The following is a 144,179-nucleotide window of genomic DNA, read 5'->3' as shown; positions in this document are numbered from 1 at the left end:
GCCTATATGAGCGGTAGTTGCTGGAGGAACATTTATCAAGTGAAGCGACAAACAGATCGTCACCAAAGTAAAAGCCAAATGGTCGTAAACAAGATCGGGATTCCAAGAGAAAAGTCCTTAGAGTAAACTGAGGAGAGATCGTGAATATGTGCCTTCCACGAGATCTTCCCACCTATCCACAGACCCCAATCGTCCTACCATTTTAGAGCCGGCTGCGGTGGTCTAGCGGTTCTAGGCGGTCAGTCCGGAACGGCGCGACTGCTACGGTCGCAGGTTCGAATCCTGCCTCGGGCATGGATGGGTGTGATGTCCTTAGGTTAGTTAGGTTTAAGTAGTTCTGAGTTCTAGGGGACTGATGACCTCAGATGTTAAGTCCCATAGTGCTCAGAGCCATTTGAACCAATCGAACCATTTTAGAGAAACCACAAGAAGTATCGGCGCCGAGAGACTGTAGGAGAATACACAGAATTTTTGTTTGTTGCGAAGAATGGCAGTTTGCTGTAAATGAGAAGAAAAAGTAAGTTAATGCAGATGTATACAAAAAACAATTCTGTATTTTTCGAATACGTTACTAGTTATTTGCGCTTGACGTAGTCAAGGGGATTAACTATCTAGGCGTAACGTTGGAAACTGGCCTGAAATGGAACTTGAACATACGCTCGTTTGCAGGGAAGATGAGTGGTGGACTTTGGCTCCTTGGGCGAATTTTAGGAAATCTATAAAGGAGACCATGTATAAGACAATTGTACGACCTTCGTAGTGGTGCTAGTGTGTTCGGTATCCGTACCAAGTCGTATTAAAGCAAGACATTGGAGCAATAAAGAGATGTGCAGTTAGATTTCTTATCGGTAGGTTTGATCAACAATTGAGTATTATAGAAATGCTCTGTAAACTGAGACATTTATCCCTGGAAGGAAGAAGACTTTATTTTCGCGAGACGCTGTTGAAAAAAATAAGAGAACAGGCATTTCCGACTCAATGCAGAAAGATTTTACTGCCACCAACGTACATTTCGCGCAAGGAACGCGATGACAAGATAAAAGAAATTAGGGCTGGCGTGGAGGCATATAGAAAGCCGGTTTTCCCTCGCTCCATTTGCGAGTGGAATAGGAAAGGAATGAATTAGTAGAGGAACAAGGTATCGTCGTTCATGCATCGTACGATGGCTTACGGAGAACGTATGCACATGTAGATGTAGACCAAAAGGACTCCAAGCAAGAGTCAGCTTAGACTGTTAGAAGTCTTTCTCTCTACAATATGATCTGCTACAGTATTCAGTTCCTGACATGAATTTGTGTCAATTGTAAAAGTGTCATCCACAATCGAAACGACATTGGAGCGATGTACTATAGTGAAAATAAAGACATACAGCCCAAAATTATATTACTCCAGTCCGATGTCATCTCATTATACGTCAGTATAAAGAAACTTTCTGACTCATACTGTTCAGTTAAGTCTAGAAGCAACCACATAATATTCCCTTAATTGCATAATATGCTACAAAATTTGACAATATACGCCCAAAATTTATTTTCGAGATGGCCGCATTTGTTTTGCTCAATAACTTTTACTGGCCCGGAATGAAAAGAATAACTCTTTTGGAGTCGGCTATGGGGTGCATAAAACTTGGAAACACTCTCTCATACAGAGACACATATGCTACTATAATTGTCATAAATGAGATGAAACTGAAGCACAATTATGTCCTCAACAAGTCAAAAGCCGATTTCCTTCATCTCTCTAGTGAAACATCACTAATGTAAGTTTCGATGGGACACCAATCCTCGGGCTTCGTTTCTTGACGTAAACGAATGTCTGAGTTTTGCTAGAACTGATAAATTTATGACAACAATTGACTTTAATATTGTAGTCTGTGACGTACACTGTACTATATGCAAAAGTGCTTAAAAGTAACAGGTCTTGCATTTATGATGTCGATGTCATTTGCATAAAATGGATCAGTACTGACGGTAACATTGCAAGTCAATGATATGGTTTGTCTGAGTAAAATACTACAAGCACATAGCTTCCACGTGCTCGAGGAGGTAAAACTGGACGGCACTCGTTTGAGGGACAGGCCGTAAACAAACGTATCTTCGGCCGCAAACATGACGTCACCTGCGATTACGTCATGTTACAATGCCGCTAAACAACAGGTAATCCACAGGTAAACACGTCGATAATAGAGACTGATCAGTGTCGCGCTTTCCAGTAAGATCAAAGTCCATTAACATTACAACACCACAAAGGCGACATGCAACTGCCGACAAATTGGCATGAAATGAACGTAGGACTAGCGTTTCACCGGACGCACAAAAAGTAGGTACGAGTAAAGCCGTCTGTGGTCTGTATATAGGAGTATAAATGTCACACGTGGTGTACGTACAGTGGAATTTATTGATTTAATTATTTAAGGGACTCTCTTCCATCACACCGGTAATAACACATTGAAACGTCCCCTTAGAAAAAAAAATGAGTGTGCTGAAAAACCTCTTACGTTATTTGATTTTCAAACAGCTGAGCAAAACTGAACGTACTCAGACATTTCTCTCTTTACTTATTCTGATCATCACTAAACTGACACACAATATTTTTAGCGCAACGCAATCTGAATTTCAATAATCCCTATCAAAGAATGGCCCTGAATAACAATAACCTATACCTTTCATGAATCACTTACCTCACGAAAATCTTCGTTACTCAAACTAGCCGGCCGCGGTGACTGAGCGGTTCTAGGCGCTCCAGTTCGGAACCGCGCGACTGCAACGGTCGCAGGTTCGAATCCTGCCTCGGCCATGGATGTGTGTGATGTCCTTAGTTAGGTTTAAGTAGTTCTAAGTTCTAGGGGACTGATGACCTCAGATGTTAAGTCCCATACTGCTCAGAGCCGTTTTACTCCAACTACTGCAATACAGCGAGCGCCAATACTGCCAGTTAAATAAAAGATTCTAACTACTGAAGGCACTAACTACATAAGCATAGTTAGCAAATGAAAGATTTTGATAGAGAACAAAGAATGTATTTACCTTAATAGTGTTCAAAAGTCATAAGATATATATCAGTTCATGACATCCAGTCTTACAAATTTCCTTTTTCTGACGGACACACGTCCAGTTCGTCCGCTCTCAAAACTCTGCCATCTCTCTTCCCACATCCACCACTGCTGGCGGCTCACCTCCAACTGCCCAACGCTACGCACTGTTCACATCCAACTGCCCAACACTGCAATAGCGAATATTCCAACAATGCCAACTAGCCACGGACTGCACACAGCACAATCAGTGATTTTCATACAGAGCGCTACGTGGCGTTACCAACATAAAAACCTAAACAGCCTACTTACAACATATCCACTTATACCAACACGATGACACAAAGACAAAAAAAGGACAAAAAAAAAAGAAACGACGCACCACAAAGGCATTATCCGAATAGGACGAAAAGCGGTAGATGTGATGTACATATACAGAGAAACAAATGATTATGATTTCAGAAAAGTTGGGTGATTTGCTCAAGAAAAAAGGCTTCACAAACTGAGAAAGTCGATACCGCATTGGTGCACCTCTCGCTGTTATGCAAGCAGTTATTCGGCTCATCTTACGAAAGCCTACTAACAAAGTTTCAACAACTATCTTCAAGTGAGGATTCTAGACATAACCTACGACCTTCAATGTACCACTCATATAGGGCCCGCGTTGACGTGGACAAAAAGATACCAATTACTGTCCACGTACCGAGTTATTCTAGCCGGCCGGGGTGGCCGAGCGGTTCTAGGCGCTACCGTTTGGAACCGCGCGACTGCTATGGTCGCAGGTTCGAATCCTGCCTCGGGCATGAGTGTGTGTGATGTCCTTAGGTTAGTTAGGTTTAAGTAGTTCTAAGTTCTAGGGGACTGATGACCTCAGAAGTTAAGTCCCATAGTGCTCAGAGCCATTTGAACGGAGTCATTCTTCCCACATTCCATACGCGAATGGAACAAGAAGAGGCCCTAATAGGTGGTACTGTGCTTAAAAACCTCTGCCGTGTTTTTTACAATGGTTTGCGGAGTGTACATGTAGATCTAGATGTCACACCAAGGTGGCTTACAGAATCTGTGGTTTGACCAGTCTCTGGTGAGAGACAGGCTGCTAAAACCGCTAGGCGACACAGAAAATGGCACTGTCTACGTCTATATCTACATCCATACTCTGCAAGCCACCTGACGGTGTGTGGCGGAGGGTACTTTGAGTACCTCTATCGGTTCTTCCTTCTATTCCAGTCTCGTATTGTTCGTGGAAAGAAGGATTATCGGTATGCGTCTGTGTGGGCTCTAATCTCTCTGATTTTATCCTCATGGTGTCTTCGCGAGATATACGTAGGAGGGAGCAATATACTGCTTGACTCCTCGGTGAAGGTATGTTCTCGAAACTTCAACAAAAGCCCGTATCGAGCTACTGAGCGTCTCTCCTACAGAGTCTTCCACTGGAGTTTATCTATCATCTCCTTAACGCTATCGCGATTACAAAATGATCCTGTAACGAAGCGCGCTGCTCTCCGTTGGATCTACTCTATCTCTTCTATCAACCGTATCTGGTACGGATCCCACACAGTGGGCGAAGAAGTGTACTGACCGACTTCCTTTGTTTTCGGATTGCATTTCCTTAGGATTCTTCAAATGAATCTCAGTCTAGCATCTGCTTTACCGACGATCAACTTTATATGATCATTCCATTTTAAATCACTCCTAATGCGTACTCCCAGATAATTTATGGAATTAACCGCTTCCAGTTGCTGAACTGCTATATTGAAGCTAAATGACAAGGGATCTTTCTTTCTATGTATTCGTAGAACATTACACTTGTCTACATTGAGATTCAATTGCCATTCCCTGCACCATGCGTCAATTCGTTGCAGATCCTCCTGCATTTCCGTACAATTTTCCATTGTTACAACCTCTCGATGTATTCGATATACTACAGCATCATCCGCAAAAAGCCTCAGTGAACTTCCGATGTTATCCACAAGGTCATTTATGTATATTGTGAATAGCAACGGTCCTACGACAGTCCTCTGCGGCACATCTGAAATCACTCTTACTTCGGAACACTTCTCTCCATTGAGATTGACATGCTGCGTTCTGTTATCTAGGATCTCTTCAATCCAATCACACAATTGGTCTGATAGTCCATATGCTCTTACTTTGTTCATTAAACGACTGTGGGCAACTGTATCGAACGCCTTGCGGAAGTCATGAAACACAGCATCTACCTGGGAACCCGTTTCTATGGCCCTCTTGAATCTCGTGGACGAATAGCGCGAGCTGGGTTTCACACGATCGTCTTTTTCGAAAGCCATGCTGATTCCTACAGAGTAGATTTCTAGTCTCCATAAAAGTCATTATACTCGAACATAATACGCGTTCCAAAATTCTACAACTGATCGACGTTAGAGATATAGGTCTATAGTTCTGCAAAAAAAAAAAAAAAAAAAAAAAAATGGTTCAAATGGCTCTGAGCACTATGGGACTCAACTGCTGTGGTCATAAGTCCCCTAGAACTTAGAACTACTTAAACCTAACTAACCTAAGGACATCACACACATCCATGCCCGAGGCAGGATTCGAACCTGCGACCGTAGCGGTCGTGCGGTTCCAGACTGTAGCGCCTTTAACCGCTCGGCCACTCCGGCCGGCTATAGTTCTGCACATCTGTTCGACGTCCCTTCTTGAAAACGGGGATGACCTTTGCCCTTTTCCAATCGTCTGGAACGCTACGCTCTTCTAGAGATCTACGGTACACCGCTGCAAGAAGTGGGGCAAGTTCCTTCGCGTACTCTGTGTAAAATCGAACTGGTATCCCATCAGGTCTAGCGGCCTTTCCTCTTTTGAGCGATTCTGATTAAACGTGTCAGTAGACATGTTAGTGTGATCTCTCTTCGCCTTTATGACGACTTGAACTCTGATGAAGACACTTTCAATGAGGTGTCTGAACGTCTGGTGGACCATACCCTGTGGACGGTGTGATCTGGCGCGAATTCTAAGCCCATAAGGTGTTCCATCGGTTTCAGGTTGGAGTCTGGGCAGATCAGTCCATTTCAGGAATAGTATTGTACGCAAACCATTGCTTCATACACGCTGCTTTATAGAGGGCTCCTTGTCATGCTGATACAATCATCGTCTCCTGTCTGCTCCTCTAGAGTATGTAGTACACAGTGCTATAAATGTGTTCATATTCTTCCCCATTTAGCTTTTCCTTAAACGCAATAAGGCGATCACACTCTAACCACGAAAAACATCCCTACACCATAATAATACCTCCTCTGCACTTCACTGTTGGCACTACACATAACGGCACGTAACGTACACCATCAAAAACGTTGCTTAGCATTGACTATGGAAATATGTACGTATTTCAGTGCCTGTGTTATTCTGAGCTACGATGAATTCCTTCGAACACATCTGAATGTCCGAAGAAACCTTGCATTGTAATTTGGAATGATACAGGCACTGCAATAGCATATTTACCGACCGACACCAGGCAAGCCCCTTCAAGTAAAATGTCTCGCCTGTACGGGAGAATACGCAATGGATGTACGAGTACAGGTTGTAGACACATGGCTGATGAGATACGGGAGTTTGGGTCTCACCGAGCGTCGTGATCCAGTATCCAAATGGCAAGGCGAACAGTCGCGATAAGCTTGAAAGCCGAGTCTCGGTCCAGCACAAATTTGCACTGTCATCATTCCATTCTACAGCTGACCGTTATTCATATTAGCAACTGCGATTACATTTAACATATTTAATGTACAGAAAAAAAATATGGCTTTCGAGGACCTGCTCGAACATTGTACATCATTCCTTTTAACTCCTTGCGCAGGCACTACGCTAGCTAAATTGCTGGTAGCCCCTTGGAACCCACGAGTCATTCTGTACGCTGATTTCACGCCATGTTTTACGACCATCCTCCGCAGTGCTCGACGGTCCCTGTCCGTCAGTACATGAGGTCTCTCTGGTCTCGGTTCACCTGTGGGTGTTCCTTCGTATTTCCACAATCACATCAGCAACAGTCGACTTGGGCAGTTTTAGGGGGTCTGAAAAGTTGCTGGTGGTCAACTTCCCCGCCTCCTTTCCTACCGCCGGTCCGCCACTCGTAACACCCAGTGCTCAGTTACGCATTACCCGGGGGTGTCTGGACATTTTTGATCTGATAGTGTACAGTCTTACGTCTGTGAATCTACTACGAGGCAATGACCAGGTGTGCAGCCGATTTTATTATCCATACTTCAACTAGCTGAGCTTTTGGCTCATCTCGAATGACCTCGTCGTCAACGTTAAATGCTAATCTTCTTTATTTCCTTCTTACCTTCTTTCCTTCTTCCTTCTATCTTTTAACAGCTCAAGTCTATAATGGACGAGCTGCCGCGACCTTCAGCTGTGCCGCGCCAGTGTTTCATGAAAACGTCTTACAATTAGAAGACGCAACTGCGGCGCAGCTAACACCTCCCACGATTATTCCACGCTGGAGATTGCTCTTGCTGACGACTTGGAAAACTCCCCGCGGAACCTGTTAGTGATTTCTCGAAGTCCGTAGCTCAAAGACACGAAGCCGTATAAGCCACGGATGGAGGCCACGGACTATGATTGCTTCCCCTCTTTCCTGACTGCTCCGTAGAAGCGAATGTTTTCCCCCGTGTCTTGAGTAATACGTGCGGGATGTACCAGGCAGTTGCAGCGGTATCTTAAAGTGTATTATGCGCTATCTCAAGATATGGACACCGCTGTGTGATATCGGAGTGAACTGAAATTAATCTGTAGATAAAGGTAGAGATTCCGTCTGATTCCGTAAGTATTTTGACAGTCTACAAAACGATAACCTAAGAAGTAAAATACTCGGGAGGTAGCCACTGTGATAAATCTCATATCTATGGCACGAAGAAATTATGTTGGAAATAAAGAAAAAGCAATAACGACAAAAGAAATACGGTAACAAACCTTAGTGAAAGATGCGGTACTCAGAAGACATGGCTCGAATGAATTTCCCCTTGCTGGCTGTTTGGAGACGTTTTTGTTCAGAAGAATGGTACTGTTCCGCGTACTTCAACGATGGAGAACCTTTTTAGTTGCCGCGCCATTTCATTCGCACCTGTGGTGCAGCTGTTAAACCTGCCGCAGCAGAACTGTCTTGTTGCAAGGGGTGCATAGGTTGCCACATGTAATTACTTCTTGAAATACCCTAGTATTTAAGTAAGTGAGTAAGTGAAACAGTCTGTGGGGTGCAGTTTGTATGTCAGACAAAAAATGGTTCAAATGGCTCTGAGCACTATGGGACTCAACTGCTGTGGTCATAAGTCCCATAGAACTTAGAACTACTTGAACCTAACCAACCTAAGGACAGCACACAACACCCAGCCATCACGAGGCAGAGAAAATCCCTGACCCCGCCGGGAATCGAACCCGGGAACCCGGGCGTGGGAAGCGAGAACGCTACCGCACGACCACGAGATGCGGGCGTATGTCAGACAATCTGCAGAATTAATGAGCGAGTAGTTACATAATGCTATGTTCCGAAAATACGAAAAACAGAAAAGAAACAAAAATAGCTTCGTTTGTTTTATTGGAGAGAGCCTGAAGCGAATTTAGTTTATGCTGTTAGGATTTTCATCGTTGAAGATGGAAGCCACTCGTCTCTGAATAAAATGTTTCCGTTGAATCGTGCCCACGGGGAATAGAGAAAATGATATTACGCACTTACCAATGACTAGAACATCTTCTATGTGTAGTCGAAATAGTTAAAATTAATAAAAGTAACTAACTGGAATATACAAAAGTCACAAATCTAACAAATTTTGTCAGCATGCGCACTAAGAAATGTCATTGTTAGGTTTCATGAGACATTATTTTGTATCATAGATTTTAATGGTCTGTCTATACTAAGATTACGGTATAACGAATGTTTGGCAATAAAAATATGAAATTTTTTGTTCTTATATTAGCTACATAAAAATTGCACACTGCACCTTAAAAACATCTCGAACAACAGATAGAATGAAGTATTATTAACTGGAAATCACTGCACAAAAAATTTGCTTCAAATAAAAACGAATAATTTGAACGTTTTCACATAGCGGCTTTACAATCTCCATTTACCTGGTTACTGTTGTCCACTGCTTTCGTTTGTGCTTTCTGGAAACGCTTGCATCATGCAGTCGTTGTCATTTATACTTTAACAGCCAAAAGTCGAAGAATCTAGATGGACTCCACTTAGTCTTTCGTAATATTGGAAATTATAATGGTTAAAATCAACAAATAACCCTCAGCCAAAAACTGTCGTGGAAATCTAATTTGTAAACTATCGCCACCGACCTGACTTACAGTCTTTGCTCATTGGCGCGCTATGGAGATATCAGGACAGTCTCCATCACTGCCACATATCCAGTGATGTCATCCATAATGTCAGCATGCAACTTTGCGAAATGTCTCCCTCCTCAACTTCTATGATCTCTCGGGCCAACTGTCCTATGTATATTGTGGGAAATTCGAAAAATGACGGGAAATTCAAAACAGTCCAATTGTGCTAAATGTAAAACGGCGAGAAATTCCAAAATCCAGTATGGTAGATCTTAAGATAGCCTCCATCGTCAGAATCCAAGATGGCCGACCTAGAGTTTTGAAGGCAGCCAGCATGGTTGCCAGTTCATTTGTTCTCGGTATATAGTGTTGACATTAACAGAACCGACAAATTGCAGCGACCGATTCCTCACTGGAAATGGTGGAAAAAAGGTCCTATGAACATTTGTCTGGAAATGGACAGAGCATGTCCAACGACGACAAATCGTCTCAGAACACACTACAGTGCTGCATCGTATCACGTCACAACAGATGTTCAAAGTGGCCTACATGGGATGCAATGCTCGTATTCTCACTTCGCATCATGGATTGCTGCACTCTTTTGCACGTTCCGGCTTCTCTCCAAATAACATCACAGGCATTGTGAACACGCTGTTGAAGGATCTGCACATCAGGGACTGGTTCAGCACACACAACTCTTTTCAGATTACTCCAGAGGTAAAAATCTAGGTCGTTTATGTCCGGTGATCTAGCAGTCCATGTTACAGGGCCTCTGTATCCCATCTAACGTCCAGGGACGATGTTGTTGAGATGTCAGCGAATAGTAATGTGGACGTGCAGAAACCACATAACCTTTCATATTGTCAAAGACACATTCTGAAGTAGCTCAGGGACAGTACTCCGAAGGAAGTCCAGGGACATTCCTCCCTCGAGGCATTGTGGAATAATAACCAGTCAAAGTATGTGGTCACCAAGAATCCCTGCCCGCACACTGATGCTGAACTGAGCTGCCAAACAGCTCTTGTGAAACTCTACAGCTTGCAGGCATTCAGCGAATTTTACTGGAACATCGTGGTTTATTGTCGAATGGTAATGTGGATGTGTAGTGGTGCTCCATCATGAGGAAACCACATAACCTGTCGTACTGCCAAAGACACATTCCCGAGTAAAATGTTTTGCTATAACATGATGGTATATGGGGTAATTTGTTACAATTTTCTATAATACGGGGAAATTTGCAATTGCATTACAACAGGGGAAATTTGTTACAGTTTTGCTGTAACATGAGACAATTTATTACTATTGCACTGCAGCATGCTGCAGTTTGATACAGTTTTGCAGTAACGTGTAGTTTTATGGGGTGAAGTATAATTCCGTCTCCATGGTGCAACAGTGTAAGTTAGTGTTATCCATTATCAGTCCACTGCATTTATTAGTTCTTTAACAAACTCATTGAAAGGGAGTCGCAATTAGTTGAAAAGGCTACTGAACAAAGCATGATTTGCTCTGTGATATTTCCACTTTACATAACATATTCAAAATCTTAACTTTATATGAAATATTTCAGAGTAATTCCTTAATTGTCAGGAATATTTCAAAGTGTACTACATTCAAACACATTTCAATGTCCCATAGCCTAGCAGACTTCATGGATTTCAGCACGTCAGCACGTTTGGTCTTTTCACCACGCATGCCCCTACAATCACTGTTATGGCTGTCTGCAGTCTTGAGTGGCAAAAGGTTACACTCACAGGCGCCCTTGTTAAAGAATTCAACTGGAATTCATCCTGTGGAAACATGTAAGCTTACCAAAAATCACCTGGCGAGCAAATAAAAGTCCCACTCATCCTCCAATCGATTATGACCATTAAAATCTTCATCCAGTAATTTGCCCGAAATGTTAGATGTCCTAAACACGATGTAAAACGCACACAATCGTGGTAAGGAATAGCTTAAAAATCACTTAAAGGTGCTCTATATCACATTCCGTTTATATGAAGGATGATTTTCGTTTAGCATACTGCCTACATCGAGGTCATTAGAGACAAAACGCCAGCTCACAATGCTGATGGTATATAACTTGTTGAAGGAGCCACATCGACATAGAAACCAAATGTATCTGATCTGAACACATTTGGGATGCTATTGGACATCTTGAATTGTGTAAACACGTGATGGAACATATCTCTGGAAACTTGGATGAATCCTCTGTAGCACTCATTTGTAAGCATGCTCAGTTTGCTGACAATTCTATGCCATTACATAGAGCGCAGTGTTAATCATAATGGTAGTAGTTTTACACAAAAGCACGATAGCATTTAGGTGCTCTCCATCGCACCATAAGATTTTATCAGCCTTACGCGAGGCTTGCCCATCCAAGATTCCATACTGACATGTGTGACAACTGCTACCACGTCTGTGATTGTAATCTGGTTTCGCAGGACAGAGCGGATCAGGTTGTGGAAAGGGGCCCAAATCAGTTGCTGTTAGTTGCACAAACATACAAACTTTATTTGCTAAAAACACTTAATCACACATGCCCTTAAAAGAATTCAGAAACAATACAGCTGAAGGGCAGAACACAAGTTATTAAAATTGCGTTAAGGAATACACACGACTGAAGGCCTTAGTTACAAAATAGAAGAACTGAGGGCTTAAGGCTTGGATAACAAGAACTACAGTAAGGAAGTTTTAAAAGGTTTTAGACAAAGACCTTTCAAATTTTAATTTGAGTGGGCTGAAGGCCTAATCTTAAAATATTTCACATAAGGTTCGGCTGAAGGCCATATTCTGAACATAGAACAACTCAAGGCTTAAGGCCTGAATAATAAATTAAGATAGAGAGAAAATTTTCAAATGATGAATTTTTTTTTTTTACTTCAGACTGCTGAAGACCATATCTTAAAATATTTCGCATAACGTTGGGCTGAAGGTCACATACTGAACATTAAAACAAACTAAATTAATACACGGCTGAAGGCCTCGCACAGTACTTCAGACAAAATAAAATCACAATCCCAAACAACAGAACAGTGATGCTCAGGAGTGTTCCAAGAGTCGGCCTGGAGAGGAAACTCTAACAACAGGTTAGGTGAGACTGGCAGCCAAGCATAAACACTAAATAATCGGGTCGCAGCACAATCTAGGGATGGCTGAAGAACCAACCAAGAACCTAATAAATTCCCTTCCACCCAACCAACAGCACGACAACCGAAAATATCAGCGACGACGAAGATCCCAGCAGCGCTACGTCTTGATAATTGGCATCTACACACAGCCAAGGCACAATAACCACTCAAAGAAAAAAAAGGAGAACAACATCAAGCTGTGGAACTACACGCCGTGCCGGACAGCATCAACACAGAGAGGAAAACACTCTGTCTGAAAACTACGCTAACGACCAGGGCAGGTAACCGGAACACTAACGGCAATAGAGCAGAAGATACCGCCGGTGCACTTCACTAATAAGTTACAATCATTTCAACAGTTAAACACCATACAGAAAGATGGCTGCAAAATTTGCCGACTCCAACACACCACACATTGCTGCTTGCGGGAACGACCCAGGAAGCAACAACCGGCAATGAACGAAGAGATGTCACAGCAGTTGAGGTTTCGTAACAGGTTAACTGATTACTCAACTCCAGTACCCAGGTTTGGTGGGCGGCGAACTTTGCAGCTCTCGCAGCTAGTGCCTGACAACTCTGACCGCGCGTGCACGCCGCCAGCGGCCCCGGCCTGACCACATGCCGCGGAGACTTCTTCACTGCTCTCTCGCAACCAACCGACCCCTCACACACAGCACCACACAGAAAATATAGCGGTCACACCAAAGATGGTACAGCAGTACTAGTATCGATAAACGCTGCTGCTGCCACTAACAGGGCCAAGTGAGCAACTCGTTCAGGTAGTAACTGAGGGAGCAATAAGGCGCCACTCGACGATGAGAAAACGCCAAAAAGAAAAAACGATATCAGCGCTAGCTGGCCACGGCTCAGTGATGATAGCATATGACGACATTTCGTTGTTAACGAATGCGACCTCTCCCGCTGTTCGACCACATTATTCCAGAGACGGAAGACATTTCCATCAATCGTTTTCAAGTGAATGGAGAGAGACTTTGCCTTTCGACTTCGTGTGTCGCTGGTCGCATGAAATACACACCTCTCATGAATATGTGCCACCGATCTGCACGTCTTTTATGGTGCTTTCAAATAGCTGTACTGCGCTGCCATTTAGCTTAAATCGCAACCTATGACAGTTGTCATCATTCATCTAGTATGTAGCAGGGCAAGACTTTCAGCAATCAAATCTACCACATGTAGCACTATTTGCAGTACATGTAGGTGCAAGGCTTTCATGCTACTTCTACCCAGATACAAGCTGCGATATAGAAATGCGATTATGTGGAGCAATTAAGCAATTTCTTTAGGTTGAGTGCAAAGTGATCCAAACTATTGGAAAGACTTTGTCCAAAATCGGGTGTCGAAAATCACGAACAGCACATCTCCATAGCAATGTTTTCACTGTCCTAACAAAGACCCAGATCTATTCTCTTGAGTTCTATCTTAAAGTACCTATGTTAATCTTCTTTATGGTGACATTGAGTTTCATGGCTCACAGGTTCTCCTGATGTTCAATCTAAGAACACAGTACTGTTCTCCAGATTTTCAGAGATTTGGGATGCATATCATCTAGTGCTCATTGTAAGCACCAAGGACTCGAATTTTGACTTCATGAAGTACAGATATTATTGGTAAATACTTCGCATTGTAGGATGGAATCTACGTTTCCTGCAAAATACGAGATGTAGCAACGTCCTCGGCATGCAAAGATCTCATATCGTCACTTCCATCATATGGTCTTGAAAATTTTGCGTATGTGTGTGCTATGTAATTTCATCAAATTACACCTTGCCCTCAAACAGAAGTCCCACGCCCTGTCGATCGATTACAGTCAAGAAAAACCTTTCTTAGTTACCGGAACAGACTTTGCATGCCCGTTATTCACCACGAGAGTGCACATTGTCAAGAAATGCTACATCACTCACACAACTTCTGGCGAATTCCTATCACGGCAAAGCCTACCTACACATAAAACAGTGTTAGTTAAAGAATAAGTGCGTTAAAGAATGATACTGTTATCAATCAAAAAAGTGAATGGTTGTTGCAGTCACTATGCGATTACTGTACAGAAGTTTCACCCCCTTAAAGTTTTCTCCAGTTCTGTAACTTGTATTGCTCTCCAAGAAACACATTGCACTGGCTATCAAACCCAACTCTTCTAAGACACATGGGTTCATGAGAATCACGAATGTCGAACCGGAATCTCACTGTGGATTTACATGCAAAAACTGTTAATTAGCCTCCAGAAAAGATTGCAAATTGCACTAGAAATTGGGTGTATGGCTGAGAGCTGCCATATCAGATTCGTTTCAATTATTTGGAAAAGTGATTGCATCGTCTGTTCAATTTTTGGGACTCTGGACTCGATAAGAACGTATATGGAATGCTTCACATTCGAGTGCATCGTCAACTGTCTGCAGAAACCTTCTGCCTTAGTAGAAATATCGCTGCTTTCTCACATTCCTAGCAAAATGATTATTAGTTAGTTAATGGTGTCCTGGCGTCGACACGGTCCTGTGTATTACTATAAATAGCTGCGCTGTGTATCGTCACAAAGTTGTTGAAACAACTTGATAATTCTTGTCAGTCTCACAAGAAAGTTGAATGTTGATGCATCGTAGGGTTTATGGCGGCTGTGTATTGCTAGAAACAGCATACTTTTCCAATAGTCAGTGGTCAGCGCATTTTTACGTTGCTGCATTCCTGACGACAGAAAATAGCATCATGACCATAAGATTGTAAGTGATTCATTGATGACATTGGTAGATGCTCTCGTGAAGTGTCGCTGGGCGCAAACTGTGCGATGTAGTTGTTGACCACTCCTGAAATTGGGGTACATTAAGGTCTTAGAAATGCTTTTGAAGGCACGCTGGCTGTGGTGTGTGTCCCATCCGTTGCAGAGGATAAGATTTTTTCTGATTCCAAACAGTATGACATGGCATCCCTACTAGTGGGGCATAAGGTGTTCTATTGTAGCCGGATGCCAGGATCGGTCAGCAGTTATTCAGAAGCCAGCTGGACTCATAGCGTGGCACACAGTACAGTGGAGTCAACACTGTGGGGGTGACAGATGACTGACCTGTCTGTGCTGTGTGGACTGCTGGTGGGCATGTCCTCCATATGCTGAAACGAGTAAATAAGTAAACATTGCTATGCTTTCCTGTTACACACACACACGCACGTTTAGCCTTCCTGGCCTATGTAAATGGGACTTACACCTGGTGTAGCAATCTCTTGGCATGAGAGACAGCTGCCCAAATAGGCACAAGGGTGGCAGGGGTGGCTGCCTCAGTGGGGATGGCATGAGATGGAATTTGTTTCAATAAAGATGCAATTGTTCTCATTCTGTCCTTCCGCACACACAAACACAGCACAATTGAGCTACATAGTTTTAAACATATGACAACATGGGTTGGGGACATCCAGCATTTATTTTTAATTTTGACCCTTTTTAAATTTAGTATAGGAGTCCAATCTTAGCACAAACGCCCTAGTAGCAATGCAGGCTGAAATAGTGAGCTAGGATGTGTGACAACCATGCAGGCCATGCCAGTGTCGCCAGGTCCTCCATCTTGGATTCTATACTTAGCACAACTGGTCTGGCAACCAAGCAGGCTGTCATCATATGCCCAGATCTAATATCTTGTGTTCTGACGTCATAGAGGCTATCTTCAGATCTACCATCTTGGATTTTATACTTGGATTTTTTAATTTCCCACCCATTTACACTTGGAATGATTGAACTACTCTGAATTTCCTGCCTTCCTTGAGTTTATTGCCGTATTTTACATAGGAAAATTGGCTTGTGACATCATATGAGCCGGCCGCTGGTGGTCGAGCGGTTCTAGGCGCTTCAGTATGGAACCGCGTGACCGCTACGGTCGCAGGTTCGAATCCTGCCTTGGGCATGGATGTGTGTGATGTCCTTAGGTTAGTTAGGTTTAAGTAGTTCTGAGTTCTAGGGGACTGATGACCTGAGATGTTAAGTCCCATAACGCTCAGAGCCATTTGAAACATTTGAACATCATATGAGTGGAGGATAAATTTGTCAAAGTTGCATTGTGACGTCATCTATGATCTCATAAGAAATCTGGCAACAGTACAGAGTGTCCTTGTACCCCCAGATGACCCCACTTCTACTGATATTAAATTAGGTGACTGAACTGATTTAAAGATATGGAATAATGAAGCAAATAATACACTATTAACAGCAGATTTGATATTATAAGTAATGAAACATTCTCCCACAATACCACATTACTACACTAGTCGAAGCAAACCCAATATTGGTAAGAACTATTCTGTACCTACCTCTATGCTCTCTACCCCCAGTATTGTTAAGACCCATGACGCAAAGGAGAAGTGCAAAATCCTTATTGACATCAAGGGGTATAATATTCCTTCTCTGGGTATTGGTATTATCAATTAAATTTCCGCTTGCAATGGCGAATGCTGCCGCTATAGCTCTGGACACTCGAGGTCAAATGCAACAATAAGCTTGTACTGGACCATTCATCTTGCTGTGTGGTTGTAACAGGCCATTCACCTCGGTTCACAATGTCATGTTACTTGCTAAGGCTGTCTCCAGAGGCAAACTGGTAGTGAACTATCATGGGGCTTACAGATACCATGTAGCATTGGGATAGCAGAGCCAAGGTAGCTCTCCAGTTGGAGCTATCTACCGATGCAGCCACTGTTTGATGACACAGGAAAGGTAGCTAGGCAGCTTCCTGTGGAAAGTGTCTCCTGATGCAGACTGGAACTTGTAGAGGCCATGCTACATTGTGAAGGCAGACACACAGTAACTGAATGGCTACCTGTTAAGGCTGTCTCCCAATATGGACATAGTGAACAGCAATGGGGCTTGTGCCACAGAGCACAGTAGCTGGATAGTTAGCTCTTGAGGCTGTCTCCTGGGCAAACTAGTAGTCGATGATCATGGGGCTTGCAGACAGCATGCTACCTTGCGACAGCAGAGGAAAGATGGATACCTGTTGGGTTTGCACGGGCTGTTGGTGTATGACAGTGGGGCTTGCAGATGCCATGTCACATTGTGGTGCCAGGGGCACAGCAGGTGGAGAGTTACCTGTTGCAGCAGTCTTCTGAGGTGGACTGGTATTGGATGACCATGAGGCTTCCACATTGTGATGGCAGAGGCACAGTATGTGGACAGCTCCAGTTGGAGCTATCTTGAAATGTGGGCAAATAGTGGGGACCATGAAGTTTGCAGACACCATGCCACAATGTTATGGCAGAGGAAACTTATCTGGGTAGCTACCTGTTGGGCTGTCTCTTAGAGTGGGTTGGTAGTGGACAACAGTGGGGCTTGCAGGCTCCAAGCTACACTGTAATGGCAGAGAAACAATAGCTGGGCAGCTACCAGTTTAGGATGTCTCCAGAAGCATACTGGTGGTGGTCGACCAAGAGGTTGGCTAGTGCCATGCTATATTGTGATGACAAAGACACAGCGGATGGATGGCTTCCCATTGGGGCTGTCTCCCAAAGCAGACAAATAGCTGACGACTGAGGGGCCTGCAGACACTGTGGCATATTCTGATAGCAGAGACACAGTAGCTCAAAGACTACTTGTTAAGGCTGTCCTACAAGGTGGACTGGTGGTGGGCGAGCATTGGGCTTGCAAATACCATACCACCTTATGACGCCAGAGGCTAGGTAGGTGTGGGGCTTTCTGTTGGAGCAGTGTCCCAAATCAGGCTGGTAATGGAGACTGTGGGGCTTGTAGACAGCATGCCCTATTTTAATAGCAAAGGCACAGTAGCTGAGTAGCCATGCTGAATGCCACTCACTATGGGTGAGGAAATAAGGGAGTAGCTACATGTGGCCTGGGACTGACATGTGCATTTATTGTACACTGTAGTTAAGAAGGTCATCTGGACAGAAGTTATCTACAGATGTTGTCATAAACATTTTATCATTTTTACAGGAGTATATTTTTTTATTCACATTTTATAGAAGTATGGAAAAACATCAACAAAAGCAAGATGAGGATAATGGAATGTAGTCGAGTTAACTCGGGTGATGCTGAGGGAATTAGATTAGGGAATGAGACACTTAAAGTAGTAAATGAGTTTTGCTATTTGGGGAGCAAAATCACTGATGGTGGTTGAAGTAGAGAGGATATAAAATGTAGACTGGCAATGGCAAGGACAGCGTTTCTGAAGAAGAGAAATTTGCTAACATTGAAACGTCCCCTTTTAACAATTTTTACATACGACTGTGCTTAACCTGACGCACAATATTTATAGCGCAACGCAATCTGACTTTCAACACACAATGTTTTGTTAGCGCAACGCAATCTGACTTTCAAAATTCTCTACAAGAGAATGGCCCTGACTAACATTAAACTATACCTTTCACAAATCACTTACCTCACAAAAATCTTCGCTGCTCAAGCTACTGCAATACAGCGAGCGCCACTACTGCCAGCTAAATAAAAGATTCAAACTATGGAAGGCACTAACTACTGATAGGGATAGTTAGCAAATGAAAGATATTAATAGAGAACAAACAATGTATTTACCTTGATATCATGACAAATTACAAAACTCCGCCATCTCTCTCCCCACATCCACCACTGCTGGCGGCTCACCTCCAACTGCCCAACGCTACGCGCTGTTCACAGCCAGCTGCCTAACACTACAATGGCGAGTATTACAACAATGCAAAGCAGCCACAGACTGCACACAGCACAGCCAGTGATTTTTATACAGAGGTGGCGTTACCAATAAAAAAAACCTAAACAGCCTACTTACATAGCCCCCATGCTCCCCACAAAAAATTTTACAAATTTTGTTGGGCACTGGCCAATACATATTTGTTAAAATTTTTCATAATCGTAATTACAATAACAAAGAAATCAAATGCACACACTTATTGATACAATGTTGGTCAAAAGCAAAAATTTTCTCACAGTCCATAAAGACAGTCCTAATCGTTCATCACAGTGAAATATCAGTGTTTTTCTCAAAGTCTGAGCAGTAAAAGAAAATGCACACGGAAGTAGTGGATTTCCATGCAGTCTTGAAGAAGTAGTGTTGTCCTTCCAACAGAAAGACAGTGTTGACGCTTGACATGCAGACAGGTAATGGGCCACAACAGAGCAAACCCACAACAGAGTCAGTCGAAGTTTTGAAGAGTATTGGTGGGCAGGTCATCACAGAGCAGACCCATTGTAGTCCTGGTAGAGATTACGGTATTGGTGGGCCACCAGAGGTGCAGACCCACTGCAGTCCTTGTAGAGATAATGGTAGAGGAGCAGACCCACTGCAGTCCTTGTAGAGATGGCCAGCAGCCATCTGTTGTGACTGTGCAGGTGCACAATCACCAATGAAGAGTCTTGCGGATAATATAGCAAGTCCATAAACCACCACTTGTGCACTCACAAAGATTGTGGAATTGTCCTTAGAACCAGCAATGCTGTTAACCAGTCCCTTGCTGAATTATTAACACATGTGCAAACACTATCAGTTCCTACTTCTCACATATTGTCCATATACTATGATCAACAGAAGCGTGTGCAGTGAAATGATACTTAATTTGAAGAACTGGTGTCAATTACAATATTATAACATGAGAGTACAATTACAAAGGTACAAAATACATCATTAAAGAACATAACAATACAGATAACATTTGTAGTACAGGCTTTACAACACAATAGAAATAAACATATACATCAATGTTACAGGAATTATGACATGAGTACATACATAAAAGATCAGAATAGCTTTTGAAACATCAACTTTACACATGAGCATTAAAACAGAACATAATAAATAATATCTAAGCATATTTACAAGTTAAATAACATATTATTAATATCAATTCTATTTGAGGATAGATTCCTCATCATAGTGAATGCAGCTTAGTATTAGAAAAATTCCACAACTTAAGTCTTATCAGATAAACACATAAATACAGGAAAAACATAAATACACAAGGGAACACAAACACATAGTGGGGTAACACAATGGAAAGGACAGGGTTCGTTATCAGTGTAACTTTTAGTACTGCAGTATTTTGCGAACAAAACCTTTTTTGTTCTTGGAGATCTCCCTTCATTCATCATTATTCCCAAAAAGTCCCATCTATACCTGCTTTCTCTACTCTGTTCATATTTCTTTCGAAATAATTATTTCTTAGTGCACAATACTCATTTTTGCCAAATCTGTTTCTTATATAGTCTACCCCTCTTAAGCTAACTTAAATCTACTGATCTCAGATGCTAAACTAATGGACGAGGCAATGTAGCATCACATAAAACAATTAATATAAACAGCAATAAAAAAAACGCAGATTTGCGAAGCAAGCAGCATTAAGAAATTAGCAAAGCAATTGTAATATTACAACTAATCTAAGGCAATGTGCAGCAAATAATAAAAATAAATCATTAGTAAAACTGGCTTAACAGAATAATACAAAGTCAAATTCAATAACACTATGCCTGGCAAACAGCAGCAACTTATACCTAAACATGACATAGCTCAAGCAGAAAAAATATTACAGTAAAAATGGCCATGTCTAATACCTATGTCACATCTTAACACTAGAGTGATGCATCACGATAACTTACTCTACCAAAAAATTACCAAGTAGTTGAAAAGAAAATTATGTATGCAGTTCCTGTTACTAGTCCCTTCTTATTGTTCTTTCCATTCCAATAGCTCCTTTTTCGAAGAATGTGGATCATAAAGTAATTATTTAATAGATCTGTTGACAGAAAGTGTTCACATTAGCAAATGCATTTAATTTTATTTTATGAAACTCAAAACTCTACTGGACACTGCCATAGAGCAAAGGATAACAATACTCGCCATACAGGAGATGAGAAACACAATGCGGGAACCATACGAATCACAGGGATTCAGAATCTACCAAGGAATCCCTGGAAAGAGAGTAATGAAAAATGTACCACAATTCGGAACAGGTTTCATAGTGAAAAACACAATAATAAATTCTGTCAAGGAGTTCAAGGCCTACACGGATAGAATAGCAACTCTGACCATCAGGTCCGCAAACAAGACGTACACGTTAGTCAACGTGCACGCACCCACAAACGAGAAGAACAGAACTGACCCGAAACATGTAGAGGGATTCTGGAATCTGCTAGACCAAGTCCTCACTAATGTTCCATCAAACCACACTAAAATCGTAATGGGAGACTTCAATGCGCAGATAGGAAGAGAGAAAAGGTTCAGGAACATTGTTGGGGACTGGCCGGCACAAAAGAAAACTAGCACGAATGGCAGAAGATTGATAGAAATTTGCAGAGAACACAGAATGGTGATTAAATCGACCAGATTCAAAAGAAGACCACACAAGAAGAAAACGTGGAAACACACTGATTGGAAAAAGGGCGAATACCAACTTGACCATGTCTGTATGGACAAAGACCATCACAGAGAAATCTACAACGTTAAAGTTCTGAGGGGAAAGGACCTGGGCTCTGATCACTACCTGTCCAAAATAAAAATCAAGATAACACCGGCTGGAAAAAAGAAAAAAAGAACCAACCGGTTGAGACGAACCCACGACCAAGCAAAAATACAAAACAACACACAATACGCAATGAAAACAAACACAGTCCAATCAGACACGGAACTGGAAGAACTGACAGAGAAGTTGAAAACAATAGCCGCAGAAATAGCACAACCCGAAAAGAGAAAAAAACACCAGTGGTGGGACAGAGTGTGTGAGGAGGCAGTCGACAAGAGACATGAAGCGTGGAAGAAATTCCAAAATAACAAAACTGACGAAAATTTTGCAACGCTGACCCAACAAAGGAAAATAACTCAAAGAACGTTAAGAAATAGCAAAAGAAAGTATCATCACGGACTGCTGGACCAAATAGAAGATAGCTTTGCCAAAAACAACTTACGGCAATACTATAGAACATTTAGGGAAAAAACCAAAACCTTTACACCACCAACCCTCATGCTCAAAAACAAAGAAGGAGTAACGGCACACAACGATGAAGAAAATGCCAATATTATGGCGGAAAGCTTCCGAAATCTTCTGAACTGCGAAGACCCGATCAATATACTCGACATAAATACTAACACAGAAGTCAGGACACCGGAAGAGAACATACAAGCACCATCAATATCAGAAGTGGAAATAGCAATTAAACAATTAAAAAACAACAAAGCTAGCGGAGAAGACCAACTAACGGCAGAGCTATGGAAGTACGCCGGAGAAAACGCAGTGGCCAGCCTCCACAAGAACATTCAAAAGATCTGGAAAGAGGAGAAATTACCGACAAGATGGACAACAGCGATAATATGTCCCATCCACAAAAAAGGGAGTAAGACAGACCCAGGCAATTATAGAGGGATCTCCCTACTGGACTGTACGTACAAGATTCTCTCCAAAATAATTTATAACAGGGTCAGAGACCAACTAGAAAAAGAACTGGGAGAGTATCAGGCGGGATTTAGACCGGGAAGAAGCTGCCCAGAACAAATATTAAACCTAAAGCTAATCATCGACTACTACAAATCAAGAAACAAACAACTAGTGATCTCTTTCATCGATTTCCAAAAAGCCTACGACAGCATACATAGAGAATCTTTGAAGAAGATACTGAGAAATTTAGGCTTACACCCCAAACTGATCAAAATGATTGGGCTTACACTGGAGAACACAACCTCTAAAGTCAAATTCAGAGGAGCAACCTCAGACGCGTTCGAAATTAAAACAGGATTAAGACAGGGGGACGGGCTGTCCCCAGTTCTGTTTAACTGTGCACTGGAATATCTGATGAGAGAATGGAGGAAGATTAATCCAGAACTAATAAAAGTAGGAACAAAAATCAAAGTAAACTGTTTAGGTTTTGCGGACGACTTAGCGCTATTAGCAAACAACATAAAAGAGGCAAGAACGCAAATTGAGACACTAGAAGAGATAGCTGGGAAAATTGGACTAAAAATCTCGTTCCAAAAGACCAAAATCATGGTCAGGGATCCTCTCTGCGTTGATCACATATCAATTTTCAACACTAAAGTAGAACTGGTGAAAAAATTCAAGTATCTAGGGGAAACAATAACACACAACAATAGCGAGAAAATAAACTGGAAAGAAAGAACTGACAAACTGAAGAAGTCTCTATTCACAACTCAGAACATATACAATAAGAGATGCCTATCAACAAAAACCAAAATCAGACATTACCAGACGGTGATTCTCCCGGAAATACAATACGCATGCGAGACAATCTCCGGACCGTACAAAATAGGAGAGATAGAAGCAATAGAAAAAATAGAAAGAAGGATAGTAAGAAAGTGTATAAACAAGAAGAACCTAGTGGAAGGCCAATGGAGAATAATCCCAAACGAAACCGTCTACAAAACAATCACTCCACTAACAGAATTCTTCAGAAGGAAAAGGATATCATTCCTGGGACACATACTGAGAACGGAAGACACTAGACTAGCTAAACGACTGATCGACTTTTATTGGAATAAAAAAATCAAGTCAAACTGGGTGAGAGAAGTGCAGAAGGACATGGAAGAACTAGGAATCTCGAAGGAGGATCTTGTAACAAAATCACAGAAATACAGCGAATGGGTAAAAACAAACACAATAACACTCACGCACAAACCAAGGCAGAGACGAAATGTGGTGTATTCAGAGGAGGAAAGAAAACGAAGATCGGAACGGCTCAAAAAAATATGGGCTAAAAAGAAAGAAGAAACAGCCAAACAACTGAAACGGCTAAGGACGACTACAAGATTTGAACTAAAGTGATCCAATAGGGTCGTAAAAGCAATAAATAAATAAATAAAGAAACCAATGCTGCAAGACAGCTGGAAACCAGATATCAAATGAAATAAGCAACTATGTACAAAGCAAATCATAAAAATATCATTCAGTAGTCATGAGGTATTTCATAAGTTAGTAGAAAAATCTCTCAACTAGAGAGACAGTAGTCATAATCAGGTGTATAGACATAAAAATATTTCTCGTCATTTCATTAGGCATTTCTGTCGCCATATGGCATTTCTCTCAATTAGCACGACAATAGCAGTGAAATGTTGCGATGCTTTCTACAAAGGAACGTCAATAGCGATTATAATGGCCTTCCCTTTGTTTTTTTTTCTACCTGTGCCGCTGGAAGGCTAATGGCTTTTTTTTTTTTTTTCGGGCGGCTGTCGCCCAGCTGCGTGCCCACGACGCATTACGTGCAGGTGGTCACTGAACTTTCTTACCGAAATATTTACGACAGCAGTTTCCGCTACGACAGTCTCACATAAAAATATTTCACAGGTCAAGAATTAGCGTTGCAAATCTGTAGAAACAAAATCCTATAAATATAAGTGTCAAAAAAAAATATTCGTCAGCATTGTAATACATTCACGCATTTACACACATTTCACAACTCTTAAAGTACGATTCTTGGTTTCCAACAACCTTTATCACAAATCAGAGTCCCTAAATTACTATTCATTACTCCTTACCTTATTACACATATATATATCGTCGACACATAATCAAATTCCTCATATAGCATCAGCTTATTGTTCATAAACGTACCTCAACAGCATAAAACATATCGTCGTCGTAAAAATAACATCATAATACCTCAGTCAAATCTCAAAATCGTCGTAGCTTCCTCCAATAATTTCAAAACCTAAAAAAATTCTCTGCTCATGTCAAAAGTGTCATCTGCCTCAAACGTACTTCAAAAATCATGATCCCATACCAAATATATCATTCAAAGCTCTCATTGTATCACAATGGTTCCGAAAAAATATGAACAGTTTACAAAGTACAGACAAAATACATTTTCATAAGTGTGAAGTTATTCAACTGTGTAATTACGTAAACATCTGTCACTAATGCAGTAAAAAATGTTTGTCTCTCTCAGGTAAATAATCAGATAGCTGTGTAATTTGTGTGTTACAGAAATATGGTACCGAAGTGTAAAGTTGTGTAAGCAAATACCATATTAGCTAGGGCTCCTTGTGCTTGCCAAACACATGGTACACAAAGTAGGCGTGTACCCCCATGAGGATAAATGTAATTATACCCTCAGGTGTTACAAATTACAGCAATGGAATGAAATGTATCACGGAAAACTTTCTTTGTAATTAAGTGTTTTAAGTATAAGATTAATCACTCAAATGCGTGTACTGTAGCGCTAAACTGTGCGTCTTGTCGCAACATAACCTTTGTGGAAGTGTCGTAGTTATCGTCCTCCGAAAGCTAAGTTCTGCAGAAGTCAATGTACTTACCTGATGATACACAAAAGTGAAATGCTTTGCGTATAGATATCTTAGTTATTACGCTTATTGTTGTGATGAAGAAAGTACTGTGCTGTAACGTATTGTTGTGCTACGGAAAAGGCTGCCTCATTGTTGCTATACCACAAAAGTTACTACTAAAACATGTTTTACTTTCCAGAAGAATTCAGAAAAACTGTGCAGATATAAAACAGATACACCGCAAAAGCAACAAGGTGAATTGTGTCACACATTAGTAGCGTCGTGATATAGTCGTGTAGCTGTCAAATAAACTAACCACTGTGTCACCTGGTATCTCTCAGAAAGCACCTTGAATCCATAATGTATTTACAAGTAAACCAAAATGCTGCATTAAAAAAAAGCAGATTATCTTTCAATAAACGGTTTTACATGTGAAATGTGGTGTAAACCTTTACTCTTCCTAGTACGCAGAGTTTCAACTTCAACGCAATTATCATGTGGTATACGTCGGATTCTGTAAGGTCCATTGTAAACTAGAAAGAATTTGTGACTCAAGTGTTTCTTCTTATGTGACAATGAATGAGCTTTAATGAGAACTTTCTGACCAATATACAATTTCTTTGCGTTTGCTTTTCCGTGTAGTTTTCTCCTTTTGTCTGCTGCAGATTTTATATTTTTAAGAGCCAAATCAATTATGTCTTTGTGTCGAAGTTTACGTGTGTTCGGGAAAGGTACAAGCTCTCTGATTCTGTTCGGTGGTTTTTCATTCTTCAGCACAAGAGTAGGTGGTAAAGCAGTGGAGTCATGAGGCATTTCATTCAGCACGTTTTGAAATAAGTGTAAATATCTGTCCCAATGCTGATGCTTTCTGTGACAATAAAGTCTGCAAAGCTTATTGATTTCTTTCATAATCCGTTCGGCGGGGTTACAATGTGGTGAATACAATGAAATAAAAACAGGTTTGATTTTATGGTTGCGAAGCATGCGAGACCAAACAGCAGATCTGAATTGCGGTCCGTTATCTGAAATGACTTTAGCAACGTGGCCAACTTCACGTAAGAAATTTTTAACAAAGGCGTTGGATACAGATCGTCCAGTGGCTTTACGTAACGGAGTGAAAGAAACAAATTTGGAAGTAAGTTCAACAGCGACTAGAACGTACGAAAATCCATTCGATGTTCTGACAAGGGGTCCCAATAGATCAACTGCAGCAAATTCTTTTAATTTAGAAGGAATAATAGGAAACAATGGAGCACGATGTGAGACAGTAGATGGTTTCGCCTTTTGACAAAGTTTACAAATAGACAAAACTCTTCGAATTCTCTTTTCCATATTGTTAAAATAACAAGTCGTTCGAAGAATATGATAACATTTTCGTGGACCAAAATGTGCGTAGCTGAAATGAATGTACCAAATGAGCTTATTAACAAAATCGTCAGGAATGCAAAGTACCCATAGCTTGTCATCAACAGTGCAGCGTTTGAACAGTATATTGTTTCTAACCAGATAATAATGCCGAATCTGTGTGTGTGTCTTTTCATGCCATTTGCTTTTGATGTCTTTCCAAATCGGATCTTTATCTTGTTCATGAGCAATGTCCTTTAAAGATGTGGTGATGAAGTTTTCAAAGGCGACTTTCTGAATGTAAAGAATACTGAAATTTTTCTCGAGGTTGCCTTCTGTGTTACTTTTCTCAAGCCCAGCCGGTGCGCGTGACAGTGCGTCCGCAACAATGTTCTCTTTGCCGGGAATGTAGACTATTGTGAAGTGGAATTCTTGCAGAAACAATGCCCAACGTTTTAACCTGTCATGATTTAATTTTGAAGACATAAGAAATTGTAATGCACGATGATCACTGTATACTTTTACGTGCTTACCAGAAAGAAAGAAACGGAATTTGTTAAATGCCCAAACGATAGCTAAAGCTTCTAATTCAGTAACGGAAGAATTTTTTTCAGATTTTGTTAGCACTCGGCTAGCAAAAGCAATGGTTTTCTGAACAGGAGTGTCATTTTCTGTGGCTTCTTGAAATAAATGGGCACCAAGACCGACTTTAGAAGAATCCGTGCTAAGGCAGAACTCTTGTGACAGATCTGGATGAGCTAGAATTGGCGCGTTAAGTAGCGATTCTTTCAAAGAATTGAATTCCAACTGTGCTTGTTCGTCCCAGTTCCAAATAGTATTTTTTCCAGTGAGAGAACAAAGTTTTGGTGTAACAAGGATTTGCATATTCAGAAAACGACGGTAAAAATTTACGAGACCTAGAAAACTACGGACTTGTCTTTTTGTGGATGGAACTGGAATGGCTCTGATTGCTTCTAACTTTTCAGGATCCGGCTGAATGCCTTCAGAAGAAATAATATGTCCCAAAAACCTCACCTTTGACCTACCGAATTCAGACTTTTCCAAGTTAACTGTAATTCCAGATTCTGCAAAAATACGTAACAAACTGTTGAGGATGCGATTATGTTGTTCCCATGAAGCTTCTGCTATTAGAATATCGTCCACATATAAGGTGATGTGACGTTTTAAGAACTCAGGTAATATGTAATTTAGCCCGCGAATGAATGCTGCTGAAGAAATGTTCAAACCAAAAGGAAGTTTCCGAAACTGATAACAAACGCCGAAACAAAGGAAAGCTGTGTATTTTCTACATTCTGGATGAAGTTCGATCTGATAAAAGCTGGATCTGAGATCAATGGAAGACAACACTTTTACACCATTAAAATTTTGAAGAAGTTCTTCCAACGTTTGCGGCCTGTCTGTTTCAGGAATAATGATCGTATTGATTTGTCTCGAATCTAAGACAAGCCTGATTGATCCATTTTTCTTCTCAACAACATGTAATGGATTGTTGTATGAGCTTACTGCAGGCTCAATAATGCCCTCGTCAAGCATAGATTGTATTTCTGTTCTAACACGGTCCCTATAATGCGCCGGAATTACGTATGGTCTAACACAAAATTTAGTATGCTCACGAACACGAAATTGGTATTGAAATCCCTTGATGGTTCCTGTTTTATGAGTAAAAACTGTGGAATGTGCTTGTAAAATCTCAAAAAGGTCCTGCCTATCAGTGTCATTACAATTCTCAATTGTTTGAATTTTATTCTGAATTAACTCATAAGTATCAAATGCGCCGTCGATATCACCCCTGTCAGTACTTGCAGAGTGATTGTTAGTGTCAAGTTCCCTCGAAAATTCCGAACTGTTGTCTAACAGGAGGTAAAGCCGATTAATTTCTTCGTCATGGTTTGAGAGCCAATCTTCAAAATTCAAAGCTACTGACTTACCTTCTTTTTCTTAACTTATTTCAGCATCGTGAAAGCTTAAGATTGCTTTGTATTTATTCAAAAAGTCTACTCCCAGTATAATTTCCGTCGACAATAATGGAACAATAAGAAAGTTCATAGAGAAGCTGTGGCTTTGACAAAAGAATTCTAAGTAGGTTTGTTGGCGTACATCTACACTTTTTCCAAAGATTGCACCTTGTAATTTAATCTTACGTAACGGAAGTGTGGGGCAATCGTTCGATATGTTGCATTTTCTAAAAGCTGTTTCACTAATTACTGAAATGGGACTGCCAGAGTCAAGTACTGCCGTAAATTTTACGTCATTTACTGTAATGTGAATCACAGGATATGCAATGTTGTTATGTTTTACGTCGTGTTCTTGGAGTAAGATGTCCCTAATGTCTTCCATTTTTACGTAATTACTTGCTACGGCAGCTGCGTCGTTAGTGTCACACGTGCGTTTCGTGGCTGCCAGCTGTATGAGTCACTGCCTATTGTCTCTTTGTTGGCGCGCGTCGTTATTGGGGTTTGGAGACCTAACTTCTACAAATTCACCGTGACGAGACGGCCCTGCCCTGTTTAAATCCCGCCAGTTCTGATGCAATTCAGGTCTGTCGTTACGATCACATCGTCTGTCGTCATGTTGGTAGTTTCTGTGGTTTCTTTCTTGTCGGTTAAGTGGTGGAGAATTTCTCCCTGAATCGTAACTGCGCGCTGGACCGTTGCGTCTAAAGTTATTCTGTCCCTCGTAATAATAATTGTTTTGGTTCCCATATTGTCTGTTTCTCTGATTGTCTCTGTCATATTCGTTACTACGGAAATGCGATCTTTCTCTGTAACTATTGTTACTCTGCCAACGGTTGTTATACGGGTGGTGTCTGTTTCGGTCACGATTTGTGTTGTGAGAATAGCCTTGTCGCGTCCAGTTATTATTTCTTTCATCGCGGAATTGCGACGGATGTGATCTGTAATTGTTGTGCTCGTGCGTTCCGCGATTGTCAGTGTCAATTTCTAGTTCTTGTAAGAGTCCTTGAAATGCTTCAATGTCGTCTTTGCAACGTCCTGCCAAAATAATATGTCGCAAATGTTCAGGCAGTTTGATTAAGCAAATGCGGATGAGTTCTGAGGGGCTGTATGGGTTTGACAGGTACTGATTCTTGTGCAACATGTCTTCAAAATATTTCACAAGACTGGAGAATTCAGATTGTTCGAAATGTTTCATCATTATGATGCCATGTTTTACTCGGTCTTGTGTGGCTTGAGACCAATATGCTGAGAGGAAGGCATGGTAAAATTCTCCTTCACTATGACAATCGTGAATGACCGAACGCATTCTTACAGCTGGTTCATTCTCTAAATAGCCACACATAAATTCTAATCTGTGTTCTAACGACCAGTTAGGGGGAAAACAATGAGAGAATTGATGGAGCCACGCTTGTGGATGAATGTCGTTGGCAGAATTTTTAAACGTTTTGAATTTACGTGTAGTAATGAACAGCTTATAGTCAAAGTCATCATGTCGGCGAGTCGCATATCGGTCATTGTTACGTCGTGTCGGCGGTTCCATCTCAAAATTCGGTGTGCCTTGCCAATTTCTTTTATAATTTCCGAAGTGTCCTGTGTTATTATTTTGTGGTTGTTCCGTATTTCTATGTCCCTCTTCCTGTATTGGAGCGCGAGTGTCCTCTGAAATATGTAATTCTTGTATTACTTGTGCCAAATGATCTTGTACTTCGCGGATTTCTCTTTGGTGTTGCATATTAATTTGATTTTGGTTTTGTTTGAATTTTCTAATTAGTTCATACTCTTCTGTGTCAGTGAAGGCTACAGGTCTTGTGTCATTCAGATCATCATCTACCTTTGTAGATAAGTTAGTGACCTGATCCGAAAGTTCGCCTACTTTCTCCGATAGTGAACACATTTCCTCAGTGTGTTTTTCTGAACCAAGTTTCAGAGTGTCCATTTGTGTTGAAATCGAATCTACTGTGTCCTTCAAGTTTTCCTGAGTTTTTGCAAGTTGCATAACCGAATCCGTAGATGCAACTGAGTCAAATTTAGCTTGCAAGGTCTCATGATTTTCATGAACAGTAGTTTGCAGTTCTTTTATGGCTGCTTCGTGATTCTGTAGTGCATTCTCATGACGCGAAAAAATAGGTTGGAAATGCTCACAAATTTGTGTTTTTACGTCATTACAGACTTTTTGACATTTCGATTCAATGTGATGTAACTCAGTAGTTAAATCTTCACGTGTTTGTTCAACCGTGGAGTCTAACTTTTGAAGATTTTGTTCCATTTGTTTCTGATTTTGCTCAATTGTGTCTAATTTTTGAAGATTTTGTTCCATTGTGTCTAACTTTTGAAGATTTTGTCCCATTTGTTGCATTAATTGCAATAATAATGTATTAGTGTCTGGAATCTGTTCCTCTACGCTTTTCGGCAGTGCATTTGCACCGGCAACATTCACATTTTGACAAGCAGAAAATGTGTCTTGACTTATTTGAGAAAACAGTGAGGATCCAAAACCTGAATCTACAGTATTTGTGAGATCGTCTCGTGTCATTTCGGATTCCTGAGCCGAGCTATTGCCGACCGATCGATCGATAATGCTTCCCTGTTCTCTAATTGTTTCGCTGTCTACACCATTGTTTGCCGCCCGCTCCATTTCCGTATGCACAGTTACCAAATTATTACTTTGAACATCAGTTAATTCATTACTCGGTGGCGCTAACACACTGCTTTCGTTTTCACTGTCATTTCGCAGTTTACTTTGGAGCCTAGTATTACGTTTTTCACACGCCATTATTGTCACAGTATTTCACACGACAACACAGAAAAACACAATTTGAAGAGCAAAAATAAGAGAACGCATTAACATAACACTGAAAATAATATCTAGTTAATTGCAGCTGCGAAATACTTGGTGCAAATCTACATGCATGCCACAACTATTTTACTATACAACAATGAAAAACTGCAACTACAAAGGAAATTCTCTCTATAATTACGCGCTAGCAATAAACAAAATCTACACTAATTACACAAACTACAAGAAAACATCAGAAGATTCCAGTGAGGTATCCTCGGCTAAGGGTCGCCATATGAAACGTCCCCTTTTAACAATTTTTACATACGACTGTGCTTAACCTGACGCACAATATTTATAGCGCAACGCAATCTGACTTTCAACACACAATGTTTTGTTAGCGCAACGCAATCTGACTTTCAAAATTCTCTACAAGAGAATGGCCCTGACTAACATTAAACTATACCTTTCACAAATCACTTACCTCACAAAAATCTTCGCTGCTCAAGCTACTGCAATACAGCGAGCGCCACTACTGCCAGCTAAATAAAAGATTCAAACTATGGAAGGCACTAACTACTGATAGGGATAGTTAGCAAATGAAAGATATTAATAGAGAACAAACAATGTATTTACCTTGATATCATGACAAATTACAAAACTCCGCCATCTCTCTCCCCACATCCACCACTGCTGGCGGCTCACCTCCAACTGCCCAACGCTACGCGCTGTTCACAGCCAGCTGCCTAACACTACAATGGCGAGTATTACAACAATGCAAAGCAGCCACAGACTGCACACAGCACAGCCAGTGATTTTTATACAGAGGTGGCGTTACCAATAAAAAAAACCTAAACAGCCTACTTACAACATAGAATATAGATTTAAGTGTCAGGAAGTCGTTTCTGAGAGTATTTGTATCGAGTGTAGCCATGTGTGGAAGTGAAACATGGACGATAAACAATTTAGGCAAAAAGAGAAAAGAACCTTTCGAAATGTGTTGCTGCAGAAGAACATTGAAAATTAGATGGGTAGATAACATAACTAATGAGGAGGTCCTGAGCAGAATTGGAGAGACAAGAAATTTGGGGAACAACTTGACTAGTAGAAGGGATCGGTTGATTAGACAAATTTGGAGACATCAAGGGATCACCAACTCAGTATAGGCGGGAAGTAGGTGGGGGGGGGGGTGGGGAGGGAGGGGGGATGAAAATCGTGGAGAGAGAGAGACCAAGAGATGAGTTCAGGAAGCAGATGCAGAAGGATGTTGGTTGCAGTAGCTATTCAGAGATGAGGAGTCTTGCACAGGATAGAGTAGCTTGGAGAGCTGCATCAAACCAGTCTTTGTACTGAAGACTATAGCGACAACACAACATGGATGTATTGTAGCTTAATGTCTGTTGTAGAGTACTGTTGTTCGTTGAGAGATAAACTTACTGTATTTATGTTGGGGCGCCATACTGTTTTAATCTCATATATGATTAGATTCCTGAAATCATAATTTTTCAACTAAAATTGAGTGCAAAGGCCTTATACTGATATGGGTTCTGGTGTTGTCATATATAGTTCAATAGAGTAAATATTAATTATAAGTCCATGTTTGCACAACCCTCGGCCAAACTCGACCCAAACCCAACGCGACAGTTGTAAATATTTAGCCTGCTGTTCGTTGTTGGATTTTCGCTACACCATTGTTCTTCCGTCTTTTTAAAACAGGTCTAATTTGCTCTCGTCATCCAGTGTAACACCGTTCCATCACTCCCATCCCTCGCTAAGACGTCCCTTGTAAACTAGAGGAGGAGGAGGAGATTAGTGTTTAACGTCCCGTCGACAACGAGGTCATTAGAGACGGAGCGCAAGCTCGGGTGAGGGAAGGATGGGGAAGGAAATCGGCCGTGCCCTTTCAAAGGAACCATCCCGGCATTTGCCTGAATCGATTTTAGGAAAACCTAAATCAGGATGGCCGGAGACGGGATTGAACCGTCGTCCTCCCGAATGCGAGTCCAGTGTGCTAACCACTGCGCCACCTCGCTCGGTTTGTAAACTAGAGCCGTATACTTCGGTCCACTTTCTTCACGTACGACTGTTCTTTTCCACGTTGTCATTGCACCTATCTTCTCTGATGACCCTTACGACATATCCTTATCATGTTCTTGCAATACGTGGATTGCAGAGAAGGTTGCACTTAATCACGGATTACACTTAAGCTATCTTAAGATTAACCCCAGTTCCTTTCATTTAGTGTTCTTGGATGTCCTTTCTAGGGACAGTGCGAACGTCGACGATATGCGCTGTGTCTCTTGTTCCATTGACTGATGGTACTTGCTGTGGTTACTGCGATAGTAATGGCCAGTTTAATGGGTTGTTTTGAGGGAAGAGACCAAACTACGAGGTTATCGGTCTCATCGGATTAGGGAAGGAAGTCGGCCGTGCCCTTTCAAAGGAACCATCCCGACATTTGCCTGGAGCGATTTAGGGAAATCACGGAAAACTTAAATCAGGATGGCCGGCCGCGGGATTGAACCGTCGTCCTCCCGAATGCGAGTCCAGTTTGCTAACCACTGCGCCACCTCGCTCGGCGGCCACTTTATTCTTAGCCATAAAGTTCGCATTCAGTACTGCTCGCTTCTGTCTCTGGTTTGTTCTCCCTGAAGTTTTCGTTGTACGTTAAGAGTAACACGCCACTTTACCGGCAGTTTTACTGGCAACTCGCGTGTATGGGTTTACTGAATGAGGTGGAAGAGCGGCATAACGACACCATGCGGCGCTATTCGCGCAATGATGGCAACCACATAACGGTCCTTTTGCACCTGAGTAATGTTTGATTGCTCTGTGTTTTGAGTTGTGCGTTTTGGTGAGTGCATATCACAGGCTTTTTCACTGTTATGGAGCTACTTTCACACAAACTTTGGCAGTTGGGGTAACAAACAAGCTAAATAATTATTACGTTAATCAGATAGAACTGACGTTCCATAACAATACCTATTCTTCTACTTCTTGCTTTAAGACTTTCTAGGGACCATCTTTCAGTTTCAGTCCTTGATTCATTGTTGCTCTTTCCTTATCTTCCTGCATTCTTTCATCGTTGCACTTTCTTTCCTGTCTTCAAACGTATTTGTGGCAGTTTTCGTTTCCCTCCCGCCTTGGAATTCTTCCAGGCTACCACTGACATCACGAACCACCAGTCGTGGCTAATCTGGTATTGTGAAAGAGTAGGTTTGAGAGTGAAATGGCGCTCTGTTGCCTTCAGTGATGAGAGCAGGTTCTCTCTGTACACGACTGATGCACATACTCGTGTGTGACATAGATCTCCTGAAGAGCTGCCCATTCCAGATAAGATTCGCCAAGAACACATAGGTCCTATTCAGACAGGTCCATCGGTCAAAACTCGCGATCGCATTTGGTGTTTATGCAGGGAAAAGTAACCAGAACTTTTTCAGCGGGACAATGCACACCCACAATGGCTGCAATGACGCAATGTGCTCTTCGCGGCGTACAAAAACTGCTCTGGCCAGCACAATCACCAGATCTCTGGGCAGTTGAACATGTGTGAGACAAGGTGAGGGAGGAACTTAGTTGTTTTTAAAGTCTGCAAGAATCAGCGGCGAATTGCAAGAAAAGGCTCAAAATGCTCGGCTCAATATATTGCAGAATGCCTTTCGGCACCTTTACGATTGGCGGGAATACCTGCCTCCGTTGTCGTCAGAGAGGGTGCACTGTGTAATGGTGCGACTGTCTGAGCACCCTTTACTGTGACATACTTGTTTCGTTTGGTCTGAATTTGTTATCATATACTCCTACAACGATGAACATACCTGTCACGTTGCTTGTCAATAAAATACCCTTGCCCTTGAGGGTGTTACATCTTTTCCGGCTGCCCAGCGATCCACCGGCTTTTTCATCCCATCAGGAAAATAGGTACTCTCAAACTCTGCAAAATATTCGTTGACTGTAACTGTCACTTCCTCATTTGTTTAAAATTTCTTCCAGGAAGCCAAAGTTTCAAGTTAGGGAGTAGGGTGAACAGAGTGGACGAGGAGCCAATTCCAAATCCAGTTCATGCACTTGTGCCGTTGTACCGCTGATGTGTGGGATGGTGCTTAACACTGATGAAAGGACATTTTTCTGCCTACCAGCCTTGGTGTTTTTTCAGCCAACACACTTTTCAAGCACTCCAACAATGATGCATAAAAGGGTCCAATTGTGGTTCTCCCTTTTCCAAAGTAATCTGCCAGGATTATTCATTGCCGGCCGCGGTGGCCGTGCGGTTCTAGACGCTCCAGTCCGGAGCCGCGCTGCTGCTACGGTCGCAGGTTCGAATCCTGCCTCGGGCATGGGTGTGTGTGATGTCCTTAGGTTAGTTAGGTTTAAGTAGTTCTAAGTTCTAGGGGACTGATGACCACAGCAGTTGAGTCCCATAGTGCTCAGAGCCATTTGAACCATTTGATTATTCATTGCGAATCCCAAAAGAACTGTGGCCATCACTTTACCAATTGACAAAAAGGTCTATACCTTCTTCTGTATACTTTCACCATCCGTTGTCCACTGTTTGGACTGCCTTTCTGACTAGTGCGTAATGAGGGATCCAGGTTTCAACAACAGTCATAAATTGGCGCAAAATGTCTTGCGAATTGCTGAAATGTTGTACCGGATGAACTTTTGGTCGACTGTGAGTAATCACGGCACCCTACTTCGCACACAGCTTCCCCTTAGACAGTTCTACTTGCAGCATATTAAGCACGCGCTCAGTTGAGGTGCCTTCAGTCACAGCAATTTCACGAATTTTTGTTCTGCGCTCTTGCGTTACCATTTCATACATTCTGTCAATAGGTTCCTTTGTAGTGATCTCAGTTAGACGGCAAGGGAGCGCTTCTTCTTCGGTGATTGTCCGGCCACGTTTAAATTCATTAATGCAAATGTAAATAGTCTTCCATCGTGATGCAGAATCCGCTTGAACTTCTCCCAGTTCTGTGAGATTTGTGCGGCAATTCAACCCTTCGAATGAAAATCTTCAACAACAGCGTGAAACTCGGTTTTCTCCATTTACAGTCGCAGTCGACACACTAACCAATTCAGACAGCTGTCAACAATGAACTGTACACTGTACATTTTTAAATACCTTTTACGGTCCTTGGAATAATAAAGCTTACCAATCATGATGGAGCAACAAAAATGTTCTATTCTTTTACGGAAATTTAACCAACTTATCCATGTTTAACTTTACATAAGGTAAATGAACTTATTAAAGTGCTGTCTTTTTTTTAGATGTGTTATTGCTTTCATTAGCCACGTTTCAGTTTTTAATATGTGTATGTCCCTCCAGGTGCCACAGAAAATTCTATGAAAATTATATTATTAGTCTGTAACGAGCCACTGGCGACTATGGCTCTCTATTACCAAAACATAAAATATTCCCGAACAGCCTCAGAAATTTTGCCAGCGGAGTTCGTCTTCAGCTAGTATCTGAGAAAATATCTCTACACCACAAACTTTATAGTGCTGGGTGGGTACCAGAGCCCCGATAAATTTGAAGAAACACATCGTTCCAACAGTCTGTTATTTTAAAATCGTGCTTTATTATGCTTCTAGCTGTACAGTTTAATAAAGTACAACTTAAAAATAGAGCTCGTGGAGCGATGTCTTTCTTCAGACTACATATTATGGAGTAAGTAGTCAAGTGTGTGTTTTTAGTGTAGGGAACTGCTGTTTCTTTCCGGGCAAAGCAGAGTCCTGTGAAAAACGCAGCGATCCTGGTCGACCTTGGACCCTAGTCGGTGAATCACCAAATACTGTTTGTAATGATTAGTGGACACAAACACGAGTGTGCTTAATGGGAGGAGGCTGCCAATATCGGCATTACGAAGCATCTGAGATAAGTGACAGAGCGTGGGTTCGGTAGGTATGTGAAGGCGACGGCTCGTGCTTCATCGCAGCTGCCGCGGTAACGTGGCGTAGGCGTACTGAAGCCGCGCTGGACTGTACCTTGGCCACTGAAGGTACAATAAAGATTTCAGAACACAAATGACTTAAGTCAAAACTAGTTTGTCCTTGCCTGCAAGTATTTCCCACGTCACGATTACTAGTAATACTCGTGATCCCTCATTGCTGTCGCATTTAAATTGTTCAACAGCCAGCTACCGAATACTTTCACGATGGTAATTGGCCTTAAATTGAATTTCATATTAATCAGAAGCCTGCTGTATTCCATCTGACAGCTTAAGGGGCTCCGGAACGCCCTATACTTGCAATGTTAAAATAACGCTTATAAATTACATCTTTCCTCACAAAGTATTTGAGGTAGGAAGTTGAACTTTTTTCAGATTATTTATTGGAATATGGGCTACAACTTAACACAGGGATTTTACAAAATTTTAGTTCAGTTATTAAAGATGATTTTTTTTCAATTGTAATGAAAATTCACATTTTTTTGCAATTTTTTATTTATATATTCAAAAATATACAGTTTTTTGGAAAAAGGCTGTGTTAAATTATGCAGAAGGTACTGTGTAACATTTACTGAAAGTTTGAAACAAATATGTTTGGAAGATTCTTAGAAAATATGTAATTAGTATGAGAAAATAAAAGTTTTGGGAATCGAGCGACAAAGATTGGATTAACTTTTTAGTGCATTCCAGGTCCATAGGATGAATTATCTTCATCCTCTGCAAACTCCTCCTCCAGCTTCCTCTTGTTCCTGCTCCTGTTTACTCTTGCTTGTATTTCTAGACTCTTTACAGCCCTTTCAGCAGCCCGAAGGCGTTCCTTGTCTAAAGCAAGCATCGCTCGTACCATGTTAGAACCTATCTTCATTCCCATACTTCTAAATACCTTTGGCTTTCCAACATTTCTCCTTTTCTTAAAAGCCTTCAGAGGATTTCTAATAACTTTACTTTTACTCATTATTATACTTCAACAAAACAGAGACTCAAGAAACAGAATTAATTACGAATATTTTCGAGATAACGACAGAGTAAATAAACATGAAACAATCGACAATCACACCAGCGATATATATTGAACCATCATAGGTTAGCCACAACACATACTTTATCTCACATCACTAAAATGTACCTGATGAACACGGACGTTAATAATAACACCATTTGACAGCAGTTTAACAGCGCCACAGTGGGTCACGCCCATGTAGAACACATTTCAAAAAAAATTTAAAAATAGTTGTAGTCTTCGGAATTGAATAAATTATATATCTATTAAAAGGTAATAGTCTGCAGATTCAGAAAACGCAAAAAAGTAAAAATTGAACTTTTCATGATTTTGAGCCTTTCCGGAGCCCCTTAATTTGAAATTCTGAGCCGGCCTGAGTGGCCGTGCGGTTCTAGGCGCTACAGTCTGGACCCGAGCGACCGCTCCGGTCGCAGGTTCGAATCCTGCCTCGGGCATGGATGTGTGTGATTCCTTAGGTTAGTTAGGTTTAATTAGTTCTAAGTTCTAGGCGACTGATGACCTCAGATGTTAAGTCGCATAGTGCTCAGAGCCATTTTTTTTGAAATTCTGATTTACGTTAAACCACTACATTACACATACGCAGTTAGCATCATTTGTTCTCATTATTGCTTGTTGTACTTTGGTTTGTGAGTTTGCGAAGCATGATAGAAGTGCTGACAAGAACGTATGAAAATCAGTGTGTCTGTTTTATACACTGAGGTGACAAAAGTCATGTGATAGCGATATGTACGTGTGCAGATGGTGACAGCATCTCGTACGCGAAGTATAAAACAGACTCTGAATGCGGCATGGTAGTTGGAGTTAACGCTTCCATTCCATGTCGGAAATAGTTAGGGAATTCAGTATTCCAAGATTCATGGTGTCAGGAGTGTGCCGAGAATGCCATATTTCAGGCATTGTCTCTCGCCACAGACATCGCAGTGGCCGCCAGCCTTCACTTAACAAGAGAGAGCAACGGCGTTTGCGCAGAGTTGCCAGTGCTAACAGACAAGCAACACTGCTTGAAATAACCGCAGAAATCAATGTGGGACGTACGACGAACGTATCTTTTGGAACTGTGCGGCGAAACTTGGCGTTAATGGGCTTTGACAGAAGACGATCGACGCGAGTGCCTTTGCTAACAGCGTGACATCGCGTCTTTTGGGCCCTATACGACTGAAATCTGTGACCTGGTCAGATGAGACCCATTTCGGTTGGTAAGAGTTAATGTTAGGGTTCGAGTATGACGCCGACCCCACGAAGCCCTGGACCCAAGCTGTCAACAAGTCACGGTGCAAGCTGGTGGTGGCTCCATAATGGTGTGGGCTGTGTTAACAGGGAATGGACTGGGTCCATCATTGACTGCTTGAAGACCACTCATTCGTGGACCTCATGTTCTGAAAACAATACAATTTTTAGGGACGACAATTGTAATGGTACTTGAATTACGTAACCATTACGGCACATCACCTCAACCTCTCGATACCAGCAATATTCTACTGTGTTTCTGTAAAGTAGTTAACATACACTCCTGGAAATTGAAATAAGAACACCGTGAATTCATTGTCCCAGGAAGGGGAAACTTTATTGACACATTCCTGGGGTCAGATACATCACATGATCACACTGACAGAACCACAGGCACATAGACACAGGCAACAGAACATGCACAATGTCGGCACTAGTACAGTGTATATCCACCTTTCGCAGCAATGCAGGCTGCTATTCTCCCATGGAGACGATCGTAGAGATGCTGGATGTAGTCCTGTGGAACGGCTTGCCATGCCATTTCCACCTGGCGCCTCAGTTGGACCAGCGTTCGTGCTGGACGTGCAGACCGCGTGAGACGACGCTTCATCCAGTCCCAAACATGCTCGATGGGGGACAGATCCGGAGATCTTGCTAGCCAGGGTAGTTGACTTACACCTTCTAGAGCACGTTGGGTGGCACGGGATACATGCGGACGTGCATTGTCCTGTTGGAACAGCAAGTTCCCTTGCCGGTCTAGGAATGGTAGAACGATGGGTTCGATGACGGTTTGGATGTACCGTGCACTATTCAGTGTCCCCTCGACGATCACCAGTGGTGTACGGCCAGTGTAGGAGATCGCTCCCCACACCATGATGCCGGGTGTTGGCCCTGTGTGCCTCGGTCGTATGCAGTCCTGATTGTGGCGCTCACCTGCACGGCGCCAAACACGCATACGACCATCATTGGCACCAAGGCAGAAGCGACTCTCATCGCTGAAGACGACACGTCTCCATTCGTCCCTCCATTCACGCCTGTCGCGACACCACTGGAGGCGGGCTGCACGATGTTGGGGCGTGAGCGGAAGACGGCCTAACGGTGTGCGGGACCGTAGCCCAGCTTCATGGAGACGGTTGCGAATGGTCCTCGCCGATACCCCAGGAGCAACAGTGTCCCTAATTTGCTGGGAAGTGGCGCTGCGGTCCCCTACGGCACTGCGTAGGATCCTACGGTCTTGGCGTGCATTCGTGCGTCGCTGCGGTCCGGTCCCAGGTCGACGGGTACGTGCACCTTCCGCCGACCACTGGCGACAACATCGATGTACTGTGGAGACCTCACGCCCCACGTGTTGAGCAATTCGGCTGTACGTCCACCCGGCCTCCCGCATGCCCACTATACGCCCTCGCTCAAAGTCCGTCAACTGCACATACGGTTCACGTCCACGCTGTCGCGGCATGCTACCAGTGTTAAAGACTGCGATGGAGCTCCGTATGCCACGGCAAACTGGCTGACACTGACGGCGGCGGTGCACAAATGCTGCGCAGCTAGCGCCATTCGACGGCCAACACCGCGGTTCCTGGTGTGTCCGCTGTGCCGTGCGTGTGATCATTGCTTGTACAGCCCTCTCGCAGTGTCCGGAGCAAGTATGGTGGGTCTGACACACCGGTGTCAATGTGTTCTTTTTTCCATTTCCAGGAGTGTATTTCTAAGACAACATTCAGATTTGATTTCATTAATGTAGAGGTACATTGATACATCGATATGTTTATATTGCAATGATATTATTCTTATGTGAATTCTTTCTTTTGTCACTATGATCTTTGACGTACTTGTAACTCTGATTTTAGGGCGCGTAAGCGGTTATTAGAGAGAGTCAAGTCCTGGTCGTCATGTTGAAAAGACGCAAATTGTAGTCAGTTTATAAAATGTGAACTTTAACAGTGAGGAAGATATTTTCAAGTATGTTTTATATTGTGAAGTAATATTGCTACAAAAGTAATAAAAAAGAAGTGTAACTTAAATTCGGAGTGCTGATTACTTTTTTACATCACCATTGTGCTAACTTGCAAAAGTTTAATCTTCAAGAATGGTTTATGAAACACATCTATAAAACTTTTCAATATCGCAGAATAACACCTAGGCCTCTTTGCGTCCGAGCTTGGAATCATCACTACCTAGATTTTCGACGATTGAGCCATGAGTTCACAACGAGGCCAGCGTGGGAAACACGAAAAGATGAGTGCCTAGTTTATCCATTATTTCATAAAAGGACTTTATTAACTGTGCTCTAATGACACCTGCCACATAATATAACTTTGTTGTTGCCCGAAAATGCAATATTTATCAGCGTGAGCAACACTACAATCAAAATTAATTTTTGACCTTTGTTGTGGTAGGGCTGTTAGACAATACGCCATATACTGGGCCACATTTGTTTGCGATTGGTTTGAAGAACATTCTGGACAATTCGAGCGAATGTTTTGGCCACGCAGATCACTCGCCATGAATCCCATCGAACATTTATGGTACATAACGGAGAGATCAGTTCGTGCTTAAAATTCTGCACCGGCAAAACTTTCGCAATTATGGACGGCTATAGAGGCAACATGGTTCAATATTTCTGCAGGGGACTTCCGAAGACCTGTTAGGTCAATGGAAACGCCAGCAAACGAAGGTCCGACGCGATATTAGGAGTTATCTTATGAATTTTGTCACCTTGGTGTATAGACTGTTGTATTTCGTGATTAAATATTAATATGTTGTCTGAAATGTTCTGAACCGATGTTGCAAGTTCAGTGATTAACACGTATCTACCGAGGGAGGTGGTGCAGTGGCTAGCATGCTGGACTCACATTCGGAAGGACGGCGGTTCAAATCTCGTTTGGTCGTTCTGGTTTAGGTTTCCCATGATTTTCCTGAATAGATTTAGGAAATGTCGGGATGGTTACTCTGAAAGCGCACGGATATTTTCTTCCCCATTTTCTTCCCTATTTGTACTCCGTGTCTAGTGACACCTCGTCGACGGAACATTAAAGACTAATTTCTACAGTGATTTTCAGCGCTTAATTATTTTATAGGGGTTATTTTGTTTACGGTTAATGTGTTCTATTACGTCATTTGTTTCAATCAGTAACAGTAGAGGACAGAACCAGGCTGATTAAAGTTAGTTACGAACCATAGGCAAATTATTGGAGGAAATGGGGGATTAATGTGTATCGCTGATGTACGATATATAATAATTGACACACGAGTAGAGGCAACAGCTCGAGAAAACTTCTGTTATGACAATTTAGCGTTATGTTAACGTGGTCACGGCACTTCCTTGTGCCAACTGCGGACGAAAAGACATAACTAGCAAAAGCATCAGAACAGTTCTGCTGAACTTACTGGCAGTATCATGTTAATGACTTCGACATTTGGTACACGTGGTTCGCCTAAGTTTATTAAAAAGCACATTCGGTCGTTAGTAATATATTGAAGTGCAGTGTTACGTGCAGTGTAATGCTATGTGCGAGTCCAGAATGAGATTTTCACTCTGCAGCGGAGTGTGCGCTGATATGAAACTTCCTGGCAGATTAAAACTGTGTGCCCGACCGAGACTCGAACTCGGGACCTTTGCCTTTCCGGGCAAGTGCTCTACCAACTGAGCTACCGAAGCACGACTCACGCCCGGTCCTCACAGCTTTACTTCTGCCAGTATCTCGTCTCCTACCTTCCAAACTTTACAGAAGTTCTCCTGCGAACCATGCAGAACTAGCACTCCTGAAAGAAAGGATATTGCGGAGACATGGCTTAGCCACAGCCTGGGGGATGTTTCCAGAATGAGATTTTCACTCTGCAGCGGAGTGTGCTCGGTCGGGCACACAGTTTTAATCTGCCAGGAAGTTTCTATGTGCGAGTGATTGCCATTTGTAATTATTAACTCTGGCGTAGTCTCTGACTTACGTTTCCTCATTTGTTTTTATGCTGTTCTGTTGTTTAATTTTCTAGTAAAGGAGTCGTATGGGATACGGTGTGTTTTTATGTTGCAATTAAGTAATACAACTAGTTCTGCAACAATATACTCACACTTACGTACAGGACTTACCATGCAGGAGACTGATGATCTCAGATGTTAAGTCCCATAGTGCTCAGAGCCATTTGAACCATTTGAAATTATCATGCGCATATTGTGAAACGCTCTTTCAGAAGATGAAAATTTCTAAAAATGGTTCAAATGGCTCTGAGCACTATAGGACTTAACATCTGTGGTCATTAGTCCCCTAGAACTTAGAACTACTTAAACCTAACTAACCTAAGGACATCACACACATCCATGACCGTGGCAGGATTCGAACCTGCGACTGTAACGGTCGCGCGGCTCCGGACTGAGCGCCTAGAACCGCTAGACCACCGCGGCCGGCTATGAAAATTTCAGGCATTTACTGACTTAATACCAAGACTCCCACTCTAGGTAATAAAACACATATTTAACTGGAATTTTTTATAACTGACACTCCAAGAAATGTAAATGAAAAGCGCAGAAAGTAAGTGTGAATCATACAGTGAAGGCTTTCACGACCTGATGTCACAGTTGCTGATGAGTCTTCTAGGTTTCTGACGTTTCGTCCAGAAAGTGTGAATAATAAGAAAGAGTAGTAAATATTACTTGATGCAATAATTTACCAGCAGCCGCATGTATTGTAGAAATTTATTTTACGAACTTCTTACGTGCTACCAGTTTCGGCATTACATTGATGCCAGTCGTTGTCCCACGGGGTCCATAATGGATCATCGAAGATAGTAAATATTAGGTTAGAACATAAGTCCGTAGCGTTTTTGTTTTGTATGTTGTTACTCCGGTTGCTATGGGTTTATTTATCGTTTCCCATTTTTTGTTTGTAGTTTACTGTTGCATTTTGAGTTACCATTTTGTCATTTGGGGATAGTGAGTAGAGCTGTGGTCGCTAGAAAACGAAGTGCCAAGTGGAGAAATCGAACATTTCCGACGTGTTCTTCGGTATCAGTTCAATAGAGGTGTGACAGCAATGGAGGCAAAAAGAAATATTTGGAAATAATGCCACTGGACAGAGTACGGAAAGAAATGGTTTTAAGGAGGATCGTGTTTAGATTAGTGACTCTTCACATCCAGGAAAACCTACGGGGTTTGATGAAGATCGTCAATGTACTCGTGATGAACTGTGATCATTCCACTACAGTGCGACATTTGAATGCAGCGGGAAAAGTTGTGTGGGTACCGCATGCTCTAAGCCAAAATCACAAAAATCAGCAGGTGGCCATGTGTGGTCATGTGTGCATCTGTTTGCTCGTCATCAATTAGCTCGTGAACAGCACCGACCATTCCTATCCTGTGTCGTTACTAGTGACCAGAAATGGTGCCTTTATGCTAATATAAGGTAAATAAAGGAATGTTTGAGCCCAGACAAAGCAGCAACTCCCCGTACAAAGACCTGCGCGCATCCACAAAAGATAATGTTATGAATCTGGTGAACAGCGACAGTGTGGTGTACTGTGAATTGCTTCCCCGAGGTGTGGGCATCACTGATGACATTTTTTGGCAGCAAATGAGGCGTCTAGCAGACGCGGTCCAAGAACAACGACCAGGAAGGCTGCATGAAGTGATGCTTCTCCACGATAACGCCCACCCGCTTTCAGCTAGACTGACAGAAAACACTCCACAGGAGTTGGTTTGGGAAGTCAATCCGTATCCACCTTATTCGCCTGATCTTGCGCCCTCAGATTTTCACCCTCTCCGCTCTCTATCGAACAACCTTCAAGGAGCTTCCTTTCCGGATGAAAATGCTCTCCGAACATGGCTCAACGAGTTCTTCGTATCAGGACTATGCGATTCCTGCAGTCACGGAATCAAAAGTTACCCCAGTGTTGTCAGACTGTTGCAAATAGTGAAGGAGAATGTATTATTGATCACTAAAGTCTCTGCTATGTGTATCTGTCATATTTATTAAAGGTATGGAAAAACGCTACGTTGTTATGCACCAACCCAATATTTTAGGAGATGGTAGCATAGACTAATTCTAATAAAGAATTCCATATAACATGTGTCCAGCTTTCACTGGTTACAGCTTTTGGCTTGTAACCCAAGCACATACCCAAAGCAGGTGTTAAACGAAGTAAAATGATGACGCTCAAAGTTGATTCTTATGAATTTCACCTCCGACAACAAAACCCTATCGTAGGCCTTTACCACAGCACTTGTTGCTCTTCTGTGGTCGTGTTGCCGTTCTCTTATGAGGCCAGCACTATTATCAATCATAATGATCGATTCGTCTCTTGTGTCAACTTTTTCTTAGTACGGTAGACTTTTCCTTCCACCGCCCCGCAAGCAAAAGTCTGAAGAGGTAATTCCGGGGGCTTTGGTGGGCAAGAAATGTGGCCACATGCGTCAGTCCATCTTCCGAGGAACGTTATGTTTAGATGATGTGTCACCTGAGGACTAGAATGTACAGGGGCGGTGTTATGTTGTAGCCAACAGAACCCCTTTAAATAACGCCGGAAGCGTTTTCAGGAAGTCGAGATAAATGGTCGTTCTAAGACGATTATATGACACAGCCAGTCAACTGTTAGTTTATCATACTACAACACACACGAGTATTTACAGGAAAGTGTTCTTAAAAAAGTGTTTTCACAAAGCATGTATGTTTTCCTCGGTTTACCAACGTGAGTTACGAGTGTTATCGATTTCGCCACGCGTGAAAGCGGCTTCTTCAGTAAACAGTGTTAATCTGATTACTCGACAATTCGAAATCAGCGATCGTCAAAATTTCAGTCGTCTATCTCCTTCACGAAGGTGCTGAATCCGCTGTATATGATTAGGACAGAGGAGGTGAATATTCAATGTCAGTCATATCCTTTTATGTGGAACACATAGAAATTCTGCATGCGCTTGTGGAACGACTACGTTATACCGAAAGAGTAATTTCGCCTTCTTTATTCAAATTGTTCATTTTCACGTTCTGATGAAAAATGTCCTCCATGCATTCCACCAGTCTCATGTAGTTTAGTGAAAACACAAATAAAAAATCTCCCGTCTTGTATATTGCGGTTAGAAATTGGTCTACCGCATTCGCTGCAAGCAGCAGCGTTGCATTACAAAACCCGTACACAAATACCATATCAGCATTTGTAAAAATTGCTTAAACATGTAAATGCACGCATTTTTAGAGTTGACCAAAACTGACAATTACAATTGAAAAATTGTATACTCAAGCACAACAATGAATTTCAAAACAAAACATGTCAATAGATGAATAAACCGACAGCAAGTGGAGTATAAATAGGTGAAATGAAACTTATATCTTTGTAATTCTCTGTATGTCTGTCACCAATAAAAAATAGACATGTGTGAAATGGATGGTTTTATTCGAATTAGTCTACACCACTACCTCTCCAATTATTTGCTATTACTCCTGAAACTTTCAGTATTTCAGGCACTGAAAATGCATCTTAATTAATTGAGGCGAAACGCGAATAACGAAATATAAATTGCATTGATTCATTTGCACACAGGAGTAGATCCTTCACCTAGGAAAACGTGAGAGGAATAAATGTTAATTAAACATATCTGAACCACCATCGCTCTGTTGATGAGATTCTACTATTTGGGTCTAGTGCTCATAAAATCCCAGCAATGAATGGGTGGAGTTACAGTGAGTTTAGCAGTAGGGTTGAAAATCTATAACAATGTGTCAATAGTAGTATATAACCAATGTAAGAATGAAATCATAAAACCAAATGAGAAGGTTTTGTATTTACAACAACGGATTACAATGACATGATTGATGACAAAAGAAATAAACAGAAGAGGAATCATAATCAGGAATGCTTTTGTTGCCTAGATAGGAGTTTGAAAGCAATGTTGCTCATATGGCTGGTGTTTTGGGCTTTGACTGTATGAACCACAGCATTCTCCTAAGTAAATTAGAGTATTATGGTACCACCGACAATGCTGCGAAATGGTTTGAGTCTTATCTATCTAACAGCAAACAAAGGGTGTCGTTGCGAAATACCTGTGCAGAAAGCAGTGAGTCTTCATCTGACTGGGGATTAATTCAAATGGCTCTGAGCACTATGGGACTTAACAGCTGAGGTCATCAGTCCCCTAGAACTTAGAACTACTTAAGCCTAACTAACCTAAGGACATCACACACATCCATGCCCGAGGCAGGATTCAAACCTGTGACCGTAGCAGTCGCGTGGTTCTGAACTGAAGCGCCTAGAACCGTTCGGCCACCTCGGCCGGCTGGGAATTAATTACATGTGGTGTTCCTTAAGGTTCCATTTTTGGTCCATTGCTTTTTCTTGTGTATATTAATGACCTCTCATCTATTATATTGCTAGATGCTAAGTTTGTTTTGTTTGCAGATGATACAAACATTGCAATAAGTAGCAAGTCAAGTACAGATTTAGAAATAGCTGCTAATCAAATTTTCACTGACATTAATAAGTGATTTAAAGCTAATTCTTTGTCATTAAACTTTGAGAAGACCCACTATATGCATTTCAGAACCGGCAAGAGATTTCCTTCCAGCATGAGTATAGCGTATGAAGACATGCAGATCGAAGAGGTTGACAGTGTTAAATTTCTGGAATTACAACTCGAAAATAAATTCAGTTGGGAAGGGCATACCACAGAATTTCTTAAGCGCCTAAACAAGTCTGTATTTGCCGTGAGAATGATGTCAGATGTAGGAGATATAATATAAAAAAACTTGCATACTTTGCTTACATTCTTTCTATTATGTCGTATGGGATCATATTCTGGAGCAACTCATCAAACCGAGCAAAAGTTTTTAGGATGCAAAAGTGTGTGATAAGAATCATTTGTGGTGTAAATTCTAGAACATCTTGTAGAAACATGTTCAAGGAACTTTGTATTCTAACCACTGCTTCTCAGTATATTTATTCCTTAATGAAATTTTTTGCAAGTAATACATCTCTATTTCCAACCAATATCTCAGTACATAGTACCAATACTAGGAATAAGAAGAATCTACATAAAGGCCGAAAATCACTTACCTTGGTCATAAAACGGGTCCAATATTAAGGAACACACATTTTTAATAAATTACCAGCAACCATTAAAAACTTGGTTTCAGATAAAGCACGGTTTAAACAGAGTTTGGAAGCCTTTTTGATGGGCAACTCCTTCTACTCCCTAGATGAATATCTTAACAGAGACTGTTAAGTCGGCTTAAGTAATAACATTTGTTTAATTTCAGTTTTGACAGCACTTGGTCACAAAAGTCAAGATAGGTATTTTGCGTATGATAAATTTATTAATAGTGGGTAACAGTGTTTCATTCTTACAGTGTGTTAATTCTGTAAATATTATCTGTCCCAGTTTACTGCAGTGTATTAGCTTATTTTGGACTATCTGCTGACAAATGATCAGGGTAGTAAGCATTATATTCAAATGTTTTATGTCATACTTTCTCACATGTTCCACACTCACGAGAATCATCTCATTTTTGGGTCTATGGAACGAAAACTGAATCTAATCTAATCTTATTCCAGTGTGCATTAGCAAAGTTTGGTAAGAAATGGCAAACGCGAAAATAATTCAGAAGCTGTGTTTTTCTCGATGATCACTGGGGAATTGCATGTTGAGAAGCAGGAGAATAGACAGACGAAGAAACGAATGGATCAGGAAACAGAACGTGAAGAAAATGAAAATGAAGTCCCATGCTTCTTTACAGAGCGTAGGGGAACGATGCGGGAGACCCGCACCGATTTACTAGGCAAGGTCTTAGTGGAGGTGGTTTGCCATTACCTTCCTCCGACCGTGATGGGGATGAATGATGATGATGAAGACGACACAACAACACCCAGTCATCTCGAAGCAGGAAAAATCCCTGACCCCGCCGGGAAACGAACCCGGGACCCGTGCTCGGGAAGCGAGAAGGCTACCGCTAGACCAAAAGCAGCGGACAAACGTAGTGGAATGCAAAATTTTGATAATAATAAAAATGAAACGGAACGAATCGTGATTTGTAGACAGGCGCTTGGATGGTGGGCACACCGAGAATGTTCCTTCCTGGATTGTAAAACATAAGGAAAGAACGTGAAATGACTAAATAGAAGATTGATGATCGACATTAGATAACACGCAGGAGTGAGATGGATGACTATATAGAGATGATAAGCCTTGAGGAGGCCTTTATCCAGCAGAGGATAGAAAATGGCTGAAGATGAAGGCGATGGCGCCATTTAACTTAAAACAAGTTTTACCGTTTTAATTTGCTTTGTTCCTGCCAGTATCTAGCTGCAAGGGGAAGCGGTTGTTTTCTCAGCATGTAGCTAGTGGGCTAGTCTTTCCCTAATCCTCTTAAATGGGCTGTGACCAGAGACAGCAATTTCTCCCTGAGGGGCACTGGTTCCAAAATCCGTTCCAGAAAAAGTCTTACCACGAGGAAGTACCTTCCAGAAGCGCTGTAAGCAGGATATGGCCAATGAGAAGGTCTCGTGGGGTAGAGAATTTGTGTTCCCTCTGGGGCGGAGATAGCATTTTCATTGTATATATCAGAAACAGAGAGCAGGTAATCCTTGATGGTCAACCAAGTTACTTAGTGCAGTCCAGAAGACTGAAAGAATACAAAGTGCGGAATTCTGCTCAGCACTTTATTGACTGCCTTGACGAGTGTTGTGGATTAGTGAGTGCGGTCTTATTTGGTAAAGAGAGTTGAGCATTGAGCCATTAGCTAACTGGAGGTGGTGTTGACTAGGGTTAATTGATCATCATCATCATCATCATCATTTACTGCGTTACGGGCTTTCAAGGCCAATAGCACACAACAAAAGAAAAAGACTGCAGTACAAAAGGGAAGCACGCTGTATAAGAAGACATTATAAAAATCACAAAAGAAAGGGTAAAGAAGAAGATATATACTGCAGATGGTAGTCCATCGTTACCAGTCCGTAGCTTCATCTTCTACCGTTGTCGGCTAGGTTTAAGGATCCTTGCATCGTGTTCTTGAATGTCCTTTGGGCGTTTTCCAAAAGTTTGATAATGCAGAGTTTGGCATGGGAGGGACCCATCAGTTCGAAAGTTGTGGTCAAATCACCGCAGGCAATTCCATCCTAATATTAGGCCAATGTGTGGCTTTCCAGACCGATGGTACTAGTCTTCTTTCGTTCTTTGTTCCAATTTAGCTTCCATGTTGTAAATGGATCCATAGATCTTTGCAAGTACCTTGCTCTCGAAACCAAAGATTGCTTCTTAAGTTGCTGCTGATGTCGCTCAAGTTTCACAACCATTTAAAAGTGCCGGCTGTGTTAGGGCCATATTAGACGTGACTTGAATAGATTGTGCAGACTAAATAACATGCGATTATCGTTTATTATTCGTTGATCCACTTCTGTCGTCACTTGGTTTTTACAGTTCAGAATAGATCTCAGGTACCTGAATTTTCGATTTCCTTCAGAGGTATGCCCGTTAAAACAGTGGAAGGAAGGAGAACTTGACGGCTTCACTCAAACAGATATTTTAATACTAAGTGAATTTCATTGGTTTCTGTGCATACTTGAGACTCATCTTTTTGTTGGCTCTTTCTTTATTGACTTTATACTGTACTGCAGATTTGTGGTGTGAAAATTATCGACGTGAGTTCAAAGTAGCCAGTTGGAGATCGCGTGTGGAACTGTTGGCAGTGAACAGATTCTAGCCCAGTAGTGGGACCTTGGGATCTTTCCTGGAAGCAGTTAGGCAGCCGAAGAGCTTGTAATTAATTACCAGGGGACACGTGCGACACATTCACACAATTATAGTTTTAAAGAATGACAATGTTTGGTACAGGTGTAGTCGCGGGGATAAGGGTAGTTTTGGGAACGAGGAGAAAACAGCTTTAAAAAGGAACCGAACGACGTGAAAAAATAATCATGAATTTATGATATATCCTTGTGTCCAGAAATCTGTTTTGGATTCGGAATGTTCGCCCGTCTTGTACGACAAACATTTTCAATTCAGAAGGACGTTAGCAGTGGTATAAATAGGTAAATCACAATTTAGGATGACAATGGCAAATATGTTCGTCGTTTCGGAAAGTATTTTCCTTTAGAAAAGTTAAGTTGTACGACAGGCACTACACAGTGGTCACAGTTATTATCTATGACAGTATACTACACAAATTACCCAGTTAACAATTACTTTAAAACAAATAAAATGCCATTTTTAACAACGTCAATAAATTAGCTTCCTGAAATATAGGTATGAAGGTGGGCATCCATGATGCCCTTTTGCCTACAATAGACAAAAGTCTCTTTCATGCTAAAATGTTCCTCAAACAGTAAGCTCTAGCGCGAAATCGGGGTGCAATGTCAGAAGACGGTTAAAAAATATTTCTAACGATACCTTATGCATCCCTGTACGATTAATAGGTGTTGAGAAAAGGATTGCTGGCTTCAGAAATAATATACAGGGTGCGTAAAAGAAATGTATACAGACTTTGAAGCGTCATAGAAAATTTATTTCCCATTCTACAATGTTAAATTTCTGGAAATGGAAAGCTTAAAGTCCAATTGGAAAAATAAATGTACTTTGCAAATTCGATTAACGTTCAAACTGGTGGCCTTCAGCATCAATACATTTCTGAGTACGAGTCACCACTGATTCCGTACATCATACCAAAGTGTCCAATGAGATTTCTGCACACACCGCCTGAATCTCATTCCAAAGTGTGTCCAGGTTATGTGGTTTACGTTTGTACACCTCATCTTTAACTGTGCCCCATAAGAAGAAATCCAGCGGCGTGAGGTCTGGAGAGCGTGTAGGAAACTCGATTGGTCCCCTGCGTCCTATCCACTGGCCTGGTACATTGTGATCCAGGTATGCTCCTAGGTCCCTTTGATAGTGCGAAGGGGCGCCATATTGTTGGAAATAAAACTCATCATTCCGTACAAACAGCAGGGAATATGGAGTCTCCAGTAACAGTTCCTTCAAAGCGGAAAGGCCCAATGAGTCCCCTTGCAGACAAACCACACCACACATTTGCACCAGGCAAATTCACAGCCTTTTCAACTGCGATGTGAGGATTATCTTCGGCCCAGTACACACAATTGTGCCTATTGACTGTTCCATTGAGTTTGAATTGGGCTTCATCCGACCACATTATGCTATCCATAAGCCCCAGTTCACGTCTCATCATCTCACAAACCCATTCACAAAATTCTAACCTTCGATCTGGATCGTCGTCACTTAGCTGTTACACCAGCCTTGGAATGTACACACAAAACTTGCCTTTCTTCAGAATACGTAGCACACGACTAGCACTTACATTACTCCCACGTGCCGCTTGGCTTGAAGATTTTTGAGGCGAATGCTTAAACAGTTCCAAGACCGCAGTTGTGGAATCATCACTTGTAGCTGTACGAGATCGCCCTGATCGACCTTTATGCACATCACACACTCGACGTCTCGTAAACGTGTAATTGTTAACCGTGAAGGTGGTTCTGTACCATACTCACTTCTCCACCGTCTTCGAACCGCAGCTACATTCTCAAACTTCCAGTACCACTTAATTTATCTACTTCCGTGCTTCAAAGCTCAAACGCACGTCCGCCATGTTGCAGTTACTTCCTTGCCACTGCCGCCACCTGTTGAAGAAACATAACATTACTTTCTCACAGATATTTAACGTTATAAAACGGGAAATAAATTGTCTATGACAGTTCAAATTGTGTATACAGTTTTTTTGACGCACCCTGTATATGATTGGCTTTAGAGTTGTGAAAAATGTAACCCTGACTGGCGCGTCAAAGCGAGGCTGGTTACCCTTATACAAACTCCTTTGGATACTGCAGAAGGGCACAGTATTAATCTGGGGGGGGGGGGGGGGGAGGAGCGGGGTAAATCTCTCCCACTGCGTCGTGTAACTAGTTCTGCGCCGTGTAACTATGTAGTATCGCACGCCGACCACAGCCGAGAGTGTGATGGAAGCTCCGAGGCACGGATGAAAGGAGCGTCTCACTGAATCGAGCTGTTGCTATGTTGTAAGGAATGTATTTTAACGTTGCTATTTTTACATCAACAGTGGGAGCCATTGGAAAGCCTTTTAAACTGGACGTAACCTCTGTTTGTATATTTGAGTTATCTGCTTTTTTGATGCATTACCACCATATCTCAATGCAGGTCGGTATCATTATGTAACACTGCGTCGCTATAAATGATTACCCCGATTACAGCCGCAGATAACATTTTTATCTGTGAAAGTTGCTAAATATCTTTTGTTAAGGGCTCACCGTAGTCTTGCTAGTTCGTATTTTCGCCATTTGGAGCGCTGTCGTGGAGTTTCTTACGAACTGAATTCAGTGTTGCTCGAGGTAACAAACAATCCAACAGCGAAACTGTAACACATACGTAGGCCGAAACTGAAAGTGTCACACTACGAACACCTTGACAGAAAGCTTCAAAACTATTTTTTCACGTCTGTGAGATAAGTTATTTAAATTCTCGTTCTTAGGCTAGCTTATTTTTAGTACAGAAAAAGAGACGTTCCTACTGACGAACATTGTCGCAAGAACATTAAAACCCATTATCACACTCTTCATAATCAGCATCTCCGGCGGTACACCGAAAGGTTACCGCCCTTCGATAGTGGAATTTTCGCGCTCATCGAAGTGCTAGGTGTTCCAGGTGCCAGCCAGCCAGCCAGCCAGCCCAGCAGCAGCAGCAGCAGCAGCAGTAGCAGCAGCAGTTCCCGGTCCCGGTCCCGGCCTGCAGCAGTGGTCCCGCAGCCAGCCAGCCAGCCAGCCAGCCAGCCCTCCGGTGGCAGCAGCAGTCTAGCCAGCAGCAGTACAGCCAGCAGCAGTCCAGGCAGCAGCAGCAGCAGCAGCAGCCGCCGCCGCCGCCGCCGCCGCCGCCCCGGCCCCGTCCGCGGCAGCAGCGTCCCTGCCTCTCGCCGTCGCCGTCCGCCGTCCGCCGTCCGCCGTCCCCCAGTGTGTGTCCTGTCCTTTTAGTGCTGTGTTTTTTCTTTCTTCTCCTTGTCGTCATGTCCGCCCCCACCACCACCGTCACTACTACCACCACCGCCATCGTGTATACGTCCCCTTCCGCCGCCTCCACCACTATCACTTGGTGTGCCCAGTCCCACCCCCCTTCTTCCATCCCTCCCCTCCTCTCTATCCCTTCGCCCTCGCTCTTTGTCGCCCCCTCTCCCGCTTCTTCCTCTCGTTCTGATCCTTTCCCCCCACTCCCCCAGCCTGTCACTGCAGCTCCGGCTAGGGTGGTGGCCCGTCGGGCCACTGCCCACGCCCAGCTCTCCCCGTCGCCATCGCCATCACCGCCGCCGCCACCACCACCACCACCGTCATCATCGTCACCATCACCATCACTGACACCTTCGCCTGCACCGTCACAGTCACTATCTCCGGCGCCGACTGCTGCGTCCGTGCCGGGACCTGTCCCTTCCCGCCACCTCCCCATCGTTCCCGTCCCTCTTATCACCACCCGCCCATCTGCCGCTGTCAAACGCCCTAGTGGCGCCCCCACTTCCTCTGCTCCTAAAAAGGCTCCACCCCGCCCCCCATCCCCACCCCAAAATGCCATGGACGTCTCCCCACCAGGCCCCGCTCCCTCCTCCTCCTCCTCCTCCTCTTCCTCCTCCTCCCCACCCGGTCTCTACAAATATCTCCTGTCCCGTCCCGATCCTTCCTTCCTCGAGGCCCGGAATCTCTCCCTCCTCCTCCGCCAACATTTCCCTGGCGCCCCCATCTCTCTCCTTACTCCCCGACGGGATTCTGTTCTTATCTCCTCCCCCAGCCCAACCCTCCATACTGACATCCTCTCCCGCCTCCCCATCACCCGTTTTGGTCCTAACGCCTCCCTCACCCCTGCTCCCTCCCCATCTCCTACCCGCCAACCCCAACGCCCGCGTCGCCCGCCGACCCTCACCGCCGTGATCACTCGGCTTAGTCCGTCGATCACGGAGGAGGAGGTGTTGGCGGAGCTGAAGGCCCATCCCACCCTGGAGGTGCGGGCTGTCCGCCGCATTTTCAACGCGACCGGCCCCACCCGCCTTATGCGGGTTTTCTCTGAGGACGCCCCCTCCATTGACCGTCTCCTGAAGGAGGGTGCCCTCCTCTTCAATCAGCGGTACAAGGTCGACCCCTCCCGTTCCCCCCCTCAATCCCTGCGCTGCCAGAGATGTCTGCGCTACAATGCACATCCAACAGCAGAGTGCCGCGAGGCCCCCACCTGCCTGCATTGTCGACAAGCGCACTTCCTCCGGCAGTGCCCCAACCTCCAATCCCCTCCCTCCTGTAATACCTGCAGCCTCCCCCACCCTACCTACTCCCAAAAGTGTAAAGCACGACCCCCTCCCACCACCCCTGAACTCACCGTACCTGTCCGTCCCCTGGACGCCCCCACCCCTCCTGGCAATTCCCTTCGTCCCCCCCCCCACTGCTGAGGACATCATCAGGTTCCTCACCATTGTTCTCCAAAACGTCCATCCCTTTCAGCGCCCCCACACCCTCCAACAGATCTCCCTCGCCGCCCGTTCCATATTCCACCTTAAAATGTACGCCACCTATTCCAATAACCAGGCCCATTTCACCTTCTCCCGCCTTGACACCCTCGTCTAAATCCTTATCATGGCGCGACAGCATCGTATCCTTTTCAACAATATCCGCTCCCTTCCCGCCAACAAGAACCTCTTCCTGCACACCCTTGCTGCCCACCGTGTGGATGCCTTCCTCCTCAATGAAACCTTCCTCCAACCCCACCACTCCATCCACACCTCCCCCTATCTCCTCCACCGCTCCGATAATCCCCTCCCAGTTGCGCGTGGCGGAGTTGCCATTGGCCACCACCGCCAGATCCCCGTTCGGCTCCAACCTCTCCTTCCCGACCCCACCGAACACCTGATCCTTAGTCTCTTCTTCCCCGGCCTTACCATTACCTGTGCCACCATCTATGTCCGCCCCAACGCCCCTCTTCCTTTCGACTTCCTCTCCCACATCGACCGTACCTTCTCCTCCTATGTGATCGCCGCCGACCTCAACATCCATAGTCGCTCCGCTGCCCAGTTACGGCGGTGGCATCGGTTCCTCTCCTCCCTTCAAGGCGACCTCATCCCCATCCCTCAGCACACCCGTCCCGAATCCAATTCCACTCCCGACGTTATTCTCTCCTCCCCCAACCTCCTTGGTCGCATTACGGTGGATGTCCTGGAGCCTATTGGTAGCGACCATCTCCCTGTCCTCCTCACCGTTTCAGACGGTCGTCGCCCCCACCCCGACCCTCGTCATGACCCTCCCCCTAAGTACATCCATGACTATTCCCGTGCCAACTGGAATGCCTACCGGGATACCCTCTCCACGCAGGTCGATAGCCACCCTCTCGCCTACCGCCGTCCCGATGATGTCTCCCATGCTGCCTCCTTTCTCCAGCAGACCTTGTCTGAGGCCGTGGAGGCCCACGTCCCTACTGTTGCCATCCACCCCCACCGTCCTACCTTGCCACCACAGGCCGTCCTCCTCCTCCGTGAATCCCGTCGTCTCTACCGTGCCTTCCTCCGCACGCGTGACCCGGACACCCTACGACGCCACCGGCAACTACAGCGACACATTCGAAATTTGCTCGCGGCTAAGAAACGCCGGGACTGGCGACAGACATGCACCCGTTTAAATGCTACCCTCCCTATAAACTCGTCCAAGTTCTGGACCGCCTTCCGTCGCCTTACCGGAACTAAGCCCTCCCCCTACTATCCTCTTCTCCACGATGATCACCCCTTCCCTGACGCCCTTAGTAAGGCCAATCACTTTGCCTCCTACCTGTCCGATGTGTTTTCCATCCCTGATGATCCCCAGTTCGATTACTCCCTCTTCCCAGATATCCGCGATCGAACTGACACCTCTGTCCCTCCCCTCGCTCCTGGTTTCCAGTACTTGGACAACATTCCACACACGGAACTTAATGCCCCCATCACTACACAGGATCTCATCACTACACTCCGCACCAAACGCAACACCGCTCCTGGTCACGATCGTGTCACCTACCGTCACCTTCGTGAAGCTCCTGTCTCTTTTCTCTCCACCCTGGCCAGGCTCTACAATGTAGTCCTGTCCACCGGTTACTACCCCAACCTGTGGAAAACCTCCCGTATCCTCATGTTCCTCAAACCTGGCAAACCGCCGTCCGCCGTCTCCTCCTACCGTCCCATCAGCCTTACCTCGGTCTTCAGCAAGATCCTGGAATCTATCCTCACCCGCCGCATCCACCAGCATCTTCGCCAGCACCGCCTCCTCCCCGTTACCCAGTGTGGCTTTCGGCCGTCCTTCTCTTCCGACGATCTCCTCCTTCACCTCACTCATCTCCTTTCCGAACAGCTCAATTCCCGTCGCTCCGCAATCTTCCTCTCACTTGACCTCGAACGCGCCTATGACCGCGTATGGCATTCCGGTCTCCTCTTCAAGCTCCAAACCTTCGCCCTTCCCATTAACTATGTTCGTCTGATCGGTTCCTTTCTCTCCCGCCGTCCTTCCCATGTCACCATCCATAACACCGATTCCTACACCTTTTTCCCCTCCGCTGGTGTGCCCCAAGGCTCCGTCCTCTCCCCCCTTCTGTACTTGTTGTACACGGCGGACATGCCGCCGCCGCCACCCCCCGTCCACCTTCTCCAGTTTGCCGATGACACCGCCTTCCTTGCCCTTGCCCCCACCCTGCAACGCTCCCAACACCTTCTCCAATCCCATCTTGACCAGTTCACCGCTTGGTGCAACCAGTGGTTGCTCAAGGTCAATCCTTCCAAAACCCAGGCGATCATTGTAGGCAAAACCACCCCTTCCTTCCGCCTCCTTGATTTCTATCTCACTGTTTATGGCCGTCCCATCGCTCTCACCCCCACCCTTAAGTACCTTGGCGTCACCCTCGACCGTCGCCTCTCCTGGACTCCCCATCTCCAGACAATCTAAGCCAAGGCACGTTCCCGCCTCCGTCTCCTCAAGCTCCTTTCCGGCCGTACGTGGGGTCTGGACCCCTCCACCATCCTCCACACCTATAAGTCCCTCATCCGCCCTATCCTCTGCTACGCCCATCCAGCCTGGATCTCCGCCCCCCCTTCCTTTTATAAATCCCTCCAAATCCTTGAACGCCATGCTCTCCGCCTTGCCTATCGCATCCGTCTCCCCTCCCCCACGCGGATCCTGTATGATCTTATCCCCTTCCCCCACCTCCTCCTCTTCCTCGAAAGGATACGAATCCTATACACCTCCCGTAAACTCGATCCTCCTCACCCGCTCGTCTCCCCGATCCTCTCCCACCCCCGCCCGCTGCCGCGCCTGTACTCCCATGTCCCACCCGGTCTCCATCTCTCCACCCTCCTTACCCTCTCCCAAGGTGGCTTCCGCCAGCTCCCCCTCCCTGATGATGTCCTCGTCCCCTCCATCTACCCCTCCTATCAACTTTGACCCTGCCCCCCCCCTCACTCCTGGTGTCCTTTCCCTTAGGCACCCTCCCTCCTTTCTCTTCCCTTCCCTTCTCTTTCCTTTTCCCCCGTGCCCTCCCTCCACCCCTCTTCTTCCGGGCTTCCCCTCCCCCTTCCTCTCTCCCCCCCTCTTTCCCTTGCCCGTGGCGTCCCTGCTCTCCCCTCTCGCTTTCCCACTCCCCCTCCTCCTCCTCCCCCTCCTCCTCCTCCTCCTCCTCCTCCTCCTCCTCCTCCTCTCTTGGCAGGTCCCCGGACTCGCACACGCATCGTGAACTTTCGCGCGCCGGAGATCGTCGCCCTCGGTTTAGTGTTTGTGCCGTCGTGTCTGTGCATCAGTGTTTTTCGCCGTCCACGCTCCTTCGTTCACGTGCGTCGTCTACCTCGTCAGTGTTTGTGCCCAGTGCCGCCGTTTTTTTCTTGTTGTTTCGTCGAGTGTGAACGGCTTCATGTTTTTTAACTATTGTATCTCCTGTTTTTTAAACCGCCATTCTGTTACTTGTCTGTCTCCCTTTCTTTTTTATTGTACTGCCTATGGCTGAAGAGCGGAGTACACTGTTCCGCTGCCAGCCCACCTTTGTATGGGGTGTTCAAATTACAATAAAGAAAAAAAAAAAAAAATCTTCATAATCAGAATGGCAATGGCAGACTATTGCAAGACGCCATACTGTACCTTAACACAAACGTCTAGTAATATATACGGATACTTGATTGTCCTGGCCATTTCCCTGATTTCTCACCCATACAACATGTCTGGGATGCGATGGGAAGATGTGTACTTTCATATCAGCCCTTAGTTAGCAGTTTTCACGAAGTGAGTTCCAGCCACTGAAGAAACTGCTCAAGATGACATTAGGACGCTTTCTGCTTCCACGGTACATCAAATGCAATGGTGAATTTGACTGTGGGGATCACACCCGATACTGATTTTGATGGCCGATATCAGTTCCGAATGGGGTGAAAGTTTAATCATTTAATATTCGTTATGTGATGAACATCTCCACAATATTTGATGAAAACTGGACTCGTGTTTCACGGTGCAGCACTTCCCATTTCCACCAGTGTTATCCATCTTCAGGGGAGCTAAGAAATTAATCGAAGATAAAAATTTTATGTCCATGATCAGCAGTGATACAATACAATCTTTTGTTTCCAAATATATTCCAGGACAGAGTTGGACTCGCATCATTGACTGTAACATAATTAGATGAGCTTTGTTAGGAAGAGCACATAGCTGTAGCCTCCTTTGGTGTTCATAAAATTTAAATTTATTTCCTTAACCGAACAGGCTTATTATGTAAAGAAATTGAAGCAATCACCTCACACAAGTAGTTGAGAGACTCAGGACTCGTAGTTTCATATTGTAAAGCTGATGTTATGTGTTATTAACATATCGGCCGCTGAGGGCATTGACCTACAGCCCCCTGTTACTTGAGTTAATAAAGCTTCTCTTATTTCAGCACACAGTTACATATGGTACCTCACAAGTCCTTCTCCATATAAGAGACCTGCTAATTTGCTAATAACGTTCCCCGTTTCCTGATTCCATCACGTATTCCCGTCCCACAGCCTCTCTTCCGTTGAATCGTCTGGCAATATGCCTCATCCATAGCTCATAACAGTGCTTGAGCATCCCCAGTTCTTTTCTTCTTCCTGTTCATTTTGTTATCTTCATATGTGTTCTCGTTATTCCCACTATGTTTTGTTGGGTGCATTCCCTGTGTATTATCGTCGTAGAATTCCAAGACAAGTTTACTCTTTTTTTTTCTCCATCAGATCACACTACAGTAACTCTAAACAAATCTAACAGTTGTCTACTTTTTTAGATTGTCCATCATGTTGGTCTCGTTATTGTTAATTTTCAGCCAAGGCCTTACATGTTATTCAGAAGCAATTGTTGTGCTGTCGTAATAAAGAACCCAAGGTCTTCTTCTTCTTTATCGTCGCCTTGTCCCACGTCACGTAGGGTCGGCGTTGCTCTTCTGGATACTTCTCCTCCATAGTACTCTATCCATTGCCTCTTCCTTCTTCCATCCTTTCTCCCTTAGGTCCCCGGATATCTTATCCTTCCACCTCATCTTCGGTCTTCCTCTCCTTCTCGCTCCTTCAATCTTTATATCTTCAACTCTCTTTCCGATATACTCTTTTCTCTGTAAGTGTCCGTACCACCTTAGTCTGCTCTCTTGTATCTTTTACCCCACGGGTCCCACTTTCACAGTTCGTCTAAATTCATTTCTAATCCTGTCCTTCCTTGTTACTCCACACATCCACCTCAGCATCCTCATTTCCGCCACTTCCATCTTCCTTCCTGGGCTACTGTGATTCGTCATGTCTCTGCCCCGTATATCATAGCAGGCCTTACCCAACTTCTACACTTTCCCTTTAAACCCAGTGCTCACCTTCTTGTCACACAACACTCCACTCATTTTCCTCCACTTGTTCCAACCGCAATTTATTCGGTGTTGTATCTCGCTTTCCAGTCCTCCGTCCCTCTGTATGTACGACCCCAGGTATTTAAAAATTGCAGACCGATTTCAGTTCATCATCTCTTGCAAGACCTTATCTGCACATCCTTCAGTGCTAAATATTCTAACTTTGTCCTGCTAATTTTCATCCCTCTTTTTCTAGTGCCTTCCTCCAATCCTCCAGCTTTTCCTCAAGCCTGTCGATGCTCTGCTCACAAAGAACCACATCAGCCGCAAACATCATATTCCACGGCGCTTCCTTCTTCACATCTTTCAACTCGTGTGGAGTTGCTAGTCTCCCATCGGGCGCCTCCCCGGGTGGCGGACAGGGGAACGCTCACTAGTTATGGTGGGTACTGGGGAAATAAAATACCCAGGGCGGACCAAAACTAGCAGGCGATCATCATAGGCCGCACCACCCGTTCCTTCCGCCTCCATGATTTCTACCTCACCATTTATGGCCGTCCTATCCACCTCACTCCTACCCTCAAATACCTTGGCCTCACCCTCGACCGCCACCTCACCTGGACTCCCCATCTCCTTACCATCCAAAACAAAGCTCACAACCGCCTCCGCCTCCTGAAACTCCTGTCCGGCCGGACGTGGGGTCTGCATCCTTCTACCATCCTCCACACCTACAAATCCATGATCCGCCCCATCCTTTGTTATGCCAGCATCGCTTGGATTTCCGCCCCTCCCCGGTTCTATAACGCCCTCCAAATCCTCGAACGCCATGCGCTCCGCCTCGCCTTCCGCATCCGCCTTCCGTCCCCCACGCGCATCCTCTATGACCTCATCCCCTTCCCCCACCTTCTCCTTTTCCTTGAACACATCCGCACACTCTATGTTGTCCGTCGCCTTGATCCCCCTCACCCCCTGGTGTCTCCCTTCCTCTCCACTCCCGACCAGTTGCCGCGCCTTTACCGTTGTGTCCCTCCCTCTCTCCATCTCCACACCCTCCATCTCCTTTCCCAACACAACTTCCACCGTCTACCGCTCCCGGATGATGAGCTTCGCCCTGACATCTACCCTTCCTACCAACTCTAACCCCCTCTTCCTGCCTCCTCCTCAGGGCTCCCTCTCCTCCCCCTCCCTCCTTCTGAGCGGATTTCCCCTCCCCCTCCATCTCTTGTGCCTTCTTTCAGTGTCTCTGCGCTCCCTCCTGCCCTGTCTTCCCTTTTCCTCTCCCGCCCCATGTGTGTCCTGCCTCTTCGTGAACCCACGGTTCCCCTCCTCCCTTCCTCCCGCCGCTTCCCCAGCTGCCCCATGCTCTCCCCTCCTTTTCCATCCTCTCTGCCCTTTCCCTCGGCAGGTCCCACCTGGTAGTTTTATTCTTCGTCGTGTGTGCTCCGAGTGGGTTTTAAGTGTGTTGTTTCGGAGTGTTTTTAATACTGTGGCCGACTTTTAACCTGTGCCTGTGCATCTAGTGACTTCCATGTGTTTTAAGAATCACCAATTGTGTTTTTTAACTTTCTGGTGACTTTTTTAACTGTCTCCAATGAACGTCTACATATCAGTGTATTTTTACCTCCATTTTCTCCCCTTACTCTGTTTTATGTTCCCCCTTTTTACCTCCTTATGTATGTATTATTTTATTCTTGTTTTAATTGTCATATCACTCGGCTGAAGAGCGGCGGATTGTGCTGCTGACAGCCCTCCCCCTGCCCGTATGGGGCAGGGGAATGAAATCACAATAAAGAAAAAAAAAAAAAAAAAAAAACCAAAACTAGCAAGCCTCCGCCCCTCTAACAAGGGAAGGGGGTTGGCGGCAGGAAGAGCATCCGGCTGTAAAAACATTGCCAAAACATGAGGGCCGGCCGAAGTGGCCGAGCGGTTCTAGGCGCTGCAGTCTGGAACCGCGTGACCGCTACGGTCGCAGGTTCGAATTTTGCCTCGGGCATGGATGTCTGTGATGTCCTTAGGGGACTGATGACCTCAGAAGTTAAGTCCCATAGTGCTCAGAGCTATTTGAACCATTTGAAAACAAGAGGAATGATAGATGCTTCTCAAAAAAAAAAAAAAAAAAAAAAATCCAGGGTTATCTGCATACCAAATATGGTTGACACACATGCTCCTTTCTCAAAAATTCGTTCATATGTAAGACCTCCGAGTAACTATGTAGATGCTTACTGATGGAAATTATATACACTCCTGGAAATGGAAAAAAGAACACATTGACACCGGTGTGTCAGACCCACCATACTTGCTCCGGACACTGCGAGAGGGCTGTACAAGCAATGATCACACGCACGGCACAGCGGACACACCAGGAACCGCGGTGTTGGCCGTCGAATGGCGCTAGCTGCGCAGCATTTGTGCACCGCCGCCGTCAGTGTCAGCCAGTTTGCCGTAGCATACGGAGCTCCATCGCAGTCTTTAACACTGGTAGCATGCCGCGACAGCGTGGACGTGAACCGTATGTGCAGTTGACGGACTTTGAGCGAGGGCGTATAGTGGGCATGCGGGAGGCCGGGTGGACGTACCGCCGAATTGCTCAAAACGTGGGGCGTGAGGTCTCCACAGTACATCGATGTTGTCGCCAGTGGTCGGCGGAAGGTGCACGTGCCCGTCGACCTGGGACCGGACCGCAGCGACGCACGGATGCACGCCAAGACCGTAGGATCCTACGCAGTGCCGTAGGGGACCGCACCGCCACTTCCCAGCAAATTAGGGACACTGTTGCTCCTGGGGTATCGGCGAGGACCATTCGCAACCGTCTCCATGAAGCTGGGCTACGGTCCCGCACACCGTTAGGCCGTCTTCCGCTCACGCCCCAACATCGTGCAGCCCGCCTCCAGTGGTGTCGCGACAGGCGTGAATGGAGGGACGAATGGAGACGTGTCGTCTTCAGCGATGAGAGTCGCTTCTGCCTTGGTGCCAATGATGGTCGTATGCGTGTTTGGCGCCGTGCAGGTGAGCGCCACAATCAGGACTGCATACGACCGAGGCACACAGGGCCAACACCCGGCATCATGGTGTTGGGAGCGATCTCCTACACTGGCCGTACACCACTAGTGATCGTCGAGGGGACACTGAATAGTGCACGGTACATCCAAACCGTCATCGAACCCATCGTTCTACCATTCCTAGACCGGCAAGGGAACCTGCTGTTCCAACAGGGCAATGCACGTCCGCATGTATCCCGTGCCACCCAACGTGCTCTAGAAGGTGTAAGTCAACTACCCTGGCCAGCAAGATCTCCGGATCTGTCCCCCATTGAGCATGTTTGGGACTGGATGAAGCGTCGTCTCACGCGGTCTGCACGTCCAGCACGAACGCTGGTCCAACTGAGGCGCCAGGTGGAAATGGCATGGAAAGCCGTTCCACAGGACTACATCCAGCATCTCTACGATCGTCTCCATGGGAGAATAGCAGCCTGCATTGCTGCGAAAGGTGGATATACACTGTACTAGTGCCGACATTGTGCATGCTCTGTTGCCTGTGTCTATGTGCCTGTGGTTCTGTCAGTGTGATCATGTGATGTATCTGACCCCAGGAATGTGTCAATAAAGTTTCCCCTTCCTGGGACAATGAATTCACGGTGTTCTTATTTCCATTTCCAGGAGTGTATGTAAGACCTCTAAGAATGGATATACATTTTACTTCGTAAGCTTACCTTATCCTGTACGGTAGTTCCAGTGATGACATTGTTACGGATATTTGTTTTATTCCATTTTTTGTGAAGATTTAGGCCATATCATCGATAGAGTAACCATTAAAAATGATTGATGTCTTTTATACAGACATTAAATTGTGCGAGGCAAATACTACTAATTTAATAGATGATTAAATTTAGCGGCGCAGATATTACCAATTTACCATAACTCTACAGCCGCCCACATACAAAAAAAAATCATGGACACATCGCATTAGTAACAAACATTTGACATCAATTATTGTAGGGTCTCGGGCAGGCACTATTTGTTAAGTGGCAGGGTTATGTGATCTGTGGAGGACTGAAAATTACATCTGTAGAATACAATTGATATAAAATTTTATTTTAAAGACAGGAGAAGTAGGGAAACGTGACTAACATATGATACATATGAAACTTCCTCAAAAATAATTAACATTATTTTTTTAATTCAAGAAACTCTGGACATATATAAATCCAGTAGCAACATTATGGAACCGATCTAAATCCTTGCTCTCCATCATCATCAGTAGGCACCTATATTGTCAGAATTGTTGAAAAGTATTGTTTAGCTTCCACACTCGTAAAATCGATCATTTCCCTTATGTTCCTCTTTTTTCTTCATTCACTCAGGGTATTTCACTATTCAGGCTCGGAAGTGTTGCACTTTTCGTGTGATTCTGAGTGATGCTGCAGTACCAGTGCGGTTTCTTTCGTACAATACCACTTCTAGATGGTCTTTGGTGATCCCCAGTTTGGAAGTGTCAATGTATTTCGATGAGACATGATCTAAATTTAAAAAAGTTTTTATTTCCCATGTCCAGCACTTTGAAGGGTTACGAAGCTCTTGTAGCGGCAATAGTAGTCTTCACATCTTCCGTAGTTTGCAACTGAGAACGTCTAGCAAGCTTCTCTATAAGAGCAAAGTCACTATCCAATGAAGAGAATGAGTCTCCACAAACTATAAATTTGCGATTAATGTTATGAAAGAAACAGTTTGGCCCCATGAATATGTATAGAAACAAAACCATCTGGTTCATTAGTTGTCCAGCGCAGTTATCACTCCACACAGACACCGATTCTATTTGTAAGCACTGGGAAGTCTCACATTTAACGCCTGTATTATGAAGGGTGTCATCTGCTTCTCTACTATCCTTGACTGACCTTCATCTCTCGCTTCCCACGCCCGGGTTCCCGGGTTCGATTCCCGGCGGGATCAGGGATTTTCTCTGCCTCGTGATGGCTGGGTGTTGTGTGTGATGTCCTTAGGTTAGTTAGGTTTAAGTAGTTCTAAGTTCTAGGGGACTGATGACCATAGATGTTAAGTCCCATAGTGCTCAGAGCCACCTTCATCTGGGTACCTCCTCTTCCTCATCGGCCTCCGTGTCACACACATATAATACCAGCAGCAGTATCAGCCATGTCGATACAGAATTTTGTAACATGAAAGTTGAAAGGAGCAGTATACGTTGCTGTTGGTCAGTCTTGGCAGGAAAACACTTTCCGTAAGTTTGTTGTTACAGTACAAGTATCGTTATCTGGAAGAACGTCAGTTGCCGCATCATTTTGTATGGACCTGAGTACAACTTCCACTTGGCGACGATGTAACTGAAGACCACACGTTGCTGATCTTACTATATTGGTGTCTTTTGATTTTATCTGCGGGGTATCAGACGTTTAGCATGTATCAACTCGTTGTCTTTGAAAAGACAAGTTTGGAAACACTTTCAGAAACACAGTTCGGCAAACTTATATCTGTTTTTTTATGTTGGACACTTCAACAGCCAGTGTACATTAAGGTCTGGGCTTAGGTATTCCTTCTGTGACTTAAGGCGGTTATAATGACTTTCCTCACGAGGGAAAGCTATTAAAATGTTGTCGTACCACAATCCTGTCACTGTAAGTGTACTAGTATTTCCTCACGCCATCACCTTTCCTTGAAAGTTGTATTTCGACTTGTTTTTCTCTTGATAACCGTCGTAAATTTCTGGAGGCTAATGTCAAAAACTATCCGTGAATGTGTTTCCACACAACTTCTTCAAATCTTCTCTGGCATCTGGAACTGTGTAGCTCGTGGAGCGTTGCCTTCGGCTGTCTGGCGACTTACTAAAGGTACCATGGCAACGTCTCTGTACTAATAAAATACAAATGAGCTCCATGAGGTAACTTCCTTGTTCATTGTGCCCCAGTTTATAGAATGTCTGAAATAATTTCTATAGACGTCTTTACAGTCGTTTATAATTTGCACTTTACCTGAACAGAAGGAAGATGTCACAGTTTAGCGACATTAAAGAAATGAAGAAATAAACACTGTGCGAAAACTCCAATTGCTAAGGTTTCTGAAATAGAAACAAGGTTAACAGACAAGTATTGAAACAAAATCCTATTCAGAAGCCAAACGTATATTATTGAACAGAAGGTGTTAACCTCATTTAATGGCTGTATTTTAGCGCGCTTCCATTGATTCTTGTATCACTTTTGTACGAGTTCCCTTTCAAACTCGCTTCACTTTGTTTTACTCTTTTACGCATGTTCTTAGCCATTTCAGTCACACTGAATGCTTCTCGATCACAGGCACCATCTAGTGGCACTTCTTTCAGTTAGGAGGGGTACGAACCTGTTTCTCAAATACACTGGTGTCGAAAATTAAAGCAACAAACCGCTATTTCCCCGTTATGTGTTTACTCCATGATATAATCATACAAACTATGAACAGATATCCCTACGATCGTGTTCTGCACGAAAGATGGCATTTCCGTCAACGGAAATCCACGCCAACGTTGACGTCAGGGCACCTATCGAACGGAGTGTAAGTGGGCTGTTTACTACTAACCCCGTCTACAGGCCGCAAGCGACCCATCGGGACCATCCGACCGCCGTATCATCCTCAGGTGAGGATGCGGATAGGAGGGGCATGGGGTCAGCACACCGCTCTCCCGGTCGTTAAGACGGTTTTCTTTGACCGGAGCCGCTACTATTCGGTCGAGTAGCTCCTCAATTGGCATCACGAGGCTGAGTGCACCCCGAAAAATGGCAACAGCACGTGGCGGCGGGATGGTGACCCATCCAAGCGCCGGCCACGCCCGACAGCGCTTAACTTCGGTGATCGCACGGGAACCGGTGTATCCACTGTGGCAAGGCCGTTGCCTAAGTGGGCTGTTTAGGTTTTTTTTATTGGTAACGCCACCTCTGTATGAAAATCACTGGCTGTGCTGTGTGCAGTCTGTGGCTGCTTTGCATTGTTGTAATACTCGCCATTGTAGTGTTAGGCAGCTGGCTGTGAACAGCGCATAGCGTTGCGCAGTTGGAGGTGAGCCGCCAGCAGTGGTGGATGTGGGGAGAGAGATGGCGGAGTTTTGAAATTTGTCATAAACTGCTATATATATATATATATATATATATATATATATATATATATATATATATGTTGATATCAAGGTAAATACATTGTTTGTTCTCTATTAATATCTTTCATTTGCTAACTATCCCTATCAGTAGCTAGTGCCTTCCATAGTTTGAATCTTTTATTTAGCTGGCAGTAGTGGCGCTAGCTGTATTGCAGTAGTGGGAGTAACCAAGATTTTTGCGAGGTAAGTGATTTGTGAAAAGTACAGGTTAATGTTAGTCAGGGCCATTCTCCTGTAGAGATTATTTAAAGTCAGATTGCGTTGCGCTAAAAAATATTGTGTGTCAGTTTAAGCACAGTCGAGTAATATTGTTCAAAAAGGGGACGTTTCATATGGCGGGAATACTAAGCTACATTCACTATGATGAGGAATACTGTTATCCTCAAATATAATTTGCATTAATAATATGTTATTTTCTTTGTAAAGATATTTAGACATTATTTATTCTGTTTTGTTTTAATGCTCATGTGTGAAGTTGATGTTTCAAAATTTATTCTGATCTTTATGTATGTACTTATGTCATTATTTTTGTAACACTGATGTATATGTTTATTTCTATTCTATTGTAAAACCTGTACTACAAATGTTATCTGTATTGTTATGTTCTTTAATGATGTATTTTGTACCTTTGTAATTGTATTCTTCTGTTATAAAATTGTAATTGACACCAGGTCATCAAATTAAGTAACTTGTAAGTTACATTTCACTGCACACGTTTCTATTGGTCATAGTATATGGACAATATGTGAGAAGTAGGGACTGTTAGTGTTTGCACGTGTGTTAATAATTCAGCAAGGGACTGGTTAACAGCATTGCTGGTTCTCAGGACAATTCAAAAACTTTGTGAGTGCACAAGTGGTGGTTATGGACTTGCTCTATTATCCGCAAGACTCTTCAATGGTGATTGTGCACCTGCATAGTCACAACAGATGGCTGCTGGCCATCTCTACAAGGACTACAGTGGGTCTGCATCTTTGGTGGCCCACCAATACCGTAATCTCTACCAGGACTACAGTGGGTCTGCTCTGTGATGACCTACCCACCAATACTCTTCAAAACTTCGACTGACTCCGCTGTGGGTTTGCTCTGTTGTGGCCCATGACCTGTCTGCATGTCGAGAGTCAGCACTGTCTTTCCGTTGGAAGGACAACGATACTTCTTCAAGACTGCATGGAAATCCACTACTCCCGTGTGCATTTTCTTTTACTGCTCAGACTTTGAGAAAAACACTGCAATGTGATGAATGATCAGGACTGTCTTTATGGACTGTGAGAAAATTTTAGCTTTTGACCAACATTGTATCAATAAGAGTGTGCATTTGATTTCTTTGTTATTGTAATTACGATTATGAAAAATTTTAACAAATATGTATTGGCCAGTGCCCAAAAAAATTAGTAAAATTTTTTTGTGGGGAGCATGGGGGCTATGTAAGTAGGCTGTTTAGGTTTTTTTTATTGGTAACGCCACCTCTGTATGAAAATCACTGGCTGTGCTGTGTGCAGTCTGTGGCTGCTTTGCATTGTTGTAATACTCGCCATTGTAGTGTTAGGCAGCTGGCTGTGAACAGCGCATAGCGTTGCGCAGTTGGAGGTGAGCCGCCAGCAGTGGTGGATGTGGGGAGAGAGATGGCGGAGTTTTGAAATTTGTCATAAACTGCTATATATATATATATATATATATATATATATATATATATATATATATATGATATCAAGGTAAATACATTGTTTGTTCTCTATTAATATCTTTCATTTACTAACTATCCCTATCAGTAGCTAGTGCCTTCCATAGTTTGAATCTTTTATTTAGCTGGCAGTAGTGGCGCTAGCTGTATTGCAGTAGTGGGAGTAACCAAGATTTTTGCGAGGTAAGTGATTTGTGAAAAGTACAGGTTAATGTTAGTCAGGGCCATTCTCTTGTAGAGATTATTTAAAGTCAGATTGCGTTGCGCTAAAAAATATTGTGTGTCAGTTTAAGCACAGTCGAGTAATATTGTTCAAAAAGGGGACGTTTCAGGAGTAGTTCGCTGGCCAGTCTCACAGACACAATCGTTGTGTGCACAGTCACAAACGGAACAGTAAGCCACAGAGAAGACGCCTGCCAGACTTTCTGCGGTGGAGGGCAATAGGAAGAATGGAAGCAGGACAGTCGCAAACTGATGTGGCCCGATGACTTAACGTGAATCGTTCTGTGGTTTATCGGATGTGGTGACAGTTTATAGAGACCGAAACTGTATCCCGAAGATATGCGCAGGGCTGACCACGTGAGACATTGGAAAGAGAGGACCGTTATTTGGCTGTAAGGGCACGACAGTACCGCCTTAGTAACTCGCAGCAATTGGCATCTGACCTCGCAGACGTGGACGTGTTGTACCGAGGCAGACGGTGTAGGGGAGGCTTCAACAGAGTGGCCTTTATTGTCGGAGGTTCGTCTTCACAGAAGGGAACGTCTAGAGTGGAGTCGTTAACATGCCACCCGGACAGTCGAACAGTGACCCAATGCTCTTTTCACAGATGAGTCCCGATATGGTCAGGAGAGGGATTCTCGACGGATTCGCATCCGAAGGGAATGTGGAACACGATTTTGAGACCCGAGCATTTTGGAAAGAGACGGATATCGAGGAGGATCGCTAATGGTGTGGGCAGGGATTATGTTGACCACTGAAACACCTCTTCATGAAATTGTACGGGTGAATCGGAAAGATTTAACTGCTGTCAGGTATCGTGACGAGGTCTTGGAGCCTCATGTACGATTGTTGTGAGGTGCTGTTCGCCCAGACTTCGTATTGATGGACGATAATGCTCGACCTCATAGAGCATTAGTGGTCGATGTTTTCTTTGAAACGGAGGATACTGCGCGCATGGCGTGTCTTGCTCGCTCTCCCGATTTGAATACCATAGATCCTGTATCGGATGCACTAGGGAGACGAGTTGCATTACGTCAACATCGGCCAACCATTCTCCAAGACTTGCGAGCAGCTCCGCAAGAGGAATTGGCGTTATTGCCTCAACATCATATTGATGACGTTGTTCATAGTATTGCTGCCAAAGCTGGTCAGACCCCGTAGTGAGCACATTAACCAGTCGTCGAAATGTGTGTGCACATCTGTTAAGTTGGGAAAAACGAAGAACATTTTCGTTTACTCTCATGCATGCTGCAGTTGTATACGCTCTCCATTCTTTACATGTTTTCTACTTTGCCATCACCTGTTTGTACTGGTTGGAGGCAAAATAAAAGCATCCTTGTAAAATTTCCCTTTCGTTGCTTTAATTTTGGACACCAGAGTAGTTAGGCATTGCGCCTTAAATTAATCACCTTCAATAACATAACCTTAACTAAACACGCTGCACGAAAATAATTGAATCTTGTAATCGCGTTACCATTTGCACTAATCTTAATTAGCGTTTTATATCGAATATCGGGTAAGTACAGATTGTGCTACTAAACAATGTTAACAATACTTTGAGATTTCGTAGTACTCTAAGTACACACGAGTCTGTGCATCAAGTAGTGAGCAGTCTGTTGTTTAGTTCGAACTGTGCTGTACTATAGTGTCCATCGTTGTAGCGTGTGTTGCAGTGCTGTAAATTACTCGCAACTCGAGATATTTAGCCTGTTGTCTTGCCTACTGACAGAAATGTCCTAAATTTTTGTTTACTGTTGTACTGTTTGTATTTCCGAATGGTGCAGTACATATTCTTTTCTCTATTCGTCCACTTGTCGGCAATGGAAGCTTGTTACTCCACACGTGATGCAGCGGACACGATTTTCTGCAGTGCTGTAGGTAGTGGATGCAGCTTGCGAACCCGACCCCAACACGCTGAAAAATTTCCACAGAGTACCACATAATACACTGTTCAGCCATTTTCCAGTATTTTAGTGACATAGGTTCTCCTAACACCCTAAAAGGGAAACAGTGGAAGACCTCGCTGAGCCCGTGGCCCCAGATCGCGAAGCATGTGCTTCATTTAGCCGACCAACATCCTGGAAACAGTGTAAGATGATTAGCAGCAGAAGGTGTGAGAGTTGCCCTCTTGTTTGAGCCGTACCTCTTGAATGGTTACTGCGTAAGGAGACAAGATCATTGTGGCAAATTTTAATTCTGTTAATGGCTCTTGCAAAACTCAGTTGCGGATCTACTGTTTACAAATAAAATTTTAATTATTGGTTAGATGGGGTTCACGAGGGATGGTGTGAATTTTCATAATCCGCACGTGCAAGCTGAAGAAACACTTCAGAGGGCTTCTGTACCGTTTCTCAGGGCATGGATGTGTGTGACGTCCTTAGGTTAGTTAGGTTTAAGTAGTTCTAAGTACTAGGGGACTGATGACCACAGCAGTTGAGTCCCATAGTGCTCAGACCCATTTGAACTATTTGAACCGTTTCTCAGTCAACGTATTGGCGGGCACTACTGGCGATAGATTAATAGTGCGATACGTGCTAACACAGTGGCTCATTACCAGGACTTTATAACTGCTTCAAATGGCTCTGAGCACTATCGGACTTAACATCTGAGGTCATCAGTCCCCTAGAACTCAGAACTACTTAAACCTAACTACCCTAAGGAGATCACACACATCCATTACCGAGGCAGGATTCGAACCTGCGACCGTAACGGTCGTGCGGTTCCAGACTGAAGCGACTAGAACCGGTCGGCCACAGGGGCCGGCGGACTTTTATCATTAACGTACTGTCTATCGTGCTGGTGGACGCTCCGGGATTTGTTTCACGTCCGTTGGGGCGCTAGAACATGTTAGCACCAATGTGCTTCAACACCTGACGCTGACATTTAGGACCACTGCATTGTTCAGGAGATCTTAGAGCTTAGCGTCTTCGTTTCCGAAACCTCAGTACCCCTTTTACGTATGGGAACATTGGAAGGAATTAGCCTATGCCATCCATGCGCTATAGCAGGCTCTGTAGCATCGCGTCTTCATTATACGCCAGCACATACAAGAACCATGAGAGCGTGATTCCTTACACAGAAGAGCAGAAGCAGACATTTCCACGGATACACGTAATGTTGTGCGCCTCCTAGGTACAAGTGTTCAGATCTCATTCAGCTTGCGTTTCCAGCCACATGTACTCAAAACTTTTTTCCTTATTTTGATGAAAAGCAATCACGTGACACAATACTCCATGCTAATTTAATACTCTCTACACAGATATGTGGGTAACTCTAAAAACAATCTCCAAATTATTCGTAAAGCTTAAAATGTTTTAGAGTGATGCAATACTGTAAAACCCCATTCAGACTATCAGATTATACACTGTGCTGTAACAGATACCGTGCGGGCGTACTTTACCTTTCTTGTAAATAATGAATGACGATGCACAAATACACGGAAATTCTGCCAGAGAGTAAGGCGTAGACGTGTCACTTTACTCGAGAGCGATGCCCTCAGAGAAAATACTAGAAGCAGATAGAGATGTAGACAGTGTGTGTGTGTGTGTGTGTGTATGTGAGAGAGAGAGAGAGAGAGAGAGAGCGCGTACTTGAAGGACGTTACTGACGGAAAGTCCGAAGGGGTTTATAACTGTTTCATCATGTGGAGATAGGTGTACGTGAGAGGACGATACGTGTCTTGTCTCTGGCAGATATTAAACGTAGCACCTTATATCAGCAGTCGTTTATCTCACAACACGTCACACGCGGGACCTGTGTCCTCTGTCGGCTGCAACGATCCAGCTGCATAAATTCCCTGCAGTTTCTCCACCAATCCGTTATTAAAAATTTCAGTAAACCAAGTTCCTGAGTTTTACGGAAAAATAGATCTGCCAATATATTTAAGTTTTGGCACTCGATCTGATTCTATGTGGCATAGGAGGTAGTGCTAAAGCTAATATTACAAGTTCCTGAGTTTTACGGAAAAATAGATCTGCCAATATATTTAAGTTTTGGCATTCGATCTGATTCTATGTGGCATAGGAGGTAGTGCTACAGCTAATATTACAATTTTTAATTTATTGTGTACATATTGTGTTCAACAAGATGCACATGGTCATCCATATTATGTTAATGATTTGCTAAATTACGTATCGTATAGTAATATGTCTCTGTCAGATTTATAATGTCTTCGGCGAATCTCAAAGTTTTTACTTCTTCTCCATGGATTTTAATACCTATTCCGAATTTTTCTTTAGTTTCCTTTACTGCTTGCTCAATATACAGATTGAATAACATCGGGTATAGGCTACAACCGTGTATCACTCCCTTCCCAAATTCTGCTTCACTTTCATCCCCCTCGACTCTTATAACTGCCATCTGGTTTCTGACAAAATTGTAAATAGCCTTTCGCTCCCTGTATTTTACCCCTGACACCTTCAGAATTTGAAAGAGAGTATTCCAGTCAGCATTGTCAAAAGCTTTCTCTAAGTCTACAAATGCTAGAAACGTAGGTTTGCCTTTCCTTAATCTAGCTTCTAAGATAAGTCGTAGGGTCAGTATTGCCTCACGTGTTCCGATATTTCTACGGAATCCAAACTGATCTTCCGTGAGGTCGGTTTCTACTAGTTTTTCCATTCGTCTGTAAAGAATTCGCGTTAGTATTTTGCAGCCGTGACTTATTAAACTGATAGTTCGGTAATTTTCACATCTGTCAACACCTGCTTTCTTTGGGATTGGAATTATTATATTCTTCTTGAAGTCTGAAGGTATTTCGCCTGTCTTATACATCTTGCTCACCAGATGGTAGAGTTTTGTCAGGACTAGCTCTCCCAAGGTTCTCAGTAGTTCTAATAGAATGTTGTCTACTCCCGGTGCCTTGTTTCGACTTAGGTCTTTCGGTGCTCTATCAAACTCTTCACGCAGTATCATATCTTCCATTTCATCTTCATCTACATCCTCTTCCATTTCCCCACTTCCATAATATTGTCCTCAAGTACTTCGCCCTTGTATAGATCCTCTATATACTCCTTCCACCTTTCTGCTTTCCCTTCTTTGCTTAGAACTGGGTTTCCATCTGAGCTCTCGATATTCATGCAAGTGGTTCTCTTTTCTCCAAAGGTCTCTTTAATTTTCCTGTAGGCAGTATCTATCTTACCCCTAGTGAGATTAGCCTCTACATCGTTACATTTGTCCTCTAGCCATCCCTGCTTAGCCATTTTACACTTACTATCGATCTCATTTTTGAGACGTTTGTATTTCATTTTGCCTGCTTCATTGACTACATTTTTGTATCTTCTCCTTTCATCAATTAAATTCAATATGTCTTCTGTTACCCAAGGATTTATATTAACCCTCGTTTTTCTTACCTAATTGATCCTCAGCTGCCTTCACTTTTTCATCTCTAAAAGCTACCCATTCTTCTTCTACTGTATTTCTTTCCACCATTCCTGTCAATCGTTCGCTAATGCTCTCCCTGAAAGTCTCTACAACCTCTGGTTTTCTCAGTTTATCCAGATTCCCACCTTTTTGCAGTTTTTTCAGTTTTAATCTACAGTTCATAACCAATAGATTGTGGTCAAAGTCCACATCTGCCCCTGGAAATGTCTTACGATTTAAAACTTGGTTAATAAACCTCTGTCTTACCATTACATAATCTATCTGAAACGTTCCAGTATCTCCAGGCCTCTTCCATGTATACAACCTTCTTTCATGATTCTTGAACCGAGTGTTAGCTACGTTTAATTTATGCTTTGTGCAAAATTCTACCTGGTGGCTTCCTCTTTCATTTCTTAACCCCATTCCATATTCATCTACTACGTTTCCTTCTCTTCCTTTTCCTACTATCGAATTCCAGTCACCCATGACTATTAAATTTTCGTCTCCCTTCACTATCTGAATAAGTTCTTTTATCTCATCATACATTTCATCAATCTCTTCGTTATCTGCAGAGGTAGTTGGTATATAAACTTGTACTACTGTTGTAGGCGTGTGCTTCGTGTCTATCTTGGCCACTATAATGCGCTCACTTTGCTGTTTGTAGTAGATTACCCGCACTCATATTTTTTTATTCATTATTAAACCTACTCCTGCATTACCCCTATTTGATTTTGTATTTATAACCCTGTAGTCACCTGACCAGAAGTCTTGTTCCTCCTGCCACCGAACTTCACTAATACCCACTATACCTAACATTAACGTATCCATTTCTCTTTTTAAATTTTCTAACCTACCTGCCCGATTAAGGGATCTCACATTGCACACTCCGATCCGTAGAACGTCAGTTTTTTTCTCCTGATAACGACGTCCTCTTGAGTAATCCCTGCCCGGAGATTCGAATGGAGGACTATTTTACCTCCGGAATATTTTACCCAAGAGGACGCCATCATCATTTAACTTTACAGTAAAGCTGCATGCCCTCGGGAAAAATTACGACTGTAGTTTCCCCTTGCCTTCAGCCGTTCGCAGTATCAGCACAGCAAGGTCGTTTTGGTTAGCGTTACAAGGCCAGACCAGTCAGTCATCCAGGCTGTTGCCCCTGCAACTACTGAAAAGGCTGCTGCCGCTCTTCAGGAACCACACATTTGTCTGGCCTCTCAACAGATATCCCTCCGTTGTGGTTGCATCTTCGGTACGGCTATCTGTATCGCTAAGGCACGCTAACCTCCCCACCAACGGCACGGTCCATGGTTCTCGGGGAGCTATACAATTGATTGATTGACTCCTCTAGGAACGTACGCTCTTGGAATTTTTAGAACGCCTCTTTTTTAGCGTCTGCTACTATAGTAGAATGAGCAACTCCGTTACGCTATACGACTTCCTAAATGAACCTGTCTCGAAATGCGTTACTCTTGTTTGAATGTTACATTCGACGGTGTGCTGAAAAGTACCACCGCCGAATTTTTTTCTGAATTCTCTTCAAGCTTTTTAATTTAAACTAACGTCATTAGCTTTCTACATGTTTATTCTTCCTGTTTACGTATTTGCAGCCTTCTATTGCTAGAAGGCACCGAATTGTAGCGCGTAACATGGTCAGTACGTAACATAACGATGTCGGTGCGTGAGAAGCAGCGTGCTGCATTCGAGTTTTGAATTCGGAGAGTTCGTCCACACATGGAGAACCCTCTTCTTGAGTTTGAGAGCGCCGGGCCGCACACGACCTGTGCGACATCTGCAACAGTCCAACGCCCTGGTTTCACTGTCATCGGTCAACCTCCATACAGTCCCCACTTGACGCATCCGATTTTCATCTGTTTCCCAAGTTTAAAGAACAGCTTTTAGGACTGCACTTATCGTAGTGATGAAATGGTGCCAGCAGAGGCGTGTTTGTGGCTTCGTCAACAAAGTCAAACATTCTACAGTGACAGTATCAACAATTTGGTCTCTCAGTGGGAAAGATATGGTCGTCGCCATGGTGACTACCTGTTGAGAAATAAATACAGGGTGGCGCCGAGCCCCCTAACACGTTTCAGATGTTCACAGATTATGCAACAGAAACAGGAAAGCCGAAGTGAAATAGCCTATTAAGTGAAAAATGGCATTTATTATCCAGAGCTTAGGAGCTTATTTCTTGAAAACTGAGTCAGAAAGGTTGGCTTCAGCTAATTCAATCCACTGTTCTAAGTTCTGCGGGGAGTTAGTGCATACGTGCCTCTGTAGGTCGCAGTCAACAGTCGCAAATTCACCAACAATGGCTAGTTTGAGTTCTTGAACCTTCAACCATGTCTCCGGAATACGCAGCCTTGACCGAGGAGGCCAAGCGATGTCTCCAAAATGAGAGAACATTCCACGAACAACGTTTTGCGCGCCGTGGGCTGTTCCACCATCCCGCTGAAAGTAAAAAGCTTTTTGGTCAATGCCAAGTCGTAGTAAGCAATGCTGAATAACGTTTTCCAACACAGTGACGTAATGTTCTGAATTAACAGTCATTGTTTCTCCCTCTTCATTCGCAAGAAGATATTGGTCTGCAATACAAAAAATACTGAATTTATGCCGAACTGTAACTTCGGGACAGCGCAACGGGTTTTTATGCAACTCTTTAGGTTTCACTGAAGACCAGTAACGCGTGTTCTGTTTGTTGTGTCGAAACCCGAAAACAGACATGGACTTCAACAGACATGAACAAATTACTCAAGAAATGGGTGTGCAGATAGTAACTGGAGCTTCCTTGTCTCTGAAGCAAGTTACTGAGCAATTTTTAGTTTTTAAGGATGATATTTGATCTCCTTAAGCATTATTCATAAACTTCTTCTACTCACCCCGAAAATGCGAGACTGCTGACAGGTGGACCGTCGAGGATTCCGTTCAAAAGCTTCCATCACTGTTTGCACGTTTTCGGGTGCACGTGTCGCTCTTGTAGCACCATACTTCACTTCAAACGTGTTCAGACTTATTCACGAAAGCCAGTGCGGTATTCCGACGCTGTAAGTGACCATGTCAACGTATTTCCAAATCATAAAATTTCTTCGTAGTTGCGAATACGAAAAACTATCAACTGTATAAGGGAATGACGACAATGAAAATTTGTGCCGGATCGGGACCCTAACCCGAATTTCCCCTTTACGCGAGCGGTCGCTTTGACCCCTTTGGCTATCCGTGCACGACTCACAGCCAGACACAAATTTCCGTATATCGTCGTTCGTGCGTCACAACCTGTACTCGTGCACACGTTATGTAATTCCTGTACTGGGGAAGCCATTTTAATCGAAAGTCGTTTCCTGGTATCGTCGGATAAATATGATTCTGCAGTGCATTGCAGTGCCGTGGAGTGTTAAGAAGAACGATGCAACGCTCCTTCGGACATGCATGCAAGTCTGAAGGGACATTGCATAGTTCTTAACACTCCACGGCACTGGAACACCCTATTTTAAAGTGTCGTATGAAAAAACGTTGCACTGCTGTCTTGGACTTACTTTCGTAGTAACAAGGAACTGTGGTAATACGATGTAATACACTGCTTTGCTGCTGGCATATGAAATGACATTCTCTCGTTTACCCTTCGCCTCTCTGACACTCATTACAAGCTACTGCACATGAAGAATGTTCAGAGTCGATTTGTGTCAGTCGGCTGAACGCCACCTTTTATAGGCCTATATACATGAAGAATAAAGATTTAGATTGTTGAAAATGTTTGTTTTATTTGAAAATATTTCAGAGTTTTCACATAAAAAATTCGAAGGTATTAGTTTGCAGCACGCCCTCATATTTCCTCTATCAGTCCTATCTTGTACTGATCTCAGACGGACGAGCACTATTCAACTGCCGGTCGAACGATCGTTTTGTAGGTTACGTCCCTCGTGGGTGGGCTACACGTCCTTAGGATTCTTCTAATGTATATCAGTATGGTTTCACCAGCAACTAACTTTATGTGGTTGTTTATGTTACGTCGTAAAGTCAAGCAGCGGCACCCAGGTCGGGAACGATAGAGCAGAGAAATCATCCATTGTTAGAGCAACTACTTACACAATGCGATTCATGGTCGTCTCTTATTTCTTTATTTTTTGGAGGAGCAGAATGAAATTTTTGTGAACATACTTGCAACATTTAGCTATAAGTTGGTATATAAAAGTATTTTCTTTTACTTACAGGTGAGCCATAATGCACCGTGAAGTACACGTCAGGTTGCGACAACGGTCGGTGATGGAGTTCCTCTTCAGACCGGCGATGACTGTGCTACATCAATTCACAGGAAGTTGCTCCCTGTTTATGGGGAGGACACAGTGGATCGCAGCAGTATCCAGCGGTGGTTGCAGAGGTTTAAAGAAGGTGATATCTCTCTGCTGGACAACCCGCAATGCAGTAGACCACCGACGGCAGTGAGTGACGTGAAAAAGGAGACCATTGATCAAATCATCCAAAATGACAGATGTGTGACGACACGACTTCTTGCTGAAATGACTCGTTGGGTAGTGTGGTATCACTGGTACAGTCACTAGGGTACAGAAAAATCTGTGCACGTTGGGTGCCTAGATTATTGACAAGAGAAATGAAAACGATGACGAAGAATGTGTGCCTGGGTCTCACGAAGACTTTTACTGAAGAGTGGAAACAATGTTTTGATGGCGTCATTACCCAGGATGAAACATGGTTGTTTTTGTCCGAACCTGAGAGCAAAACCCAGTCCATGGAGTGGCGTCATCTGGGTTCCCCTCGGAAGGAGAAACCAAGACTTTCACGAAAGGTGATGGCCTCCTTCTTCTGGGATCGGCGTGGTGTCATTTTCATTGACTTTTTGGAACCTGGCTCCACAATTAACCGGGACCGTTACTGTTTATCATTGGACAAGATGCGAGGTGCCATCAAGACCCACAGGCCACAGCTTCGGGGTCAACTCATCAGACTACACCATGACATTGTCAAACCCCATACAGCCCTTATAACGCAGGAGAAAATCAGGAAAATGGGTTGGAAAATTGTTCCTCATCCTCCCTAAAGTCCGGACTTAGCTCCGTCTGATTTTTACCTCTTTGATCGCCTGAAGGCCCACCTGCGCGGCAAAACATTTGATGGTGAGAAACACCTTATTCCCTGTGTAAAGCAATGTTGTAAAAGTCAATCCCCAGAATTTTACCAAAGTGTATTTACATCATGGAAAGAACGCTGGGCCAGATGCGCCACAGCTCATGGAGGCTACATTGAGTAGACTCAATGTATAGCTAAATGTTCCAAGTATGTTCACAAAAAGTTTCATTCTCCTCCTGCAAAAAATAAAAAAAATAGAGACGATTGTGCAAAACTTTTTAAACGCCCTTTGTATGTGCAGCGCCCATTTCACGTGGAATACGACGAGTGCTTGTAGTGGGGTCCAAGTAAAGCACCTCCTCTTCAAAATCGGGTCTACGAATGGTCCTCATGTTGCCAGGTCCCTTGTTTCTTTTTTCCAATGAACCAGTCTCCAGCATTCGTCGCTCGAGAGAAATAAACACTCCTCGAGACGGATGATGCCTCTTAGGAAATCGTACTCTGTACAGCCTTTCAGAAGTGAGAGCATTGCAGCGTACTTCCCTAGACACAAACGTGCATGTCAATGAGTTCTGCGGAGCTGTGTTGGTATTGCTCCATAGTATTGTACTGTGCGTCTCTGAATGGCACTGAGTAATGAATCGGTCTGTCGTTGATTCATAGCACGTTCTGTCACGGGACAGCGATGCCACCTTATGGGACAAGTAAAGTAAATAAAACCTGCATTATAGACTTCCTATTAATCAGGCTCGTCGTCTTGTTTCCATGCAAGAAATAAAGAACGTACATGTAAATAAGCAGCACAGTACTTGTAAACTTTTACGCATGTCAGTTGTAAATAAGCTGGACAACACTAATGCTAGAGAAAACGGTAGACAAGTTTATTTCCAAATCTCCTTAAGCTGGCTTCTCCGACCCTAGGTTTTCTATCTCGAATTGTTCAGTTGAGCATTCTCTATAACCTGTTACATTTTTGCACGCTTTTACGGAAACACCCTGCTATGGTTTAGGAATCACTTTTAAATCACCTCATAGTGTCTGTGGTCTGAATAGCAGAGTTTGCTTAAAACCAGTTCAACGTTTTCGTAACATTCTTTTAAGTGAACCGAGTGTTCAACTGGTATAGAAGCATACTTATTGCCCTTGTGTAGAAGTACTGCTTTAAGGCTTCTTTTTGAAGAATCAATAACAAGTCTCCAATCATCAGGAGCATATTCTATTTTGAAACGTGCCATAACTCCAGGAACATCACTGCAAAACACCAGCTCATCTTTTTGAGAGAAGAAAGATACAAACTCCTTTTTCCTCGATCGATACCAAGAAAAGGATGTATCTGGAGCCAACATATGTTTATCTTTCAATCTAGATCCTAAAACCTCTGCCGATTCTTTAGAAAGGCCTAGGTCTCTAAGTAAGTCCTTCAGTTCAGATTGTGAGAATGGAATGGGATCGGTTGTGCCAGAATCGTAGCAATCTCTGTCTTCTTCACTATCACCTTGCTGAGTCAATGGCTCGTGATCATCTATATCATCCAAAGAATCTGTTTCTTTGTTGCTTTTTAATGGTATAGTTACCACAAATGTAGCAGAATCAATCTGCCGAATTTGTACATCCTGTGGTAGCCATTGTCCATTGTCCATAAAACAATTTCACAACACAAGAAAACAGTCACTACTTTAAAGCCCTAGTATCAACACGTGAATAGCACAGTGTGAAGAGGTAATGTGAACTGAAGGGCAATAGCAGAAGCTCACTGCTTGGTGATGGCGGGGGACAGACAGGCACTGACATGAAAATACTGCTGGTTTCTCCTAATTACTCTTTACTTTACGTATATCTGGTACAAAATCGGCTATATTACAGTTTATGGAGATCCTAAAAACCAAAATTCAAACTCACTAGAGCGCTGAAATATCGAGAAAAGCTAAAACTAAACAAGCAGTTTGTGAAATAACTGTACGTGATGGAATTTTTTCACTATTTTTCCCGAAATCAGCATTGAAAACACTATAAAAATCACTTAATAAAATTGAAAAAATTTTTATATCGCAGACCTGTGTTATTGTCTTTGAATAAAATTGTTATTTTTGTCCGTCTCATTGTTCATTTCTTTTAGTTAGCTTCTGCCCTATACTTTAGCGGTTCTTTCTTTATATGATCCAAGTTTCATCGGTCTATGTTACTTGGCACTGAAACATGAAGCGAAAGGTACTTTCTGTCTTAAGCTTTGTACAGCAGTGTCTCAGCTCGCAATCTGATTTATGAAAGGGTGAATTTCGCAAATCGTCCCGGGAAAATGAGATAATATGTCCTGAAAGTGCTCTGCACAAGAAAAACTGGAGAAAAACAGTTGACTATCTATCAAAGGAAAATCTCCAGTGCTGAAGTAAGAAACTGTGTCAACAGAGAGGTGGAAAACCCTCTAGTGAGCTGCTTTGCAGGGGATTCCTGGTATTCACTCCTCTCAGGGTGCTGCTTATCTTAGCCAAGAATGACAAGGCACTTCAAGGTGTCGATTAATTGAATGGAAAACCAAAACTCTGCGATTGCGCCACACCGGTTCTTAAAGCGTCTACAGACGGCGACCCGTAGCTCTAGAGAGCACGTGTTATCTCTGGAGGACAGACCGGAGTCTGACTACAAGACGGGCACGTTTGCTGGAAATGGTCCCTCCGTCAGGGCATTCTAAATCTTCTCCTGCAAACGCACCGTTCTTACATCTCCTCTCAACACTACTCCACTACTACATATTTACCGACATGGTCACCTGCTTGTCGTCTTTACTGAAGGTGACTCACTTTTCAGGGACTTTGTGTTTTTTGATTGGATTTTCTATTACAAAATTTCACGAGAATAGTACTTTCTATCGTGTAGTGTACTCGGAAGAAACGTCAAACCTTCCAAACTCGCGTTAACTTCTAAATCGAACAGCGCTGCAATAATTATTCAGCTGTTTGTTGAATAAGTACTGAGTAAGTTAATGTTGAAATTTTCTGCAGCTGTTGGTTCTCTGGCCACGAAGTCATACGTCTTGTGTTAGAGTCACAGTCACTCGTAAGTCTTTTATGTGCCACTTTTCACGTCTTTCACCTCGAACAATATTTTTTATGTAAGAAATTCCTAGCTGCACTATCTTTCAGAGTTCACATTAAGCTTTAGGTGCCAATATAACTGGCTGGTTAGGTCAGTTCAAAGATCGAAGGAAGATGACGGTATATCATTATGCCATGCCTAGGAAAGCACTGTGGTCTTCAAACTAATCATCGGCTTTATAACGGCTTTGCTAGCTTATTTTAATAAAATTTTTTATCTAGGACATAATTTTTATTGATATTTACAAATCAGATGACCAATAACCAAAATGGACTCATTTAAAGCTACTGTTTAGACTAGTTGAGTATGTGTTTCTTTTCCTTGGGGAACCCGTCTCACAAATCTAATCTGAGCACAGGAAAGGCTGCGTACAGTAAAAGCATACCTGAATTCTCAGCGAACATGGTAGAGCCACTTTGTCTCCGATCCTGAAAGACATTCACTGCTCGCTTATCACCGTGAGTGGAAGGACAATATCAAATGTACAGTGTGAGCACTCTGTTACTTTGTGCCAAGAAGAGCCTTAGAGTGATTTTCAAAACATTCAGTCACTTTGAAGCGGTAGAGAGCTGGATGGGAAGTGTTAGGGTACTGGGACCACGAAAAAAAGTATACTTGAAGAACAATTTATTATTAGAAAAAATTAAACTCTTTACAGTGAGAAAATACACAATTAAGTACAATCCTTGAAATTGCATGAGAGTAAGACGATAATTAAAAATAACAACAAAGGTAGCACCACGTGCTCGGCCAAAATCAAATTATCAAAATGATTGGCGTACTAACAAGTTACAACCAAATTATTAACTGCTGCATGGCATTTCTCGTAAACAAACAATACAAGAACATCAACTGATCAACCAAATTACTGTACTTAGCAAAAACGGCTGAAGTCCCACTGATAAATGTTTTCCACTGCGAACGCAAAATCATTTAAAGTATTAAGCAGTTGCAGTAAAAGTTATTAACACACAATTACCCCAAGAATATCAGTTTGATGAAGAAAATTATTATACTAGGCAATTGCGCAAAAGGCTTCAGGCCCAATGATAAATACCTACTGCGGCAAAGTCATTTTAAATAATACAATTTTACACACAATTTTCGTTAAAGGACGCGATGCCTCTGCCATAAAGACCAGTTTACAACACTGACCAATTTTAAGTGAACGCAATCTCACTACAAGGAACTTTAGTAGCATTTACGACAGACACAGGGTAAACGAATTAATGGCCGGAGGCCATGCAACAAACTTTACAACTGTTGAAGGCGCTTCAGGAATTACATGAAATTAGAAATTATTTTGAAGGATCGTAAGCTTCGTTACAACACTCCACGATGGACAGACAGTTTATCAGCCTTATAAACAAAGAACCATTTACAATACGGCGCAATGGCCGACAAAACAATCAAGTTAAACTTATACCAAAGGAAGCCTTTAGACGATGTTGTTCACATTTAGGAAAAATCAATTACATTAAATCATACGCAACTGAAATACAAAGTATCAAAGCAAGGTAACAATTTCAAAGGTTAGAGGAAAGCAGACAGACGGAATCAACTAAATTCGGCGGGCAGAAACGGCAAATAAACAAATCACAAAATAATTATTGTACAGATGGCTAGTTCTGAAAGCAGCAAGTGACAAGTAGTGAGGACTTACTGGTATCAGCTGACCAAAAGTCTTAGCAAAATAGATACCTTTCCACAGATGCATGAGAAATTTACAGAATGATTTGATGAATGCCAAAAGACCAGCTAAAGCATACAATGAGGTCCTTTTCTGGGTTTGCCCCTTGATTTGGTAAATAAGGCGTTATATAATAACTAATCTCTCCATATAGTGTACAATATGAGCACACAACGATTCCCCAAGCAGGCTTCCTACCCCCAACAGTCAATAGCCGACAGCTAAACTCCAACTGGCGTTATGGGGCCAATAGCAGTCTACAGACCAGACCGCCTCCTACCAGCTAGTTTCAGCCCAACAGAGCACTCACACGTCCCCGGTAAACCAGGGCCTCCAACTCCCCACACCGCTGCCAGGAAGTCACCACCATAGCCATCCGAGCATATATATCTCTATACCCACGTTCTCTGCTGCCTACGCAACCTCTTGCGGACAGGCATCCTTTGGTATCCCATCAATGGGCCGGACGCACAGGGCAGATACAATTATACTAGAGAGCCAAAGATGTCGTGACCGCATGGCAGAAACTTTAATGTTACTGTATTCCACATAGGATCGTGATGTTAGTTTCATGCCGATCAACGCCATGGTTATCGGCGCCATTGCTGACTATGAACTAAACGCATTGATAGTGATCCCCAAGATTGGCGATCTTTTACAGCAGCTCGAAATTTAGCACGGACTTCAATGTGAGATGCCTATAACAGTTTCCACAACGAAACTTTTTCTCTAAACCTGGCAGAAAATCCAAAGAGATTCTGGTCGTATGCGAAGTACGTTAGCGGCAAGAAACAATCAATGCCTTCTCTGGGCGATAGCAATGGAGGTACTATCGAAGACAGTGCTGCCAAAGCAGAGTTACTAAACACAGCCTTCCGAAATGCCTTCACAAAAGAAGACGAAGTAAATAATCCAGAACTCGAATCGAAAACAGCTGCCAACATGAGTAACGTAGAAGTAAAAATCCTCGGTTTAGTGAAGCAACTTAAATCACTTAATAAAATCAAGTCTTCTGGTCCAGACTGTATACCAATTAGGTTCCTTTCGGAGTATGCTGATGCAGTAGCTCCATACTTAACAATCATATACTACCGTTCACTCGACGAAAGATCCGTACCCAATGACTGGAAAGTTGCACAGGTCACACCATTATTCAAGAAACGTAGTAGGAGTAATCCAATAAATTACAGGCCCATATCGTTAACGTCGATATGCAGCAGGATTTTAGAACATATATTGTGTTCGTACATTATGAATTACCTTGAAGAAAGCGGTCTATTGACACACAGCCAACATGGATTTAGAAAACATCGTCCCTGTGAAATACAACTAGCTCCTTATTCACATGAAGTGTTGAGTGCTATTGACAAGGGATTTCAGATCGATTCCGTATTTCTGGATTTCCGGAAGGCTTTTGACACTGTACCACACAAGCGGCTCGTAGTGAAATTGCGTGATTATGGAATATCGTCTCAGTTATGTGAGTGGATTTGTGATTTCCTCTCAGAGAGGTCACAGTTAGTAGTAATTGACGGAAAGTCATCGAGTAAAACAGAAGTGATTTCTGGCGTTCCCCAAGGTAGTGTTATAGGACCTTTGCTGTTCCTTATCTATATTAAAGATTTTGGAGACAATCTGAGCAGCCGTCTTCGGTTGTTTGCAGATGACGCTGTCGTTTATCAACTAATAAAATCATCACAAGATCAAAAAAACTGCAAAACGATTTTGAAAAGATATCTGAATGGTGCGAAAAGTGGCAATTGACCCTAAACAACGAAAAGTGTGAGGTCACCCACATGAGTGCTAAAAGGAACTCGTTAAACTTCGGTTACACGATAAATCAGTCTAATCTAATAGCCGTAAATTCAACTAAATTCCTAGGTATTTCAATTACGAACAAATTAAATTGGAAGGAACACACAGAAAAAGTTGTGGGGAAGGCTAACCAAAGACTGCGTTTTATTGGCAGGACACAGAGAAAATGTAACAGACCTACTAAGGAGACTGCCTACACTACACTTTTCAGTCCTCTTTTAGAATACTGCTGCGCAGTGTGGGATCGTTACCTAATAGGACTGACGGAGTACATAGAAAAAGTTCAGAGAAAGGCAGCCCGTTTGTATTATCGCGAAATATGGGAGACAGTCTCGCAGAGATGATACAGGATTTGGGATGGACATCATTAAAAGAAAGGCGTTTTTCGTTGCGACGGAATCTTCTCACGAAACCACGATAAAATAAGGGAAATCAGAGCTGGTACGTAAAGATATAGGTGTTCATTCTTTTCACGTGCTATACAAGATTGGAATAATAGAGAATTGTGAAGGTGGTTCGATGAACCCTCTGCCAGGCACTTGAATGTGATTTGCAGAGTATCCATGTAGATGTAGATGTCGAAGTCTGGGGAGGGTGACGTTTACAGTGGTAGGCCTGTGTAGAGGCTGTGGGTTGGTGTCAGGATGGTGACTAATGGATGTTCATAGAAAGATCATTTTTAGTTATGAATGAAAACACACATTCAACACTTGTGCAATATTCTAAATATTTATTGTCTATTTCACAAACCGGTTTTCGGTTCCTACGCCATCATCATAAGTATGTGGTGAAGCGAAATTTTGTTGGATCAAAGACTTTAAGCTAGTGCGTCTACAGAGTACTCCATTTCCAAAAATGACAAATGTTAATGTTTGGTTTAGGAATAAAAGCAGAGGGATTATTTCATTGTATGTAAGATCATTTAACTGAGATGAAATACGTGTACATTAACTAACCAACTACAATGAAGCGCCAAAGAAACTGGTACAGGCATGCGTATTCAAATACAGAGATATGTTAACAGGCAGAATACGGCGCTGCGGTCGGCAACGCCTATATAAGACAATTGTCTGATGGAGTTGTTAGATCAGTTACTGCTGCTACAATGGCGTGTTATCAAGATTTAAGTGAGTTCGAACGTGGTATTACAGTCGGCGCACGAGCGATGGGACACAGCATCTTCGAGGTTGCGATGAACTGGGGATTTTCCCGTATGACCATTTAACGAGTCTACCGTGAATAGCAGGAATCCGGTAAAACATCAAATCTCCGACATCTCTGCGGCCGGAAAAAGATTCTGCAAGAATGGGACCAACGACTAGTGAAGAGAGCCGTTCAGCGTGACAGAAGTGCAAATCGTCTGCAAATTGCTGCGGATTTCAATGCTGGGCCATCAACAAGTGTCAGCGTGCAAACCATTCAACAATACGAGGTGTGGCTAGAAAAAAACCGGACTAGTATTGGTGAAACAATAAAACGAATGCAATAAGGCTGACTCGCTTCCCGCGCCCGGGTTCCCGGGTTCGATTCCCGGCGGGGTCAGGGATTTTCTCTGCCTCGTGATGGCTGGGTGTTGTGTGTTGTCCTTAGGTTAGTTAGGTTTAAGTAGTTCTAAGTTCTAGGGGACTGATGACCATAGATGTTAAGTCCCATAGTGCTCAGAGCCAATAAGGCTGAAAGTCGCGTGGCCTGTCACGTGACTCTCGCTCCGCCTACTGCTCGAGTTTCATCTGCCTCCTGCACTCAGTCTGCCCGTGGCGTCTGTTTTAAGTAGTTCACGTTTTGTCTGTGCGTCGGAAAATGTTGAGTGTACGGAAAGAACAGCGTGTTAACATCAAATTTTGTTTCAAACTAGGAAAATCTGCAAGTGAAACGTTTGTAATGTTACAACAAGTGTACGGCGATGATTGTTTATCGCGAGCACAAGTGTTTGAGTGGTTTAAGCGATTTAAAGATGGCCGCGAAGACACCAGTGATGACACTCGCACTGGCAGACCATTGTCAGCAAAAACTGATGCAAACATTGAAAAAATCGGTAAACTTGTTCGACAAGATCGCCGTTTAACAATCAGAGCAGTGTCTGAGTTAACAGGAGTTGACAAGGAAAGTGTTAGGCAGATTCTTCATGAAAGTTTCAACATGAACAAAGTGTGTTCAAAAATGGTTCCAAAGTGTCTCACAATTGAACAGAAGGAACGCCGAAGAATGATTTGTTCTGACATCCTGGAAAACATTGAAAGTGATCCCACCTTCTTACAAAATGTTATTACTTGCGATGAATCGTGGTTTTTTACTTACGATCCCGAAACTAAACGCCAGTCGATGCATTGGAAAACTCCTGGTTCTCCACGACAAAAAAAAGCACGAATGTCAAAATCGAAATTCAAGGCAATGATGATTGTTTTTTTTTTTTTTTTTGACATCAAAGGGATTGTGCACATTGATTGGGTACCAGAGGGACAAACAGTGAATCAGCATTACTACATTAGCGTCCTGGCTACCCTACGTGAGCGAGTACGGAGAAAACGGAACGATTTGTGGAGAAAAAAGTCACGGATCCTTCACCAAGACAATGCCCCAGCTCACAGTGCGTTGTCAGTGAAGACGTTTTTGGCAAAACACAACATTCCCATCTTAGATCATCCACCCTACTCACCTGATTTGGCCCCCTGTGACTTTTTTCTTTTCCCTAAAGTCAAGTCAGCTTTGAAAGGAACTAGATTTGAGACTGTTGAAACAGTAAAAGAAAAAGCGACGGAAGTAATGTATGGACTTACCGAAAATGATCTGCAGCATTGCTATGAACAGTGGAAAATTCGTATGGAGCGGTGTAGAGACCGAGGAGGAGAGTACATTGAAGGAGATAACATGAAATTGTAAATAATTGTAAATAAATGTTTTTTCCAGCATCAGTCCCGTTTTTTTCTAGCCGCACCTCGTATATCATCGATATGGGCTTTGGGAGCCGAAGGCCCACTGGTGTACCTTTGATGGCTGGGCAACACAAAGCCTCGGCCCGTCAACACAGACATTATACTATTTACGAGTGCAAACATGTTGCCTTGTCGGACGAGTCTCCTTTGAAATTGTATCGAGCAGATGGTCCATGGGCCCTGCATGTCAGCAGGGGACTGTTAAAGCTGGTGGAGACTCTGCAATGGTGTGGAGACTGTGCAGTTGGTGTGATATGGGACCCCTGATACGTCTAGATACGACTCTGACAGGTGACACGTACATATGCATCCTGTCTGACCACCTGGATCCATTCATGTTCGTTGTGCATCCTGACGGACTTGCACAATTCCAGTGGGTCAATGCGACACCCCACTCGCCCAGAATTGTATCTGAGCTTAATAAATTCCGCGCCCATCACACTCCATAGACACAAAAATTATTGAGCGTATCTGGGATGCCTTGCAACGTGCTGTTCAGAACAGATTTCCACCCTAACGTTCTCTTACGGATTTGTGGACTGCCCTGCAGGCTTCGTGGTGTCAGTTCCCTCCAGCAGTACTTCAGACATTAGTCGAGTCCATACCACTTCGTGTTGCGGCACCTCTCCGTGCTCATGGGGTCCCTACACTATATTAGGCAGGTGTACCAGTTTCTTTGGCTCTTCAGTGTATATACAAATTACAGTAGTTGTTCATAGAAGAAAACAAATTGAACTATAAACTTTGGTGACGTGCTCTATGCAGCCACACCCGTGGAACACGTCACCAGAGTTCAATTTATTTTCTTCTATGAACCCCTGTTGTAATTTGCCTATTGTATATTGTGTATTGACCTGGGTGACTAGAAACGACGGAGATGCTTCGTCCCGCTGTAGCCCTCAGTGGTTCAGAACCCCACAACAGGCCACAACAGTCCACCCACGCCACTGCCGCCCCACACCGAACCCAGGATTATTGTGCGGTACGGACACCAGTGGACCCTCCTCCCCTCAGGAATGTCTCATGCGAGACAAGTGCAACCCCAAATGTTTGCGTGGTAGAGTAATTATGGTGTACGTGTACATTGAGATAGTGTTTGCATAGCAATTGCCGTCATAGTGTAACTGAGGTGGGGGAAGGGAAAGCAGCCCGCATTCACCGAGGCAGATGAAAAACCGCCTTAAAAACCATCCACAAGCTGGCCGGCACACCGGACCTCGACACTGACCCGCCGGGCAGATTCGTGCTGGGGACCGGTACGCCATCCTGCTCGGGAAGCAGCGCGTTAGACTGCGCGGCTAACCGGGCGGGCTAATTTGCCTATAGTTCATTAGTTAATGTGTCAGGTATTTTATCTTAGCGAAATGATCTTACGTCACATTTACAATAAAATAATCCCTCTGGTTTTATTCCTAAACCTAACGTTAACATTTTTCATCTCTGGAAATGGAAAAATGGCGCACTAGTTTAAAATCTTTGATACAACAAAATTTCACTGCACCACATACCTACGATGATGACGCAACAGCCGAAAAGCGCTTTGCGAAATAAATAACAAATATTGTTCATTATTACAGCAGTTTTGCGTGTGTTTTCATTCGTAATGTATAAAATATTCTACCAAGAACCGACGGAGCAGTATATCAATGCAGTCATTATCAGTCATACATTATATTGAAGGACCAACTACTCGTGGTAGCGGTCTGCGGTGGCAACGCCCCTCCTGGGTAGTAGCTGAAGACAGTCAATGTGGAGTCGCTGACGTAAGCAGACATCCAGCAGCCTGCTGCGACGTCCGCAATGGTAGGAAGGCTGACATAAGGAAGTAAGAGCCTACGGAATATCAGACCAGCTGTGTGGCTGGATTGAAGAGTTTTTAGCAAACAGAACACAGCATGTTGTTCTCAATGGAGAGACGTCTACAGACGTTAAAGTAACCTCTGGCGTGCCACAGGGGAGTGTTATGGGACCATTGCTTTTCACAATATATATAAATGACCTAGTAGATAGTGTCGGAAGTTCCATGCGGCTTTTCGCGGATGATGCTGTAGTATACAGAGAAGTTGCAACATTAGAAAATTGTAGCGAAATGCAGGAACATCTGCAGCGGATAGGCACTTGGTGCAGGGAGTGGCAACTGTCCCTTAACATAGACAAATGTAATGTATTGCGAATACATAGAAAGAAGGATCCTTTATTGTATGATTATATGATAGCGGAACAAACACTGGTAGCAGTTACTTCTGTAAAATATCTGGGAGTATGCGTGCGGAACGATTTGAAGTGGAATGATCATATAAAATTAATTGTTGATAAGGCGGGTATCAGGTTGAGATTCATTGGGAGAGTGCTTAGAAAATGTAGTCCATAAACAAAGGAGGTGGCTTACAAAACACTCGTTCGACCTATACTTGAGTATTGCTCATCAGTGTGGGATCCGTACCAGATCGGGTTGACGGAGGAGGTAGAGAAGATCCAAAGAAGAGCGGCGCGTTTCGTCACAGGGTTATTTGGTAACCGTGATAGCGTTACGGAGATGTTTAATAAACTCAGGTGGTAGACTCTGCAAGAGAGGCTCTCTGCATCGCGGTGTAGCTTGCTCGCCAGGTTTCGAGAGGGTGCGTTACTGGATGAGGTATCGAATATATTGCTTCCCCCTACTTATACCTCCCGAGGAGATCACGAATGTAAAATTAGAGAGATTAGAGTGCGCACGAAGGCTTTCAGACAGTCGTTCTTCCCGCGAACCATACTCGACTGGAACAGGAAAGGGAGGTAATGACAGTGGCACGTAAAGTGCCCTCCGCCACACACCGTTGGGTGGCTTGCGGAGTATAAATGAAGATGTAGATGTAGATGCAGAAGCGGCTGCGTGCGTGTGGTCTCTGGATACAGGTCTGCAATTCAGGGCAGGACACATCAGCAGGTGCGGAAACAGACCGTGGTTCTTGTAGGGCAAGATAGTCCACAACAGTGGTGTCGGTGGAGGCGTACAACATCAGCAAGTGTGCCCAAGCAAGACTGAGCAGCTGCACCAGCCTCGTCTCGAATGGCTGCCTTCCAAAGAAGGAGTCTGATGCCGTGCTCCTTGACTTCAGGAAGGTATTTGACACTGGCCCGCATTGCCGTTTAGAGAGAGAGAAACGAGCTTATCGACTGTCGGAACAGACTTGCGATTAGAGTCAAGACTTCCTTGCGGACAGAATTCAACACATCGCTCTTAACGTAAGAAAATCGACAGATGTAAACGTAATTTTCCGGAGTACCCTAAGGAAGTGATAAGAGCGTCACTGTTTACAATACATACAGAGTGTTTCAAAAATGACCGGTATATTTGAAACGGCAATAAAAACTAAACGAGCAGCGATAGAAATACACCGTTTGTTGCAATATGCTTGGGACAACAGTACATTTTCAGGCGGACAAACTTTCGAAATTACAGTAGTTACAATTTTCAACAACAGATGGCGCTGCAAGTGATGTGAAAGATATAGAAGACAACGCAGTCCGTGGGTGCGCCATTCTGTACGTCGTCTTTCTGCTGTAAGCGTGTGCTGTTCACAACGTGCAAGTGTGCTGTGGACAACATGGTTTATTCCTTAGAACAGAGGATTTTTCTGGTGTTGGAATTCCACCGCCTAGAACATAGTGTTGTTGCAACAAGACGAAGTTTTCAACGGAGGTTTAATGTAACCCAAGGACCGAAAAGCGATGCAATAAAGGATCTGTTTGAAAAATTTCAACGGACTGGGAACGTGACGGATGAACGTGCTGGAAAGGTAGGGCGACCGCGTACGGCAACCACAGAGGGCAACGCGCAGCTAGTGCAGCAGGTGATCCAACAGCAGCCTCGGGTTTCCGTTCGCCGTGTTGCAGCTGCGGTCCAAATGACGCCAACGTCCACGTATCGTCTCATGCGCCAGAGTTTACACCTCTATCCATACAAAATTCAAATGCGGTAACCCCTCAGTGCCGCTACCATTGCTGCACAAGAGACATTCGCTAACGATATAGTGCACAGGATTGATGACGGCGATATGCATGTGGGCAGCATTTGGTTTACTGACGAAGCTTATTTTTACCTGGACGGCTTCGTCAATAAACAGAACTGGCGCATATGGGGAACCGAAAAGCCCCATGTTGCAGTCCCATCGTCCCTGCATCCTCAAAAAGTACTGGTCTGGTTCAAATGGTTCAAATGGTTCTGAGCACTATGGGACTCAACTGCTGAGGTCATTAGTCCCCTAGAACTTAGAACTAGTTAAACCTAACTAACCTAATGACATCACAAACATCCATGCCCGTGGCAGGATTCGAACCTGCGACCGTAGCGGTCTCGCGGTTCCAGGCTGCAGCGCCTTTAACTGCACGGCCACTTCGGCCAGTACTGGTCTGGGCCGCCATTTCTTCCAAAGGAATCATTGGCCCATTTTTCAGATCCGAAACGATTACTGCATCACGCTATCTGGACATTCTTCGTGAATTTGTGGCGGTACAAACTGCCTTAGACGACACTGCGAACACCACGTGGTTTATGCAAGATGGTGCCCGGCCACATCGCACGGCCGACGTCTTTAATTTCCTGAATGAATATTTCGATGATCGTGTGATTGCTTTGGGCTATCCGAAACATACAGGAGGCGGCGTGGATTGGCCTCCCTATTCGCCAGACATGAACCCCTGTGACTTCTTTCTGTGGGGACACTTGAAAGACCAGGTGTTGTTGTTGTTGTGGTCTTCAGTCCTGAGACTGGTTTGATGCAGCTCTCCATGCTACTCTATCCTGTGCAAGCTTCTTCATCTCCCAGTACCTACTGCAACCAACATCCTTCTGAATCTGCTTAGTGTATTCATCTCTTGGTCTCCCTCTACGATTTTTACCCTCCACGCTGCCCTCCAATGCTAAATTTGTGATCCCTTGATGCCTCAAAACATGTCCTACCAACCGATCCCTTCTTCTAGTCAAGTTGTGCCACAAACTTCTCTTCTCCCCAATCCTATTCAATACCGCCTCATTAGTTACGTGATCTACCCATCTTATCTTCAGCATTCTTCTGTAGCACCACATTTCGAAAGCTTCTATTCTCTTCTTGTCCGAACTAGTTATCGTCCATGTTTCACTTCCATACATGGCTACACTCCATACAAATACTTTCAGAAATGACTTCCTGACACTTAAATCTATACTTGATGTTAACAAATTTCTCTTCTTCAGAAACGCTTTCCTTGCCATTGCCAGTCTACATTTTATATCCTCTCTACTTCGACCATCATTAGTTATTTTACTCCCTAAATAGCAAAACTCCTTTACTACTTTAAGTGTCTCATTTCCTAGTTTAATCCCCTCAGCATCACCCGATTTAATTTGACTACATTCCATTATCCTCGTTTTGCTTTTGTTGATGTTCATCTTATATCCCCCTTTCAAGACACTGTCCATTCCGTTCAACTGCTCTTCCAAGTCCTTTGCTGTCTCTGACAGAATTACAATGTCATCGGCGAACCTCAAAGTTTTTACTTCTTCTCCATGAATTTTAATACCTACTCCGAATTTTTCTTTTGTTTCCTTTACTGCTTGCTCAATATACAGATTGAATAACATCGGGGAGAGGCTACAACCCTGTCTCACTCCTTTCCCAACCACTGCTTCCCTTTCATGCCCCTCGACTCTTATAACTGCCATCTGGTTTCTGTACAAATTGTAAATAGCCTTTCGCTCCCTGTATATTACCCCTGCCACCTTCAGAATTTGAAAGAGAGTATTCCAGTTAACGTTGTCAAAAGCTTTCTCTAAGTCTACAAATGCTAGAAACGTAGGTTTGCCTTTTCTTAATCTTTCTTCTAAGATAAGTCGTAAGGTTAGTATTGCCTCACGTGTTCCAACATTTCTACGGAATCCAAACTGATCTTCCCCGAGGTCCGCTTCTACCAGTTTTTCCATTCGTCTGTAAAGAATTCGCGTTAGTAATTTGCAGCTGTGACTTATTAAACTGATAGTTCGGTAATTTTCACATCTGTCAACACCTGCTTTCTTTGGTATTGGAATTATTATATTCTTCTTGAAGTCTGTGGGTATTTCGCCTGTCTCATACATCTTGCTCACCAGATGGTACAGTTTTGTCATGACTGGCTCTCCCAAGGCCATCAGTAGTTCTAATGGAATGTTGTCTACTCCCGGGGCCTTGTTTCGACTCAGGTCTTTCAGTGCTCTGTCAAACTCTTCACGCAGTATCTTATCTCCCATTTCATCTTCATCTACATCCTCTTCCATTTCCATAATATTGTCCTCAAGTACATCGCCCTTGTATAAACCCTCTATATACTCCTTCCACCTTTCTGCCTTCCCTTCTTTGCTTAGAACTGGGTTGCCATCTGCGCTCTTGATATTCATACAAGTGGTTCTCTTCTCTCCAAAGGTCTCTTTAATTTTCCTGTAGGCAGTATCTATCTTACCCCTAGTGAGACAAGCCTCTACATCCTTACATTTGTCCTCTAGCCATCCCTGCTTAGCCATTTTGCACTTTCTGTCGATCTCATTTTTAAGACGTTTGTATTCCCTTTTGCCTGCTTCATTTACTGCATTTTTATATTTTCTCCTTTCATCAATTAAATTCAATATTTCTTCTGTTACCCAAGGATTTCTATTAGCCCTCGTCTTTTTACCTACTTGATCCTCTGCTGCCTTCACTACTTCATCCCTCAGAGCTACCCATTGTTCTTCTACTGTATTTCTTTCCCCCATTCCTGTCAATTGTTCCCTTATGCTCTCCCTGAAACTCTCTACAACCTCTGGTTCTTTCAGTTTATCCAAGTCCCATCTCCTGAAATTCCCACCTTTTTGCAGTTTCTTCAGTTTCAATCTTCAGTTCATAACCAATATATTGTGGTCAGAATCCACATCTGCCCCTGGAAATGTCTTACAATTTAAAACCAGGTTCCTAAATCTCTGTCTTACCATTATATAATCTATCTGATACCTATTAGTATCTCCAGGATTCTTCCAGGTATACAACCTTCTTTTATGATTCTTGAACCAAGTGTTAGCTATGATTAAGTTATGCTCTGTGCAAAATTCTACTAGGCGGCTTGCTCTTTCATTTCTTCCCCCCAATCCATATTCACCTACTATGTTTCCTTCTCTCCCTTTTCCTACTGACGAATTCCAGTCACCCATGACTATTAAATTTTCGTCTCCCTTCACTACCTGAATAATTTCTGTTATCTCGTCATACATTTCATCAATTTCTTCATCATCTGCAGAGCTAGTAGGCATATAAACTTGTACTACTGTAGTAGGCATGGGCTTTGTGTCTATCTTGGCCACAATAATGCGTTCACTATGCTGTTTGTAGTAGCTAACCCGCACTCATATTTTTTTATTCATTATTAAACCTACTCCTGCATTACCCCTATTTGATTTTGTATTTATAACCCTGTAATCACCTGACCAAAAGTCTTGTTCCTCCTGCCACCGAACTTCACTAATTCCCACTATATCTAACTTTAACCCATCCATTTCCCTTTTTAAATTTTCTAACCTTCCTGCCCGATTAAGGGATCTGACATTCCACGCTCCGATCCGTAGAATGCCAGTTTTCTTTCTCCTGATAAGGACGTCCTCTTGAGTAGTCCCCGCCCGGAGATCCGAATGGGGGACTATTTTACCTCCGGAATATTTTACCCAAGAGGACGCCATCATCATTTAATCATACAGTAAAGCTGCATGCCCTTGGGAAAAATTACGGCTGTAGTTTCCCCTTGCTTTCAGCCGTTCGCAGTACCAGCACAGCAAGGCCGTTTTGGTTAATCTTACAAGGCCAGATCAGTCAATCATCCAGACTGTTGCCCCTGCAACTACTGAAAAGGCTGCTGCCCCTCTTCAGGAACCACATGTTTGTCTGGCCTCTCAACAGATACCCCTCCGTTGTGGTTGCACCTACGGTACGGCCATCTGTATCGCTGAGGCACGCAAGCCTCCCCACCAACGGCAAGGTCCATGGTTCATGGGGGAAGATCCATGGTTCATGGGGGAAGACCAGGTGTACCGCCAGAATCCAGAAACAATTGAACAGCTGAAGCAGTACCTCTCATCTGCATGTGAAGCCATTCCGCCAGACACGTTGTCAAAGGTGTCGGGTAATTTCATTCAGAGACTACGCCATATTATTGCTACGCATGGTGGATATGTGGAAAATATCGTACTATAGAGTTTCCCAGACCGCAGCGCCATCTGTTGTTGACAATTGCAACTACTGTAATTTCGAAAGTTTGTCTGCCTGAAAATGTACTGTTGTCCCAAGCATATTGCAACAAACGATGTATTTCTATCGCTGCTCGTTTAGTTTTTATTACCGTTTCAAATATACCGGTCATTTTTTAAACACCCTGTATAAATGATCTAATGGAAAGCGTTGGATGCTCTTTCAGGCTGTTCACAGATGAGGCGGTTGTTTATAACAAAGTAACAAAGCCAGAAGATAGTAACGATTTGCAGACTGACGTCCAGAAAATTGATCAATGGTGCAGGCTCTGGCAGTTAACCCTGAGCGTAAATAAATGTAACATATTACGCATACGTGGGGAAAGAAATCCACTACTTTACATTTACAGTATTGACGATAAACCGCTGGAAACTGTATCTTCAGTAAAATATCTAAGAGTAACTATGCAGAGCGACCTTGAGTAGAATGATCACATAAAAGAAATATTCGGGAAAGCAGGTGCCAGAGTCAGATTCATAGGAAGAATTTTAAGGAAATGTAGTTCATCCACGAAGGCAGAGGTTTACAAGGCGCTTGTTCGACCAATTCTTGAGTATTTTTCATCTAGCTGGGATCCCTAGAAGGAAGGACTGATGGAAGAGATAGAGAAGATCCTACTAAGAGGGGTGCGTTTCGTCACGGGATCGTTTAGCCGACGTGAGAGCGTTACGAAGATGCTGAATAAGCTCTACTGGTAGACGTTACAAAAGAGGCGCTATGCATCACAGAGAGATTTACTACTGACAAGGGAACCTCCCCATCGCACCACCCTCAGATTTTGTTATAAGTTGGCACAGTGAATAGGCCTTGAAAAACTGAACACAGATCAATCGAGAAAACAGGAAGAAGTTGTGTGGAACTACGAAAAAATAAGCAAAACATACAAACTGAGTAGTCCATGCGCTAGATAGACAACATCAAGGCTAATGTGAACTCACGAGCGCCGTGGTCACGTGGTTAGCGTGAGCAGCTGCGAAATGAAAGGTCATTGGTTCAAGTCTTCCCTCGAGTGAAAAGTTTAATTTTTTATTTTCAGACAATTATCAAAGTTCAGGCACTCACACACAATCAACTTCACTCTCCAAAATTCCAGGACATGTTCAGATTTGCTTGGACATATGCAGGATTTGACGGTCTACACACGGAAAAATTTGAGAACGTTAGAAACATATGTTTTGACAGAGCACAGGGAAAACTGTGCGACTGTGAAACTGTTGCATTCATTTGTTGCAGTTTATGTAACAAACTCTTATGTTTTCATCACTTTTTTGGGAGTGATTATCATATCCACAAGAAAACCTAAATCGGGCAAGGTAGAAGAATCTTTTTACCTATTCGCCAAATGTACAAGTTACGTGGGTCGACAACATATTCCTGTCATGTGACGCACATGCCGTCACCAGTGTCGTATAGAATATATCAGACGCGTTTTCCTGTGGAGGAATCGGTTGACCTATGACCTTGCGATCAAATGTTTTCGGTTCCCATTTGAGAGGCACGTCCTTTCGTCTACTAATCGCACGGTCGCAAAACACAGACACTAAACTTATTACAGTGAACAGAGACGTCAATGAACGAACGGACAGATCGTAACTTTGCCAAAATAAATAAATTAAACTTTTCACTGGAGGGAAGGTTTGAACCAAGTACCTCTCGTTCGGCAGCTGGTCACGCTAACCACGGGACCACGGCGCTCCTGACCTCACGTTGGCCTTGATGTTGCCTATCTTACGCATCGACTACTCAGTTTGTATATTTTGCTTATTTTTTCATAGTTCCACACAACTTCTTCCTGTTTCCTCGATTGATCTGTGTTCAGTTTTTCAAGGCCTATCCAGTGTGCCAACTTATATCTAAATCTGAGGGGGGAGCGATGGGGAGGTTCCCTTGTGAGACTTAGAGATAGCCATTTCAGGGAAGAGTCGGACAGCATATTACCTCCCCCCACATACGTCTCGCGTAATGACCACGAGGAAAAAATTCGAGAAATTAGAGCCAATACAGAGGCTTACCGAGAATTATTCTTCCTACGCTCTTCGCCAGTGGAAAAGGTTTGGAGGGCTCAGTTAGTGGTACAAAAAGTATCCTCCGCCACATACCAGTGTGCGGCTTGCGGAGTATCACGTAGATGGATATGGCTGACTGCAGCTGAAGACGGCCGAGAGGTAGCTCATCAGCTAAAGGCTCTACATAGACTCCCCCTCGTAGATGGTGCTGCCTGATTGCGTTCCCTTTGGCTGAAAATGATTTGTATATTAGTTCATAGTGTACTTGTTTCTTCGAAGTACTACACTCGACCACATAGGCTATAGTAAGCCTGTGGTTTGCAGGTGTAGTAACCGACCTGCTGATGCTGACGTCGTCCTGCCTTTCTGCTAAGTCATCGTTACTGGGGTGCTGATCCCTTGTCTGGCCAGAGGCGTTGCTGCATTTGACGTAACGCGTAACGGTGTTCGGTTGGCTCCGAGTGGGCCGCTCCCGTGGCGTTTTGCAACGGCTCCGGCAGTGTCGCTCTTTTACTCAGTTGCGCGGAAAAAGGTGGCGGCGCTACAGTGATAATAAAGTCATTCCTCCAAAGCAGTTTCTTTGGACACATTCCAGACTCGAAAGACAGATAATACAGACAGTGGATGGTTATCAATATACTAAAGCACTCCGTCATCAGGCCACAAGTGGCCCATCGGGACCATCCGACGGTTGTGTCGTCCTCAGCTGAGGATACCGATAGGAGGGTCAGCACACCGCTCTCCCGGTCGTTACGATGGTTTTCTTTGACCGGAGCCACTATTATTCGGTCTAGTAGCTCCTCAATTGGCATCACGACGCTGAGTGCACCCCGAAAAATGGCAATAGAGCATGGCAGCCCGAATGGTCACCCATCCAAGTGCCAGCCACGCTCGACAGCGCTTAACTGCGGTGATCTGACGGGAACCCGTGTATCCACTGCGGAAAGGCCGCTGCCTATCAATCTACTAAAATGGATAATAAATACATTTCTTCCATGTATGGATGTTAAAAGAGCTTCAATACTAACCGGAGTCGAAATTAATTCGCTGAATGAGAATTGACATCATACTAAGTACGAGTATATGGTACTACCCAGTAATAGCGACATATGAAAATTTTTTGCCATACCGGGGCTCGATCTCACACTTCCCGCTTATCACTAGTGATAAGACCCAAACTTCCAAATGTCACGCTCTCTATATCCTTATTCGTAGTGCACTGAATTCATCACCTAATGTTCGCAACATTAGCTGGAATCCCGTCGTAGTCACTGAATTCATCACCTAATGCTCGCACCATTACCTGGAATCCCGAAACAGAGACAATTCAGTGGACTACGACGTAAGGACGTAGGCAGTGTGACGTATAGAAGTTTTGGGCTGTGGATCGTCTACAGTGTCTGTTCTCTCAGAGAGGCATGTAAGTACTACAAGGCTAGGCAGGCGGCAGGCACACGCACATAACAGCAATGGTCTCCATTCCTCGTTGTCTCATCCTCGCTGTTGCGGGGATCCAAGTAATGTTGCAAGTTTTACGTGATGAGTTCAGTGCAGAACGATATACAGTCCTGGAAATGGAAAAAAGAACACATTGACACCGGTGTGTCAGACCCACCATACTTGCTCCGGACACTGCGAGAGGGCTGTACAAGCAATGATCACACGCACGGCACAGCGGACACACCAGGAACCGCGGTGTTGGCCGTCGAATGGCGCTGGCTGCGCAGCATTTGTGCACCGCCGCCGTCAGTGTCAGCCAGTTTGCCGTGGCATACGGAGCTCCATCGCAGTCTTTAACACTGGTAGCATGCCGCTACAGCGTGGACGTGAACCGTATGTGCAGTTGACGGACTTTGAGCGAGGGCGTATAGTGGGCATGCGGGAGGCCGGGTGGACGTACCACCGAATTGCTCAACACGTCGGGCGTGAGGCCTCCACAGTACATCGATGTTGTCGCCAGTGGTCGGCGGAAGGTGCACGTGCCCGTCGACCTGGGACCGGACCGCAGCGACGCACGGATGCACGCCAAGACCGTAGGATCCTACGCAGTGCCGTAGGGGACCGCACCGCCACTTCCCAGCAAATTAGGGATACTGTTGCTCCTGGGGTATCGGCGAGGACCATTCGCAACCGTCTCCATGAAGCTGGGCTACGGTCCCGGACACCGTTAGGCCGTCTTCCGCTCACGCCCCAACATCGTGCAGCCCGCCTCCAGTGGTGTCGCGACAGGCGTGAATGGAGTGACGAATGGAGACGTGTCGTCTTCAGCGATGAGAGTCGCTTCTGCCTTGGTGCCAATGATGGTCGTATGCGTGTTTGGCGCCGTGCAGGTGAGCGCCACAATCAGGACTGCATACGACCGAGGCACACAGGGCCAACGCCCGGCATCATGGTGTGGGGAGCGATCTCCTACACTGGCCGTACACCACTGGTGATCGTCGAGGGGACACTGAATAGTGCACGGTACATCCAAACCGTCATCGAACCCATCGTTCTACCATTCCTAGACCGGCAAGGGAACTTGCTGTTCCAACAGGACAATGCACGTCCGCATGTATCCCGTGCCACCCAACGTGCTCTAGAAGGTGTAAGTCAACTACCCTGGCCAGCAACATCTCCGGATCTGTCCCCCATTGAGCATGTTTGGGACTGGATGAAGCGTCGTCTCACGCGGTCTGCACGTCCGGCACGAACGCTGGTCCAACTGAGGCGCCAGGTGGAAATGGCATGGCAAGCCGTTCCACAGGACTACATCCAGCATCTCTACGATCGTCTCCATGGGAGAATAGCAGCCTGCATTGCTGCGAAAGGTGGATATACACTGTACTAGTGCCGACATTGTGCATGCTCTGTTGCCTGTGTCTATGTGCCTGTGGTTCTGTCAGTGTGATCATGTGATGTATCTGACCCCAGGAATGTGTCAATAAAGTTTCCCCTTCCTGGGACAATGAATTCACGGTGTTCTTATTTCAATTTCCAGGAGTGTATTCGTTTATTTAGTGCATATTTAGCTTGATCTGATCAGGGCCTTATGGCCTTCTCTTACCTCTGACCAGGAACAACACACACAAAAAATATTACAAAAGCGTCCACAGGAATAATAATAACAATAATGATAATAGACACTAATAATGATAATAATTAACTGACAATAATAATGAAAATAATAGTTGATAGTAATAATAATATTAATAGTAGTAAAGGGCATTAAGAATGATACAGATTGCCGGCCGCGGTGGTCGTGCGGTTCTGGCGCTGCAGTCCGGAACCGCGGGACTGCTACGGTCGCAGGTTCGAATCCTGCCTCGGGCATTGGTGTGTGTGATGTCCTTAGGTTGGTTAGGTTTAAGTAGTTCTAAGTTCTAGGGGACTTATGACCTAAGATGTTGAGTCCCATAGTGCTCAGAGCCATTTGAACCATTTTTGAACGATACAGATTAGTTCGTAAATCTGAATACATGTTTAGTATTATAAAAGCGGAAGTGACACAGAAATGACACTGACAGTGGGAGTCAGGAAAGAACAGAATTTATATAAAAAACTCTAGCAACACGGGGGCAGGGAATGTCGTGGGTGAAGGGGTTCACGACTGTGAGCTTCAGACAAGTATACTGGAGAGGTGGCTATTGTGATAGGAAGCGGGCCATTAATTCTCTTTTGAAGTTTGGAAGCAATTTAATTTCTCTGATTTTTTGAGGAATATTGTTCCAAAGTCGGGTTCCGGATACAGAAAGTCATATAAGCGTACAGAGAGGATTTTTACTTTGCTGAGAACAAGTATTTCCGCTTTTCTGTTCAGATAGTAGTGTAAGAGTTAAAGATAAATGAGAGGGAGTGCAATGACTGAGGAGACGACAGAGAACACACAGGTGTTATGATAACTGTTCGTAGGCAGGAATGATGTGGTCGAAATAGCTTACCTCAAAAATCGACCGCACCCAAGCATTCATCGTCATTTCTAATCTGCGTTAGCTTTCATACGAAAGTAGTCTGCGAATAGTATCATCAGAAGCATGTAAACAGTGTGACACGTGGAGCTTTGGGTCGGTCCGGGAAGCGTTCACGGATAGCCATAACTGTTAAGGTGATCACTCGCGACAAGCAGGAAATCTGGGTTCACGTCGCAGCTCGCCGCAGTTTATCGTGTATCATTACCGAGCAGTAATTAAATGAAATGATGGTAGGGCATTTTTGGCCGTGAGACCTCGTCTGGGTTTGTTGGCCATCCTAGTTGAAGTCTTTTCATTTGACGCCTTTCAGCGACTTGCACGACGATGATGATGAAGACAACACACACACACACACACACACACACACACACACACACATTCAGTCCCGAGCAGACTAAATTCCGACACGGGCGGGAATCGATCCCAGTGCCCCGTAGTCAGCAACGCTGTCAACACTCTTGGGTAGTGGATCTATAATTAGCACAGCTGATGTCTAGCATTTCACATTCAGTAATTTAGATCGTCAACAGTATCCGTCCTTTCAGACATGCATTATATAAAAAATCCGAATCTCGGTTTCAAAATACATATTAAAAAAGAAGTGGACACACAGTGAAAATCTTAAAATTGATTTAGATAATCGCGGCTTACTCGATCACTAACTAAAAAAGGGACGAACCAGCCATTTTTAGATACATTAAATGTAACTAACCAGTATTTTTTGTTGAAATGTTCCACAGTCTTGATAAAGTTTGGAAATGATATTATATAACACAGTAATCTCTAGTTTAAATTATTCTTTAATGTAGGACCGGTTTTGGTCAAAGACCATTATACAGTACAATCTGGGTTAACAGCAAGCGATACATAATGCTTAAAAAATGAATGCAATGTCAAAAATACGATAGTAATGATGATAGTCCTAGGGAGGTAGTTGCATGAATAGTATTGTACACTGCCCATCCAAAAACTTCTCAGACTGATATATCCCTGGCGCATAAGACACCTTTGGGCGGTAACTACGGTGGCAGCCTGAACTAACAACTGTAAATAACAGACGTGCTTTCAACCAGTCAGTTGTGAGCAGGCAGTGTTGAGTAGTGGACATGCGGCTCTAGTGTGTCAACATCGTTGTATGAGAAATCGCAGTGGAGCAACGAACTGAACATCTCTGAGTCAAGTGTTCAAGATATTCTGCAGTATGCTCTGAAGAAGAGGAAAGAGTCTTTAAGTCAAATGTTCAAGATATTCTGCAGTATGTTTTCAAGAAGAGAAAAATATCTTCAAACTTTGTCCCGCACAACTTGACTCCCGAACAACGGCGTGTCAACACTCGCTGCGATGTAACTGAAATACAAAACGCGAGCAATTCTTTTCTGGAAAAACTAATCACGGGTGACGAACGTACCACAAAACGACAAGTGGCAGAATGAGTGTCTGATGGTTACCCAAGATCGAAGACGCGGCGAATGTGTCGCGCGAGTTGAACAGCATCTTAAAGAAGGACGTTTCTGACAGTTTCACATGTTTGTATGAACGTTCTGTGCCTGGTACTCTAATGGGAGGTGGGGGACGATGGAGGAAAACCTGAAGCAATAACCACCATCTAAACGTTTCTCTATATCTTTTATTAATACTGTCTCAAAACTTTTTGGACTAACGGGATAGACAGTTCGGGCAGGAATCTTACAATCACAGAACCTATAAAAGCTATTCAGCACTGGTCCCACTGGTGTGGCTACAGTGGTTGCTTATCCCTATTAATGTATAATTTCATCTATTCCACATCCCTAAAGGCTCTTCTTCATGATGGGCTTCACGGAGCACGATGTGTGAATGTATCAATAAATTCCACTCGATCAGTGAGTGATCGATCTACGGGTCGTTCAAATGGAAAGGTACTTCCTGCGGAAAGCACACTTTACACTGTTCAGTATCGATTGTCACCTTTCGTACCATTTAGATATCTTGTCTGACTTATTCTGTAATTCGTTTTTATCTTCTGTTGATTTTACTGGACCGTAAACGACGCTATCATCTGCAAACTATCTAAGAGGGTTCTCAATGGGCCAGTTACACTTCCTTTGGGAACATCACATACAGTTTCTGTTCCCCTAGACGAGTTCTCGTTAGTTATTAAGTACTGTGACCGGGAAGTTATGAATCCAGTCGAATATCCTTAACGATATCCCGTGAGGAAGGATGACAATTGACTTCAGGAAATCTAGCAGTGTGGAACCTGTTCAAACATGCAGCAGTGTGGTACAAAGCGCCTCCCGGTAGCCGAGTATCGCGTTTATATCACGGCACAGCGCAGGCGTAATTTCCGACTCTTGTCGACGCCGCTGAATGCTTTAACATCAGCGCAAGGTCGCGAGGTCACCGAACGATTATCCATTGTTTCGCGAGTTCCTTCTTCCGTTGGAAACAATGACTGACAAGCTGGACTGTGGGAAGAGCGAGTAGCTTTCCGCTCTAAGCTATCCTCTGCCTTTGGCCACACACGGTGCACTGAGTATGACACCTGATATGAGGTGTCAAACGTCTCGATTGTATGGAGGAACTAAAATGGTATGTCATTAAGGCACCGTCCCCGCATATCTAACCTTCATAACAGAAACTAGTGGATTACATGGGCACGTAACGTCATAGGAATTACGCTAACCTCAGAATAGCCCGCCACAACGCGCGGGTTTCCATAAGAATCGGTACTGTATCCGTTCATATTCCTACTCTAGATAGATGACTTTTAAGAACAAATCAGAAATTGTAATGTTCAGTTAAGGACTGAAACTCAACCTCAGCAGACATAGCTATGATGGTACCCGAAAGCTCCTACCGCTAGTTTGCAACAAAGAGTCACATAAATAGAAAGGAAAAACAGCCAAAGTTGCAAATTTCATTCTGTTTACTTGATGACCAATTTCCAGACCATCCAGGTGGTCAAAATGATATTTCCCAAAGAACGTCAAGATAAATAGGTGGTGGTGGTTAGTGTTTAACGTCCCGTCGACAACGAGGTCCTTAGAGACGGAGCGCAAGCTCAGGTTAGGGAAGGATTGGGAAGGAAATCGGCCGTGCCCTTTCAAAGGAACCATCCCGGCATTTGCCTGAAACGATTTAGGGAAATCACGGAAAACCTAAATAAGGATGGCTGGAGACGGGATTGAACCGTCGTCCTCCCGAATGCGAGTCCAGTGTGGTCAAGATAAATAATACACAACATCAACGCACATAAAACACAACAAAAGAGAACAAAAACAATCATAGACTAAGGAAAATATTGTAATACCCAACTCCGAGTACTGTACTAACAGGAAAGGAGAACCTGTAACGTAGAAGTAAGTGAAAACACAAAAGTACGAACACCACAACACATAACACTCCGGCCGGCCGCGGTGGTCTCGCGGTTCTAGGCGCGCAGTCCGGAACCGTGCGACTGCTACGGTCGCAGGTTCGAATCCTGCCTCGGGCATGGATGTGTGTGATGTCGTTAGGTTAGTTAGGTTTAAGTAGTTCTAAGTTCTAGGGGACTGATGACCACAGCAGTTGAGTCCCATAGTTCAAATGGCTCTGAGCACTATGGGACTCAACTGCTGAGGTCATTAGTCCCCTAGAACTTAGAACTAGTTAAACCTAACTAACCTAAGGACATCACAAACATCCATGCCCGAGGCAGGATTCGAACCTGCGACCGTAGCGGTCTTGCGGTTCCAGACTGCAGCGCCTTTAACCGCACGGCCACTTCGGCCGGCTGAGTCCCATAGTGCTCAGAGCCATTTGAACCAGCCATAACACTCCTGCACAAGCAAGCAGGGAAAAAAAAACAATGTAAACCATTACTCAATGATACATCACTTATCTATTTTTATTTATATTTCAATTATTTTAATTTATAATGTTACCAATCACTTATTTATATGTTAATGAACCAAAAAAAACAATATTATGTATAGCATGGATTCAAAAATATAAGTTATGTAAAATAAATAAAATAAAGATGTAAACATCTGGCTGATGAAGGGCACTGAGACAAGCCTTAAAACAGCCCGCCTTCTCCCCTAAATAATACGTCAAGATAACAGACATATACATACAACAAAGTGAAAGCTTTTAAAGACTCATATTATGCAATTTCGGTCAAGCAAATATGACTTGTTTGCACAAAAAGTAGACAACAAATGAAAGATTGTGTACAAATTTCCGTGGCGTCCAACAGTATAACAAGTTAAATTGGATGCAACACGCAAATAAATTAACGAAGCTCACTTCAACGTGAATTTGCTCTGTGTCTATCGTTGTGTTGACCGACAGACAAATGCGCATTGTCATTCGCTGTTTTCTTCCGGAACTATCTTCTGGGGTATTTTACCTAAGGTAAATATCTGCATATACGTCCAAATTTTGCAAACGACGGTTAAGCGTCTAGCGGACAGCCCTACCCATTGTACCATACCATACCAGTATTTCCTTAACGCATTCTGCGAGTCGAACAAACATGTGACCATTTAAATTGCTCGTCTTAGTACATATTCAGTAATCTCTGTTAGCCATATTTTGAATGTGTTCTACTCATTTGAGAAAAATTCGATCAGTGTTTTAGAAGCAATTCCCTTTCGAGACACTGTATTTTCCTTGTATTTTACCTGCAAACTGAAGTCTGCCATCTGCTTTATCTAGGATTAAGACCAAGTGATCATTACATTTCATACTCTCACAAGTCATTTAATTCGGTGTTTTTCTAGATGGGCTGATTCCGAATTCAAATGTTTCAAATGGCACTAAGCACTATGGGACTTAACATCTGAGGTCATCAGTCCCCTAGACGTAGAACTACTTAAACCTAACTAACCTAAGGACATCACACACATCCATGCCCGAGGCAGGATTCGAATCTGCGACCGTAGCAGAAGTGAGGTTCCGGACTGAAGCGCCTAGAACCGTTCGGCCACAACGGCCGTCGGCTGATTCCGAATGATACTTGTTGTAATCGCGGCGTATTATTACTTTGCGTTTCACGAAGAGCAGAAAATTAACATTTTTGAATATTTAAAGCGAGTTGCCAGTAGTTGCTCCACTTTGAAATTTAATTGCTCTGACTGGATATTTCTGCAGATTTTTCTTAGATGTACTTCATTATTCATTGGTTTTGGAGATTGTTCAGGGTTCCTGGGGATTTTCTATTTCTCTACCCTACCTTTTTTTTGCATGGAGACCTGCATCAAACCAGTCTCAGGACTGAAGACAACAACAACAACAACAATAACAACAACTACTACTACACTACCTTTATTTTGCATTTAACTATCCTCGTATTTACCTTCGTCAACGCCAAGTTTTATGATATCACATATTACTTTGCTTTTGTTTTCTCCTTTATACGATATTTTGTCGCTGAATGATTTTATTTTATTTTTTTTCCATCAAGGAATACCTTCCTGCACATTTTTGGTATCTGTGATAGTTATTTAGGAACTGTGTATTAATTAAGTACTTTTCCACAAACTGAGAAGTTTAAGTGTCTTGGAGGAGTTTCTAATACCCTCAGCTATCCATCTATTGTCCTTGGCAGATTCATTTGGAAATACCTTCTCAAAAATTAATTTAAAGAGTGTGCAGAATTTACAGAACTTAGTATCTACACCCACACTTCATCTGATTTGTTTTTTCCGCGTTCTACAGGAAGTATGTAATTTGGATTCCGAGAAGTTCTGTTTATAAGCCTGCAGTCAATGTAGACAAGTGTAATGTGCTGCGAATACATAGAAAGAAAGATCCCATATCATTTAGCTACAATATAGCAGGCCAGCAACTGGAAGCAGTTAATTCCATAAATTATCCGGGAGTACGCATTAGGAGTGATTTAAAATGGAATGATCATATAAAGTTGATCGTCGGTAAAGCAGATGCCAGACTGATATTCATCGGAAGAATCCTAAGGAAATGCAATCCGAAAACAAAGGAAGTATGTAACAGTACGCTTGTTCACCCACTGCTTGAATACTGCTCAGCAGTGTAGAATCCGTACCAGATAGGGTTGGTAGAAGAGATAGAGAAGATCGAACGGAGAGCAGCGCGCTTCGTTACAGGATCATTTAGTAATCGCGAAAGCGTTACGGAGATGATAGATAAACTCCAGTGGAAGATCCTGCAGGAGAGACGCTCAATAGCTCGGTAAGGGCTTTTGTTGAAGTTTCGAGAACATACCTTCACCGAGGAATCAAGCAGTATATTGCTCCCTCCTACGTATATCTGGCGAAGAGACCATGAGGATAAAATCAGAGAGATTAGAGCCCACACAGAGGCATACCGACAATCCTTCTTTCCTCGAACAATACGAGACTGGAATAGAAGAGAGAACCGATAAAGGTACTCAAGGTACCCTCCGCCACACACCGTCAAGTGGCTTGCGGAGTATGGATGTAGATGTAGATGACTGTCTTTAGCTTTATTATCTGACAGTAATGATCAGAGAGGCCAAGATCTTTTATAAATACTACAGAATTTTCCCTGTCGATATCTATAAGTATATGGTCTAATATTGGTGCTGAACGTTTTGATACCCTGGTGACACTGTTTACCATTCGTGCCATGACAAAAGTGTGTAGAAAGTTTAGGAAGTATTACCAATTTCGTCTTCAACATATGCATTATTGTTCATATCTTCACACATTATGTTACGTTTCCGGGGCTGAAACTCATTCCAGGCATTCGGTGAAATTTTTGAAGGAATTTTTCACATTAGGATTACGTGGGTGGTACATGAACAAAATATTTAACTTTCCCGCACCCCTTAAGGTAAGACCTTATGGGACCAAACTGCTGAGGTCATCGATCCCTAAGCTTACACACTACTTAATCTAACTGAAATTAACTTACGCTAAGTACAACACACGCACCCATGCCCGGGGGAGGAGTCGAACCTCCGACGGTGGAAGCCGCGCGCACCGTGAAAGACGCCCTAGACCGCACGGCTATCCCTTAAGGTATTTCGGTAGTAGCAACTTGCACATTCGCATGACTGTAGCGTTAAATGCTGTATTTCAGTGTTTTCCACATTTCTCTATAATACATACCATTATGGTGTTGAAAGACTCTAATTCGACATCATGCTGGTGTACTTCATATTCGGTAGACTGCATATTTTGATGAAGACAAGACAATTCTCAACAAATTTATGTGGGATTTATCCTCATGATTTCTTTTTCCCTCTGGTTACTGGTGAATATGCACTCCTGTGCAATACATTCCATCTTTTGTGTGCAGACTGAAGAAATTGATAAACTAGTTGAGATACTTTTAAGAGAGGTGTGCCTATTGTCATGCCTTATCCTAATAAAGTCCTAGTCCTTGTACCAAAGACGACAGGCACGAGGGGTGTTTAATAAGTAATCAACATATTTTTTCTCGGCCAGATTAGGCTCAAAAATGCAGAATTTGTTGTGGAACGTCGTGAAATATTCGTGCTTCAACCTCCATAGTTTCATTAACTTGGCGATAGGTGCCGGCACTATACCTAGCCTTCAAAATGACGTCTGTAAGGGAGGTGCGTTCCAAGTACAGTGCTGTCATTGAGTTTCCTTCAGAGCAAAACCAGAGCATCGCAGATATTCATAGACGCTTACAGGATGTCTACGGCAACCTGGTAGTGAATAAAAGCACGGTGAGTCTTTGGGCGAGGCGTCTGTCATCGTAGCGTGCAAACCCGTCCTACCTCCCGGGTGGCAACCGGCCGCACACAGCCGTGACTCCTCCCGTTGGAAACTGCAGATACTCTCATTCGAGGTGACTGGCGGAACACAGTTAAACATCTCGCTGTACAACCGGCTGTCTCTGTTGCTCGTGCTAACTCACTCGTCCACCAGATGGGGTAATAAAAGATGTGTGCAAGTGTATTTTCACATACCTAGGATCAAATATTTCGAAGCATCTACATCTACATATCTTCTCTGGAAGCCACAGAATGGTGCATGACGGAGCGCACCTTGTACCGCTGTTAGTCACTTCCTCTCCTGTTCCACTCGCAATCAGAGCGCGATAAAAACGAACGTCCGTAGGCCTCCGTTAGAGCCATAATTTCTCTGTTCTTCGTGGTCCTCATCCAAGACCTACACTCCTGGAAATTGAAATAAGAACACCGTGAATTCATTGTCCCAGGAAGGGGAAACTTTATTGACACATTCCTGGGGTCAGATACATCACATGATCACACTGACAGAACCACAGGCACATAGACACAGGCAACAGAGCATGCACAATGTCGGCACTAGTACAGTGTATATCCACCTTTCGCAGCAATGCAGGCTGCTATTCTCCCATGGAGACGATCGTAGAGATGCTGGATGTAGTCCTGTGGAACGGCTTGCCATGCCATTTCCACCTGGCGCCTCAGTTGGACCAGCGTTCGTGCTGGACGTGCAGACCGCGTGAGACGACGCTTCATCCAGTCCCAAGCATGCTCAATGGGGGACAGATCCGGAGATGTTGCTGGCCAGGGTAGTTGACTTACACCTTCTAGAGCACGTTGGGTGGCACGGGATACATGCGGACGTGCATTGTCCTGTTGGAACAGCAAGTTCCCTTGCCGGTCTAGGAATGGTAGAACGATGGGTTCGATGACGGTTTGGATGTACCGTGCACTATTCAGTGTCCCCTCGACGATCACCAGTGGTGTACGGCCAGTGTAGGAGATCGCTCCCCACACCATGATGCCGGGTGTTGGCCCTGTGTGCCTCGGTCGTATGCAGTCCTGATTGTGGCGCTCACCTGCACGGCGCCAAACACGCATACGACCATCATTGGCACCAAGGCAGAAGCGACTCTCATCGCTGAAGACGACACGTCTCCATTCGTCCCTCCATTCACGCCTGTCGCGACACCACTGGAGGCGGGCTGCACGATATTGGGGCGTGAGCGGAAGACGGCCTAACGGTGTGCGGGACCGTAGCCCAGCTTCATGGAGACGGTTGCGAATGGTCCTCGCCGATACCCCAGGAGCAACAGTGTCCCTAATTTGCTGGGAAGTGGCGCTGCGGTCCCCTACGGCACTGCGTAGGATCCTACGGTCTTGGCGTGCATCCGTGCGTCGCTGGGGTCCGGTCCCAGGTCGACGGGCACGTGCACCTTCCGCCGACCACTGGCGACATCATCGATGTACTGTGGAGACCTCACGCCCCACGTGTTGAGCAATTCGGCGGTACGTCCACCCGGCCTCCCGCATGCCCACTATACGCCCTCGCTCAAAGTCCGTCAACTGCACATACGGTTCACGTCCACGCTGTCGCGGCATGCTACCAGTGTTAAAGACTGCGATGGAGCTCCGTATGCCACGGCAAACTGGCTGACACTGACGGCGGCGGTGCACAAATGCTGCGCAGCTAGCGCCATTCGACGGCCAACACCGCGGGTCCTGGTGTGTCCGCTGTGCCGTGCGTGTGATCATTGCTTGTACAGCCCTCTCGCAGTGTCCGGAGCAAGTATGGTGGGTCTGACACACCGGTGTCAATGTGTTCTTTTTTCCATTTCCAGGAGTGTATATTGGCGGCGGGAGAATCGCTCTACAGTAAACTTTAAATGCCTATTCTCAGTAGTTGCATGTTGTTCGAACCCGCCGGGAACAAATCTAGCAACACACTTCTCCATTGCTGCCGTGTCTTGCTTTACTCCGACCAGGTGCGGATCCCCAACTCTCGAACTGCACTCTAGAATGGGCGCACTAGTGCCCTGTATGCGGTCTCTTTTACAGATGAGCCATACTTTCCTAAAATTCGCCCAATAAACAGAAATCGCCCATTCGCTTTCCCTGCTACCATCCTTACGTGATATTTTATCGACGTGACAGTATCTAGTAGCACACTAGTAACGCTGTATTCGAACATTGCGAGGTTGTTTTTTCTAGTCGTCATCATTAACTGACACTTTCCACATTTGCAGCAAGCTGCCATTCACCACATCAACTAGAAATTTTGTCTAAGTCACCTTGTATCCTCCTACTGGTACTCAACGATGACGACTTCCTGTACGCCACAGCCTCGTCAGAAAACAGGTACACATTGTTTCTGACGCTGCCCGTCAGATCATTATTGTATATAGAGAACAGGAGCGGTTCCGTCACGCTTTCCTGAGGCACTCCTAACGATTCCCTTGTCTCTGTCAAACACTCGTGGTCGAGGTCAACGATGTGCGTCCTACTACTCGAGACGTTGCAAGAAACCCGACTTTTACTAAACCCCCAGAAACGTCTCAATTTAGCTACACATCAGTAGAGGATGGTATAAGAGGTGTGCAGTATGACTGGCCGCACCTTTCCATCCGAGTTTTGCGGAGATTAAGACAATCCGTCCTTGGACTATCTTAGTGAGTTGTCGTGTAGGAATCGTTCCAGCTGTTTTGCCGAGAAGCTTTTAACCTCCCCCCCCCCCCCCCACCATTTATCGACCTTAATGACAGTGAAAAATTAAACCGCGCGCACCTAATGGAAATTTGGGTAAAGCAACCGTCACCGAAGTTAATTTGTCGCTAAAGAGGGAGGAAAGGGTTACATCTAAATGAAAGGAAAAATGAAAATGAAATTCGCGGAAATTAATTTTGAGAAAAGGGTAAAATTAATAAAGAAAGTAAATGTGCGGTCGTTACGTCAGCAATTAATTGGCGTTAATTAGATATTTGAGATTTGGGGAAAATTACGGTCGACAGTCCTATGGACAACTACTATAATAACTGAAAATGAAAGATTAATGCACATATAATTAGCACTAAAAGGGTGGCAACTGAAGGTTGACACGTGTTGTGTGAAAACTGAATGTTTGTCAGAAGTAATAAATTTCGCTACACTCTGACTTAATTTACCAAAAGAATTAATAAAACCGGAAAATTGAAAGTTAATTTAGTGACTGAAATTAATAGTGAATTTTGTTTCTGAAGCACTACGAAATTCAATAAAATAAGGTTAATCTTGGGCTACCTCAACAATCATTTCAAAAGCTACTTGAATCTACGCAATTTAGAAATAAGAGATCTAACTTTGAACTTGAATTAAATGATTCTGAACAATTAACAATAGTAAAATTTAGTACGTACCAAGCTGAGCTGCAGTCACAGGTAAGCTAAAATATAGTTACAAAACTCGCACTCTTAATTTCTGCTCATGTAATCTAAATGTTGTAGCCAGCTATGAATACTTTAACTGAACTTTGAAATTAAAGCAGTGAAATGGAATGATATTACTTTAATGCTGGCATATGAATTTCAACGACACTCGGGTTCATCCCAGAAAAGGAAGGGACCCTCCTTGGTAATGCAATCGGGACAATGAGCAACGAAGGTTCAAACTAAGTTGCTGTATTTTTGTGATGTAACAGTGTGAAAAGCTGAGGTCTGCCATACAGTTCTAAAACTTTACGTGCTTTCAGTCTTCCTTGTTGGTTGATTGAAGGTTTGAAGTCGTCGATCGAGGAGGTGGCGACAGTCGCTCGTTGTCGGCTGACGCTGTTGCAGAAGCTGGATGTTGGCGCGCCTTCTTCTCGACACGGTCACCAGGAGAAACGGGGTCTTGATGTGCGCCATTTAATGATTCCCGTCCGCGACACCGTGTCAGAAACTATCATAGCAAGTCGAGCGCAATTACATGCTGCCAAACCCCGAAAGCGCGGCAGCTCGTGGGAGCGTCACACAACACCTGCTCCACCACCCTACTCCAGCCAGACCCTCTCTGTGCTCTCCATGCGGCAGCGTTAACACTACCAAAGATCCTAAACACTTTGGTTCTCCACACGACCTATCGATGTAATTGTTCGATAGCATAGTTTTCCCTAGGCCAGACCCAGCATAAAAATACAAATAATATTTACAAAACAAACCAATTATATATATATATATATATATATATATATATATATATATATATATATATATATATATATATCCCCATGAACCATGGACCTTGCCATTGGTGGGGAGGCTTGCGTGCCTCAGCGATACAGATAGCCGTACCGTAGGTGCAACCACAACGGAGGGGTATCTGTTGAGAGGCCAGACAAACGTGTGGTTCCTGAAGAGCGGCAGCAGCCTTTTCAGTAGTTGCAGGGGCAACAGTCTGGATGATTGACTGATCTGGCCTTGTAACACTAACCAAAACGGCCTTGCTGTGCTGGTACTGCGAACGGCTGAAAGCAAGGGGAAACTACAGCCGTAATTTTTCCCGAGGGCATGCAGCTTTACTGTATGGTTAAATGATGATGGCGTCCTCTTGGGTAAAATATTCCGGAGGTAAAATAGTCCCCCATTCGGATCTCCGGGCGGGGACTACTCAGGAGGATGTCGTTATCAGGAGAAAGAAAACTGGCGTTCTACGGATCGGAGTGTGGAATGTCAGATCCCTTAATCGGGCGGGAAGGTTAGAAAATTTAAAAAGGGAAATGGATAGGTTAAAGTTAGATATAGTGGGAATTAGTGAAGTTCGGTGGCAGGAGGAACAAGACTTCTGGTCAGGTGAATACAGGGTTATAAATACAAAATCAAATAGGGGTAATGCAGGAGTAGTTTTAATAATGAATAAACAAATAGGAGTGCGCGTAAGGTACTACAAACAGCATAGTGAACGTATTATAGTAGCCAAGATAGAGACGAAGCCCATGCCTACTTCAGTAGTACAAGTTTATATGCCAACTAGCTCTGCAGATGATGAAGAAATAGAAGAAATGTATGATGAGATAAAAGAAATTATTCAGGTAGTGAAGGGAGACGAAAATTTAATAGTCATGGGTGACTGGAATTCGACAGTAGGAAAAGGGAGAGAAGGAAACATAGTAGGTAAATATGGATTGGGGCTAAGAAATGAAAGAGGAAGCCGTCCGGTAGAATTTTGCACAGAGCATAACTTTATCATAGCTAACACTTGGTTCAAGAATCATAAAAGAAGGTTGTATACATGGAAGAATCCTGGAGATACAAAAAGGTATCATATAGATTATATAATGCTAAGACAGAGATTTAGGAACCAGCTTTTAAATTGTAGGACATTTCCAGGGGCAGATGTGGACTCTGACCACAATCTGTTGGTTATGAACTGTAGATTAAAACTGAAGAAATTGCAAAAAGGTGGGAATTTAAGGAGATGGGACCTGAATAAACTGACCAAACCAGAGGTTGTAGAGACTTTCAGGGAGAGCATAAGCGAACAATTGACAGGAATGGAGGAAAAAATACAGTAGAAGACGAATGGGTAGCTCTGAGGGATGAAGTAGTGAAGGCAGCAGAGGATCAAGTAGGTAAAAAGACGAGGGCTAGTAGAAATCCTTGGGTAACAGAAGAAATATTGAATTTAGTTGATGAAAGGAGAAAATATAAAAATTCAGTAAATGAAGCAGGCAAAAAGGAATACAAACGTCTCAAAAATGAGATCGACAGGAAGTGCAAAATGGCTAAGCAGGCATGGCTAGAGGACAAATGTAAGGATGTAGAGGCTTATCTCACTAGGGGTAAGATAGACACTGCCTACAGGAAAATCAAAGACACCTTTGGAGAAAAGAGAGCCACTTGTATGAATATCAAGAGCTCAGATGGAAACCCGAGACAGGCGAAATACCCTCAGACTTTAACAAGAATATAATAATTCCAATCACAAAGAAAGCAGGTGTTGACAGATGTGAAAATTACCGAACTATCAGTTTAATAAGTTACAGCTGCAAAATACTAACGCGAATTATTTACAGACGAATGGAAAAACTTTTAGAAGCCGACCTCGGGGAAGATCAGTTTGGATTCCGTAGAAATGTTGGAACACGTGAGGCAATACTGACCTTACGACTTATCTTAGAAGGAAGATTAAGGAAAGGCAAACCTACGTTTCTTGCATTTGTAGGCTTAGAGAAAGCTTTTGACAATGTTGACTGGAATACTCTCTTTCAAATTCTAAAGGTGGCACGGGTAAAAAAATGGCTCTGAGCACTATTGGACTTAACATCTATGGTCATCAATCCCCTAGAACTTACAAGGGAACCTCCTCATCGCACCCCCCTCAGATTTAGTTATAAGTTGGCACAGCCCGCATCTCGTTGTCGTGCGGTAGCGTTCTCGCTTCCCACGCCCGGGTTCCCGGGTTCGATTCCCGGCGGGGTCAGGGATTTTCTCTGCCTCGTGATGGCTGAGTGTTGTGTGCTGTCCTTAGGTTAGTTAGGTTTAAGTAGTTCTAAGTTCTAGGGGACTGATGACCATAGATGTTAAGTCCCATAGTGCTCAGAGCCATAAGTTGGCACAGGGATAGGCCTTGAAAAACTGTACACAGATCAATCGAGAAAACAGGAAGAAGTTGTGTGGAACTATGAAAAAAATAAGCAAAATATACAAACTGAGTGGTCGATGCGCAAGCTAGGCCACATTAAGGAGCGTGTTAGCTTACGAGCGCCGTGGTCCCGTGGTTAGCGTGAGCAGCTGCGGAACGACAGGTCCTGGGTTCAAATCTTCTCTCGACTGATAAAATTTAATTTTTTATTTTCAGATAATTATCAAAGTTCAGGCACTCACACACAATCAACTTCGCTCTCCAAAATTCCAGGACATGTTCAGATTTGCTTGGACATATACAAGATTTGACGGTCTGCGGTCCGGTCCCAGGTCGACGGGCACGTGCACCTTCCGCCGACCACTGGCGACAACATCGATGTACTGTGGAGACCTCACGCCCCACGTGTTGAGCAATTCGGCGGTACGTCCACCCGGCCTCCCGCATGCCCACTATACGCCCTCGCTCAAAGTCCGTCAACTGCACATACGGTTCACGTCCACGCTGTCGCGGCATGCTACCAGTGTTAAAGGCTGCGATGGAGCTCCGTATGCCACGGCAAACTGGCTGACACTGACGGCGGCGGTGCACAAATGCTGCGCAGCTAGCGCCATTCGACGGCCAAGACCGCGGTTCCTGGTGTGTCCGCTGTGCCGTGCGTGTGATCATTGCTTGTACAGCCCTCTCGCAGTGTCCGGAGCAAGTATGGTGGGTCTGACACACCGGTGTCAATGTGTTCTTTTTTCCATTTCCAGGAGTGTATATATATATATATATATATATATATATACAAATAGTAAAAAATACAATATATAAAGACACAGAAATGTCATATCTTCAGGTAACAAAATAAGGAAACAAATTTATAATACAATAGATGGAAATAGGAGGATGTGCATTTCCGGCGTTACAAGCTCTCGATGTTTATGTCCCCTGCAAAAGCAGTATCAGTGCCGTCAGGTTCTCTGTAAAGTGCAACTCTACGCCCTGCGATTCTAACTGATGAAGCGGGAAGCTGCATTATCCAGGATAACTTTCAGAAGGGATGCCATTACGACGTATTCATTTACTAATACCATAAACTGATAATATCGACACAATTGATAATAGTTAACTGAAAACTAACAATTTCCCAGGAACATGGTCTTACGACAGAAATAGATCAGAAGGCATCCTGTCGGCGACTCGAGGCTGTGGTGCGCAGCCTGTACCTCGTATTTACATTCGTGATACTTTGTAGCCGTTCGTACATTTTCGTTAGCTTAAACATTATTCACTTAAATGAAACAACAACTTTACTGTTACCAGTCACCGTTTTATTTATTTCCATACGCGTTTCAAACGTTTAAACATCCGTCATCGGGTGGATTTAGTATGACATTGGTATGTGTGTTGTGTAACGATTATTTGGACGAACTTGTGGCACTGTCTAGTGAAAGGAACCTGTGACCAATGGAGGTACTCCATTTTACTTATTTTATGTTTACCGTTAGATATCAGTTTAATTTTTTGTCAGAAGAAACCCAAAACCATGTTTTGAAATAATGTCTTGTTTCTCCACTCGACAGTGCCACAAGTTCCTCCAAAAAATCTTAACACAACAGACACACAAATGTCATACTAACTAATGTAAATCCACCAGATGATGTAGGTTTAAACCTTTGAAACTCGTCGTGGAAAACGGTGACTGGTAACAGTAAACTTGTTGTTTCATTTAATGTCAATGAATCCTAACCTAAAATGTTCGCATTTAAAATTATTCACTTATTTCTCAAGATGATCGATTTCTGGCGCTATACTAGTGTTGTAAGAAATTACTTATGACCTGTAGGCTTCTCCTAATATCTGTACTGCACAAAAACGGCTTCTGTTACCAAATATTTATTAAGTAAAATTACTTGCTTCACGCCAGAGTAACTGTGCTTTTCCAACGTAACTGGTTGCTGACGTAACGAGCGTTCTGACGTGTAGCCACGGCACTCCGCAACTCCGTCCACTGGCAACGCCATATGGTCCACAGGCTCCTTCAGCCAGCGTGGAAACTGAAATCTTACTCCCGACTGTGTGCGTTCTGCAGTACCCCTTTACTCACTGAATACTACATGACGTCTGCAGACGAGATAGAAAATTGTAAAACTGAAAAATAAGGAAGTAAAGTGTGGCTTTAACATAAGCAGTACGTTGACAACGTCTTCGAGCCACTCTCATATATGGGAGTCTTGTCCGTATGCTTGTACCTTTGTTAACAGTCTGCAGTGCGGCACCGTGTCAAACCTTTTACGGAAATCTGGGAATATGAAATCTACTTGTTGGCTTTCATCTTTGGTTCGTATGATATCAGGATATCATGTAAGAAAAGGGCCAGTTGATTTAACACGAGGGATGCTTTCTTAATCCGTGCTGGTATGCAGCCAGAAGCTTGGGAGATCTTGATCAATAGGACCAATCGCTGATCACCTCGAGGTCCTCGTGCAAGACTTTGCTAGAGTATTCGACATGCAGCGCATGTTCTGTAGTCGGTCGTGTGTGTTATCGGCTATCTCTTCCCTTGTGATCTTCACGCCACTACACTCGTACCAAGGTCGGACACTCGTCGAGGTAAAGAAGCTGCTCTCAGTGAACCAATATACCTAAAGTAAACACCATCCCTGTGAGTCGAGCTCGACTGTGCACTCATGATATCTTGGGGGAAAAAAGGAAGCAAACAATCCGGTAGATTCTGTCTTCCTCAATTTCGATAGCGTGCCACGGGGACGACAGATAACGGTGATTCGATCGGACGTAGTATCTCCTCACACACTGAGGCGACACGAGGCATGGGACACTTCCTAACATCGTGTCGGGCCTCCTTGTGCCCGGCATGGTGCTGCACCTCGACGGACCATGGACTTAACAAATCGTTGCAAGTCCCCGACATGAATACTGAACCATGCTACCTCTGTAGTTGTCCATAACTGCGAAAGTGGAGCCAGTGCAGGATTTTGTGCACCTCTCGATTATGTCCCATAAGTATTCGGTGGGATTCATGTGGAGCGATCTGGGTTGTCAAATCGTTCACTCGAATTGTGCAGAATGTTTTTCAAACCAGTCGCGAACAATTCCATCATTGTTGGGAACATGAAGTCCACGAATGGCTGCACATGTCTCCAAGTAGCCGAACATAATGATTCCCAGACAATTATCGGTTCAGTATGACCAGAGCACCCAATCCATTGCACTTAAACGCAGCAAGCACGAGCTTGCATAGTGGCTTGTTGACAACGTAGGTCCATGGCTTCTTGGGGTCTACGCCACACACGAACCGTACCACCAGCTCGTACCAACCGAAATCCGGACTCCTTTGACCGGCCCACAGTCGTCTAGGGTCCAGCTGATAAGGTCACGAACCTAGAAGACGCGCTGCAGTCAATGTTGTGCTGTTCGTCGTACGTCCCACACTCATTTATGCTGCTATTTCACGCAGTGTTCATTGTCTGTTTGCACTGAGAGTTCTACCCAAACGGCTCTGCTCTCGGTCGTTAGGTGATGGCCGTCGGCCGTTGCGTAGTTCGTGGTGAGAGTAATATCCGAGATTTAGTATTCTCAGCAGACTCTTGACATTGTGGATCTCGGAATATTAAATTACCTAGCGATTTCCGAAATGGAATGGTTCATGTATCTAGCTGCAACCACCATTCCTCGTTCAAAGTTTGGTAATCCCCGTCGTGCGGGCGTTATCACGTGGGAAACGTTTCCACACGAATCACCTGAGTACAAATGACATTTCCGCCAATGCGCTGCACTTTTATGCCTTCTGTACGCGATCCCTCCGCCATCTATATTTGTGCGTTTCGCAGTCCCACGACTTTTGTTATTTAATGTATATCTGATCCTTCTGAAGAAATTTTGACTGGTGGAACAAAGTACGTCAGTTTCTGCAGAAGCGAAGTAACATTAGGTGTACCACAGGAGAACGCAACAGCTTCGTAAAAATTCTGAATACTTACTAGTTCACAAGAAGAGATCAGCGCTGATCTTAGAACTTTTACTGGACGGTGGTAGGCAACTGCAGAACGACTTTCATAGTAGCTACAGTTGGGACCCCGAACGTCAAATCTTGTCAAATGGAAATCGACAGATCATTACTTCTGTCACCTGTCTCATCTCTGAAACACTTAGCGATACGAAATTGCATGACTGGTGACATCAGTAGTAGAGGAATGAAATGGAAGGAAGGTTTGTTGATAGAATTCTAAGAAAATTCTACACTGATCAACCAGACCATTATGAGCACCTACCTAATGTCCACTTTTGGCACGGATAACAGCGGCGACGCGTCGTGGCATGGAAGCAATGATGCATTGGTTGTCACTGTGGCGAGGGGGAGGGGGGGGGGACCTGGCAGCACATGTGCACACACAAGTCAATTAGTTTCCATAAATCCCGGAGAGAGGGGCGATGAGCTCTGATGCCACGTTCAATCACATCCCAGATGTGTTCGATGGTGTTCACATCTGGCGAGGTCTGGAGGGAGAGGGGAGACGGGTCAATGGGCACCGCATCAATTGGAACTCGCCATGTTTTTCTCGAACCGCTGCATCACACTCCTGGCCTCGTGATGTGGCACATTGTCTTGTTGAAAAATGTCACTGCCGTCGGGAAACAGGACCGTCATGAAGGGGTGTACGTGGTCTGTAGCCAGCGTATGATACTCCTTGGCCGTCTGATGTGTTGCACGAGCTCCACTGGACCATGGATGTCCACACGAATGTTCCACAGAAGATAATGGAGCCGCCACCAGCTTGTCTCCATCCCGCAGTACAAGTGTTAAGAAACTGTTGCTCTGCAAGACGACGGATTCGCCTCTTCCCATCGGCATGATGAAGAAGGTATCGGGACTCACCACACCGTGCTAATCTCTGCCTCCGCGCCAACGTCCAGTGCTGATGGTCACGTGCCGATTCCCGTTGTAGTTGCCGATATCGTGATGTTAACTTGGCACATGCATGAGTCGTCGGCTGTGGAGGTCCATCGTTGGGACTGTTCGGTGCACTGTGTTTTCGAACACAATTGTACTCTGTCCACCTTTTAAGTGTGATAGTAGTTCCGCCACAGTTTTCTGCCTCTCCAGTTTTACCAGTCTGCCCATCCTACGACGTCAGACATTAATTTGTAATGAGCGGTGGCCGCCCAACCCCACGACGTCTGAACTTGGTTTCGCCTTGATTTCGCCACTTGTTGAAGACACTCACCAGAGCACTCCTCGAACACTCAATAAGTCATGCAGTTTCCGAAATGCTGTCACAATCTGCCCTCAGTCAAACTCAGATAGATCACGTGCGTTCCCCATTCTACACATGGGCAGCACGCTCACTGATGATACATGCACCCGGCGTGTGTCTGACAAGGGAACCTCCCCACCGAACCCCCCTGAGATTTAGTTATAAGTTGGCACAGTGGATAGGCCTTGAAAAACTGAACACAGATCAATCGAGAAAACAGAAAGAAGTTGTGTGTAACTATGAAAAAAATAAGCAAAATATACAAACTGAGTAGTCCATGCGCATGATAGGCAACATCCAGGATCGTGTCAGCGCAGGAGCGCCGTGGTCCCGCGGTTAGCGTGAGCAGCTGAGGAATGAGTGGTCCTTGGTTCAAGTCTTCCCTCGAGTGAAAAGTTTAATTTTTTATTTTCAGACAATTATCAAAGTTCAGGCACTCACACATAATCAACTTTGCTCTCGAACATTCCAGGACATGTTCAGATATGCTTGGACATATGCAGGATTTGACGGTCTACACGCGGAAAAACTTAAAAACGTTAAAAACATATGTTTTGACACAGCACAGGGAAAACTGTGCGACTGTGAAACTGTTGCATTCATTTGTTGCAGTTTATGTGACAAACTCTTATGTTTTCATCACTTTTTTGGGAGTGATTATCACATCCACAAGAAAACCTAAATCGGGCAAGGTAGAAGAATCTTTTTACCCATTCGCCAAGTGTACATGTTAGGTGGGTCGACAACATATTCCTGTCATGTGACGCACATGCCGTCACCAGTGTCGTGTAGAATATATCAGACGTGTTTTCCTGTGGAGGAATCGGTTGACCTATGACCTTGCGATCAAATGTTTTCGGTTCCCATTGGAGAGGCACGTCTTTTCTTCTACTAATCGAACGGTTTTGCGGTGCGGTCGCAAAACACAGACACTAAACTTACGAGGGCAGTTCAATAAGTAATGCAACACATTTTTTTTCTGAAACAGGGGTTGTTTTATTCAGCATTGAAATACACCAGGTTATTCCCCAATCTTTTAGCTACACAACACTATTTTTCAACGTAATCTCCATTCAATGCTGCGGCCTTACGCCACCTTGAAATGAGGGCCTCTATGCCTGCGCGGTACCATTCCACTGGTCGATGTCGGAGCCAACGTCGTACTGCATCAATAACTTCTTCATCATCCGCGTAGTGCGTCCCACGGATTGCGTCCTTCATTGGGCCAAACTTATGGAAATCCGACGGTGCGAGATCGGGGCTGTAGGGTGCATGAGGAAGAACAGTCCACTGAAGTTTTGTGAGCTCCTCTCGGGTGCGAAGACTTGTATGATGTCTTGCGTTATCATGAAGAAGGAGAAGTTCGTTCTGATTTTTGTGCCTACGAACACGCTGAAGTCGTTTCTTCAATTTCTGAAGAGTAGCACAATACACTTCAGAGTTGATCGTTTGACCATGGGGAAGGACATCGAACAGAATAACCCCTTCAGCATCCCAGAAGACTGTAACCATGACTTTACCGGCTGAGGGTATGGCTTTAAACTTTTTCTTGGTAGGGGAGTGGGTGTGGCGCCACTCCATTGATTGCCGTTTTGTTTCAGGTTCGAAGTGATGAACCCATGTTTCATCGCCTGTAACAATCTTTGACAAGAAATTGTCACCCTCAGCCACATGACGAGCAAGCAATTCCGCACAGATGGTTCTCCTTTGCTCTTTATGGTGTTCGGTTAGACAACGAGGGACCCAGCGGGAACAAACCTTTGAATATCCCAACTGGTGAACAATTGTGACAGCACTACCAACAGAGATGTCAAGTTGAGCACTGAGTTGTTTGATGGTGACCCGTCGATCATCTCGAACGAGTGGCCCGCATCTCGTGGTCGTGCGGTAGCGTTCTCGCTTCCCACGCCCGGGTTCCCGGGTTCGATTCCCGGCGGGGTCAGGGATTTTCTCTGCCTCGTGATGGCTGGGTGTTGTGTGCTGTCCTTAGGTTAGTTAGGTTTAAGTAGTTCTAAGTTCTAGGGGACTTATGACCATGGCAGTTGAGTCCCATAGTGCTCAGAGCCATTTGAACCATTTTTTTCGAACGAGTGTGTTCGCACGCTCCGCCATTGCAGGAGTCACAGCTGTGCACGGCCGGCCCGCACGCGGGAGATCAGACAGTCTTGCTTGACCTTGCGGCGATGATGACACACGCTTTGCCCAACGACTCACCGTGCTTTTGTCCACTGCCAGATCCCCGTAGACATTCTGCAAGCGCCTATGAATATCTGAGATGCCCTGGTTTTCCGCCAAAAGAAACTCGATCACTGCCCGTTGTTTGCAACGCACATCCGTTACAGACGCCATTTTAACAGCTCCGTACAGCGCTGCCACCTGTCGGAAGTCAATGAAACTATACGAGACGAAGCGGGAATGTTTGAAAATATTCCACAAGAAATTTCCGGTTTTTTCAACCAAAATTGGCCGAGAAAAAAAATGTGTTGCATTACTTATTGAACTGCCCTCGTATTACAGTGAACAGATACGTCAATAAACGAACGGACAGATCATAACTTTGCGAAAATAAAGAAAGTAAACTTTTCAGTCGACGGAAGATTTGAACCTAGGACCTCTCGTTCGGCAGCTGCTCACGCTAAGTACGGGACCACGGCGCTCTGGAGCTCACATTATCCTTGATGTTATCTTGCGCATGGACTACTCAGTTTATGTATTTTGCTTCTTTTTTTTCATAGTTCCACGCAACTTCTTCCTGTTTTCTCGATTGATCTGTGTTCAGTTTTTCAAGGCCTGTCCACTGTGCCAACTTATAACTAAATCTGAGGGGGGTGTGATGGGGAGGTTCCCTTGTGAGTAGCAGCCGTTTCTCCACAGGCGACGCAGCTATCGCTTGGACGGGTTTATATCGATAGATCGATAGTAGGTCGTTGGTCATGATGTTCTGGGTGATCAGTGTGCGTGTCTGTTACGGAAATGTCTTGCAAAGCTATGACGAAGTTCATTCTGCATGTCTGTGTTTGGGGTACTTCTGAGCTGATCATGAAGGAAGTCTGAAGTGACTATGGTGTAAGACGTCGAAGAAATGCATAGGAACGACGCTAGGAACGTAACAGATTGGATCAGCCGATAATAAAGTCTAATGTAAATATCCAGTGTATTCCAGATAATATGTGCCAACAGTTGTACTGGCATCGTTGTACTTCTCATGCAGGGATCATGACCAAATGATTGAGGCACCTACAAAAACTTACAGGCAACTATTTTTCGTCTCCACAAAGAAACGAAATTTACCATTCACGCCTTATAAAGTCCAATGGAAAAGGGAAAGAAAATTATGTTTAATGGTCTCCTAGGCAACTTAGTCATTAGAGAGAAAACACAAGGGCAGTCTGACCAAGACTGATGAAGGAAATGAGCTGTGTCCTTTGGAAAGGAACCACCCTAGCTTTTACCTGAAGTTATTTAGGGAAACCGTCTTGATGGGATTTGAATCCTACTCTTACCGCTGGCTGAGTATAGTACGCAAAACATCTGTTTCTGATTGTTTTCTGTTTCATCGAACATGTTGCATTACAGCAAACTAACCCACTTTTTGTCTTTCATCAAAGGCATACGATATTGTAAGTTTTCAAGTGTTATCACCGAAGTACTAATAAACAAATTAAATATAATTGCTGTAACGTTACATTCAAGGAAGATTCCAAATATGAAATATACAGAATGAACTTTCATTTTGCAGTGGAGTTTGTTTGGATTTGAAACTTCCTGGCATATCAAAACTGTATCCCGGAGCGAAATTCTTAGCAAGGACCTTTGCCTTTCGTGGGCAAATATCCTGCCGATACAGCTATCAAGATCCCATTCACGATCCTACCTCATAGCCTTGCTTCTGGCAATACCTCTCTCCTAGCTTCCAAACTTGGAAAGAAGTATTCGCAGCTGGAAGGCCATGAGGGAGGGTCATAAGTAGGATTTCCCCTAGTTTTACTGCTTGAAAACTCGGAGAGAGATCTTGACAGAAGCAAAGCCATGAGGGGTTTCTCCTAGTTTCGAAACTTGGAAATTCGGAGAGAGATACTCGTGGAAGCAAGTCCGTAAGCGAACGTTGTGAGTGAGATCTTGATAGTTAACTCAGCAGGACATTTCTCCACGAAAGGCAAGCGTTTTGATCTACCAGAAAGTTTAAAATTAGTACAGACTTCACAGTGGTGTGAAAATTCATTCTGTGTCTTTGACATTTGAAATATCATTTAATCGTACTGGTGCAGCAATTAAATTCACTTTGTTCGTTAGTACTTTGTTGATGACACCTGACAACACTGAAGACCTCGGGTGAAGGAAAATCAGTTATAGTGATTAAAATTCTTCTGGGTATTATGCCGCGTCATTGCTAAAAACTAACAACAATAATAAACTAAAACCGACGTTTCGGCCGAATTGTAACGGCCTTCCTAAGGGAGTTTGGATGATGGAAGAGCGGTACTACCGGAAGAGAAGCTGTGGGGGCGGGTCGTGAGTTGTGTTTGGGGAGCTCAATCTGCGGACCACTTGCCCGGGAGAGGTATAGGTCACAGCTTCAAATTCTGTTCCAGCACACAGTTTTAATCTGCCAGAAAGTGTCAATTGTTCCAAAGTTATCTCTTGTTGAAGAGACTGACTCGTTATGCGTTCTCTGTCACTATGCAGTTTACTCATGCGTTATATGTAAATTGAAAGTGGGGAAAAAAGGAAAGGAAAGGGAAGGGACTACTGATGACGTTAGGCTGCGACGAGTGAAAATATGTGCTGGACTGGGGTTCGAACGTGGGATCTCCTGCTTACTAGGCAGTTGTGTCAACCATGCCTCTACTGGGACACATTGTTTACCACATTAGCGCGGACTATCTCGGCACACCTCTCAGCCGACACACATTCCCACCTGTATGCAGCCCCTGCCCGTGTCCAACACGCTCGCTACCATGAGATTCCTTCAGGAGGTCAGACGTAATTATGCATTCGCCCTGAAGAAGATGAATTTGTTGCCTATCGGGGCGAATCATATGAATGCATAGTGCCTGTTTGTTTTTTCGCACACACCGTCTTACCTTCTTCACAAATTCATGTAACTACTTTTCAGTTTCGTAAATATACGTTGCCGCTCCTATATACACTCGAAGACTAAAAAAAAGAAGATGCACCATGAAGTAATTATCCGACTGGAACAAAAATCAGTAGATGTGATATACAGTTACATGTCCAGAACAATTGGATGATTTATTCAGGAGAAATAGGTACACAAATTGAACGAGTCAAGAACGTGTTGGTAAACCTCTGTCCCTTATGCAAGCAGTTAGTCAGCTTGACATTGAGTGACAGTTGTTGGATGTCCTCCTGACGGACATCGTGCCAAATTCTGTCCAACTGACGCGTTAGATCGTCAAAATGTCGAGCTGGTTGGAGGGCCTGCCCCTAATACTACAAATGTTCTCAACTGGCCAGGGTAGGGCTTGTAAGCGTAAAGACAAACAGTAGATTCTCTTACGGTGTGCGGGCGGGAATTATCTTGCTGAAATAACAAGCAGAGTGTGGCTCACCATGAATAGGAACAAAATGGGGCGTAGAACATCTTCGACATACAGTTGTGCTGTAAGGGTGCTGTGGATGACAACCAAAGGGGTCATGCTATGAAAAGAAATGACACCCCAGACCATAACGCCTGGTTGTCGGGCGACAGTCTGGTAGGTATCCCACAACTGTCCAAGGCCTCTCTAGACACGTCTTCGGCCTGAAATCTCATTGACTAAAGTAGAGCTGTCTTCAGTGATGAGTTCTTCTTTGAACTGAGCTCCGATGACCACTGAAGAGACGTCTGGAGACACTCCGGAAGGGCGGAAGGGTGTGGGACATCAACCTTATTGTCGCCTGCCATACGGCCCGACGTCCAGGAGTGAAAGTTTGGGGTGCCACTACTTTTCATGGCAGGGCCCCTTTGGTTGCCATCCGCAGCACCCTTACAGCACAGCGGTACGTCGAAGATATTCTATGCACCGTTTTGTTGCCGTTCACGGCAAGCCATCCTGGGCTTACATTTCTGCAAGATGATGCCCGACGCACATGGCGAGAGTTTCTGCCGCTTGTCTTCGTACTTGCCAAACCCTACGTTGGCCAGCAAGGTCGCCGGATCTCTACCCATTTGAGAACGTTTCGAGCATTATGTGCAGGTTTCTTCAACCAGTACAGGATTTTGACGATCTAGCTCCCAAACTGAACAGAAGTTAGCATGATATCCCTCAGGAGGACGTTTAACAACTCTGTCAATAAATGCCAATACTGAAATGTAGACTTTCACGGCCGGAAATATCATGTCCATTATAATTATCCGGGCTGTTATGCCGTGGTCGGTTGGTGAATTCTGTGTCGATTCCCAACGTTTCGTCTCCGACTGCGGGAGACATCTTCAAGGGGGTCCGTAGCTCGATGGAAGGTCCAACACACCCACTGGCTCGCTAATGACTGTCAGTAGCGACGCAGTCGGAGACGAAACGTTGGGAATCGACACAGAATTCATCAACCGACCACGGCATAACAGCCCGGATAATTATAATGGACATAATAAATGCCAAGCCGAATAACTGCTTACTTAAGGACCAGAGGCGGATCAACCTGTTACTGACTCGATCAATTTGTGAAGCTCTTGAATGAATCATCCAATTTTTCTGAAATTGTAATCATTTATTTGTCTGAATATGTATATAATGTGCACCAATTTCCGACCCATTCGGATTATTCCTTCGTGGAGTGTCGTTTTTGTCTTTTTTGTTTTTTTTTCTTAGAATGTATTTACAAAATCCATTTTTATGTTTAATAACACAGAAACAATGACGCTTGCTGCTCGTGCCTTGTGAAAGAAGCTGTTACAACATTAGTAATTCAAATTTTAAGAAGTTGGCATAAAATACTCGGAACAGCGTGAGTGTAAATTAAAGCTCACCTGTTTTGTTCATACTATATTGAATTCATTATAAAACACGTTCGGTCGCCAGACACGTCATAAGCGATGACCAGAAAAAGCAGTGAAGATCGCAGTCGAAACAGAGGAGCGCGCGCTGTGGGGAACATTACTCCAAATAGACGTCTGTTTACAAACGACTTTCAGGCTCGCCACGTCTCACCAAAATATACGCGCGGTAGCGGCGTCGCATTCAGGATTACTCATAAACAATGCGCGGATCACATTTCCCGAAAGACGCTGCATGTTTACCAGATCCACAGTTTTATCTTATCTGAGAATTTGGGCTGCGTCGACGTTATCTCGTCAGATAGATGAAAACACGGCTATTCATGGATGGTTTCATAACGACTTTCCCGCTGCATGGCACAACGGGAAATACTACTCTGAGCTATCGTTCTTAGCTCGGCAGCACATCAGTATTGCGTCAAATATGATGATATGAAGAGTCGTCTTGAGACGATTGGGAGTTCCCACTATATCGGTAAGGCCTGCTCTCTCCTCCGAAGATGATGACCGTCGCATTGTAAGAATGGCGGCGACGGCCTATAATTGCAGTGTGGTTACATTCTCTGAGAGATCGTGTTCCAAATTTCCGTACTGGAAAAGGAATCAAGTTCAGCGAAACGAATCAAACACTTTAAGGTTTGCCGGTGACATTTTAATTCTTTTAGAGCCGACAAAGGACATGGAATATCATTTTAACGGAACAGAGAGTATCTTAAAAAGAGATTATAAGATAAATATCAATAACCGAAAACAAGGATAATGCACTGAATTTGAATTAAGTCACCTGATACCGATGGAATTAGATCATTTAAAGAGACTAGCATTCCTCGTGGCTGACCGGAGAAAGAAAATATTAATAAATTAACTGCACGAGCTTCTCTGGAAAGCTCGCTTATAAACGTTAATAATGACTACAAAGTACTTGGGACAGAAAGTTGGCTGAAGCCAGATGTTAGTAGCAGTGAAATTCTAAATTCACACTGGAATGTATATCGCAAAGATAGGCTGAACGCCGGTAGTGAAGGCGTGCTCATAGCTGTAAGAATATGATAATATGCAGTGAGGTTAGTACAGATTCCAAAATGAAATAATTTGGGTGAGCATTTACGTTAAAGGAGGATCAAGTGTAGTCAACCGACGCTTTTATAGATCCCTTGCCTCAGGAGCAGTTTTGGCGGAACATATGGGGGAGAGCCGGCCGGTGTGACCGGGCGGTTCTAGGCGCTGCAGTCTGGAACCACGCGACCGCTACGATCGCAGGTTCGAATTCTGCCTCGGGCATGGATGTGTGTGATGTCCTTGGGTTAGCTAGGTTTAAGTAGTTCTAAGTTCTAGGGGACTGATGACCTCAGATGTTAAGTCCCTTAGTGCTCAGAGCCATTTGAACTATATGGGGGAGAAACTTGGAGAAGATTTTGCATAAATTTCCTGGCCACATTATACGAGGGTTGGATCTTTAATAGTGGCAACTATTTGTTTACAGCTAGTACAAAATAGATACTTGTTTCAAAGTTTTACTGACCTTCAAAGTAGTCACCAGTATTATTCATACCCGTTGCCAGCGATGTGCAAGTCCTAGGATGCTCTCAGCAGTGCCAGTTGTGTTGACAGTTCGTGCGGCGCGATCTATTGCCCGACAAATTTGTAGCAGTTTTGAAGCGAATGCCGTGAAGTGTTTCCTTTAGTTTAGAAATCGAGATGAACTTACGCGGGCTTAAGTCAGGGGAGTGCAGTAGGTGGTATAGCACTTAGTAGCCCCATCACTCAAACAAATCAGTAACAGCTTGCACTGCACGTGCTTGAGCATGTCCTGCAAAATGTTGGTCAAGACCTGCAGAAAGTGTCATCACTTCTGTCTCTATGCTGTTCATTTTTGGAACACATTACAATGCCTCCAGAAATGCATGCATGCATTTCTATTATTTTTATGCTCCTATCACAAATACACGTGCTAGACAGAATTCAACAGATATATTGCTTTGGATTAAAACTTGGCCATTTCTAGTGTACTTTCCGCTGCTTGATAACGAGCTTATGTGTAGTAGGCTGGACGCGGTTGACACTGAAGCACGTATTGAACCGTCTGCTCTTCTCCACAATCATAACGAATGTTATTCTCTACGGTATAGCCCCATCCTGTAATATCAACCTTTGATCTACCCACTCCAATTTCCCAAGTACGCGAACGGAACCTTCAAGAAGATCGATTGAAGAAAAAGAATTTAGGAGGAACATGGGCAGTTAGAGAGTTATTTACAATAAGCTGACCACTGACCATCTATTTCTGAGCCCTGTCCAAGGCCACAGATACGATTACCTCCGTTAAATAACAGATATATAAATCGTTCATTCGAAGAAACTTTGAGTGTTTATACATAGCGGAAATGGAACCCGATACTCCGTAGAGCACCCGTCTGATAATTATCAAACTTTGTGGAGATGATAATTATTAAACTGTCGTTCCATTCCAAACCGATGTCTATCTTCAACATCAGTAGTGTCACCCCACGGGCGCATGTGTGTTTTATGATGTGGAAGCAAACAGCCTCATCTTGAAGAATTTATTACCTTGTCTGGAACGCATGCCGTGTCAATTGATGACGATTGCTGGCTGGAGCAGGTGTGAACGTATTCATCTTTTTGTCTCATCCCAGAAATGCCCTATAGGTGACAAATCAGGAGCCTGAGGGTGTCAGTCAAGGATCTGCACATTCCTCAGGGCGTTTGTTGTATGAAACTCAGTGTAGGATCTTGCATTGACGTGCCGGAATATATCGTTTGGTACCCTAGTCATGAACAGCGTTTATCATTCTTGCCTCGTGCTGGCGAACATTCAGCCTTTTTCAAAATTATCAATTGAGACCTGTTTCCATATCCAGAATCTCCCCATAGCATGATTCCAGAAGATGAAAATGTAAAGGTCTCGAGAATCAATATTTCCAGCAACCTTCACTAGCTCATCTGCAGACGTGTTGGCGTTGATCTAATCTCCACAAACAGAAGTGAGACTCAACGCTGAACATGCAGTGTCCCATTTAACTCTAGATCCACATCATGCAAGAGTCTGTGACACGATGTCAACGATAAATGACGCTTGGCTACTCGATAACCCGACAGACCTTCCAGTAATCTATTTCCAAGGGTTGATGTTAATACTCTTCCTGTAACCTCTGTCCAGATTTGAGCTTTCGTCTCCCGTCTACTCCCAGGTACAGTGGAACAATCCTTCTATCTTCTCGCAATATAGTCCTTCTGGTAGGACCCTAGCCTACTCTTCTTGATACACTTGTCCTGAGACCATTTCGTCACCACTGGTTCTGCAGCTAATGTAAAACAGCCAACTGTGTGCGGTCTGTCAGTGCGATGCTCCCCTGTACCTCACGTCAATGATTCGACCTACCTTGGAATCAGAAAGATGAAATGCACTTCCAGTCTTCAGGGCATGATGTATTGTAGTCTCCGCTTAAAAGTTCCACTATCATTAGACACACCCAATATCACTTTCTGTTTCCTTTTGTGTAGTAGAAGTATTGAACTCTTGTACTATAGTTGGTGCCGTTCTCGTCTTTCCTCCTCAAGTAATCGCTGTGCGACATACAAGCCAAATATACATGTATTTAGTGAAATATAGTATCTTTTCTGTTCGTCTCCTACGAAACGCTGCAGCGATTGAAAGCAGCTCAGCTCTCTAAGCATAATAATGCCCGCTTTCTGTTTCTGCTGATAATCGTCGTGGCCTTTAGTTTACACCTGTCGCTGAGCAGGCCTCGTCTCAATTATTTTGCCATTCTGTCCTCAGAGCAGACTGGGCGATGCGCCAGGCATTGTTCGCAGCCTGCAGTGGGTTCGCAGCCAGTAGTGACCGCAGCCACATAAAATCCCAACCCGATCCTCTTTGGAGATTCCAGTGAGGCTGAGTCATTGTGTCGTAGAAACAAACAGAAGGTGGATCGAGTACTGGGACGTTCAGTGTCCCAGGGCACAGCTAAAAAGGTACACGAATGTGATAGTGGTCACATAGTGCTATCCACTGAACTAAGCCTTCACATGTGGCCAGAATTAACGAATCAAGCCTCTCAATAGCATCATCATTCCTAGATTTTCATACGTTACCACACCGACGTCTACTGAACAAATAAGCTCGCGCGAGAAAAATATTATTCAACCATTAAATGGGTACACTGATTGCTGTGGAGGGTTGTAAATGTTATAGAACTGATGCTTGATGGTCACGTCAGCCTCCATAACAGTGAACTGGTATGTATGTGCCAGTCTGTTGCATGGAATCATGGGAGTAAGATGGACCGATGTGGAGACGTGATAGAATGGTAGAAAAGAGTTATCATGTTTGAATATACTCATGATCACGCAATGAATCGAGTAGTTCATTTTGATTGTGGATCAATACAGACTGTCCAGCATGTCTATAAGGAAAGATATTCTACTCACAGCCGTGTAACACATCATAATGACACTGGTCGTAAAAGGTTTCTTACCCAGTACTTCTCTAGTTGAGTGTCACACCGTGTTAATGAAAAACGGTCTCAAACACAGTAGGAATTGCTGCTGGCAATGGATGCAGGTCCATCTCGACCAGTTTCAGAGTAAACATTGCGAGGGCAACATCATGGAATGGGCATTTGGAGTAAGGTGCCTCACAAAAGGCTGTTGTTTACAGCGGCACAAACAGCTGCACATCTTTGGTGGTCCAAACAATACAGAAAGTTGACGTTGCTTTTAGGCTAGTTTCGGTATTAGGATGCAATTGTTTCACACATGCAGGCCCTGGTGTGTGCCATGTTGTTATGTGGATGATAGTCGATTCTAGCCTCCTGTGTACTGTGCACTTTCACTCGACCGCTCCGGTCGCAGGTTCGAATCCTGCCTCGGGCATGGGTGTGTGTGATGTCCTTAGGTTAGTTAGGTTTAACTAGTTCTAAGTTCTAGGGGACTAATGACCTCAGAAGTTGAGTCCCATAGTGCTCAGAGCCATTTGAACCATTTGAATCTACAAGGAATGACATATTTATACTTAAGTGTTACTAGGGCTTAAGCTTTTAAAATAATATTTATTTTTTCACTATCCACTCTCCCTGTAGTAAGACAAGATTAATAATTAAACCAAATAGTTAGCTAGTAGCAGTTCCATTTAATTTGGCAGCAGATGCCGAGATGGTTCAATTGTTAAGGCAGATACTAAAATACGAGGGTAGCTCCAAAAGAAATGCACACTATTTTTTTAAATCCATATTTTATTCTACATGTTTGAAAGTTTTACAGTGTGTAGATACATCCTTTAGGAACAATATTATCATTTCTCCACATAATTTCCATCACTCTCAACTGCCTTACGCCATCTTGGAATCAGCGCCTGTATACCCACACGGTAAAATTTTGGATCAATCTGTTGGAGCCACTGTTTGGCAGCGTGCACAAGGGAGTCATCATCTTCAAACCTTGTTCCACCGCGCGACTGCTACGGTCCCAGGTTCGAATCCTGCCTCAGCCATGGATGTGTGTGATGTCCTTAGGTTAGTTAGGTTTAAGTAGTTCTAAGTTCTAGGGGACTGATGACCTCAGATGTTAAGTCGCTTAGTGCTCAGAGCCATTTGAACCATTTTTGAACCTTGTTCCACGAAGATTGTCTTTCAGTTTCTCAAAGAGATGATAGTCACATGGAGTCAGGTTAGGACTGTAAGGTGGGTGTTTCAGTGTTGTCCATCTTAGTTTTGTGATCGCTTCCATGTATTTTCGACTGACATGTGGCCGTGCGTTGTCATGCAACAGCAAAACATCCTGCTTTTGGCGATGTGGTCGAACACGACTCAGTCGAGCTTGAATTTTCTTCAGTGTCGTCACATATGCATCAGAATTTATGGTCGTTCCACTTGGCATGATGTCCCAAAGCAAGAGTCCTTCGGATCGAAAAACACCATAGCCATAACTTTTCCAGCAGAAGGTGTGGCTTTGAATTTTTTTTCTTGGGTGAATTTGCATGATGCCACTCCATTGATTGCCTCTTCGTCTCTGGTGAAAAATGATGGAGCCATGTTTCATCACCTGTCACAATTCTTCCAAGAAATTCATTCTACCATTCTTGTTCTGTTCCAAAAGTTCGCTGCATACTGTTTTCCTTGTTTCCTTGTGAGCCACTCTCAGCATCCTGGGAACCCACCTGGCACAAACCTTCTTTAATGCCAACAGTTTCACTATTCTGCAAACACTTCCTTCCCCTATCCCAAAGTAGCGTGACAATTCGTTCACTGTGATGCGTCTGTCAGCAGTCACCGATTCGTTAGCTTTCTGCACATTGTGTGGAGTGTGTGCAGTACGAGGTGTGCCGCTGCGAGGACAATCCTCAATATTCCTGTGCCCACTTTCATCACGTAACCTGCTTGCCCACCGACTAACTTTACTGCGATCGACAGCAGCATCTCCATACACCTTTTTCAACCTCTTGTGGATGTTTCCCACTGTCTCGTTTTCACAGCACAGGAATTCTATGACAGCACGTTGCTTCTGACGAACGTCAAGTGTAGCAGCCATCTTGAAGACATGCTGTGACGGCGCCACTCACGGGAACAGGTTGAACTAAGTTCGAAAACAAGCGGGAAGGATGTATATACACACTGCAAAACTTTCAGACATGCGGAATGAAAACTGTATTTTTACAAAAATAGTGTGCATTTCTTTTGGAGTGACCCTTGTAGTAGACTTTAATTAGGTGACAACTGGCAATATAGCTTAATTACTAATTCTGATAAATCAGAAATTTGAGCAGTTACCTTCCAAAACTAGACAGTAACTAACTAGCTACATATAGTGTGCTCTGATGAACTGTGATGTAGCCCCTTCTTATATGAGGGAGAGGCCAATGAGGCATTTATCCCACAGTGTGTTAAGAGTGTAGTTCAGACCACAGGTGGGAATGTTTCTCATGCTAAGTCCTGGGCTGACATGTCCAGGTTAGCATGAGCCAGTCAATATTTTCATGACCAAGCGTTGTGCTTTCTTGTACACCTTCATTATAAATGTACTTTGGACACTCTAGTTCTCCAAGATAAGAATAGCCATATTTTCATGGCTGCACACATATATGCCTGATTTGTTGAAATCTCAGGCCCTAGCATACCTTGCCTGGCGTGGAAAGGTGACTACAGAGCACTCAGCAACAACACTCAGTATGATGTGCAAGGCAAGGTCCATGGCAGTTGAACTCAGTGTAACCACTGACCCACTCTGTTTACTGCCACCCACTGGTAAACAATTTTCTCAGTGGGTCTGCCCATACTGCGCATCGCATGTGCCCTTCATGGCAGGTTGTCATATTATTCTTCTGCACTACCTGTGTAAGCTCTTCCTCCTCCATTGCAATGTCCATTGGCAGGGATACTAAATACCTCCTTCTCCTCCTCCCCCTTCCATATAAAAGGCCATGTAGGGACAAAAATGGTCAGCTTTGGGCCACGACCTCTGGTGCAGAACCAGAGAGAGCACTGAAGAACCTGACAGTGGAATGATCCCTGAAGGGGGTAAAGACAATGTGACAGAAGAGGAGGCGATAATGGGTCCACTGGCACCAGTGAGGTTGGGTCACCATCATCGAAAGGGGGAAGGAGGTGGAAGGAAAGAAGGGTGGGCCAATATCAACAGGCTCCACATTGGCAGGCACAAGCCAAAGCCACATTGGGCTCGAGGCTGCACACAATGGGACAGCAGAGGACGCAGAATGCGGCATCAATGGGGAGGCATGCTACTTCAAGTGGGACCCCACCCCTGGAACAGTATCATGATCAACCTTGCCGCTCAGCTGACCAGGAGGCCACTGAGGCGATGACCCAGCAGGGTGCAGGTGCAACTGATTTGCATGACATGTCAGCTGCTCCCTAATGACATCCACCACAAACAACAGCCAACCTTTATGACCCACCATGACACCCAGCAGCCACCCCTGCTGTTGGCTGAAGGAGCTGCCACAAATGGCAGTCCTGGGAGGAAAATGCGAAGCGCCATGGAGGTCCAGGGCATCTGCCTCAAGGTTCAATAAACCCAGGAGGCCGCATGGCTGACCCCCATGCAAACATTCTGCCAGACCATAACCACTGACCAGAGTCATACATCATCACAGAAAGAGGGAGATGTGGATATCTTCCTTTGGGTCTCAAATGTATGCATGAAGCACTCCACCACTGAGTTAGAAGCCGGTTGAAATGGGGCAGTAATCAGATATTGGATACCATTGCAATTGCAAAAGTCCTCAAATGTCCACGACACAAACTGCCTGCCATTGTCAAACATGTGGCTCCTGAGGGATCTCTCAACGACAAAAAAACTGGCACTGAAAGAATAGTGGCAGCCAATGATGTGGAGCACAGCTTGGCTATGTACAGGAAACTGGCCAAGGAGAGGATTGGTGCAACAGTGAACCCTGGTTCTTTGCACATGCCCTGCAAGCCTGCAACAGATGTTTGATGTCACAATCAATCAGCGGCCAGAAGATGTGACATTGTGTCAACACCTTCATATGAGCCAGACCCAAAGCAGCAACTAGAGTATGTAAGGATGCAACACCAGTGGGTGACCACACGACAGTGTTGCTCCTGTGTTGCTAGCAACATTGCAGAAAAACTGTATGCCAAGCCAGATCTGCATCCAAAGAGACATCCTCTGGCCAACCCAACTGAGCAACTGAAACGATTTTGTGGAAAAGCAAGTCGGGGGCTTTCTCAAAGGAAATATCTACAGGGTCTGCAGTAAGGCATCATCCAAAATGTACATGAGTGCCTCCTGCCGATCTAACTCTGGATCGGGTACCACCAGTAGGTGTGATGGAGCATCAGCATTGGTATGCTGGATAGTAGAGGAGTAACAAGTGATAAAGAGGGCCCACGGTGGCAGTCAGTGTGCAGTCCTATCCAGCAGTTTGGAACTAGGACCAAACAAGGAGACAAGCAACTTATGGTTGGTGATGAGGAGAAAACTCACCCCATACAGGAATATGTAAAACTTTTTAGCTCCAAAAACTAGCGCCTCCTTTTCCACCTGTGAATAATTATGCTGCAGAATGGAAAGTCTCTTCAATGTGTAAGCCATGAGCTGTTTGGTGTCATCTTGATGGGACAGGGCGTCGCCAGTGCCATACTAGGACGCATCGCAGGCCAAGGTTAGAGGTTTACCGATCACAAAAGAAACCAAACAAGGAGCAGAGCTCAAACATCGCTCTAGAGACTGGAAAGCTTATTGACAATCCGCAGGGCAGGCAAACTTAACACTCTTCTGGTGGAGTGTTTAAGTGGTTGGCAGACGCGCATAGCCTGGAGAACAAATGCAGCATAAACCAATTTCTTGATCAAGAGTGGCTGGAGCTCCTTAGCTTGTTAGGCGACGGCAGGTTCATGATGGCCTTGTTGTGGTCACCCGTAAGGACAAGACCATCTTTACTAAGCACATGAACCAAAAAATGCACTTTAGGGGAGAAAATACTGTACTTTTCCAGCTTGAAACGAGAGCCATTTGCCTGGAGGCACACGAAAACCGAATAGAGGTTTCGTAAATGCTACTCTCGACTAGAAACCGTTACCCAGATATCATGAAGGTAACTGAAACAATAGGGAATATCCTGAATCAACTGCTTCAAATACTATTGATAAATTCCAGATGCGGACAATATTCTAAAAGGCAAGCGCTTGAGCTGGTAAAGCCCAGAAGGGGGATTTGAGGATCAAGAAATTCCGAGGAATCACGTACAACAGCAACTGCAGGTATGCATCAGGCAACCCAATGTATGAAAAAAAATAGCCCCCTGACAACTTTGGCAACAACTCCAACTGCCGTGGAACTGGATGTGAATCCGCATCACATAGTTTCAAATCGCCACAAAGGTGCACGGCACTGTCGGACTTCTCCATGACCACCAAAGGGGTGGCCCAGTTGCTCGATGAAGTAGTGGAAACGATGTCTTGATCCTGGCAACGCTTCAACTCAACCTTTACCTTGTTGCACGTGGATAGTGTAATGAGGTGGGGGCGACAGAAACTATTTAATTCACTTATTTCTTCATTTCGTAACTAAATTGTAGAAAATTAGGTTGACTGACAAAGTAAGGAATGAGAAGGTTCTCCACAGAATCAGCAAAGGAAGGAATATATGAAAAACTGAAAAGTAGAAGGGACAGACTGATAGGACATCCGCTAAGGCATTGAGGAATAACTTCCATGATAGTGGAGGGAGCTGTAGAAGGTAAAAACTGTAGAGGAAGGCAGAGATTGGGATACATCCAGCAGAATTGAAAACTCGTGGCAGGCAGCATCAAACTTGTCAAAAGACTTAGTGACTAAAAAAAAATATAAATATATATATATATTAGGGCAGTCATGCCCTCTCTTACATCGGACCAGGGTTTCACTCATACAGTACTTTTTTTACAGTATAGCCACCAAAGAAATAAGTTTTAGTATGACAAATAGTATTAAAAAGATTTGAATGTCTATCGTGACAATATGAGTAAATAATACTGACTATGAACTAATAAAGTTATATTAGCAGTACTGGTACTTCTGCTGCTCCTGCCATTAGTAGTGATGATAATTATATTACAACAGATAAGAATACTGGTAAATGAGGAGGTGCAGTTGAAAAGGAGGATGTACAAGGGTAACAACTGTGTACAGGGACAATGGCAATCATTACTGTTGATTTAGTAGATACGTCATTAACTGTCTTCTGAAGATGAAGGTGTTATTCATCCCTCTAATACAATGACAGAAAAAAATCGCAATGCCAGAAAATAATTCATTTAGAGTAATGAAATTTCGGGAATACATTTGTCTATGTAGTATATTTAAGTGATTAACATTACAGTATCACCAGTTAATGTAAGTGCGAGTTAAGTCATTGCAAATGTGAAATGCTATTACACTAATAATTGGTGTAACAGCCAGAATGTTGACAGCAAGCATGTAAACGTGCATGTGTTGTACAGGGTCCGGATGCCAGTTTTTGGGATGGAGTACCATCCCTGTTGCACTTGGTGGGTCAAAAACAGGGACCTTTAATGCTTTTTGTGGATGACCCTGCAGTTCTCGTCTGATGTCCCACATATGCCAAACTACAGATAGATCTGGTGATCTCTTTAGAGTATGTTGGGTTACTGCAAGCTGCCGGTGCTAGCAGTGTATTTAACACTAAATTCCTCTAAAATCTTCATATGGAAATAAAGCTCTAAGGCCCCCCTCTTCTAACTCCGACTTTTGCTGTTGCACATGGATTAAGAAAAAACGTGAACTGACTGTAATCGACCCTGCAAGTGGAGTAGAAAAGACTTTGGCACCTGCAATAATTTAATTTGGTAGAAATTAGTTTTATAAAGCAAAGTTTCATTAACGTAGTGAGAAATGAAAGGGTTGCTATATCGATCAACAGAATGAAAGTTCTATCCAAAATAATAATTCGATTTACTATGACTAAACTCAATAAACAAAACAAGTTAAACATTTACAATATGTCAAATTGGATACTCAAATAAATGGTGTGAAGGTGAAGTTGTCCATAAACTAGATTGTGACATTTCTGACCAAGTGGTATATGGAGCCAATTCCTTGCAACTCAAATCTTAAGAGAAACACCCAGCCAATCCAATATTAATTGCTGCTACAGTAGTGAGAACTCAGACAATGAACACCCAACACAGAACCACGTTAGAAAAGACGGGAACAGGCGCGCTCTGCTGAGCTCTGTCACATAGCAAAATGCCCTAATCTGCCAGTTCTGCGGACATACTTACCAAGCTGTCTTCTTAACTGCAAGGATACGACCTGGCATACCGGAGTGGTGATGGTAATGTCGCGAGTATAGCTCGAAACAAATTATCCTGGTCTGGTTGTTCCAGACTAAAGACTTCCTAGCAACACAAATGCGCCTCTGAGGGAGACGAAGAAAGTTCGCTACACAATCACTGACGGTACAGTGATTGATTTTAACAAGCGAAGTCACACAGTAACTCCGATACAGTCAACTTTAGCCAAAACAGCTCCATATGGACAAGATAGGCCACTTGTACGCAGAACGCTCAATTGCCAACTGTACTCGGAAAGTTACGTTGAAGTCGAAACTTCAGCAACTTTGTCAAACAGTTCAAAAATGGTCCAAATGGCTCTGAGTACTATGGGACTTAACTTCTGAGGTCATCAGTCCCCTAGAACTTAGAACTACTTAAACCTAACTAACCTAAGGACATCACACACATCCATGCCCAAGGCAGGATTCGAACATGCGACCGTAGCGGTCGCGCGGTTCCAGACTGAAGCGCCTAGAACCGCTTGGCCACTCCGGCCGGCGTGAAACAGTTACAATTAAATGAAAGTATATTAGACAGCCAGTGGAAGGCAGGCTGTCCAGAGCAGCGAGAGCTCAGTCTTGTAACCTACTCCGACCGAAAGACGAGAGACGACCCTCTCTCTCTCAAGAGCACCCGTACAAGCCGAACACAGAACATTCCCGCCCCCACGACAGTGGCCGTGTTTAAACGTTCCAATCAGCAACTCGAAAACCGGCGGAAAATTCCACTCTATTGCCAAAGCACTACTATTTCACCAAGATACTTTGCGCCAATTTCTGCGCCGATTTTGCTACGTCACGGAG

This window comes from Schistocerca nitens, chromosome 4, assembly GCF_023898315.1.
Source record: "Schistocerca nitens isolate TAMUIC-IGC-003100 chromosome 4, iqSchNite1.1, whole genome shotgun sequence".
In the NCBI taxonomy this organism is placed as follows: Eukaryota; Metazoa; Arthropoda; class Insecta; order Orthoptera; family Acrididae; genus Schistocerca; species Schistocerca nitens.
This window is presented reverse-complemented; position numbering follows the sequence as displayed.